The following is a 144,179-nucleotide window of genomic DNA, read 5'->3' as shown; positions in this document are numbered from 1 at the left end:
TTTAAGTGGTTAAATTGATAGACATCAAAATTTTCTGGTTCGTAGTAATTGTTGGATTTGTATGTGGACCGGGTTATTGGAGCCAAACAGTCCTCAATTATATTAAGACCAAACGAATCCTGTCCCTCTGCTGCATCTTTTGGCTATTCGAAACGTGGGCAAAATCAGAAAAGTCTATTGATTGGATAACTTATTATAATTTTTCTTTCCTTTTAAAAACTAATAGGATATTCAGTGAATGCACCGAGCAAGACGTTCACCACCTTTTGTACGTTCACCACCTGTAACTAGATCAAGACATTTAGCAAATATTACCGCCGTTGATTTTTCTTTAGAATCGTCATCCAGTCGGCCAAGTACTCCAGTTCAAATTTCCGATAATCCATTTTTTGAACCCGACCTCACAATTGAGAATCCGGAGAATATTCAGGAACGATTCGTAGATCCTGAACCATTAAATTTTCCTCCGGAACCACCAATCATTCAAACAGAGATTGTTGAGGAACGAACCATTAAATCAGAATCCTCTAGTGATTCCGATTCAACAAATTCAATTATGGAAGTAACAGAACCATTAAGTATGGAAGACCGAATGAGAGCTAAACGCACTGGCCAAGGTCACGCAATTACTCATCCAGACATTAATGCGCCAGATTATGAAATCAAAGGACAAATTCTACACATGGTGACTAATCAATGCCAATTTAGTGGTGCGCCGAAGGAAGATCCAAATGAACATCTACGTACCTTTAATAGGATCTGCACACTATTTAAAATCCGAGAAGTGGAGGATGAACAGATATATCTCATGTTATTTCCCTGGACTTTAAAGGGAGAAGCCAAAGATTGGTTGGAATCGTTACCTGAAGGGGCGATTGATACATGGGACGTTTTAGTTGAAAAATTTCTTAAACAATTCTTTCCTGCATCTAAAGCCGTAAGACTTCAAGGAGAAATTGTTACATTCACACAGAAGCCGAATGAAACTCTATATGAGGCGTGGACTAGATTTGGAAAGTTGTTAAGTGGATGTCCGCAACATGGTTTAGACACCTGTCAAATAGTACAAATATTCTACCAAGGATGCGACATCACTACAAGGAAAGACATAGATATAGCAGCTGGTGGTTCTATCATGAAGAAAACCGAAACTGATGCTTACAAAATTATTGATAACACTGCTTCCCACTCACATGAGTGGCACCAAGAAAAAGATATCGTTAGATCATCTAAAGCAGCTAGAGCCGATTCTAGCCATGACTTAGATTCCATTTCCGCAAAGATAGATGCTGTCGAGAGACGAATGGAAAAGATGACTAAAGATATTCACTCAATACGAATTAGTTGTGAGCAGTGTGGAGGACCACATTTGACAAAAGATTGTCTCAGTATTGAATTAACAATAGAACAAAGAGAGAATATTTCATACATAAACCAAAGGCCTGGAAATAATTATCAGAATAATTATCAACCGCCAAGACCGATTTACAATCAAAACCAGAATTATAACCAAAATATTCCATACAACAACTAACAAGGTCCTAGCAATCAACAAGTATCCAATAATAATTACAATCAGCAAAGACCTAATTTTCAAAACAAACCACCACAACAAACCGATGATAAAAAGCCGAATTTAGAAGATATGATGACGAAGCTAGTTGAAACTCAAACGCAGTTTTTCACATCTCAGAAACAAACTAATGAACAAAATGCTCAAGCATTTAGAAATCAACAAGCTTCTATTCAAAATCTGGAACAAGAAGTAAGTAACCCACCAAGGTTAATAGGTGAAAGAAAACCGGAAAGTCTACCTAGTGATACAAATGCTAACCCCCGGAATGAAACAGCTAAAGCCATTACCACAAGAAGTGGTACAACACTTAAACCACCTGAAATACTTGTAACTTCTAATGAAGCTATTCCTACTCCACAAGAACCACAACCTAATCAAGATAAGGAAAAAGAACCGGTAGTTGAAAAGGTTAATGAAGATAACACAGTTAAGGCTAAACCTTATGTTAAACCATACCAAACACCACTTCCTTACCCGAGTAAAATGAAGAAAGAGAAACTTGAAGCCGAGCAATCCAAATTCTTGGATATGTTTAAACAGATAAATGTAAATCTTCCTTTCATTGATGTGATTTCAGGAATGCCTAGATATGCTAAATTCTTGAAAGATCTAATCTCAAATAGAAAGAAAATGGAAGAACTCTCGGCTGTTACCATGAATGCTAATTGTTCAGCAGTGCTGTTGAATAAGATACCAGAAAAATTATCTGATCCAGGAAGTTTCACAATTCCATGTTTTCTGGGTAGTCTTAGTTCAATAGAAGCATTGGCAGACTTAGGTGCTAGTATAAATCTAATGCCGTATTCACTATGCACTAAACTAGACCTTGGAGAATTGAAACCAACTAGAATAAGCATACAACTAGCCGATAGATCAATAAAATATCCTAGAGGGATAATGGAGAACATGGTAGTTAAAGTTGGTACTTTAGTATTTCCAGTAGATTTTGTTGTTCTAGACATGGAAGATGATTCTCAAGTTCCTCTCATATTAGGAAGACCATTCTTAAACACGGCTAAAGCAATGATAGACGTGTTCGGTAAGAAATTGACCCTAAGTATAGAGGATGAGAGTGTTACCTTTTCAGTTGATAGAGCAATGCAACAACCACAATCTGCAGATGATACGTGTTATTATATTCAAACTATAGATGCACATGCAGAATTATTAGAAGAATTTCCAGAATTACAAGGAACAGGAGAATGTTCTTTAGGAGAAGGAACAGAACAAATTGATGAAGCTGAAATGTTAGCTACACTTATAGCTAATGGATATGAACCAACAACAGAAGAAATTCAAATGCTAAAAGAAGAAGACAGATATCGATATAAATCATCGATAGAAGAACCTCTGAAATTAGAGTTAAAGCCACTTCCAAACCATTTGGAATACGCTTATTTACATGGTGAATCTGAATTACCTGTAATAATATCGTCTTCTCTTACTGAAAATGAGAAATCACAACTCATTTCTGTGTTGAAAGCTCATAAACCAGCCATTGCATGGAAGATTCATGATATTAAAGGAATAAGTCCTTCGTATTGCACACATAAAATCCTTATGGAAGAAGGTCATAAAACGTATGTGCAACGCCAACGAAGACTAAATCCTAATATGCAAGATGTAGTTAAGAAAGAGATTATTAAACTGCTAGATGCAGGTTTGATATATCCAATCTCTGATAGTCCATGGGTAAGCCCAGTTCAATGCGTGCCTAAGAAGGGTGGCATGACTGTCATTACAAATGAGAAAAATGAGCTTATTCCTACTAGGACTGTAACAGGATGGCGTGTGTGTATTGATTATAGAAAATTAAATGACGCCACCAGAAAAGATCACTTTCCCTTACCTTTCATAGATCAAATGTTGGAAAGATTAGCCGGAAATAGTTACTATTGTTTTCTAGATGGATTTTCCGGATATTTTCAAATTCCAATAGCACCCGAAGATCAAGAGAAAACCACATTCACGTGCCCTTATGATACTTCTCCTTACAAACGCATGCCATTTGGACTATGCAATGCCCCTACAACCTTTCAAAGGTGCATGATGGCGATTTTTCACGACATGATAGAAGAATGCATGGAAGTTTTCATGGATGACTTTTTAGTTTTCGGTGATACTTTTGAATCATGTCTAGTTAATCTTGAACGAATGCTTATTAGATGCGAACAATCAAATCTAGTACTTAATTGGGAGAAATGCCATTTCATGGTTAGAGAAGGCATCGTTCTTGGTCATAAAATTTCAAAGGAAGGAATTGAAGTGGATAGAGCTGAAGTGGATGTAATTGCTAAACTTCCACATTCCACCAATGTTAGAGGAGTTAGGAGTTTTCTAGGGCATGCCGATTTTTACCGACGTTTCATAAAAGATTTTTCTAAAATTGCCACTCCTATGAATAAACTCCTAGAAAAGGATGCTCCATTCATCTTTTCAGATGAGTGTATCAAATCTTTTAATATTCATAAAGAGAAACTCACTAATGCGGCGATCATGATAACACCAAATTGGAATCTACCATTTGAACTAATGTGCGATGCAAGTGATTTTGCAATGGGAGCCATTTTAAGACAAAGGATTGAAAAACGATTTCAACCTATATATTATGCTAGTAAGACGTTACAAGGAGCACAAACGAACTATACAACTACTGAAAAAGAACTCTTTGCTATTGTCTTTGCTTTTGACAAATTTCGATCATATCTCGTTCTAGCAAAAACGGTGGTCTATACCGACCATTCTGCTCTTAGATACCTATTTTCAAAACAAGATGCTAAACCAAGATTAATCCGTTGGATCTTACTCTTACAAGAGTTTGATATTGAAATCCGAGATAAAAGAGGAGCAGAAAATCTCGCCGCTGATCATCTTTCTCGTCTTGAAAATCCCGAATTAGAAGTTCTAAATGAATCGGCCATACAAGACAACTTTCCTGATGAATATCTATTGAAGATAGATTATAATGAAATCCCATGGTTTGCAGACTATGCAAACTATTTAGTATGTGGATTCCTTGAAAAAGGATTATCGTACCAAAAACGAAAAAAATTCTTCAGTGATATAAAACACTATTTTTGGGAAGATCCACATCTGTTTAAAAGTTGTCCCGATGGAATAATACGCTGATGTGTATTTGGAGATAAAGCTAGTAAAATTTTAAACCATTGTCACACAGGACCAACAGGAGGGCATTATGGCCCTCAACTAACAGCAAGAAAAGTTTATGATGCTGGATTCTATTGGCCTACAATTTACAAAGACGCACACCTTCTTTGCAAATTCTGTGATGCTTGTCAAAGGGCCGGAAAAATAAGTCAACGTGATGAAATGCCATAAAATGTCATCCAAGTATGTGAAGTATTTGACATTTGGGGTATTGACTTTATGGGTCCATTTCCAAAATCTCATAATAATCTATATATACTCGTAGCCATTGATTATGTATCTAAATGGACGGAAGCACAAGCTCTCCCAACTAACGATGCACGAGTTGTAGTTAACTTTTTAAAACGTCTTTTTGCAAGGTTTGGAACACCGAAAGCTTTAATAAGTGATCGGGGTACTCATTTCTGTAATAATCAACTTGAGAAAGTTCTTAAAAGATATGGAGTAACTCATAAAATCTCCACCGCATATCATCCACAAACAAGTGGACAAGTTGAAAATACCAACCGAGCTTTAAAACGTATTCTAGAGAAAACTGTAGGATCAAATCCGAAGGAATGGTCCATTAAATTGGAGGATGCACTCTGGGCTTTTAGAACAGCCTACAAAACTCCAATTGGAACCACACCTTTTAGACTTGTTTATGGAAAAGCATGTCATCTTCTAATAGAAATTGAACACAAAGCATTTTGGGCTTTGAAAACATGTAATCTTGATTTACATGAAGCCGGACGTCTACGATTAAGTCAACTAAACGAATTAGAAGAATTAAGACATGAAGCATACGAAAATTCGTTAATCTATAAAGAAAGAACGAAGAAATGGCATGATAAAAGAATCAGAAGTTCAAAAGAATTTAAAGAAGGAGACAGAGTTCTTCTTTTCAATTCACGATTCAAGCTATTTCCTGGAAAATTGAAATCAAGATGGTCTGGACCATTCATAGTCAAAAGAGTTTTCCCATACGGAACGATAGAATTAATAAATTCAAATGGGATTGAATTTAAAGTTAATGGTCACAGAGTTAAACATTACATACATGGTCCGATGGAAGAAGACAATGAAGTTAATCACAATTTCGATACCACAGCTAACTAAGTATAGGGGGTTTATGTATTTCTGTTAGAGTTAGATTGTCTGTTTTCGTGTAGTTCTCGAAAATGGAACCCGAATGGTCTTTCCCTAGCAGACCCTAAAGAACTAGTCTTCTCCCCCCATTCTGAATTTTTATTTTTTTTTAGGAAATGAAGACTGCCTGTGAACTAAACCATGGTCTAATGCTACACGCTTTGATCACTAAACGTAATAATGACACACTTTTAAGTGAAATAGTATCAGTAATCAGAGAAAGATTGGACGGAGTTAGAAAAGAATCCAGATGCGAAGATAATAAGTTACAATTTGGTAAAGGAAAATCAAAATTCGCAGCGAAAAGAAGAGCATGACACCTAGAAAGATGTCACAAATGCGGAAAATGGTCACATGGAGGTAAATGTTCAAATAATCAAACCTATTCAAACACCGAATTTGTTACTTTATGCAGAGACGGACCGTTCATATGTTTAGAAGAAAAAACACTGAATGCTCGAGGTTACGCCTATGTAGCCATGGAAAACCAATTAAACCGACTATCTTATGAATGGGATAGATCATATAACTAAGAAATCTATTTCACAGGTATGTTTGTACAGTTTTTTTTTATTTATTTTTTTAACCTTTTGATAATAAACGCTAATTTGTTCGCTATAAAGTATTAAATTGGTATTGAATAAAATTAGGTTTGGCGACCGAAATTATTGATATCATACAAAAATTTATTACATCACTGCGAAATTTAACGTTTATTCTTAAGGTATAAATATCTTTAATCAATCAACCCAAAATATTTCAAAAATTCGTCATGAGTTAAATTAGGTCTTGGAACCGAAATTACTTTACCGAAAAGAGGGGCGCATATTTTTGATAATATTTGATTGATTAAAGTGGGATAAAAAGCCAAAAAGATTTTTAATTTTATTTTTACCATGTTTTTAAAATTAATATATAAATCTTAAATTAATATTGTAAACTTTGTAAAATCAATATATTTAAAATTGTAAATATTTGAAAAATTAATATAAGTTTGGTGTGAATTTATAATATGAATTTTTAAATTAAGTTTGGTGTGAATTTTTAATTTTTAAAATATGAATTTTTAATTTTATGCATTTCAAATTTTAAGTTTGGTGTGAATTTTTAATATTAATTTTGAATTTTATATTTAAATTGTGTGAATTTAAAAACAAAATTTTACTTTATCTCATTAAGTTAAAAATATGATTTTTAAAATTCGTCGTAAGTTGAAGACTAGGTCTTTAAACCAAAATTGCTTTACCCAAGGGAGAGACGAGAACTTTTATTATCATTATTTTTAATCTTATTGAATTAAAGTATGCCAAAACCATTAAAAAAACCCAAAAATCTTAGCTTTTAAAACAATCGCTACAAAAAGACAAATTTTAAAATTTTGTCGAAGGACGGACTAGGACATCGATCCGAAACGACCTCGTCCTAAATAACAAGGGAAACAAAATTTTAAAATTAATTACTTAATTGTTTTAATTAGTATAAGATGTTAAAAAAAAAAAAAAAAAAATACAAACTCCGCGACTCGCGGAGTTTGAAGGGTAAAAACCCCGCGACTCGCGGAGGGACCGAATTACAGAAAAAAAAATAAAAACGCAAAAACTGATCAGTTGAACATCCCCACACCACAGCCGAAAAACCCCGAAAAAACACTCCCAAATTCACAATTTTTAACCGTTAATCATCAAATCTTTTACTAAAATCATGTTGAGAAGGATGCTATCAAGGAATTACTCAAGAAAAACGGTAAATTTCTACACCTAAACACCATTTAATCTGAAAATTAGTGTTCTTGAGCAATTTTATACCCAATTTGATTTTGATGCTTTTTAGTGTAATTATGCTTAAATTGCTTATGTATTATGCTTGTATAACCTAGATTGATGCTATTTAACATGATTAGAAGCCTTAAACTTCAAATTTTGAGTAATCTAGGGTTTGTGTTCTTGAGCAATTTGGGGCTTTTTGATATAAACAGGTTATGGCCGATTTTTGTCATGAATTGTTGCTAAATTAAGTAGTGTAACATGTTTAGATAGTTAAATGATCCAAACTTTGAGCCTAAACATGATTTTGAGAATTAAAGTGGACTTTTTCAAGTCTAAAATTCATGAACTTGATTTTTGAAAGATAATGCCATTTGAAACTTGTTTAATTGCTAGTAATGATTATTTTGACATGTTATTTGAGGTAAATGCTTATGAACTTGGCGAATATTTTCGTATATGCTTATTTGAAAAAGTGTAGATTTGATAAAAATATGAAAATGAGCTTAAGTTTGATATAAATTGATCATGTCATTGTAATTATTTTGATTGATGATTTTGCTGACACTAATGCATATTTGGATGCACAAAAATTGTGTTTGATGTGTTTTGCAGACTGAAAGGGGTGAATCTTCATCCCAAGCTCGCAATGCTCCTACTGAGAATGTGGAACAACATGAGGTGGATAACTACTACAAACAAGATATACCTCATCCAGTCATGACATTTTCTGATATGCACTTGGAAGATTTGCACCCGAACCTGAGATTTGACAGACTTTGGATAGATTATCCAAAATACCAAAGGGGTTTGCATACTCTTCATTCTAAAGTTGTTGAGGTACCTAGAGTCATAGAATGGGGACCATTAGAAGCTGTAGAATTGGCCGGGCCAATTAGGGAATTACTTGCACAGAGGTATGGTAATTCTACTTTTAACGACTGGGTACGTTTATTCACCATGCGTAGACGTGTATATAAAGTATGGTGTGAAGAATTGTTGTGTAGTATAGAATTAAATGATCGGGTAGCTAGTTTAACCGATCGATCTTTTATTAGATTTTTGTTAGGAGGTTCGATGCGCCACATGTCTTTACTAGACATGGCTCAGGCTTTACGTATATATACGCATGAGGAGTTAGCATCTGCCGATTGTAGAGGGTTGATACTAAATGGTAGAAAGATAGATGAAAATTTTGATACACATGGTGTATGGAGTCAAATGACAAGCCATCAACGATTCAAAGGGGGAAATTACTCTTATTTGGATATAGATAGAGCTGAATTAAGAGTAATTCATAGGTTTTTAGCTAATTCGATTACACAAAGAGGTAAGAACAAGGAAAAGGTAAATGAACAGGATTTGTTTTACCATATGTGTATTCGAGACCCACAAAGCGCTGTAAGTATACCTTATTGTGTGGGTTATTATTTATCAGCTATGGTTAGGGGGATGAGACCGCATAGCATAATAGGAGGTGGTATATTTATTACTTTGATTGCTGAATATCTCGGTGTGGATATAAGTCAGGGGAGATTATTAGTCGAAGAACCAGAACCCCGCGATACAATAGGTTTAAATGTATACCATGGTGCGAAAGTTTTGAAGAGGCAAAATAACGCCGCAGTACAATACCATGGTAGACATCCACAGGTTGAGAGAAACCAACAGCAAGGTAATGTAGGAGGGGGAAATGAAATGCAAGAAATGCAAAGGTTTATAGCTTCACAGGAGTACGAAAATGCTAGACAAAGAGCATTTGAAGATTGGCAAGTTCATCAAAACCAAATCATAGCTTATTGCCAATATATAGGTAGAAACTATATTCCTACTCCAAAGCCCATATTCCCTCCCTGGTCTATAGAAATTCAACCACCGTATCCTACGTATAACCCAGCCGAAGCATTTTATAGCACATATGGTTATGCATGGAACCCCTATTGGTATCAGTATCATCCCTAGTCTACTTAGTTTTATTTATTTTGTAATTTGTAATGTTGATACGTTTAATACTTATGTTAATATTGTAATAGTTGTTATAATTTTCTAACTTTTATTCTTAGATTTTAATAATTTTTAAATGTGGGGTAATATACCAAACTTCAAAAATATGTATATATGTTTGCAGTTTATCTTATGTACACAACAGGGTAAAACAACGCATTTTCAAAGACTGGCATTAAGTTCAGCAAAAGCAACTAATTTTGACGACAAGATGCAAAATATATGTGAAATAACAACAAGACAGAATGAACAAATGATGTGCACCATTTATCATTCAGCAAACAAACGCCAATATATTTGGAAACTTTGGTAAAATTTAATCATTTTCATACAAATCACCCTCAATAATTTAAATTGTTACTGATTTCTTGCAAATGAGGGCATTGCAAGATCTTAAGTGTGGGAAGGGGTTAAATTCTTTCGGATTTTTAAAATTTTTTATCATAAACACTTGGTTACCATTAAAAATACTAATAAAGCAGTAGTTGTATTAGAATCTAGTGCTCTCTGATGATAAAGAACAGCCCTAGTCTTATATACTGACTACCCAATTCTAGTAAAATTTTTCAAAATTTTCAATTAAATGAACTCAAAATCATGTTTATACATATTTATGAACGATAAAACTAGGTGTTAACACCGAAATTATTGTTACCTCAGAAAGGAGATAAATTGAGAAACAAACCAAAATGTTAAAATTCATTTAAAATGGAATAGAGGACAATAAAAAGGAAAATAAAAACCAAGTGTGGAAAAAATTACCAAGTTATCTTAAACATATGTCACATATTTCTGTAACAAATAACTGAAAATACTTTTGCTTTGGACTAAACTAAACTATTTTACCTGATGAAAGAAAAGAAGAGATGGATCTACACGATGAATCAATTCCATCATTAAAAGGAAGTAAAGTCTTCCGAAAAAGAAACGTGCATCTTGATTTAGGTCATGAAGTTGTCGTCCAGACCAGCTGTAGGTTGACGAAAAATCTAGAAAAGTCATCTCTAAAATCAGCAGGAAATCCACGGACCTCATCATCAAACTGGGTCGCCAAGTGGTCAGACTTATCCTAACCATGAGAGGATCTGTCTTGTAAAATGGGGAGGGCACCGTGCAAATTAGCTGGATAAGACTAATGAATCAGATCCCTAGAAAGGATAATCTCCTTAAAGATTAAAAATCAGCTTTTAAGCCTGATATTACTCAATCCTAGAGATTGACCTTAAAGATTGAGAATTCAAACTCATGGAATTTAATGATATATAAACTCGAGCTTGAACGAGAAAATATTTTGATCAAATTATAAACCGATTTGTTTTCTGAAAACCCATTTTCAATGCGTTCATTACCATTGAACGTAAAATCCTAGGAATTCACCGGGAATTCATTAGGTCATCTGAACCAAATCGGGTATCAACCATAAGAACGGTGGTTGCATAGCATGGTCAAAGACAGGACCTTGTGCCAGACCGACAAATTATAAGGGTGAGCTTTACTATTGCTCCTACAAAGGATAGTAATTGCGTCCGACACGTTATAGACCATAATTAAAAGCATGTCAGGGGACATTGCCTTAACAGTTGCTTGTTCAACGCTTTCCTTTACAACCGGACGGTAGTTTACCGAAAGGTAATATACAGGACAAGTAAACTGGACGTGTTGCTTTCCTAATACAAGGTTAGCAAGTGGGTGACATAAAACCGCAAGTTTTGAGCTAAAATTTTCAAATCTGAAACCCACCAAGCCCACAAAAATATTTTGCAAACACCGGTGAAGGGTTATTCCGGAAAACTTATCTAGGGTAAAAACTAGATTTAATTTTCAAAAGATCAAATGTTTTCATAAAGATCCAATTTCCTTAATGGATCTAAATTTTATAGTCATGTGGGACTGTAAACCACAACGTTACTACCATTGTTTATACTGCCGTATAGAAATCACTGATGTACAAAGTGTGAAGAATAAAGAAGTGATTCTAGTATTTCAAGACGATATTGATTGAGGACAAGCAACGCTCAAGTGTGGGAATATTTGATAATGCTAAAAATGAACATATATTTCATAGCATTATTCCTCAAGAAAGACAAGCTTTTAGTTGCAATTGTTCTATTTACAAGTGATATTCGTTTAAATAATAAAAGGTGAAGACAAAAGACAGATTCGACGAATTGAAGACGCAAACGACCAAAAAGCTCAAAAGTACAAAAGACAATCAAAGAGGTTCCAATTATTGATAAGAAACGTCTCGAAATTACAAGAGTACAAAATTCAAAACGCAAAGTACAAGATATTAAATTGTACGCAAGGACGTTCAAAAATCTGGAACTGGGACCAGAGTCAACTCTCAACGCTCGACGCAACGGACTAAAAATTACAAGTCAACTATGCACATGAATATAATATAATATATAAATAATTCTTAAAAATTATATATATTATATTAATATTTAAAATCGTCGGCAAACAAAGAGCCAAGGATGAATGAGCTGTAAAAACGAACTCCGCGACTTGCGGAGTTCGAAGGCCAAATGTACCGCGAGTCGTGGAGATTACCTGGACGAAAATTCCTATAAAAGCAAACGAATTCTGATCATTTTCATAATCCATAATATATATCCATCAATCTCTCTATCTATATACGTAATATTTATATTTATAATTTAAATTTTAATTTTAATTTTAATTTTAATCCTAATAATAAGGGTATGTTAGCAAATGTTGTAAGGGTGTAAGTCGAAATTCTGTCCGTGTAACGCTACGCTATTTTTAATCATTGTAAGTTATGTTCAACCTTTTTAATTTTATGTCTCGTAGCTAAGTTATTATTATGCTTATTTAATCCGAAGTAATCATGATGTTGGGCTAATTACTAAAATTGGGTAATTGGGCTTTGTACCATAATTGGGGTTTGGACAAAAGAATGACACTTGTGGAAATTAGACTATGGGCTATTAATGGGCTTTATATTTGTTTAACTAAATGATAGTTTGTTAATGTTAATATAAAGATTTACAATTGGGCGTCCCTATAAATTACCATATACACTCGATCGGACACGATGGGCGGGGTATTTATATGTACGAATAATCGTTCATTTAACCGGACACGGGAATGGATTAATAGCCACTAGAATAATTAAAACAGGGGTGAAATTATGTACTAGGACACTTGGTATAATTGATAACAAAATATTAAAACCTTGGGTTACACTCAGTCGACATCCTGGTGTAATTATTAAACAAAGTATTAAAATCTTGTTACAGTTTATGTCCCCAATTAGTTGGGATATTTAACTTCGGGTATAAGGATAATTTGACGAGGACACTCGCACTGTATATTTATGACTGATGGACTGTTATGGACAAAAACCAGACGGACATATTAAATAATCCAGGACAAAGGACAATTAACCCATGGGCATAAAACTAAAATCAACACGTCAAACATCATGGTTACGGAAGTTTAAATAAGCATAATTCTTTTATTTCATATTTTATTTCCTTTATTTTATATTTAATTGCACTTCTAATTATCGCATTTTATTTATTGTTATTGTATTTAATTGCACTTTAATTTTCGTACTTTTTAATTATCGCAAGTTTATTTTATCGCACTTTTATTATTCGCAATTTCATTATCGTTATTTAATTTACGCTTTAAATTAAGTCTTGTATTTATTTATTATTTTACATTTGGTTTTAACTGCGACTAAAGTTTTAAAATCGACAAACCGGTCATTAAACGGTAAAAACCCCCTTTTATAATAATAATATTACTTATATATATATTTGTATTTTTATAAAAGTAAACTAATATAGCGTTAAGCGTTTTTTAAAGATTTTCCCTGTGGAACGAACCGGACTTACTAAAAACTACACTACTGTATGATTAGGTACACTGCCTATAAGTGTTGTAGGAAGGTTTAAGTATATCCATTCTCTAAATAAATAAATATCTTGTGTAAAATTGTATCGTATTTAATAGTATTTCCTTCTAAAATATAAAGCTATTTTATATACACCTCGCATAATATCAGCTAACTTAATGATTTAAAACCTGGAAACACGAAAAACACAGTAAAACCGGACGTACGCCGTCGTAGTAACACCGCGGGCTGTTTTGGGTTTGATAATTAAAAACTATGATAAACTTTGATTTAAAAGTTGTTCTTCTGGGAAAATAATTTTTCTTATGAACATGAAACTATATCCAAAAATCATGGTTAAACTCAAAGTGGAAGTATGTTTTTCAAAACGGTCATCAAGACGTCGTTCTTTCGATTGAAATGACTACCTCTTACAAAAACAACTTGTAACTTATATTTCTGACCATAAACCTATAATTTTTCTGTTTAGATTCATAAAATAGAGTTCAATATGAAACCATAGCAATTTGATTCACTCAAAACGGATTTAAAACGAAGAAGTTATGGGAAAAACAAGATTGGATATTTTTTTATTGTTGTAGCTACAGGAAATATTGTAACAATTCTATACAAATCATATCCTAGCTAACTTATATTGTATTATACATGTATTCTAATATATTATGTAATTTTGGGATACCATAGACACGTATGCAAATGTTTTGACATATCATATCAACCCATGTATATATATTATTTGGAACAACCATAGACACTCTATATGCAGTAATATTTGAGTTAGCTATACAGGGTTGAGGTTGATTCCAAAAATATATATACTTTGAGTTGTGATCTAGCCTGAGACGTATATACACTGAGTCGTGGATTGATTTAAGATAATATATATCAATTTATTTCTGTACATCTAACAATAGACAACTAGGTGTAGGTTACTAACGAGGACAACTGACTTAATAAACTTAAAACATCAAAATGTATTAAAAATGTTGTAAATATACTTTGAACATACTTTGATATATATATGTATATATTTGTTATAGATTCGTGAATCGACCAGTGGCCAAGTCTTACTCCCGACGAAGTAAAAATCTGTGACAGTGAGTTTCATTTGCCTTTTTACCCTTTATATTTTTGGGCTGAGAATACATGCAAAATTTTTATAAATGTTTTACGAAATAGACACAAGTAATTGAAACTACATTATATGGGTGAATGATCGAAGCCGAATATGCCCCTTTTGCTTGGTAACCTAAGAATTAGTAAACCGATCTGCTAATTGACGCGAATCCTAAAGATATATCTATTGGGCCTAACAAACCCCATCCAAAGTACCGGATGCTTTAGTACTTCGATGTTGTTTTTATCATGTCTGAAGGATTTCCCGGAATGATAGGGGATATTCTTATATGCATCTTGTTAATGTCGGTTACCAGGTGTTCACCATATGAATGATTTTTATCGCTATATATGGGATGTATATATTGAAATATGAAATCTTGTGGTCTATTATTATGATTTGATAATATATAGGTTAAACCTATAACTCACCAACATTTTTGTTGACGTTTTAAGCATGTTTATTCTCATGTAATTATTAAGAGATTCCGCTGTTGCATACTAAAATAAGGACAAGATTTGGAGTCCATGCTAGTATGATATTATGTAAAAACTGCATTCAAGAAACTTATTTTTGATGTAATATATTCTTATTGTAAACCATTATGTAATGGTCGTGTGTAAACGGTATATTTTAGATTATCATTATTTGATAATCTACGTAATGCTTTTTAAACCTTTATAAATAAAATAAAGGTTATGGTTGTTTTAAAAATGAATGCAGTCTTTGGAAAACGTCTCATATAGAGGTCAAAACCTCGTGACGAAATCAATTAATATGAAACGTTTATAATCAATATGAATGGGAAATTTCACCTGCTTTAGCCGACTCATAGGAGAGTCATTCGATTTGGTTTTACATAGCTACATAAGCGTAACCTCGATTCTTCAATAACTTTTCTTCTAAACATATGAACGGTCCTTCTCCGCATAGAGTAACAAATTCGGTATTTGAATATGTTTGATTGTTCGAATATTTCCCTTCGTGTGACCATTTTCTGCATTTATGACATCTTTCAAGGTGTCGTGCTCTTCTTTTTATTTTGGATTTCGATTTTTCTTTACCAAAATGTATTTTATTATGATTGTTCCTGAGTTCTTTTCTCACTTCGTCCATTTTGCCTCTTATGAATGATACCACTTCACTCGGGAGTGTATCATTATTACGTTTAGTAATCAAAGCGTATAGTAGTAGACCATGGTTCAAATCAAAGGAATTCTTCATCTCGTAAAACTAAAAAAAAAATAAAATTCAGAATGGGGGGAGAAGACTAGTTCTTTAGGGTCTGCTAGGGAAAGACCATTCGGATTCCATTTTCGAGAACTACACGAAAACAGAAAATTTAACTCTAACAGAAATATATATTATCCTTAAAAAGACTTGATTCTCCCCAAACTTAGTTAGCTGTGGTGTTGAAATTGTGATTAACTTCATTGTTATCTTCAATTGGATCATCAACAACTTGCATATCTCTGAGTTTGGCTTCAAGCCATTGATTGATTTCTTCTGTAACATTCACAAATTCAATTAACATTGCCTTTTCTTTAGGTAAAAAATTGGATACTAATCGGTTACATAACTTAAAGTTCCCCTTAATCCTAGCATCTTGAATTCGTTTATAAAGTTTCTTCGTTGAACTGTTGAAAACGGGTTCATCTAATTTCGTATCAATAACGAGATTGTTTGTTATCGGGTTATCATTAGGTGTTTCTTCATCTTCCCCACACATAGGAGTTTTTATGGGTTCAACAGTTTTGGTTGGTGGAGATCTAAACTTTCGGTTCACAAAGATAACCGATTTGTCACCATCCCTAAGTGTCATTCTACCTTCTCTTACATCAATGAATGCTTTAGTGGTTGCTAAAAATGGGCGACCTAAAATTAGAGAAATATCAAGGTCTTCCTCCATATTAATAACTATGAAGTTTGCAACAAAGGTCAAACTTCCCACTTTAACAAGTAAATTATTGGCTATTCCAACCGGGTGTTTAATGGTTTGGTCAAATAATTGAACACCTATGTTGGTTGGTCTTAATTTACCCGCACCTAATCTTTTGTATAAGGAAAGAGGCATAACATTTGCACTTGCTCCTAAATCTGCGAGTCCATTATACATAGCACCATCATTAAGCAAGCAAAAAATGATAAATTCACCTGGGTCTCCTACATTAGTAAGTAGAGTTAGTTTGTTAACCTTTTCCGGGTGATCTTTTCTTGGTTCTTTCACTTCTACTTGAACTTCTTGTTCACATTTTTCTTCGTTTCTTGGAATGGGAGGTTTGTATAGGAATTCTTCTTCATCACTCCAATTTGAAGCTTCCCCGTCTTCCAATTTTGGTTTTTCATATGTTGTTGATAACATATTTATGTTTTCATTCTGAGGGTTTTCTTGGGTGGTGAAATTATGATTGACTTCATTGTCAAACTTTCATTAGACCATGTATGTAATGTTTAACTCTGTGACCATTAACTTTAAATTCAATCCCATTTGAATTTATCAACTCTATTATTCCATATGGGAAAACTCTTTTGACTATGAATGGTCCAGACCATATTGATTTCAATTTTCCAGGAAATAGCTTGCATCGTAAGTTGAAAAGAAGAACTCTGTCTCCTTCTTTAAATTCTTTTGAACTTCTGATTCTTTTATCATGCCATTTCTTCGTTCTTTCTTTATACATTAACGAATTTTCATATGCTTCATGTCTTAATTCTTCTAATTCGTTTAGTTGAATTAACCGTAGACGTCCGGCTTCATGCAAATCAAGATTACATGTCTTCAAAACCCAAAATGCTTTGTGCTCAATTTCTACTGGAAGGTGACATGCTTTTCCGTAAACGAGTTTAAAAGGTGTGGTTCCAATCGGAGTTTTGTAAGCTGTTCTAAAAGCCCATAGTGCATCCTCCAATTTCATGGCCCATTCCTTCGGATTTGATCCTACGGTTTTTTCTAGAATACGTTTTAAAGCTCAGTTGGTATTTTCAACTTGTCCACTTGTTTGTGGATGATAAACGGTTGAGATTTTATGAGTTACTCCATATCTTTGGAGAACTTTCTCAATTTGATTATTACAAAAATGAGTACCCCGATCACTTATTAAAGCTTTCGGTGTTTCGAACCTTGCAAAAAGACATTTTAAAAAGTTGACTACAACTCGTGCATCGTTAGTTGGGAGAGCTTGTGTTTCCGCCCATTTAGATACATAATCAATGGCAACGAGAATATAGAGATTATTATGAGATTTTGGACATGGACCCATAAAGTCAATACCCCAAACGTCAAATACTTCACATACTTGAATGACATTTTGTGGCATTTCATCACGCTAACTTATTTTTCCGGCCCTTTGACAAGCATCACAGGATTTATAAAGAAGGTGTGCGTCTTTGAAAATTGTAGGCCAATAGAATCCAGCTTCGTAAACTTTCCTTGCTGTAATTTGAGGCCCATAATGCCCTCCTGTTGGTCCTGTGTGACAACGGTTTAAGATTTGACCAGCTTCATCCCCGAATACACATCGGCGTATTATTCCATCGGGACAACTTTTAAACAAATGTGGATCTTCCCAAAAATAGTGCTTTATATCACTAAAGAATTTCTTTCGTTTTTGGTACGACAACCCTTTTTCAAGGAATCCACATACTAAGTAGTTTGCATAGTCTGCAAACCATGGAATTTCACTATAATCGATTTTCAATAGATATTCATCAGGAAAGTTATCTTGTATGGCCGATTCATTTAAAACTTCTAATTCGGGAATTTGAAGACGAGAAAGATGATTAGCTGCAAGGTTTTCTACTCCCTTTTTGTCTCGGATTTCAATATCGAACTCTTGTAAGAGTAAGATCCAATGGATTAATCGTGGTTTAGCATCTTGTTTTGAAAATAAGTATCTAAGAGCAGAATGATCAGTATAGACCACCGTTTTTGCTAGAACGAGATATGAACGAAATTTATCAAAAGTAAAGACAATAGCAAGGAGTTCTTTTTCAGTAGTTGTGTAATTTGTTTGTGCTCCTTGTAACATCTTACTAGCGTAATAGATAGGTTGAAATCCTTTTTTCAATTCTTTGACCTAAAACGGCTCCCATTGCAAAATCACTTGCATCGCACATGAGTTCAAATGGTAGATTCCAATTTGGAGTTATCATGATGGGCGCATTAGTGAGTTTTTCTTTAAGAATATTAAAAGATTTGATGCATTCATCCGAAAAGATGAATGGAGCATCCTTTTCTAGGAGTTTATTCATAGGAGTGGCAATTTTAGAAAAATCTTTTATGAAACGTTGGTAAAAACCGGCATGCCCTAGAAAACTCTTAACTCCTCTAACATTGGTGGGATGTGGAAATTTAGCAATTACATCCACTTCAGCTCTATCCACTTCAATTCCTTCCTTTGAAATTTTATGACCAAGAACGATGCCTTCTCTAACCATGAAATGGCATTTCTCCCAATTAAGTACTAGATTTGATTGTTCGCATCTAATAAGCATTCGTTCAAGATTAACTAGACATGATTCAAAAGTATCACCGAAGACTGAAAAGTCATCCATGAAAACTTCCATGCATTCTTCTATCATGTCGTGAAAAATCGCCATCATGCACCTTTGAAAGGTTGTAGGGGCATTGCATAGTCCAAATGGCATGCGTTTGTAAGCAGAAGTATCATAAGGGCACGTGAATGTGGTTTTCTCTTGGTCCTCGGGTGCGATTGGAATTTGAAAGTATTCGGAGAAACCGTCAAGAAAACAATAATAACTGTTTTTGGCTAACCTTTCCAACATTTGATCAATGAAAAGTAAGGGAAAGTGATCTTTTCTGGTGGCGTCATTTAATTTTCTATAATCAATACATACACGCCATCCTGTTACAGTCCTAGTAGGAATAAGCTCATTTTTTTCATTTGTGATGACAGTCATGCCACCATTCTTAGGTACGCATTGAACTGGGCTTACCCATGGACTATCAGAGATTGGATAAATTAAACCTGCATCTAGCAGTTTAATAATTTCTTTCTTAACAACATCTTGCATATTTGGATTTAGTCTTCGTTGGCGTTGCACATAGGTTTTATGACCTTCTTCCATAAGGATTTTATGTCTGCAATACGAAGGACTTATACCTTTAATGTCATGAATCTTCTATGCAATAGCTGGTTTATGAGCTTTTAGCATAGAAATGAGTCGAGATTTTTCATTTTTCAAAAGAGAAGACTATATTATTAGATGTAATTCAGATATACCATGTAAATAAGCATTTTTCAAATGGTTTGGAAGTGGCTTTAACTCTAATATCAGTAGTTCTTCTATCCTTGATTTGTATCGATATCTGTCTTCTTATTTTAACATTTGAAGTTCTTCTGTTGTTGGTTCGTATTCATTAGCCATAAGTGTAGCTAACATTTCAGGTTCATCAATTGGTTCAGTTCCTTCTCCTAAAGAACATTCTCATGTTCCTTGTAATTCTGGAAATTCTTCTAACAATTCTGCTTGTGAATCTAAAGTTTGAATATAATAACATGTATCATCTGCAGATTATGGTTGTTGCATGGCTCTATCAACAGAAAAGGTAACACTCTCGTCCTCTATACTTAGGGTCAGTTTCTTACCAAACATGTCTATTATTGCTTTAGCCGTGTTTAAGAATGGTCTTCCTAATATAAGAGGAACTCGAGAATCTTCTTTCATGTCCAGAATAACAAAATCTACTGGAAATACTAAAGTACCAACTTTAACTAGCATGTTTTCCATTATCCCTCAAGGATATTTTACTGATCGATCGGCTAGTTGTATGCTTATTCGTGTTGGTTTCAATTCTCCGAGGTCTAGTTTAGCGTATAGTGAATACGGCACTAAATTTATACTAGCACCTAAGTCTTCCAATGCTTCTATTGAACTAAGACTACCCAGAAAATATGGAATTGTGAAATTTCCTGGATCTGATAATTTTTTTGGTAGTTTATTTAACAGCACTGCAGAGCAATTAGCATTCATAGTAATAGCCGAAAGTTCTTCCATTTTCTTTCTATTTGTGATTAGATCTTTCAAGAATTTAGCATATTTTGGCATTCCTGAAATCACATCAATGAAAGGAAGATTAACATTTATTTGTTTAAACATATCCAAGAATTTGGATTGCTCGGCTTCAAGTCTTTCTTTTCTCATTTTACTTGGGTAAGGAAGTGGTGGTTGGTATGGTTTAACATAAGGTTTAGCCTTAACTGTGTTATCTTCATTAACCTTTTCAACTACCGGTTCTGATTCCTTCTCTTGTTCAGGTTGTAGTGCCTGTGTAGTAGGAATAGAGTCATCAGAAATTACAGGCATTTCAGGTGGTTTAAGTGTAATACCACTTCTCGTGGTAATGGCTTTAGCTGTTACATTCCGGGGGTTAGCATTTTTATCGCTAGGTAAACTTCCCGATTTTCTTTCACCTATCAACCTTGCTAGGTTGCTTACTTCTTGTTCCAGATTTTGAATAGAAGCTTGTTGATTTCTAAATGCCTGAGCATTTTGTTCATTAGTTTGTTTCTGAGTTTTGAAAAACTGCATTTGAGATTCAACTAGCTTCTACATCATGTCTTCTAAATTTGTCTTTTTATCATCCGTTTGTGGTGGTTTAATTGGAAAAATAGGTCTTTGCTGATTGTAAGTATTGTTGGATACTTGTTGATTGCTAGGACCTTGTTGGTTGTTGTATGGAACATTTCGGTTATAATTCTGATTTTGATTGTAGTTTGGTCTTGGCGGTTGATAATTATTCTGATAATTATTTCCAGGCCTTTGATTTATGTATGAAACATTCTCTCTTTATTCCATTATTTGTTCAATACTGAGACAATCTTTTGTCAAATGTGGTCCTCCACACTACTCATAACTAATGCGTATTGCGTGAATATCTTTAGTCATCTTTTCCATTCGTCTTTTGAAAGCATCTAACTTTGCAGAAATGGAATCAAATCATGGCTAGAATCGGCTCTAACCGCTTTAGATGATCTAACGATGTCTTTTTCTTGATGCCACTCATGTGAGTGGGAGGCAGTGTTATCAATAATTTTGTAAGCTTCAGTTGCGATTTTCTTCATAATGGAACCACCAGCTGCTATGTCGATGTCTTTTGGTGTAGTAATGTCGCATCCTAGGTAGAATATTTGTACTATTTGATAAGTGTCTAAACCATGTTGAGGACATCCTCTCAACAACTTTCCGAATCTTGTCCACGCCTCATATAGAGTTTCATTTGGTTTTTGTGTGAACCTAACTATTTCTCCTTGAAGTTTCACAGCTTTAGATGCCAGAAAGAATTGTTTAAGAAAATTTTCAACTAAGACTTCCCATGTATCAATCGCCTCTTCAGGTAACGATTCTAACCAATCTTTGGCTTCTCTCTTTAAAGTCCAGGGAAATAACATGAGATAGAACTGTTCATCCTCAACTTCTCTGATCTTAAATAGAGTACAGATCCTATTAAAGGTACGAAGATGTTTGTTTGGATCTTCCTTCGGCGCACCACTAAATTAGCATTGATTAGTTACCATGTGTAGGATTTGTCCTTTGATTTCATAATATGGTGCATTAATGTCTGGTTGAGTAATGGCATGACCTTGGCCAGTGCGTTTAGCCCTAATTCGATCTTCCATATTTAGAGGTTCCTGATTTTCCATGATTGAAATTGTTGAATCTGAATCATTAGACGATTCTGATTTAATAGTTTCTTCCTCAACAATCTCTGGATGAGTAATTTGTGGTTCAGGAGGAATGATTAGTGGTTCAGGATCTATGAATTGTCCTTGAATATCCTCCGGGTTCTCAATTGTAAGGTCGGGTTCAAAAAATGGATTATCGGAAATTTAAATTGGAGTACTTTGTTGACTATATGACGATTCTAAAGAAAAATCAACGGCGACAATATTGGCTAGATGTCTTGATCGAGTTACAGGTGGTGAACGTATGAAAGGTGGTGAACGTTTTACTCGGTGAATTCACTGAATATCCTATTAGTTACAAAAGATAAAAATTATATAAGTTATCAAATTAATAGACTTTTCTGATTTTGTCCACGTTTTGAATAGCCAATATATGTTTATCAATTATATAATTTATCAAATTATATATGTTTATCAATTTAACCGCTTAAAATAATTTTTCGTCGAAGTTTAAAGAAAATTCTATATCCTAAAAACTAGAGCGTCGAAATGAAAAAGAAAAGCGCGTCGAAAAATAAGAGGTCGAAAAATAAGTGTCAAAAAATAAAAGTCGAAAAATAATAATAATAAAATGCAGCGTCGAAACTTAAAAGCCTAAAAACTAAGAATTAAAACTTACGTCAAAAGGTATTAAAGCTTAAAGGAATTCTATATCCAAAACGGCAATAACTTAATAGGCACTAAAATTTATTAAATATTAAAGCAATAAGCGACGTCGTAAAATTCTAAAGCGTCTAAATCTTAATCTAAAGAAAAAGCACTTAAGGGATTTTACGGCAAAGCTTAAAAATCTAGAAATATAAATTAACTACGGTAAAATACTAAGTTTAAAACTAATTACGAGCGATAAATATACAAATTACGATTAAACGAAATAAAAAGATACAAAATATAAAAATAAAACTTAAAGTTATAAAAATACAATTTTTATAAAAATATTATTTTTATTAATGTATAAAAGTATTAATTTTATAAATTTATAAAACTAATTAACACTTAAAACTAAAAATACAACTTTAATTAAACTATAACTAATTAATATTAAATATAAACCCTAATTAGGTTAATTAATAATAATAATAATTAAATTAAACCCTAAACCCGTAATTAATGTTGTACCAGGTTGCAGCTGTCAGACAGCTCCGCGAGTGCGGATTTTAGCTGCCCAAAACCTCCACGAGTGCGGAGTATGTAGGTTCAAATGAGCTGTAGGTTCAAATTCGTGCAGGTTCAACGTTTTTTTTTACCTTGATTTAATTTTCTGATTTTAAATTTTATAAAATATAACTTAAATAAAACTTATATTTTAACAATTACTTATTAGTTTTTTGTAACTAAAAATAAAAACTTTTTAATTTTAAAAACTTAAAAATATAGATATATAAATATATTTTTTTTTATATTTTGGTTTTTTTTTAAACTAATAACTTATATAAATATATTTTTACAAAAATAACTTAAAAACTAATTTTTTATAGCGTTTTGCTTCGGCGTTTGAGTGTTCCCCGGCAGCGACGCCAAAAATACTTGATGTTATGCGAGGTGTATACGAAATAGTTATATTTTTATTGCGAAATACTATTAAATACGATACAATTTTACACAAGTTATTTATTTATTTATTTATAGAGTGGATATACCTAAACCTTGCTACAACACTATAGGCAGTGTACCTAATCGTAAAGTAGTGTAGTTTTTAGTAAGTTCGGTTCGTTCTGCAGGGAGCTAGCTGAGTTTAATGCTATATATATTTTAAACTATATTTGTATCAATATATATAAGTAATATTATTATTATTATTATAAAAGGGGGTTTTTACCGTTTAGTGATCGGTTTGTCGATTTTATGTCTTAAGTCACAATTAAAACCAAATGTAAAATATTAAATATAAATACAACTTAATTTAAAGCGTAAAGTAAATGACGATAAATAAAAGTGCGATAATTAAAAGGGCGATAAATAAAATGACGATAAATAAAATTGCGATAATTAAAAGTACGATAAGATATAAAATAAAGGAATTATGCTTATTTAAACTTTCGTAATCATGATGTTGACGTGTTGATTTTAATTTATTACCATAGGTTAATTGTCCTTTGTCCTGGATTATTCGATATGTCCATCTGATTTTGTCCATAATAGTCCATCAGTCATAATTATAAAGTGCGAGAGTCTTCGTCAAATTAATCTTATTACCCGAAGTCAAATATTCCAACTAATTGGGTATTCGAACTGTAACAAGGTCTTAATACTTTGTTTAATGAATACACCAGGTTATCGACTGCGTGTAATCTAAGGTTTTAATACTTTGTTAATAATTACACCAATTACCCTTGAATGTAATCTACCCCTGTTTTAATGAGTCCAGTGATTATTAATCCATCCCCGTATCCGGTCAAATGAACAATAATTCGTATTTATAAATATCCCGCCCACCGTACCCGATTAAGCGTATATGGTTATATATAGATACGTCAAATTGTAACATTTATATTAAATTAACGAGGTATCGTTTAGTTAATATAAAGCCCATTAATAGCCCATAGTCTAATTTCCACAAGTGTCGATCTTTTGTCCAAACCCCAATTATGGTACAAAGCCCAATAACCCCGTCTTTAATATTTAGCCCAACATCGTGATTACTTCGATTTAAATAAGCATAATAATAACTTAGCTGCGAGACATTAATTTAAAAAGGTTAAACATAACTTACAATGATTATTAATAGCGTAGCGTTACACGGACAGAATTTCAACTTACAAACTTAAAACATTCGCCAACATAACCTTATTATTATTAATCTTAAATTAAAATTAAAATTAAAATTAAAATTATATATATATATATATATATATATATATATATATATATATATATATATATATATATATATATATATATATATATATATATATATATATATATATATATATATATATATATATATATATATATATATATATATCTTTTACGTAGATAGAAAGAAGGAAAAGGGATGATGAAATCGATCAGAATACGCGGCCTTTTATAGGCCTACTTTGAACTGTACAACTCCGCGAGTGCGGAGATATGGATTCCAGCTCACCATAGTGATTTAAACGTGGGCTGCTCATAAATATAATATATAATAATATATATAATTAATTATATATTATATTATATTCTTGTGCATAGTTGACTTGTAATTTTTGGTCCGTTGCGTCGCACGTTGATAGTTGGTTCATGTCTAAGTTTCGAATTTTCGAACGTCCTTGCGTACTATTTAATATCTTGTACTTTGCGTTTTACGGCTTGTACCCTTGTAATTTCTAGACGTTTCTCATCAATAATTTGAACCACTTGGATTGTACTTTGTACTTTTTAGCTTTTTGGTCGTTTGTGTCTTCAAATCGTCGAATCTGTCTTTTGTCTTCACCTTTTATTATTTAAAAGAATATCACTCGTAAATAGAACAATTGCAACTAAAAGCTTGTCTTTCTTGAAGGATAATGCTATGAAATATGTGTTTGTTTTTAGCATTATTAGGGAAGAACATACATATGAACTAATGTTTTATTTTTATGCATCCAATAACGAAGTAGAATATGAGGCATTGCTTTTCGGCCTCTGCATAGCGTCTTAGATGGGAATAAAACATCTGCGTGCATGTAACATTCTGTTACTGGGCTGATATCGGCTAAAATGTCCTATTTTTACCCCCCGATATTGAGTCCCAAAAGCATAAAGTTCAAAACTTTATCAGCAAAATAATCGCTTTTTCAGTTAAATTTGTAGATAAAGTAATAACGAAGACGATGGAAGAAGAATCGAGAGAATCAGAGCTAAAACGAAGATTGTAGGGCAAAAACGGTGAAAGACAAGAAATCAAGTTACGATCCAGGGAACCAGGCAAGCCAAACGGCCTGCCAAAAGGCCTGCCTGGCTCATAAACGGCCTGCCAAACGGCTCAGATAAACGGCCCCTGTAAACGGCCTGCTAAACGCCCTGCCAAACAGCCTGCCAGCCGTTTGTAGGAAAAATCCAAGTCTATTTAAAGGCTTTTTGTCATCTAATTTCAACACACCTCTCCTCACTCTTTCACTACAATTCACTTTCTCTCACTAGAGCTTTCAAGGCCTTCTAACCTCCGAGCGGGAAATTAAGTACCCGGAGGCGAACGCCGAAGATTGTAATAGGAGCGGTCTAGAGGATGTCAGCACTTGTAATGGTCCAGATCTCGTCTGTAAACGGTGAACGCTTTCCTTAATTTAATAAATTTATCTTGTTATCTTAAGTTGCTTTCATCTTGCATGCCTATCTATCTGTTACAAATGTTTATTATATGTCGAATACTTTATCTGAAACTTATCCTACTGTTATGATGAAACCCTGACAGTTTAGAAGTCTAATTTACGGATCACCCTTTCCGCTTATTCACGTGTCTATAACCTAGTATTAGGACCTGATCAACCCTAGGATACAAGGTAAGTAGTTATGTGTGCTTAACGTCACAATAGGGATATAGTACCTACGTACGAATAACTATTTATTCGTCAAAGAAGAGCTGCCCATTTAGGTTGTGATTAAAGCAGGCAATATAGAGTTCAGTGAACACTGTGTCATGACCCGGACTTTTCCATGATTATATATTATATGAGTTAAATATTTACATGCATAAATATTTCCAACTTGTTAATTAATCATACTTGTTAAGACTTGATTAATTGAAACAGATTTTATGTAGACGTTTGACCACCCAATTTGTTAGATGATTCACGAACGTTATAACTTGTAACTAACATGATGATATATATATGAACATATATATATTTTTGAACTGATGATTAAGTATCTCATTAAGTATATTAACAATGAACTATATACATAAAATGAGACTACTAACTTAAGGATTTTGAAATGATATATACATATAATGATTATCGATGTAATAACATCTTAATATATATATATATATATATATATATATATATATATATATATATATATATATATATATATATATATATATATATATATATATATATATATATATATATATATATATATATATATATATATCGTAGTAGGATATGTTAATACACTATGTTATCATGATAATATAACAATTTAACATCTCATTAGATATAATAACAATGGGTTAATTACATTAAACGAGATTGTTAACTTATAGGCTTCGAAACAACTCATACATGTAACGACTAACGATGAGTTAATGACTAAATAAATATGTATATATATGTAGTGTATTAAGATGTATTAATACACATTTGAAAGATTTAAAGACATATATCAAAATACTTATACTTAACAAAAATGGTTACAATTACATTCCCATTCGTTTTCATCAACAATTCTACTCGTATTCATTCAGTATTCGTACTCGTATTATACCCAGCTTCTAGATGTATATACTATTGGTATATACACTTCAATGATCAGCTCTTAACAGCCTTAATGAGTCACCTAAACATGTGGGAACCATCATTTAATATCTAGCATGAAATATCTAACAAAAATACAAACTAATGAAGCCTATATGGAGACTCATCATTCACGTTTTCCATCACTCACACCAACACTTTTGTTTTTCAACTTTCATGCATCAAATACATCTCTCTCAAGTTCTCTCTTGGTGTTATAAGTTTTCTTCATCATCTTCATCAAAATCTAGCTCAATCTAGCTCAAAAATCCAAACATAAATCAACATACATAACAATCTTTCAAGAACACTTCAAGAATCATTTCAAGTTTACAAGATTTCTTCCAAGCTTTAAAAATCATTCCAAGTAATCATATAAGATCAAGAAACCTTTGTTATTTACAGTAGGTTATCCTTCTAATTCAAGGTAATATTCATATTCAAACTTTGATTCGATTTCTATAACTATAACTATCTTAAATTCAAGTAGTAATATTACTTGAACTTGTTTTCGTGTCATTATTCTACTTCAAGAACTTTCAAGCCATCCAAGATCCTTTGAAGCTCAAGATCATTTTTTGTTATTTTCAGTAGGTTTACCTACTATATTTGAGGTAGTGATGATGTTCATAACAAAGTTAATTCTAAACTTGTTTAGTTAATTCTAAACTTGTTCGCAAACAAAGTTAATCCTTCTAACTTTACTTTTAAAAATAATTAAACACATGTTTTATATCTATATGATATGCTAACTTAATGATTTAAAACTTGAAAACACGAAGAACAACGTAAAACCGGACATACGCCGTCGTAGTGAAATCGGGGACTGTTTTGGATTGGATAATTAAAAACTATGATAATCTTTCATTTAAAAGTTGTTCTTCTGGAAAAATGATATTTCATATGAACATGAAACTATATCCAAAAATCATGGTTAAACTCAAAGTAGAAGTATATTTTTCAAAATGGTCATCAAAATGTCGTTCTTCGACAGAAATGACTACCTCTTTAAAAATAGGCATGTAACCTATAACTCCGACTATAAAGCACCACTTTGATTTATCAAGTCCGATGAGAGTCCTGGAATGACGGGGATATTCTAGATGCATTTTTGTTAATGTCGGTTACCAGGTGTTCACCATATGAATGATTTTTATACAGATTGCTATATGCCTGTATGTTATTTATGAAAAATGAAATCTTGTGGTCTATTATTACAATTTGATAAATATATAGGTTAAACCTATAACTCACCAACATTTTTGTTGACGTTTTAAGCATGTTTATTCTCATGTGATTATTAAAAGCTTCCGCTGTTGCATGCTAAAATAAGGACAAGATTTGGAGTCAGCATGTTGTATGATATTGTTTAAAAACTGCATTCGGAAACTTATATTGTTGTATAATATTATTGTAAACCATTATATAATGGTCGTGTGTAAACGTTATATTTTAAATTATCATTACTTGATAATCTACTTTATGCCTTTTAAACCTTTGTCGATAAAATAAAGGTTATGGTTTGTTTTAAAATCGAATGCAGTCTTTGAAAAACGTCTCATATAGAGGTCAAAACCTCGCAATGAAACCAATTAATATCAAATGTTTATAATCAATACGAACGGGCATTTCAAGTTGGCATCAGAGCGTTGGTCTTAGAGAACCAGAAATTTGCATTAGTGTGTCTTATCGAGCTTGTTAGGATGCATTAGTGAGTCTGGACTTCGACCGTGTTTACTTTAAAAATGATTGCTTAACACTTTTGTTGGAAACTATATATTTTTACGTGTAAATATTATGTGGTATATTACTAATGTGTTAGTTAATGTGTGATAGATGTCTACTTCCAGTACCAATCCTATCGACTCACCTAATAACAATGAAGAGTCAGATGTATTTTGGGAAGATTCACAAATTCCGGAAGAGGAACCGGAAGAAAAGGAACCGGAAGAAGAGGAACCGGAAGAAGAAGAACTAGAAGAGGAAGATCCGGAGGAGGAAATGTTAAAAATCACAGAAAAACAGTTGAATAAGAAAAAAACCTCAACCAATGGACCAAAGTTAAAAATGGTTTAGGGTGTCACTGTAGTGACCCGAACTTTTCCATGATTATATATTATATGAGATTAATATTTACATGAATAAATGTTTCCAACATGTTAAGCAATCAAACTTGTTAAGACTTGATTAACTGAAACGGATTTTGTGTTAACGTTTGACCACCCAGTTTGTTCGATGATTCACGAACGTTATAACATGTATCTGACATGATATTATAAATAGGAACATATATATGTGTTTAACGTGGTGAAATGATAATTAAGTATCTCATTATGTATATTAACAATGAACCTTATTGATGTGTGAAATCTAGTATATAAATTATCTCTGGAAATATGCCTGGTTAAAGATTACTACACACTTACGGGTAGTGTACCCGATCGTGCAATAGTATAAAAATGGTAATTCCAAGTATCGTTCCAAGGACAGTATTAACGTGAGAATTAAGTTTGTAAATAACAGTAACTAAGTTAAACTATGAAATTTGAAAGTACGAGATAGTTTGTTTTGCGGCTATTTAACGATTAGCCAAATCAAGATAGCTTTAAAAGTAAAAGACAATATTTTTGGTTTTTAAGTTTAGATAAAAGAAATGCAGACTCAACGGAAAAATAAAGATATTTGAATTCAATGGATAAAAGAATGTTCGCCTAGATATCCTATTCGCAGTGTTGGATGATTTGTTATTAAGCACTAGTTCTATTAATCAATGCACGCAATTACAGAGTCGGTTTACCCAGAGTTCTCTTTTAGCAAACACGTCAAACTAGGATTAATTGGCTTAGGGTTCCCTTTCACCAAATACCATCTTTCGTTTGTGACTTAGTAACTAGCTAATTATAAGATTAAGATGCAATTGGTTACGCATTCGCTCCACACAATTCACCCCTATTTTGTTCAATTACGTTACCCGGTTTACCCCTTTGGTCCAGTAAGCACCCAATCGGTTAAGACAAATCAATTGGGAATTAGATCACTAAATTGAAACAGGGTTCCCTTTGTTCAAACAAGATTCACTAATCAACCTAGTAACAATAATCAACACCCACAAGAATAGTTCTTAATCAAAACTCATAATTATTATGCATCAATTAATAAAACATCAAAGTAACATCCAAACAATTGCAAATATTCAATCTAGACAAACATTAAGAGTTTAGCCTACAATCATGGCTAAAACCAAAATAACAATCAAAGAAATAGAGAAATTCATTGTTGATAACAAAGAGATAAAACTAATCAAAGATTGAATCCTGAAAGATAAACGAATCGAGACTTGTTCCCGGAATGATTGGTACCTTAGAATGACCTTGAAGATCCCCAAAAATCACCTAAGTTCGTCAAAAAGTGGCTGGAATTCGTCTGGATACGATAATGATTGATTAGGGTAAAATTCGGGCCTTTTATACTTGCCAAATAAACTGAACCGACAGAGTCTCCGCGCCGCGACCCTAATTGTCGCGCCGCGACATTGCTCATAAAATAATGACCTTCTTATCTCAAGTTCTGATCTGGAAACAAGTGAATAGCCGCGCCGCGAGGCCCATTATCGCGCCGCGGAGATGTACTGGAATTGACTCCTTCGTTTATTTTTCTCTTTTTCAGCTTTAAAACTAACTTAAAACCAAACTTCCCAATAAATACTAAACGTTTTCCTCCTCGGTGCACCTTTAGAAACAAATAATTAACAAAGTGCCTCAAAAACTTCATAAATCACCACTTTCCAACAATTAGCTTTTCAAACTCGAACCTTCGCAATATTATCAATATAAACGTCAAATCGTATCCGAATGGACCAAAATGTAACCGATATCGCTAATGAAAATGTGTATAAAATACGCGATATCAAACCACCCCACACTAGAGTTTTGCTTGTCCTCAAGCAATAGAACTCGAATATAGTCTTCTAACATGAATGTAGAACCAATGAACAAGAAACCAGACAAATAACTAGCGTGGGCACGATTTGGCATAAGTAACAACTATGGTTCCCACTTGCATTCCCCCGATGTAACTTCCCAAACCGCAATCAATATGAATCAATATAGTAACCAAAAATAATCTCGATAACGTACCATAATGATGAAGTAGAGAATTTCGAATCATAACAAAAATCTTCAATGGAACCGGGAATCAAGTGGGAACCTAGCACCAAGGAATAAGCAATCGAACACATGTGCCAAGAGAACGCACGGGCTACCCCGCAATTGGTCAAGCCAAGCCTCCCACAGTACCTAACATCGCGAGATGTCGATAGAAAATAATGTGCTTAGGAGGATACACATTACGTCCGGATATCATCGATGGTTATGAGGTAACCGTCTAATCCGTTAAGTCAACCATAAAGATTGAGGTTCATCAGGCTTAAAAGCTGATATCTTACCTTTCCGGAGGTTATCCACTGGGAATCTGATCAATCACTGACATTTTGTGTATCATGGTGCACTTCCTATTTGGCTAGCAAATCTCCCTCATTGAGACAAGCTTTGACTACCAGTTTCCCTGTTTGATGTTGAGGCCTGGTAGATTTCTAGTCGATTTTAGCAATGACTTTTCAAAATTTTTCGTCACCCTACAACTGGTCTGGACTACAACTTCTGAAATGAATCAGCAAGTGTGTCGTTCGGGAGACTTGACTCCCTTAAAGATGGAATAGATACATCCTGTGTGGTCATAAAAGGTGGTCGAGCGCATACATTGTCCTTGTTAGGAGAAACAATGAAGACCGCCCTGTTGAGTTTTCAATCTAGCGTATGGCCCGGCTTCGACCACACGATCCAATCACCGTTCATACGGTTGACACCCGCCTTGGTGCAGGTGACCTAAGTATGAAATTTATGTTCATGTAGGATTTCACATTCAAAATAATGAACATGTTTTGAAAGTTCAAGACTTTCTCCTCTAACAGTACCTCATCGTGATATGATGGGTAATGAAATGGCACGCTTAAGAGGTATACATACCAAGTGGAACGGTCGGAAGACTTTACTTCCTTAGTGAGTGGATCTGAGTCACTCGGAAGTGCCAATCTGTTTCAATTGACACCGGTTTTGAAAAATCCCGAAAACCTTCGGGTTCCATAGCTTTTGGCTATGGGTTGTGTTGTCTAAGCAAACACAAGCACGTAGCTATTGCTCCTAAAAAGGACAGCACTGGTGAAGCTCAAGGCTCCTCTTCCCACAGTATCACATCATTTAGATGATGCAATAATAAAATGATATAGTTTCGGAAGTCTGCTATACCAAGTAACCAAAAGTTTTTGATCTGGCACGTGATTCGGTCACAATCACGCTATGCAATCACCGCTCTCTCACGGTTTACACCCGTTTTGGTACAGGTGACCTACTATTTAGTTCTTTGAACTAGTAGGATTTCATGTCCAATGGTAATGAACATGTGGAACAACTCTGGCTTCTTCAAATTCACAAAATAAATACCAAGCCAACTCTTAAACAAGGGTTTTGGTCGAATTTTTAACTAAATTTTATATATATATTTTTTCTTTTTTACTAACTAATTTTTCATTTTTTTTTTTTTTTTTTTAAATTTTTCAAATTTTTTTTTACGACCAAAACCCCGTGAAACGTCAAGTCTTTTAGATATCAAAACCAAAATAATGATGATTCTATTAATAACCAACCCGAGAGATTTTACATCCCCCACCCCACACTTGAGATCAAGTAATGTCCCCATTACTTGAGATCAAAAATGGATTAAAATCAAAAGGGTAAGAAAAATAAAAACTTATCGAGCATAACCACAGATCGTGGAATGACAGTGACAGATGGCGCTGAACTGACTGCCAGCATAAGAACATCGTCCATTTCCGATCCTCACACCAATATCATCACTCAAGTAGTTTTGCTGAACTTAATGCCAGACTTGAAAAACTGTTCCACCAACACACCTAAGAAAAGAAACAAGCAAACTACATAAATGGGACAAGGTGGTACCACCCGGTAACCAAAGCGCCTTGCCCCTAATAAGGTCTCAAAGTACATAATAAAATAATTCAAGTACAACCCAATTGAAATGAAAATAGTCTAAAACAAATACAACAAGATCACTGGCTCGCAGGCCCTCTTCACTGAAATCCGCCATACGGCCAGCTGCCGTATGGGTACTGCTGCTGAAAACACTGTCGCGCGTTTTCCAACCTCTCCTGCTCATCGTAAATAGGGGCCTGAACTCGTGGCCGAACATCACTGCGGTAATATACCGGTGTCTGCGCTGTGGTGCCATAGTAATTATTCGGATCATAATAATAGAGGCGATCATTATGGCGCTGCCAATCATTGCCATATGCAATCCACTGCTGATCATGGGCTATCTCATCTAACCTTTCCTCCTGCCTAGAGTTACTCGTCTCCACTCTTTGCTGGCTTGCCCACATGCGGTTATCATGTTCCCGCTGATCCCCCCGGAAATCACTGAACCCTCTTGACATACCAACCTGTAAATTACCAACTGATGAAACCAAACCATCCCAAACCTCTTGGGAAATACCCCACTGTTGTTCACCCCCTGCATGCACATTTGGAGCAACCGACTCCGGCTCATTAGCACCCTGACTAGCACCTCCAACTGCAGGTGCTTGTGGCTCAACAAATGCTACCACACCATCTCGATTAGCATTCCACATAACAAAATTCGCGTTAAAATAAAACCTTAAATTAAAAGGTTTCATAACTTGCAACTGATCGGTTAATTTGGTGCACCTGCTGAAATCAATATCGAAAAACTTGGCTATTCGCGTAACATAATGACCACCAAGAATTGGCCGTGTCGCTCTAGTTTCTCTTGAATGATTCGACAAATATGTACCAATAAGATTGCACAAATCCACATGTGCACTACGCGTATACCTATACATAATCCATAACTCGGTGGAATTTACTTTGTCGTTCCCATTCCATCTGGCACAAAAAGTACTTGACAAAAGTTTCTGAAACAACCGTAAATCCCTGCGTTGAATATCAGAGCCTTTCGATTCATTAGACACAAATGGCACCAACCCCGATATCTCTTCCCAAAAATCACGCTCAATATAACCTTCCTGGTTTCCAATAAACTCTGTTTCTTTTAAATACCGTTTCAACAAATTCTCGTTCCACCCCTCATACAAATTCAATGCTTTAGCTAAATCGAGTCGACTCATTGCCCGTCTCTCGCCTCCCAAGCGAAAAGTTAAGAACGCTTGATCATCCCCATTTCTTCTAGTACGGTAGCTAAGAGAGGAGAAAAATTCAACAATTAACTCTCTATAAAGATCCTCCCTTAAGGACATAGCACGTTCCCAGGAATCTAGATCGAACCCATGATAAGACATCGACAACAATGAAGCAACATCCTCCTTAACATCATCAGACGCTCTCTCTAGTTCATCCCAGCTAAAATACCAAGTAGCATGGATATTTCTAGCCGAAATAAATTCATAGTAATTAGAGAATTCTTCCTGCACTTGTTGTAACCAAAACTCGGGGTTCCTTCTTCTTTCTTCCTCCCTACGGGCTTGAGCCGTGGAGGTTGATGGAGCGTCAGTTCTGCTTCTCTACACAAATCAAACAAAGAACCAAACCAAACACAAAACATTGAATAGTTAGCGTTAAGCGAATCAACATGTTTCACACCCTTGCATCAACTACCATCAATACACGTTTCAACTTCATTTAATCATTTAAACAATAGCAAGTATCCAAAACATATGTTTGTGTTCCATTTAACCAATTCAAACCAACTCCAAACTCTAAAGCACAAGAGTGTCTCATTAAACAACTCACATGAAACTCAATTTAACAACTTCATCATATCAATTAACCAATTTCAACAAGATTAAACAATTCCAACATTCAAGAAAACATTGCATTAAGAACAAATCTCATCAAGCTTAACCAATTTCAAATTCATACATAAAACCCGCCCAAATTACCCCACACTATCTTAAAACATACCATCATTAACAATCAACTCCCTTACAAACAAAATCCCCAAATAGTAATCAAAAAATTCGGATATAATCATTACCCTAATCTCAAAAATCAACATTATGCATAATCAACACAATAAATCATGAAGAAAACACAATAATATCATATTCATCAAAGATTAATTCATATTAAAGCATAGAAGATTCAATTAAACATAACCCCTTAAAAATTCAAACATGAACCCTAGAATTAACAAGATGAATCAAGATACATGGAAGAAAAAGTAAGAGATTAGTTTAATTCGGACCTTAACCGGCATGTTTAAGCAAGCAATTGAAGAAATTAGGTAGTAATTTGGGTTGATTGAACTTAGGGTTTGAAAGCCTTAGGTTTGTTTGAAAGATAAGTATGAGAGTTGTGGGTGAAAAACTGAGTCAAAAACCCTAAAAAGGGTGTAATATGCGTCGGGTTATGTACAAAATCGGGTTGACCCATTCAACTTTCAACAATATCCGGTGGTTCAGGATCTGGGCGCCTAAAACGTCGCGCTGCGACGAAAAATGCCGCGCCGCGGCCATACGCTTAACCTGACTCCAACTTCTATAAAAATACGTAACACTCAAAACCAGTTATACCTCGCGCCGCGACCCCAATTGTCGCGACGCGGTAATACACGCGTGTAAAAACCATTTTAAGCCCCTTTCTGTTACCAAAACACTCGAAATCTCGCGCCGTGGACCAAGATGTCGCGCCGCGACGTTACTCTGAAACCTGACACCTCGTGTTTTCACTTATTCAGCAACCTTTATTTAACCTTAAAGCTCAAAACAACCACAAAACCAACCAGGAATCTATCAAAAACAATCAATTAGCAATTTAGACGCAGCAAACCCGTGATCACACCGAATTATACAAACTATACAACAATGTGAACCTTATTTAACGAGTCGTTCACGCGACTCGTCCCTGACTTCAAGTGGCGTTGGGATCGGGTTCAATGTGAACCTCATCATTAATCTCTAACGTACCGTCAAAATACTTTTTCACACGATGTCCGTTAACCTTAAAGGTGATACCATTAGCATTTTTTAACTCGATCGTACCGTATGGGTACACCTTAACAACATCAAATGGTCCCGTCCACCGGGACTTGAGTTTTCTCGGTAAAAGCTTTAATCTAGAGTTAAACAAAAGCACTCGATCGCCTTCGTTAAACTCTTTTGGACCCTTTAACTTCCTATCATGCCATTGCTTGGTTTTCTCTTTATAGATCAATGAATTCTCGTACGCATCTAGGCGTAATTCACCAAGCTCATTCAATTGCCCCGCCCTTAGGCGTCCGGCTTCCTTCAAATCTAAATTGCACTTTTTAAGTGCCCACATAGCCTTGTGCTCAATCTCCAACGGAAGATGGCACGCTTTCCCATAAACCAACCGATAAGGAGTGGTACCAATTGGCGTTTTGAAGGCGGTTCTAAACGCCCATAAAGCTTCATCGAGCTTAATTGCCCACTCCTTCGGATTCGAACCCACAGTTTTCTCAAGAATATTTTTAAGAGCTCGATTTGTATTCTCAACTTGTCCGCTCGTTTGGGGATGGTATGAAGTAGAAACTTTATGGAGAACTCCATATCGCTTCAATACCTTCTCCATTTGGGCGTTACAAAAATGAGTACCCCTATCACTAATTAAAGCTTTAGGAGTTCCAAATCGAGAGAATAAACGCTTAAGGAACAAAATCACAACTCGTGCATCATTTGTGGTTAAAGCTTGCACTTCGGCCCATTTAGACACGTAGTCAATGGCAACGAGTATGTAACTATAATTCTGAGATTTCGGAAATGGCCCCATAAAGTCAATTCCCCAAACGTCAAATACTTCGCAAACTTGGATGCTTTGTTGAGGCATCTCATCCCGTTTGGTGACTTTACCAGCCCTTTGGCACGAATCACATGACTTACAAACCAGGTGGGCATCTTTGAAGATTGTCGGCCAATAAAAGCCGGCATCATAGACTTTACGCCCCGTAATTTGGGGTCCAAAATGCCCACCGGTAGGCCCACTATGGCACTCGGTTAAAATACGCATACACTCATCACCGGAAACACACCGGCGGATAACCCCATCGGGATAACAACGGAAAAGATAGGGATCCTCCTAGAAATAGTACTTAAGGTCACTGAAGAATTTCTTCCTCTTTTGATGTGACCACCCTTTCTCCAAGAATCTCCCAACTAGATAATTAGCAATGTCCACATACCACGGCTCGTCAACCTTATCCACCTTCATGAGATATTCTCCGGGAAAATCATCATGAATGGTAGTCTCATCGAGAACCTCACGGGAGGGGTTCTCAAGACGTGAAAGGTGATCGGCCGCCAAGTTTTCAGCACCCTTTTTATCCCGGATCTCAACATCAAATTCTTGCAAAAGCAAGATCCATCTAAGAAGTCGGGGTTTTGCATCCGGTTTAGCAAAAAGGTACTTTAGAGCAGAATGGTCCGTAAAAACAATAGTCTTAGATAAGACTAAGTAGGACCGGAACTTATCGAACGAGAAGACCACCGCAAGGAGCTCTTTTTCAGTGGTAGTATAATTTAATTGCGCTCCTTGCAAGGTCTTGCTTGCATAGTAGATGGGTCGGAAATGCTTCTCGACCCTTTGACCCAAAACTGAGCCAACAGCGAAATCAGATGCATCGCACATAAGCTCGAACGGAAGGGACCAATTCGGAGCAATTATGATTGGCACATTGATGAGTTTCTCCTTCAAAAGCTCGAATGCCTTTTGGCACTCGTCGGAGAAGTTCCACGGGGTGTCCTTTTCAAGGAGTTTATTCATCGGGTTGGCAATCTTAGAAAAATCTTTAATGAATCGCCGGTAAAAACCGGCGTGCCCGAAAACCGGCGTACCCGGGGGTGGAAGGTTCTTAATAGCGGTAACCTTTGCGGGATCCACCTCTATACCGTTTTTAGAAATCTTGTGCCCGAGAACGATGCCCCCTTGAACCATGAAATGGCACTTCTCCCAGTTGAGCACAAGATTAGATTTTTTGCACCTGACCAACATCCGTTCTAAATTAAGAAGGCATGAATCGAAAGTGTCACCGAAGACTGAGAAGTCATCCATGAACACCTCCATGCAATCTTCTATCATGTCATGGAATATGGCCATCATGCACCTTTGAAAAGTGGCCGGAGCATTGCAAAGGCCAAAGGGCATGCGTCGATAAGAGAACGTGCCATACGGGCACGTGAAAGTAGTCTTCTCTTGGTCCTCGGGCGAGATAGGAATTTGAAAATAGCCCGAGAAACCATCGAGAAAGCAATAGAAACTGTTTCCCGCCAACCTCTCTAGCATTTGATCCATGAAAGGTAGCGGGAAGTGGTCTTTACGTGTGGCGTCGTTCAACTTACGGTAGTCGATACAAACACGCCACCCCGTGACAGTCCGGGTGGAAATTAACTCATTTTTATCATTGGTGGTAACAGTCATACCACCTTTCTTAGGTACACAGTGTACCGGGCTAATCCACGGACTATCAGAAATCGGGTAAATCAGACCTGCATCAAGGAGCTTTATGATCTCTTTCTTCACGACATCTTGCATATGCGGGTTCAACCTCCTTTGACGTTGCACCACAGGTTTGGAGTTATCCTCCATTAGGATTTTGTGGGTGCAATAGGAGGGACTAATACCCTTAATGTCGTGAATCTTCCATGCAATGGCCGGTTTATGGGCCTTTAGCATGGTTACAAGCTCAATTTTCTGACCTGCTGAAAGAGAAGAAGAAATAATTACCGGAAGCTTAGATTCCTCATGCAAGTAAGCGTATTCCAAATGATCTGGAAGTGGCTTCAATTCAAGCTCGGGAGGTTCTTCAATTGAAGACTTGCTCCGGTAATCTGAATCACGTTCGAGTTCTTTGAACTCCTCTTCAGTCGGCTCATAGCCATTTTCCATCAAGGTGGTTAAAATATCCACCTCCTCAACCTGCACATCCTCATTAATCTCAACCAATGAGCATTCTCCTGAACCCTGTAACTCTGGGAATTCCTGCAAAAACTCAGACTGGACATTCACAGTGTTAAGAAAATAACATGTATCATCAGTGTAGCCAGGGTATTTCAAAGCATGGTCGATTGAGAATGTTGCGCTCAAATCGTCTATCCTAAGGGTCAACTTTTGGCCATACACATCAATCATACACCTAGCAGTATTTAAGAATGGCCGACCCAAAATTAGTGGAATCCTTTCATCCACTTCCATATCCAAAACCACAAAATCCGCCGGAAAAACTAACGACCCGGTCTTCACTAGCATATTCTCTATGATTCCACGAGGGAATTTAATAGAGCGGTCAGCTAGCTGCACAGCCATACGCGTGGGTTTTAACTCCCCGGGGTCTAGCTTTAAGTAAATAGAATAAGGCATTAAATTAATGCTAGCCCCCAAATCCGCCAAAGCCCTCATACAGTCCAAATTACCAAGTAAACAAGGAATGGTAAAACTTCCAGGATCTTCAAGCTTCTCGGGAAGCTTGTTTGCAACAACCGCTGAGCATGCGGCATTCAACCTGACTGAAGACACGTTCTTCAGCTTCTGCCTGTTAGTCACCAAATCTTTGAGAAACCTCGCATACTTAGGCATACCTGCAATAACATCAATAAAAGGCATATTTATGCTAACTTTTTTAATCAAGTCCATGAACTTGGACTTTTCGGCCTCTAGCTTCTCCAATCGCTGTTTCCTCAGGAATGGGAGCGGTGGTTGATACTCTCGGACTACCGGTTTAGCAGCAACAGTAACCGGTTCCTTAACAACTTTTTCAGCCACCTGTTCCGGCACCTTTTCCCTTTCCGGTTCACTTTCAACAACCGGCTCACTATCATTAACTAACGGTACCCTCAAATCATACTCGTCGGGCTTCCTCGGTGGATAATATGCTAAACCACTTCGGGTGGTGATAGCATTAACATGCCCGTTTTTCGGGTTAGTATCCGTCTTGCTCGGTAACTCTCCCGGTTTCCTCTCACTACTCTTATTAGCAAGTTGACCAATCTGCTGTTCAAGATTATGAATAGCTGCTTGTTGATTTCGAAACATTTGGTCATTCTTTTCATTATTCTGAGTAACGGTAGTGACAAGTTGAGTCTGAGATATCACTAACTTCTCGATCATAGCCTCAAGGTTGGACTTTTTCTCTTCGACCTGTGGTTTTTGAAAATAACCGGGAGCTTGCTGCTGAAAACCTCCACTAGAACCCGGTTGGAACCTCGAACCCTGATTACCTTGCGGATTATAAGGATTATTGAAATTCCTATTAAACTGAGCACGTCCCTGAAACTGATTGTTATTCTGCTGACTAATATAGTTGATCTCTTCTTTCTGATTCATAGTCAAACCCGCATCACAATCTTTGCCCAGATGCAAACCTCCACAGTATTCACAACCAACCTTCATACCATGAATATCCTTGTTCATCTTCTCCAAATTCCTACCAAACGAATCCAACTTAGCACTGAAAGACCCAAAATCATCATAAGCACCTGTACCTGTAGTCTCTGTTCTCTTAACTGAAGCTGAAGGTTAAGATTCATGATCCTGATGCCACTCATGAGAATAAGCAGCTTGCTTTTCAATGATCGCTAACGCCTCTTCTTCAGTCTTATCCATTAACGTACCACCTGCAGCTTGATCAATACTCTGACGCGTAGGAATATCACAACCTTTGTAGAAAATCTGAACCTTCTGTAAATCATTCAACCCGTGTTGCGAACAAGAGCGTAACAAAGTAGCAAAACGGTCCCAAGCATCAAACAATGTCTCACTCCTCTTTTGTCTAAAGTGAGAAATATCTGCTTGAAGTCGAGCAGCTCGAGATGCAGGGAAAAACTTTGACAAAAACTTATCTTCCAAAGTCTCCCAAGATGTAATAGTACCCTCTGGTTGCTTATCTAACCATCTCTTAGCTTCTCCCTTAAGAGTCCAAGGGAAAAGTCTTGTCTTAATTGAAGTGTCGGCAACCTCTTGTAGCTTAAACAAGTTACAAACATCATTAAAATTACGAAGATGCTCGTTAGCATCCTCGGTATCTTTGCCATAGAATCGGCAATCAGAAGAAATCAAATTCAGGATCGGCCCTGTAATTTGAAAAGGCTGAGTAATATTCGGCTGAGTAATCGAATTGCCTTGGCCTCCTCGGGTGGCCTTCAACTTTTCTGCCATAGTCTGAGGACGAGGTGGTTCTTCGGCCATTTCTTCAGTATCTGAAGTGTCAGACGAAACGTAAGAATCTTCTTCTGAGTTAACTTCTGGTGGTGTCTCGGGCACCACAATATCGTTGTTACTGAACAAATTGACTACAACTTCACTCGAAGACGGTGAAGAATCCACTTTAGACTTTTGCTCTTGACTTAAGTCTTTGAACAACTCTCTTTCAGGCTCGTCAAATGGTGTTAAAATCGGAGAACTTGAAGAACGCGTGTGTGGCATGCACTACCTGTAACTGCAAGAACACAGCTAACAAATCGATTAAACGCACCGACTCAATTAGAATTAAAATAAAATAAACAGTTAAAATTAACTAAAAACAAACTTAATTTTCAAACTTAATTTTCAACACAACTGTCCCCGGCAGCGGCGCCAAAAACTTGATGTGTGAAATCTAGTATATAAATTATCTCTGGAAATATGCCTGGTTAAAGATTACTACGCACTTACGGGCAGTGTACCCGATCGTGCAATAGTATAAAAATGGTAATTCCAAGTATCGTTCCAAGGACAGTATTAACGTGAGAATTAAGTTTGTAAATAACAGTAACTAAGTTAAACTATGAAATTTGAAAGTACGAGATAGTTTGTTTTGCGGCTATTTAACGATTAGCCAAATCAAGATAGCTTTAAAAGTAAAAGACAATATTTTTGGTTTTTAAGTTTAGATAAAAGAAATGCAGACTCAACGGAAAAATAAAGATATTTGAATTCAATGGATAAAAGAATGTTCGCCTAGATATCCTATTCGCAGTGTTGGATGATTTGTTATTAAGCACTAGTTCTATTAATCAATGCACGCAATTACAGAGTCGGTTTACCCAGAGTTCTCTTTTAGCAAACACGTCAAACTAGGATTAATTGGCTTAGGGTTCCCTTTCACCAAATACCATCTTTCGTTTGTGACTTAGTAACTAGCTAATTATAAGATTAAGATGCAATTGGTTACGCGTTCGCTCCACACAATTCACCCCTATTTTGTTCAATTACGTTACCCGGTTTACCCCCTTGGTCCAGTAAGCACCCAATCGGTTAAGACAAATCAATTGGGAATTAGATCACTAAATTGAAACAGGGTTCCCTTTGTTCAAACAAGATTCACTAATCAACCTAGTAACAATAATCAACACCCACAAGAATGGTTCTTAATCAAAACTCATAATTATTATGCATCAATTAATAAAACATCAAAGTAACATCCAAACACTTGCAAATATTCAATCTAGACAAACATTAAGAGTTTAGCCTACAATCATGGCTAAAACCAAAATAACAATCAAAGAAATAGAGAAATTCATTGTTGATAACAAAGAGATAAAACTAATCAAAGATTGAATCCTGAAAGATAAACGAATCGAGACTTGTTCCCGGAATGATTGGTACCTTAGAATGACCTTGAAGATCCCCAAAAATCACCTAAGTTCGTCAAAAAGTGGCTGGAATTCGTCTGGATACGATAATGATTGGTTAGGGTAAAATTCGGGCCTTTTATACTTGCCAAATAAACTGAACCGACAGATTCTCCGCGCCGCGACCCTAATTGTCGCGCCGCGACATTGCTCATAAAATAATGACCTTCTTATCTCAAGTTCTGATCTGGAAACAAGTGAATAGCCGCGCCGCGAGGCCCATTATCGCGCCGTGGAGATGTACTGGAATTGACTCCTTCGTTTATTTTTCTCTTTTTTAGCTTTAAAACTAACTTAAAACCAAACTTCCTAATAAATACTAAACGTTTTCCTCCTCGGTGCACCTTTAGAAACAAATAATTAACAAAGTGCCTCAAAAACTTCATAAATCACCACTTTCCAACAATTAGCTTTTCAAACTCGAACCTTCGCAATATTATCAATATAAACGTCAAATCGTATCCGAATGGACCAAAATGTAACCGATATCGCTAATGAAAATGTGTATAAAATACGCGATATCACTTATACATAAAACAAGACTACTAACTTAAGAAATTCAAAACGATATCTATACGTAACGATTATCTTCGTAATAACGTCTTAATATTTATATATCATATTAAGATACATTAGTGCATCATGTTATCATGATAATGTAACAATTTAACATCTCATTATATTTAATAACAATGGGATTAATTACATTTAACGAAATCGTTAACTTAAAGGTTCCGAAACAACATGTACATGTAACGACTAACGATGACTTAACGACTCAGTTAAAATGCATATACATATAGTGTATTAAGATGTATTAGTACACTTTTGAAAGACTTCATGACACGTATCAAAGTACTTATACTTAACAAAAATGCTTACAATTACATTCTCATTCATTTTCATCAACAATTCTACTCGTATACGTGCAGTAGATGTACTCGTATTGTACGCAGCTTTTAGCTGTATTTACTATTGATATATACCAATAAAAATCTGCTCTTAGAAGCCCTCATTTAGACAACAAACATGTGGAACCATCATTTGGTAACTAGCATGAATTATTACACTAATAATTAAATTACAACTTGCATATATGGACATGCTAATTCACGAATTTGAGCACACACACATACACTTTCATTTTTCAATTTTCTTTCATCCATTTGATCTCTCTCTTGTTCCATGATGATGTTCTAAGTGTTCTTCATCATATTCATCAAAATCTACATCAATCTAGCTCATAAATCCAACCTTTGATCAACCTACACAACAACTACTCAAAAACACTTCAATAACACTTTCACGTTTACTAGTTTACTTCCAAGCTTTCTAATCCATTCCAATCAATCATCTAAGATCAAGAACTCTCAAGCCATCCAAGACCCTTTGAAGCTCTAGATCATTTCTTGTCATTTTTAGTAGGTTTACCTACTAAATTTGAGGTAGTAATGATGGTCATAACGTCATTCAATTCATATATATATAACTATCTTATTCAAAGATTTAAACTTGTAATCACTATAACATAGTTTAGTTAATTCTAAACTTGTTCGCAAACAAAGTTAATCCTTCTAAATTAACTTTTAAAATCAACTAAACACATATTCTGTATCTATATGATATGCTAACTTAATGATTTAAAACTTGGAAACACGAAGAACACCGTAAAACCGGACATACGCCGCCGTAGTTAAACCGGGGGCTGTTTTGGGTTGAATAATTAAAAACTATGATAACCTTTGAATTAAAAGTCGTTCTTCTGGGAAAATTATATTTCTTATTAACATGAAACTATATCCAAAAATCATGGTTAAACTCAAGTGGAAGTATGTTTTTCAAAATGGTCATCAAGATGTCGTTCTTTCGACGGAAATGACTACCTCTTTCAAAAATGACTTGTAATCTATATTTCTGACTATAAACTTATACTTTTTCTGTTTATTTTTATAAATTTTAGTTCATTATGAAACCATAGCAACTTGATTCACTCAAAACGGATTTAAAACGAAGAAGTTATAGGTAAAACAAAATTGGATATTTTTTGCTTGTTTTAGCTACGTGAAAATTTGTAACAAATCTATACTAACCATAACTTAACTAACTTATATTTTATTATACATATATTCTAACATATATTATGTAATCTTGATAGACCATATACACGTATACAATGTTTTGACATATAATATCGACGTCATCTATATATATTATTTGGAACAACCATAGACACTCTATATGCGGTAATGCTCGAGTTAGTTATACAGGGTTGAGGTTGATTCCAGAATAATATGTATACTTTGAGTTGTGATCGAGTATGAGACTTGTATACACTGGGTCGTGGATTGATTCGAGATAATATATCGATTTATTTCTGTACTACTAACTGTGGACAACTAATTGTGGACTACTAACGTTGGACTGTTAACTTAACAAACTTAAATCGTTAAAACGTAATAAAAAATATTGTGAATATATTTCGATCACACTTTGATATATATGTATATATTTGTTATAGGTTCTTGAATCGACCCGTGGCCAAGTCTAATTCTCGACGAATTATAAATCTGTGAACGTGAGTTATAGTCCCACTTTTATTATCTAATATCTTTTTGGGATGAGAATACATGCAGTTTTATAAATATTTTACAAAATAGGCACAAGTAATTGAAACTACATTCTATGTTGAATTGCTATACCGGATATTGCCCTTGTTGAACTTGGTAGGCCATGAATTAGTGTTTATTATAATTACCACTAATTGACGCGAATCCTAAAGGTAGATCTACGGGCTTTAACACGCCCCAGTCAGAGAATTTGAACTGCTTTAGTACTTCAATTTTTCTCTACAGACGAGTGGTTCTGTTTTGGGGATATTCTAGATGCATTTTGTTAATGTCGGTTAACAGGTATTCAAACATATGAATGATTTTTATACAGTTGGCTATTTGTGAGAAAAGAAATCTTGTGGCCTATTATTACGATTTGAAAAATATATAGGTTAAACCTATAACTCACCATTATTTTTGTTGACATTTAAAGCATGTTTATTCTCAGGTGATTATTAAGAGCTTCCGCTGTTGCATGCTAATTTAAGGACAAGAATTCGAGTCAAAATGCTTGTAATATATTGTTTAAAAACTGCATTCGGAGATTTAAATCGATGTGTAATATTATTGTAAATCATTATGTAATGATCGTTTGTAAAAAGTTATCTTTTAGATTATCATTACTTGATAATCTACGTTATGGTTTTAAACCTTTATCGATAAAATAAAGGTTATGGTTTGTTTTAAAAACGAATGCAGTCTTTGTTAAATGTCTCATATAGAGGTCAAAACCTCACAACGAAATCAATTAATATGAAACGTTTATAATTGTTATGAACAGGACATTTCAGTCTCCGCTGAGGAAGAAAAATATTGGGAAAATTACAATTTTCTGATGAATCGGATCTCGATGAGAATTCCGATGATGTGATAGAAATTATGTGACGACCCAGAAATTTTCGACCAAATTTAAACTTAATCTTATATTGATTTCGACACGATAAGCAAAGTCTGTAATGTTGAGTCTCAAAACTTTGAACTGTGTTCATGTATTCATTTAACCTTTGACTACTTCCGATGATTCACGAACCATTAATTGTAAATAGAAATGTATATATAAATAATTATATATGTAAATAATTATATATTATAAATTAAACTATTATGTGATTTAGTTATAATGAAAGATAACTTAAATTAATTTAAAATCTATTATTTAAAAACTGATTAGTTAATTATAGAGAGTATATTGAATGTAAATAAATGTGGACATAAATTATCAACATTAGCAAAGTATTAAATGTATACTTTGAGTTTATTCGTTTTAATATATATAAGTAATATACTTATTTATGTAATAAAATTTGATAAATAAAACATAATTTTAGATATTGTAATTTGAAAATAAATGTATATAAATTCTATACATAAATATTATTATATGTATATTGTAATATATATATATATATATATATATATATATATATATATATATATATATAAAAGGTATAAATCTTAAATATTCAAATGAGTGATATTATACAAAATATTATATAAATATTGTGTGTGATTACAAGTTAAAAATATAGTTATATACTAATATTATTATTACTTCATTGTTATTAAAATCAATATTAATGTTAATATTAATATTAATATATGTATTATTAATATTCCTATATAAAATATTTAGATATAAAATTTGATATGATTAATGTGTTATAATTACTAAAATTACGATTATCATTATTAAAATCATTATTATTATAAGTAGCAGAAAAATTATAATTATTATTATAATTATTATTATTGCCAAAAATTATTATCTTATTTAAAATTTATCATTTTGACTTTCATCATTAGTCTTATTATCTTTAATAAATATTATTGTTATTATTTGTATTTTTTTTTAATAATAATAATAATATAAATGTTATTATTATTAATATAATTAGTAATTATTAATGTTAAAAACAATATATATAGGAACAGATATTTACGCGTATCAAAATCACGGCTATATATATATTTTTTTTGTCTGCTTTCTTCTTCCTCTCTTTTTGTTTCTCTAACCCGTGATCATGTCCTCAATCAACAACCCTGCAGACAATTTGAGCAATGATTATTTCAACATAAATCATTCGTTTACCATATTTATTTGATGTCTTTACTTACTGTAAATGGGGAATTAAAACAGAAAGAGGAAGAACATACCTCTGTTCTTCAACTTTATAGCCAAATTTCGAATTTGAATCCTATTTCAAAAACTAAAAATGCAGTCACGTTAGGAATTTGTCAAACAAACTTTTTGCAAAATCCCATGTTCCAATTCTTTAAAACGAGTTCGAATTATCGAGTCAAAGTTTATTTTCAAAAAGTCAAAATTTATGTTCATCGTGAAATTCGTAATCGTTTCGAGGTTTTCAAACAAATTGACTATTCCAATAGATTATAGGAGTAATTTGAAACTAAATTCGTGTTATAAACTTTGTTCAAAACTTGGTAAATCTCAACTTTAATTTTTTTTAAAGGTATAGCAGCGACGGGCAGCTGCAGTATAAAATTTTTTTTTATTTTTTTTTCAAACCAATTAATAACAATTAAATTGTTTTTGTGTTGGATTTTATATTCTGAAATTAATCTAGTAACTAGTATCAAGATTGAAAGATTTATTGGTTATTTTTTTTACGACAGCAGCCTGCTGTTCTTTATTTTTTTTTATTTTTTTTATTTTGCTGCTATAATATCGATCCTTGGATGGACTGCTTGATGTTTGAAGAAAAAACAGATAGACAAATATAAGATATAGGGTTAGCTGGGCGTATTAAAACAGATGTAAGAAGGCATAGTATTGGTTAAGAGGGGGTGTCGGGTTATCGAGAGGTCTTGGGTTCGAGTCTCCTCCTGGACAATTCTTTTTAGAAAAGATTCTAAATAGGTATACACTTTTAATTTAATTTCTATTATCATTAATTATTATTATTATTAATATGTTAACACAAGTACTATGATTAATATTATTAACATTTTTGTTATTAAGAAATATCATTAATTATTATTATTATTGTTATTATTAGTATTAATATTGATTGATATAAGTATGATTATGAGTAGGATTATTATTACTATTATTATTATTATTGTTAGTATGAAAATAATATAAACTATTATCATTAATAATAGTACTAGTATCATTTTTGAATTATTATTATTATTAATAACAAGAGTATTATTATTAAGATTACCATTAGTAATAAGATTGACATAATTATTATTGATTTTATTGTTAAGTTAAGTATTACTAAAAACATAATTTTTACCATTTTAGGATTATTTTCAAAATTATGATTATGATTATTATCATTATAAAAATAATATAAATTATTATTATTTTCGTAAATATTAGTATTAGTATCTTTTTATAAATAATAGAATTGTTAATATTAACATAAGTATTATTATTTATATTATCGCGAGTATTATTATTATGTAATTACTAAAATCAGTATCATAACTATCATTAACAGAAAAATTAATATTTTTACAATTATAATTATTAATATCATTATTATTATCATTAATAGAATTATTAACATTATTATCTTATTAGTAATATTAAGTATTATAATTATTATTATTTTTACCACTACTAATATTATTTTGACTACTATTATTATTAATATATAAATGATATATATATATATACATTAAAAATTTATTCAATACATATAACATAACAAGATTAATATTTTTATATAAAAAAATGAATATAAGAAACATATATATATTATTAATATAAAAAAGAATATAACTAATAAAGTTATATATATATTTGTTCAATTACAACTATATTAATATATTAATAAATATACAAATGATATAGGTTCGTGAATCGGAGGCCTACCCTGCATTGTTCAATGTCGTTGTAGAAACCCGTCCTAATCCATCCGGACGAAGTCCAAATCGATTATAAACGATTCATAATAGTTGATTACATCGCGAGGTACTTGACCTCTATATGATACATTTTACAAACATTACATTCGTTTTTAAAAGACAAACTTGCTTTACATCGAAAGTTGACGGCATGCATATCATTTCATAATATATCCAACTATAATTGACTTAATAATAATCTTGATGAACTCAATGACTCGAATGCAACGTTTTTTTAAATATGTCATGAATGACTCCATATAATATCTCTAATACGAGCAAATGCACAGCGGAAGATTTCTTTCATACTTGAGAATAAACATGCTTTAAAGTGTCAACTAAAAGGTTGGTGAGTTCATTAGTTTAACATAAATAATCATTTCCATCAATTTAATAGACCACAATATTTTCATTTCTCATAAATATACGTCCCATGCATAGAGACAAAAATCATTCATATGGATTGAACACTTGGTAACCGATGTTAACTTAAATGCATAGAATATCCCCAAAACAAAACCTCTCGTCTGTATAATAATCTTGAAGTACTAAAGCATTCGTACCCCGAATAGGACTTGTCAAGGTCCATAGATCTATCTTTAGGATTCGCGTCAATCAGGGGCCATTTCCCTAAATTCTTAGGTTACCAGACTTGAAGGGCGATATTCTGTTTAATAATCCAACCATAGAATGTAATTTTAAGTACTTGTGTCTATTTCGTAAAACATTTATAAAAGCAGTGCATGTATTCTCAGTCCTAAAAATATATATAAAAAGAGAGCAAATGAAACTCACCTAATGTATCTTGTAGTAAAAATACATATGACGACATTAAACAAGTGCAAGGTTGGCCTCGGACACGAACCTATATCGGTATTACATATCAGATAATATCATAAATGTATAATGGTAATAAATCAAATATTAATTATATAATATTTATAAAAGTTTTATGTTAAATTCCAATATATACTTTATTTATCTATTACATCCTTAATTTATATGGTATCTATATTTATTTTATATACTATGATATTAAGTTATCATAATATTCAACTATTAATACTATAGATAGTAATTCTTTATTAAAATATTTTGATAATTTATTTATAACTTATTATAATATATTTATGTTTATATTATTAATACTGTATTATATTTTAATGTTTATATATGTTATATAATGTTTTAATCTATGTCTAAATATATGTATATATAAAATTTTATAATAAAGTCTAATTAATATTATATCAGTATTCTATAATATATATATTACAATTTATTTTTACTGAATATATTTAGTTAATATATAATAACTATGTACATGTCATTAATAATTTTATATGCAAATTTAAATATAATTAACGTATTAAATCTAATAATTTGTAATGTATTTTGAAATCTTTATATGAAAATCTTAATAATATTAGTAATAATAACTATCATCATAATACAAATTTTAATGATAATTCTATTAGTAATCTTTATTAATAATAATAATAATAATAGTGATAATAATAATAAAATAATATAATATTAATACCTAATAAAAACCTTTACACGTTTTATATGCCTGCTTCAAATCAGATGAAAAAAAAATTATAAGAAAGGCAGAGAAAGCGTTTCACGATTTTTAGGGTTTTTCGATTCTTCAACAGATCAATCAACCAAAGATTATAAATGTTTAATAGGGCATCAATTCATTATCATCATCGTTCAGTTGTCATCATCAACCCTAATCATCTTCGTCATCGAATAACAATCAAGGGAATTGAAGCGGTAGTTGGTGTTCGATTGGTGTCCGTTCTGATTAAGAAGAAGGATTAATTACCGCATTGTGTAGTAACAAAGATTGCATCAAATCATCATCCATCGATCATGAAATCGGTCTAGTAATCGATTAGGTAATCGGTGTTCTTTTAATTATTTATTTATATAATTATAAATTTTTATCATTTATCATCGTTTATTATAAATTGTTAACTAAATCAATTAGATTTATTGTGAGGTAAATTATATGTTTGATTCGATTGTTTATATCCAAAATATAGCATAGAACAACGGGGAGCAGTAGAAGTTCCTAGGTAGATTTGTAACAGAATTAGAGGTGCTCTAGATCGAAATCATATTTATGATGTGTGTTTTAGTTCTTGCTTACTCCTCAAAATAGTATTAACAAATGTTTGATGTTTTGTTTTAAGCAGGAACAGAAAGCATTACATTAGTAGCAGTAGCAGTCGTTCATCATATTGTTAGTTTAAAGAAAATAGAAAGTACCAGGCAGCAGGTAATAATGGAGTAGCAGCGAATCACAATGGTTATTGTTTGATGTTTGTTTTCATTTGTTGGAAGCCAAACACAGAACAGTAGCATGCTGTAAGTAGTTGGAATAGCTGCATATAAGTAGCATCAAAATGGATAGCTGCTGTAGGTCGTGTACTAGGCAGTGACGACAGCAAGGTTGAAGATGGTATGGTGATGATAGAATGAAGCAGGGACAACAATGGATGCAGTAGCAAGTAAAAGTTTCCATCTCTGATTTAGTTGCTCATTGACATTGTAACAAAATAATAAACGACTTTGGTTTGGTCTAGTATTTTGTGTTTTTAATAAATCTTAGATCTCTATAACCAATTTCCCTAAATTGTGTGTAGGCAGAAATATTAAAAGGTTGATGAGAAAAATTGTGTGTTATTGCAGGTTGCTTGAAAGAATAAAAGTTGAGGTCTTGTTTGAAACAGAAATCAAGTGTACTTCGATGGGTATTTGGGTGATGTTAATTGTGAATAGAAACAGTTAATATCAATGGCTTACTTGAGTGTGCGTTCTTGGTGGTGATGACATTCGAAAAGAACAAGAAAGCAGAAGCTACAGCAATGATGATTGGTTTGGATGATGATCGTGGTTAAACATAATCAGAAACATAATTACGCGTATAATAATTGTGATTGTGGGTTGTACATGGTGGTGGTTGTAGATTTTGATAGAGATTGTAAAGGAGGAATCACCAACTAGCTTTTAATGGTTGAGTCAACATATTGTAGTGCGTCAGAGAGTTGTGTGATTAAGTGTATGCATATGATATATCTCATATGTCTCTTGTATATAATTGAGTTTGATGATAAAGGTGCAAACACAGTAATATAGGATTCTTTCTACTCAATAATACCAGTTAATATCACAAGTTAAAATATCGTGAATGTTCTTTTTTTTATTTGGTGACTCAAAAGTCAAGAACATATAATATGGGTTAGTTTCGTTGATCGCAACAAACAAAGTAAGTGGGTTCTTGTGATAGATAAGGATAGATAGACAACTAATAGAAAGGCTTAATCATCAATCAAACACAGTACATCCCATTTATTTTAATTGTGGATACAATTCATGGGTAATACATAAATAAACAGATTGATAGGAAAAAGATTTCCTTAACTAATTATTATTATAATTTATGTTTAATATCTATTATTATTAACAATACTTTTATCATTAATAATAATAATTATCATAATTATAATAATAATAATATTAATGTTAATAATATTTATAAATGATAAAAATTATTAGATATAGTGTTAATAATAATACTAATAATAATAACATCATTAATATAACAAATTTATATTAATACATAATTGTAAAAATAAAGTATTACAACTCTTTCATATGATATATCTATATTATTACATACACATTTATATATATATACATATCTATACATAATTAATTGTTCGTGAATCGTCGAGAATAGTCACAGTGTAAATGAATATATTAAAATAGTTCAAAATTTTTGAGACTCAATATTACAGACTTTGCTTATCGTGTCAAAATTAAATAAGAATTAAGTTTAAATCTGATCAGAAATCTCCGGGTCGTCACAGTACCTACCCGTTAAAGAAATTATTCTCGAAATTTGAATGTGGTTGTCATGGTTAACAATAGAAATGTTTTCATGACGAATATGAGCTGATAAATAGAGTTTTATTACTGTTGAGTAATATGGATAAGATAATTTGATTACTTGAAGAGTACAAGTGGAGCTATCACAAAAGAATGAAATCAGAAAGACAAGTTCCATCATAACTTTTGACTAGTCATGGTTGAATTTAGAAAATAAGATGCGTCTTATCTTTTGATGTAGTCAGGGTTGAATTCCGGAATTCAAGGGATTAAAGAAGATCTTCACCCTTGGGGTTATAATGTTTTTAATTCTCCCGAGTCTCTATATTTGTAACAGCCCGAGTTTTTCCGTTAAAACTTCCGTTAAATACTTGATGATCGTTAGTTAAATCATACAATTTTCATACGCCAATTTTTTTTCCAGAATAGTTAACAGCGGCTACGTGAAACTTTTTCATATTTAAAGTAATTAAATGCATACTTGATCCTTAGTGGATTAATTGAATTAATATGTTATATTAATTAGTGAACTTAATTCGGTTGACGAATTAAACTAGAAACGATACGATTAAAGTTAATCGCCTAGAAAACTTTTCAGTTAACGGAACTCAGAAAAACGATAGAATAATTATTCTTAATAATTATTGAACTTATGAAAGAAATTTAATTTATTATTTACTTAATGAATTAAACACGGTGATTTTGTTTCAACGACTAGTTAACGTTCCGGAGATTCGGTACGGTTAATGGCACTCGAAACGAACCACGCGCGAACGAGCTTTTACACAAAACGAGCTCGAGACCTGAGCCCGAGGTCACATGGCCATGACCTCATACCTCATCATCCTTGGTCCCATGAGTAGCCAATGCATGTTGACTATTAGTTTAGGCCCATGTTTGTTGACTTTTGGTTGTTTAGGACACTAACTATATTCTCTTAATTTCTAAGTAACAAGAGAACGTATCCCATTTTTTTTTCTATCATTCTTGCTCCATGATTGCAGCCCCATACACACCAAATAATCCCATACCTTCATCCCTACAATTCTTCATCAAGTTTTGATCTCTTGTTTTTGCTTCTTTGATCAATATTGTTGCTTGCATCGTTCTCTACGCGTTTGTATAAACGATTTTGTGATCAAAGGTATAAACACATAAACTCTAATCTCTAAAATTAGATTGTTATTAAGGTTTCATGGATTAGGTTGTCTATTGCTCAAGTCTTGATGTTTGATGAATACTAGATGCGATAAATTGCTCGTCTTGATTGTTTTATGCGAAAACCGAATTTATATTTGATGTGTACAGTAATTTTAATTTTTCAATTGTATGATATTATATTATAATTAGATTCCTTGCGAAAAACTATTGATTTTAGGCTTTGGATTCGCTTGATTTCATTTCCGGATGATCAAGTTATGGCCAATTGAAATTAACGTTGTGTTTTTGTGATTGATCAGAAATCTGGGTTTGATAGATCACGAATTGGATTGTAAATTTATACCATTGGATAGGTAATTTAAAAACACTCACTTTACACTAGGATATCATGTCGTTTTCTTATGTAAAACCCAAGATATTTTTGAATTAGTGTAAAAGTAGTTTTATACAGCACTTGTATGAAAACGACCTTGTATGATAAAATGTGTTAGCTTCTGTGATTAAAGATTTGCATATTTGAAATCTACAAAAAAATTACTTCATATTTCATGTAGATATCATAGGCTAATTGTATCTAGATCTTCGGCTAATCGCGTGCGAATGTGACTAGCGAAACTAGAATCGAATCTGTAAATTGCTCTCTGTTTTATACTCTGTGGATTGTGTTTATTGAATGAGCATGTAAGCTTTGGGAATATGAATTTTAACATGATATGTGACTTATTTTTAGCTTATGTCAATCTCTGAAACCTTATGCATTGGGCACAATAAGGCCATACTTTATGTAAATTCTGATTTGAGCTGAAAAACTGAATGTTCAATTTGCATGAATAAACTGTACAAATTGGCTAAACCAAAATTGCTCAACTTTTGATATGTGTTAGTTTAACTTGTTTTTGAACTATGGCCACTGGTCTTGTATCGATTGCATGTTCCTAACTGCGGTTATAGCTAAAACCAAATCAGTGCGCGGTCAGAAACTGACTTGGTGAACCCCAAATGTACCCCTTCTGATTCCTGACTTTTAATTATCATATCAGACCCTGGCTGGACTTTTTGGAATCAATTTTGAGTATACTTATGATCTAGAGTTTGCCATGTTTACTTGAATTTTGTACTATGTGATAATATGCAAAGTTTGCTACATGTACAGGAACTTTGTGCACAACGATAAACTGAAATTGTGAAATTGACCAATTATGATCTAAAACGTGTTGTTTGACTTAGGTTTGATATGTTGACCAACATTTGACATGAACCTACTGATGTCGACTTTAGTTGACTACTTTGACCAAGTTTGACTTCGGTTGACTTTGTTTGACTTGCATGAATTAGTTGACTGTATGTTGACTTCTACTTTGAAACGCGTCGATTCGAGCAATAAGAAAACTTATACTATGAAACCACACTTGTTTAAGACTTATTTATTGACCAACCTAAATGCATATACTTAGGTTGCATTACTCGGCTATAAATCGTACAAGTAAATTGTCCACTTTTCAATCCGAGCTTTATTCAAAGGTGAGTCTACAGTCCCTTTTTTTTTACATGTTTTCAGGGATGAGAATACACGATGTTGTTACTTACATTTTTACAAATGCTTTTTGTATTGACACGAGTACTATATCTGCATATTGAGTTTGTACACAAAGCCTCTAGCTTGAATACTTTAAATACCATCGGTGTAGGCACAATTTAGATGGACGGATCCGTTAGGTTGACAACCTCACCCGCTATAAAAACTGTGGTGCATTTACTTTGAACATAATACATTCGTACAAGTGTATAACATTTTTATGAGGTAAAGGTGGGTATAGTGGATTCTATACTCGGGTCATTGCTAGTATTCAGGTGCTCATAGATTATGCAAACGTTTCGCAACTTGGAGTTGTACTTGTAAAATCTCGTGGTCAAGGAAACTAAACTATATTTCTGATAACTGTTTTTTAGATACTATACAACGTTATTTAAAACTGTGGTTTACGAACAAATGAGATAAAACTTGACATGGTATTATCTACGAATATTTGAAACTTGACATGGTATTGTCTACAAATGATTGAAACTTGACATGGTAGTGTCAACAAACTTTTGAAATGAAACACGGAGTTGTCTAACTTTTTGGTTCAAACCTTGGTGGTCTTCCACTAATAACCGTTTTCAAAATGTATTTCTTAAACATACTGTATTGTTTACCTAAAACCTGTAGATTCACTCAACATTGTTGTTGATCCGTTTTGCGTGTTTTATTCTCAGGTATTAATTGCTTCCGCTGTAGAATATTGCTGTTACGTAGAAGTCAAGCCAAGCACTGGGACCAGAGTTAACATTCCGTTAAAGGGATTTTTGACGGGGTGTTAAAGATGGTATCAGATCTTTGGCTATAGGGAACTAGGATACATTAGTGTGTCTAACCGTAGGGCGCATTAGTGAAGTCTAGTCTATAGCCGTGTGTCTTGGATGACTTTTATACACCATACATGCACTATTTGCTTCACAATACGACATGTAGGGCTACACATTACATCACGTACATATACACCATACACCCATATGATATGGACTTGAACTAAACGTTATACTACGAATCACATACATACACGCGACGCGAGATTTAACTAAATTAAGTTTATTATGCCATCTTGAACTTATGGAGTTATGTCGAATGGAAATGTGAGATAGCGTAATGTAATGACCGGGATTACATTACGGTAACTCATATAGAAGTTCCGACATCACAAAATAAGGAATTGGGAGCGAGTCAAGTAGGTTACTTGGATAAATACCGTTTAGAACATAAACCGTTTAATTTCAAATATGAGTAGAAATTTACACCATACAATTTAATTGTTATTATAACCTATAAGGAGCGTGTAATCACGTCACAATTCGTCACTACCCGACACTGTTCGTCACCCCTGATTTCTACTTGGCACTACGAAGACACTGCCTGGACATACTCATCATCTTATACCACTACTCCTTGCTAGTTATCGGTGGTTACTACTACTCAACGCCGCCTCTCACCACTAGTCGCGACCGATCACTACTTCTCACTGCTTATCATTTTTGATCCACCGACATCTTACTGCAATTATTGTACCAATTACATATAGGCTAATCCTGTCGCTATCATACTTATTATATTAGATTTTGTCTGATATATTTCCTAAATTTCCTCCGTAAATTACGGAAATCTTTTTGCTATATACACGTATTCAAGGAGACAAACATAGCATCCAACACTCAATTCATATCAAACCCTATTCCAAACACATAATATGAATTTCTCACCTGATTCCTCGAGCTCCATGGACAGCGTAACTGGAACGAACGAACCTATTAGCCATCATATTTTCTGGATGAATTGGGGGTGGGTTCGTAGTCGACTTAATCAATGGAGGCGAGAAGAAGGCGATCCCTTCCACCAACCGAATTCACCTCTTGGTGAAGAACCTGAAGCACTTACCGGCGAACCAATCCGGAACACCATTTTCACTCTCATTTCCAGGATATCCCACCATGAATATCTAATATCCAGAATTCTAGATCTTATTCATCCACTTGTCCGAACCGCCAATCATCCTAGAATAGTAGAAGAAGTCAACGAGCTTCGCGCTCGAGTAGTGGCTCCGGAGAATATGGTGTAAAATCTAAGAGCATCAGCAGCATAGCCAGCACCACCAGTACCATCAACATCACCACCAACAGCATCAGCTTCACCAACAACAACATCCGCATCCCATACCTCAACATCACACTCGATACTTCGGATATCAACATCATACACCCCATAGATACCAAGGAATATTAGTAATTGTGAGTTAAGATGTATTGACTCATTCTTCCTGGAAAAAAAATTATATATGTATACTTTATATATATATGGTTTGGAACAATAATAAATCTTTTCGTACTAAACTATTACGTGTGAATCTTAACTAGTATGTACTACTTGGTTAAATCATATCACTAATATGCTATGATGTACATCCTTCGTTAATGACTTAACAATCATTAATCACTGCTTTAGCACAATAAACTCCATTTCATAATAAACTAAGTGTATTATTCAAATACATGTTTGATTTTTCACTTCTATTTTCGATGTACTCGAAACTTTCTAGAAAACATTATTTGTGCCTTGTAAATTTCACAAGAACTTCACGAGCATCAATATCATATACCGAGGTATATCAATAAACAATGAACGATGAAGTATTGATTCATAACTTCATTAGCGAAATATTTCGCGACAATTATGAAATCTCTAAGGTTTTGGAGATTATCTTCAACCGTAAATCAAATGAGTTTAATATTATATTAACTCATTAAATCCATGATTACATCTGAAGAATATATACGAATATATATCTTCATAAAGATTGTAATTAAAAACTCTTCTGTACAAACTGTAAATTGTAAAAATATTTAACGGGTAGGTAAAACCCGATAAATATTTATATCTCACATTAATATGTTACATTATACATTCTTCAAATTCTGATTCAATAATCAGTAACTATACTAATTACACTCACAAGATATGTGTATCCGCTCACTAAAGAACAACTACTACATATGCTGATTTTGACGTATCGGAATCTAAGTAAAGCTTTAGCAAGTGTTATCTTCCTAAAGATCACTACATTCATGAATTATATTCATTTGTATTCTATGATGAATTATCACATCAAACCATCAAAATTATCATTCATTACTTTTGAAATCAACAACGCCTATTCGTCAACCATTAGATCCGTAAACGATTACAATCAGCGTTTAATCATCAAAAAATAAAATCTCTTGAAACCATCTCGGATTGATAACCAACGATTTAGATTCGTTAACCTTGAGAATGCTGACGAAGCAGCAAAAGCTATAGATGGTCTTAATGGCCAAAAGTTTGATGATAAAGAATAACGTATTGAAAAAGGCTCAGATTTGGAACTGAAAAACGGATTGAGCTAACCATGAAGGAGACCAAGGACAAATACAAGGACCAAACCCTATATTCAAAGAATCCAGGTAATTCTTGATCCGATGACATCTTTAGAGAATATCTTGCTCCGAAGTCATGCTGAATTTCTAATGGAAGATGATGATTCATAGACCTTACAATCATCATGAACCATGTTACATAACTCTTTCATTCTATTTAACTTGTAAACATATCAAGGAAATATATTTCTTGATGATTCGGTCTTTTTCGGATATTCTGTTAATTTGACTAATCAAATTGTGCTATTACCTTTCCTTTCTACTTTGTATATTATGATCATTCGAAACTCCATACCTACGAATTCTGGACCATTACTTGCTTGATTTAAAGTCGAGAAGAGAAAACAAGGTGAAAACAGATACTATGACGATGAACAGCGAATGTTTCTGCATTATCACCAGCCATTGATCTGTATTATTTGACCATGTATAAAAGAACAAGTCGAAGATCTTCTTGGATAAAAAGCATGAGTCTTCAAAAAATAGGTCAGAATATAAAAGACAACAAACATGGAAGATCATAAACCATTTATATCAATAAGTATTGAAAAACAGAGGAGTGGTAGAATTAAAAATACTGTCACCCCTAGAGCATTATAGAAGAACAGAGATTCTTCTGGTGGTAGACTAAAAAGAAGAATGACTGTATACACAGTCAAAATAGTAACAAAAATCAAGAGCGGATGAAGCATCTTCACAAAATTTTCGAAAATAGAATTTTGAAAGTAAGAAGATTGAGGTTGAGAAAATAAGGACGCAGAGATAATTAATTTATATCAAAACTTTTTACCATAGCAACGCGTCAGCCAATTAAGATAATCGTATTAAATCAAAAAGAAAAGGATTCTAATTTCCTTAATTACCGGATCCAAATCTCACATATTTTAAACGATTATATTCAAATCCCTTAAATTTAGGAGATTCAATAGTGATTAAATCGAAAAGTCAAGGCGGACAACTATTACTTCAATACATCCGTTAGTGACATATTCATTCGTATTTTTACACGTAACCGAATCATTTCATTCATATTCTTGATGATAAGAAATTCCATACACTTAACTCGTATTCATTACGAAACCGAACGGACCTTAGAAGTCCATCCGTATAGAGATCTCGAAAGATTAATTAATCTTATCATATTATTTGACGAAACACTCGTATATGAACAAATTATTTTATTAAAAGAATGTATGAAGGCTTACGTCTGGAAAGAAAAACTATTCAAGCCAAGTATAAACTTTATTTGTAAACTTAGTTATAGAATTCAAGCTCACGTTGAAACGTGGATTTCTAATGATACGAAAATATTTTATTTTCATCAATAACTGCCATCATCCAAATTTCGGGATGAAATTTTCAATAACAGGTGGGTAATGTAACAACCCGAGTTTTTCCGTTAAAACTTCCGTTAAATACTTGATGATCATTAGTTAAATCATACAATTTTCATACGCCAATTTTTTTTCCAGAATAGTTAACAGTGGCTACGTGAAACTTTTTCGTATTTAAAGTAATTAAATGCATACTTGATCCTTAGTGGATTACTTGAATTAATATGTTATATTAATTAGTGAACTTAATTCGGTTGACGAATTAAACTAGAAACGATACGATTAAAGTTAATCGCCTAGAAAACTTTTCAGTTAACGGAACTCAGAAAAACGATAGAATAATTATTCTTAATAATTATTGAACTTATGAAAGAAATTTAATTTATTATTTACTTAATGAATTAAACACGGTGATTTTGTTTCAACGACTAGTTAACGTTCCGGAGATTCGGTACGGTTAATGGCACTCGAAACGAACCACGCGCGAACGAGCTTTTACACAAAACGAGCCTGAGACCCGAGCACGAGGCCACATGGCCATGACCTCATACCTCATCATCCTTGGTCCCATGAGTAGCCAATGCATGTTGACTATTAGTTTAGGCCCATGTTTGTTGACTTTTGGTTGTTTAGGACACTAACTATATTCTCTTAATTTCTAAGTAACAAGAGAACATATCCCATTCTTTTTCCTATCATTCTTGATCCATGATTGCAGCCCCATACACACCAAATAATCCCATACCTTCATCCCTACAATTCTTCAACAAGTTTTGATCTCTTGTTTTTGCTTCTTTGATCAATATTGTTGCTTGCATCGTTCTCTACGCGTTTGTATAAACGATTTTGTGATCAAAGGTATAAACACATAAAATCTAATCTTTAAAATCAGATTGTTATTAAGGTTTCATGGATTAGGTTGTCTATTGCTCAAGTCTTGATGTTTGATGAATACTAGATGCGATAAATTGCTCGTCTTGATTGTTTTATGCGAAAACCGAATTTGTATTTGATGTGTACAGTAATTTTAATTTTTTAATTGTATGATATTATATTATAATTAGATTCCTTGTGAAAAACTATTGATTTTAGGCTTTGGATTCGCTTGATTTCATTTCCGGATGATCAAGTTATGGCCAATTGAAATTAACGTTGTGTTTTTGTGATTGATCAGAAATCTGGGTTTGATAGACCACGAATTGGATTGTGAAATTTATACCATTGGATAGGTAATTTAAAAACACTCAGTTTACACTAGGATATCATGTCGTTTGCTTATGTAAAACCCGAGATATGCTTGAATTAGTGTAAAAGTAGTTATATACAGCACTTGCATGAAAACGACCTTGAATGATAAAATGTGTTAGCTTCTGTGATTAAAGCTTTACATATTTGAAATTTAAACAAAAATTACTTCATCTTTCATGTAGATATCATAGGCTAATTGTATCTAGATCTTCGGCTAATCGCGTGCGAATGTGACTAGCGAAACTAGAATCGAATCTGTAAATTGCTCTCTGTTTTATACTCTTTGGATTGTGTTTATTGAATGAGCATGTAAGCTTTGGGAATATGAATTTTAACATGATATGTGATTTATTGTTAGCTTATGTCAATCTCTGAAACCTTATGCATTCGGCACAATAGGGCCATACTTTATGTAAATTCTGATTTGAGCTGAAAAACTAAATGTTCAATTTGCATGAATAAACTGTACAAATTGGCTAACCCAAAATTGCTCAATTTTTATATGTGTTAGTTTAACTTGTTTTTGAACTATGGCCACTAGTCTTGTATCTATTGCATGTTCCTAACTCCGGTTATAGCTAAAACCAAATCAGTGCGCGGTCAGAAACTGACTTGGTGAACCCCAAATGTACCCCTTCTGATTCCTGACTTTTAATTATCATATGAGACCCTGGCCGGACTTTTTGGAATCGATTTTGAGTATACTTATGATCTGGAGTTTTCCATGTTTACTTGAATTTTGTACTATGAGATAATATGCTAAGTTTGCTACATGTACATGAACTTTGTGCACAACGATAAACTGAAATGGTGAAATTGACCAATTATGATCTAAAACGTGTTGTTTGACTTAGGTTTGATATGTTGACCAACATTTGACATGAACCTACTGATGTTGACTTTAGTTGACTACTTTGACCAAGTATGACTTTCGGTTTGACTTCGGTTGACTTTGTTTGACTTGCATGAATTAGTTGACTGTATGTTGACTTCTACTTTGAAACGCGTCGATTCGAGAAATAAGACAACTTATACTATGAAACCACACTTGTTTAAGACATATTTATTGACCAAACTAAATACATATACTTAGGTTGCATTACTCGGCTATAAACCGTACAAGTAAATTGTCCACTTTTCAATCCGAGCTTTATTCAAAGGTGAGTCTACAGTCCCGTTTTTTATATGTTTTCAGGGATGAGAATACACGCTGTTGTTACTTACATTTTTACAAATGCTTTTTGTATTGACACGAGTACTATATCTGCATATTGAGTTTGTACACAAAGCCTCTAGCTTGAATACTTTAAATACCATCGGTGTAGGCACAATTTAGATGGACGGATCCGTTAGGTTGACAACCTCACCCGCTATAAAAACTGTGGTGCATTTACTTTGAACATAATACATTCATACAAGTGTATAACATTTTTATGAGGTAAAGGCGGGTATAGTGGATTCTATACTCGGGTCATTGCTAGTATTCAGGTGCTCATAGATTATGCAAACGTTTCGTAACTTGGAGTTGTACTTGTAAAATCTCGTGGTCAAGGAAACTAAACTATATTTCTGATAACTGTTTTTCAGATACTATACAACGTTATTTAAAACTATGGTTTACGAACAAATGAGATAAAACTTAACATGGTATTGTCTACGAATATTTGAAACTTGACATGGTATTGTCTACAAATGATTGAAACTCGACATGGTAGTGTCAACAAACTTTTGAAATGGGACATGGAGTTGTCTAACTTTTTGGTTCAAACCTTGGTGGTCTTCCACTAATAAATGTTTTCGAAATGTATTTCTTAAACATACTGTATTGTTTACCTAAAACCTGTAGATTCACTCAACATTGTTGTTGATCCGTTTTGTGTGTTTTATTCTCAGATATTAATTGCTTCCGCTGTAGAATATTGTTGTTACGTAGAAGTCAAGCCAAGCACTGGAACCAGAGTTAACATTCCGTTAAAGGGATTTTTGACGGGGTGTTAAAATATTGCTATTCGTATTAATATTAACAGTTTGTGACCTTCATGTTGTTATTGGGCTTTATATTTTCTCTTATATTTTGGAGCTCTTTGCATTTTTATTCTCCTCTCGAACTCTGGTAAAGCGAGTAATGGTCCAGAATTCGTAAGTATGAAGTTTCGAATGAACTTAATGTTCTAAATAAGAAAGAACGTAATAGCACGATTTAATTTGTCAAATTACCAGAATCACTGAGGATGGAACTATCAAGAATATATTTTCTTGATATGTTCGGAGGTGAAGTAGAATGAATGAGTCGTGTAGCATGGCACATGATGACGTTATGATCTGTGAATCATCACGTTCCATTAGAAATTCAGCATGACTTACTGTAATATAATCACGTTGATCAAGTGTCATTATATTATACTAACTCATGTATCAATTCCCAACACTACTTCAAAAACATTCATAATTTAAACTCAAATTTTAAAGAATTTTAGAAACTAAAGTAGTTTCCTTTATAATGTAATATAGATAGCACGAAGAGATAAATAATTTTGGACGAGAATATTCATGAAAATATCTTCAGAAATATTGAAGATATTTATGATGATATTTTGGAATTTCTAAGTTCGATGGTTGATGAGGAATATTTTCCGCAAGATTTCAACATGAGTACGGAGCAAGATATTCGTTGAAGGTTTCATCGGATCCAGAATTACCTGGATTCTTTGAATATATGGTATGGTCCTTGTATTTATCCTTGGTCTTCTTCGTGGTTAGCTCAATCCATTTTCCAGTTTCAACTTTTTTGAGCTTTTCCAACATACTATTCTTTATCATCAAACTTTCGATGATTAAGGTCGTTTACGGTTGTCTAAGGTTTCTGCTGCTTCATTCAGCTTTTTCAACATTCAGGGTATTGATTTGTAGACTGAGTGCTTTTCAGAATTTCAGAATGAAAGATCATAATTCTAAGAGATAAATGTTATACATATAACTGTTGATGTAGATATGCTGTGAGTTTTCAAAGTACTGATTGCTGATTCCCGGTAATTGGTATGGTGGTTGTCGTTACGAGATGTGGATAAGTATATGATAGGGTTTCAATGAATAAATATAATGATTTATCAGAGAAATTTAAGCCAAGAAGCAACGAGGTTGCTGGTACGTCTGCTGGTAATATGGTGGAATATAAAAGGTTCTCTGGTAACAATGACGAAAAGGCAAACTTATATATCAAGAGTATAATAAGGCTATTTCGAATGAAAGTTGAAGTTGATTTGCTGGAGTTGTGACAAAATTTGCTACTTTGAAAAATGAATAGCAAAGTTATTTTCAGTAATAACAACGCCAAAGGAGCTAGCACAGATACGTGTTAAACGTTTACTCCGGTTCCGAAGGTTTTCAGATGCATAACTATATGCATAAGTTCTTCCTTTCATAGATAAAGTGCGGCTGGTTCATCCTCTCGATTGAGGTGTTTTCAAGAATTATGTAAGGTTTGAACGCAGATCGTAATCGTCAAGATTTAAATGAAGTTTAGGATGAAATCGAGTGGCAAACTTGAAGAATTGTTTAGTTTCATATATTATAATCAATATTTTAATTCATTTTAATTGTCCAATGTTATTAGTCCACAGTCGATAGTCCACAGTTGACAGTCCAATAATTCATATATAGTTTAATATATAATATTCGAATTAATTAATACGTATCGTGACCCATTGTAACGACCCGGATTTCTAGATCGTTTTATACTTATGAGATTAATATTTACATAAAATAAACCTTACCAACATGATAAGCAATCCAAACTGTTGAGACTTATGTTTTTGAAAAGAGTTTCACACAATGTTTGACCGTCCAATTTGACCGATGATATCACGAACTATATAACACACGATAATTATACGATTATGTATATGTACATATCTATACATATTTAACATGATTTAAGGATGGTTTAACATTTTATTGTGAACTAACAACAATGAGTTATAAGTATACTTTGAGACCACAAACTTAAGTTATCAAAACGATAACTATATGTAACGTTCTTTGACATATATACTTACAATCTATAATATGTTGGTGATCTATGTCACCAATATGATTTAAGTGTAATGGGATTAATTTGTAACCAAAATAATCTTGATAAATATCGAACAAGTTTGGGGAAGTGTGGAGTGCACACTTGTTTGAACTTATCTTGATTATGACGGGGGTTCGGGGGCAGCGCCCCCGATAAGCGGGGTCCAAGGGGTGGCAACAATAAACTTCAATGTTACATGTGGGAACCAGCCATTTAACCTCATGTGTGACTTTTGTGCAAGAAAACAAACTAAATCTCCTATATATCCATCCCATAATCATGCTATTTTGCACACACACACATACAATTTCATTTCCAATTTTCTTTCAAGTTAATTCACTCCCTAATCTCTCTTCATTTACCTACTCAAGAACGTATCAATAAAGTAATCCGATTTCAAGGAGATTACTTCAAATCTTTCAATCCCACTCCACCACTCTTTTGATTCCAAGATTTTCCTTACCTTTTCCAGTAGATTTGTCCAAGTAACTTGAGGTAGTAACCTTATTCATAACCTTATTTGATTCATATTTATATAGCTATCTTATTTTGTGTTGTAAAATTTTAACAACAAGAACATAGTTTGAGTGATTTCAAACTTGTTCGTAAACTAAATAGATCCTTCTAATTTGATTTTTAAAAACACTTCAAGACCTGTAATATATCATATTATGACAAAATCGGATTAATCATATCTTGGCTAATTAACATAATATTTAATATATATTTACTTATGATTTGATTTTATATATTTCAGGACCACCCGTAAACAACACGAGAAGATTAATCATAAGACCTCATGATTGTATGCAACACGTCATTTGACAACACGATACTTTATGTACGCAACACGTCACTTGACAACATGGTACCATGGGTCGAGATTAATTCTGATCAATACGAATACGATGGGGGTCTTTATTTATTTTATTTAAGCAATTAATTGTGGACCACTAACATCGAACTGCTAACTACGGACTAAGAAAATATTAAAAGTATTAAAAGTATATATATATATATATATATATATGTAACGATTACTTGAAAAGAAAATATGTTGATATATTATATATATGGTTAGGTTTGTGATATCAATCGGAGACCAAGTCGTGTTTATTACCTTCAAGGCAAAAGTGAGTATATAGTCCCACTTTTAAACTCTAAATATTTTGGGATGAGAATACATGCATTTTATGATTTACGTTGACACAAGTGATTAAAAATATATATTCTACATTGAGTTGTACCACTGGCATACTTCCCTGTAGCTTGGTAACTATTATTTACATGAGGTATTGTAAACGCGAATCCTGTTGATAGATCTATCGGGCCTGACAACCCCAACCGGACTGGACGACCAGTATTCAACGGTTGCACAGTACTTCGTTTCGGTGACTACACTTGGTACGGTGTAGTAAGATTTCATAATAAAGGGAATATGCGACGTTTATTAAAACGTTTATATATGAAATCTTGTGATCTATATTTATAACGCTGCCGGCATTAAACCTATATCTCACCAACTTTATGTTGACGCTTTAAGCATGTTTATTCTCAGGTGATAACTAAAAGCTTCCGCTGCAACATGTTGAATTTAAGTAAGATCTTGAGTATGCATATTTGTGTCAAAAATAAAACTGCATATCGGAGGATTTGTAATGTAAAATATGTTGGAGGTCGTATTGTTATTATCACATGTAAAGTTTGTAAGTCTAAGATTATCGCTAAACGATAATCATTATTAAGTTGTTTAAACCTTGTATTTGTAATAAAAGCTATGGTTTGTATTGTAAAAACGAATGCAGTTTTTGAAGAATGTCGCATATAGAGGTCAATACCTCGCGATGAAATAATATGTTATTGTATTCGTCCTTATGGTTAAGGTCGGGTTATGACATGTGGTATCAGAGCGTTGGTCTTAGAGAACCAGAAAATTTGCATTAGTGTGTCTTATCGAGTTTGTTAGGATGCATTAGTGAGTCTGGACTTTGACCGTGTTTGATTTCGAAAACTATTGCTTATCCTTCTTGGTTAAAAATTAATATGTAAATATTATATGGTATTAACGTGCTAGTTGTTATGTGATAGATGTCTGGCTTAGAACTTATTATCACATTCAGTGACTCCGAACTAGAATCTTCAGATGGTGTTCCAGTCATTAACCTATCCGATGTTGAAAACGATACCTTTGGGGAAGACTCACAAGTTCCGGATGAATCAATTGAAGAGGAACCAGAAAGTGATCCTGAGGAGGAAGAAATACAGGAAATTACGAAAGACAAGTTCGAACGAGGAAAGAAACGAAAGGCTACTGAAATGGAAAATCCAAATCCCGAGTCTAGAGAGAATGTTGTCGAACCAACTCCACTAGATACTTCCACACCTATTCCCGCTATTCCTATTAATTCTATCCTGACATCTAGTTCTTCGGTTCCTCAGCCAAAACGCAGGGAGACAACCAGGATAACCTTTAAGCAATTTCTTTAAACACAAACGCTTTGGGTTAAATGATGCGCTGTTGTTTTAAACCATGGGATCATATAATGTTTTGTATAATATTACTAGTGTGGTTTGCTTAATGTTTGATGTAATATAAGCATATGTAAAATAGTGAAGTGTGAAATGTAATAATTTTCCATGGTTAAGTATTATTTGGGTGGTAGTAATTGATTTTCGTACTAAGCTATTAAGTATGAACTTTAACGGGTAGGTACTACCCTAGATATAATTATAAAACGCTAATAAGAAGAAAAGGCTTTTATAATAATAACTGGTTCATATTATTAATAAGCTACGATGTACTGTAAATACATACTACATCTATAATATTCCATGTGAATAATTTTTTTTTTTTTCATTCTTGTTGAAGATTATGGCGCGATTGAACCGAATGACGGAACAAGAAATCCAGGAACTCATCAATCAGCGAGTGAATGACAGAATGTTATGGGTCGAGGCTGCAAGAGGTGCTGCAGTTAACCCAAATCCTCGTGTGGGGTGCACTTACAAAACTTTTCAAGGTTGCAAGCCCTCATCATTCAGTGGAACAGAAGGACCGGTTGGTTTAACCCGGTAGATCGAAAAGATTGAGTCTGTGTTTAAAATCAGTGGTTGTATTGAGAAGGACATGACCAAGTATGCATCGTGCACCCTACAAAATAGTGCACTCACGTGGTGGAAAAACTATGTGAAGGCCGTAGGAGGAGATGTAGCTTATGATACTCCTTGGGAAGAATTCAAAACAATGCTAATCAACGAATATTGTCCAAGGAACGAGGTTAGGAAGTTGGAAGCTGAATTATGAAGCTTGAAAGTTGTTGGTACTGAACTCACCAACTACAATCAGTGATTCATGGAATTAGCTTTGCTATGTCCCGAATTGGTACCAACCGAAGAACGGAAGATTGAACTGTACAAAGACGGTTTGCCTAAAAAGGTCAAGGCAAATGTTACAGCATCCAAACCCAAGACTATTCATGAAGCTATCACCATGGCGAATGAGTTGATGGACCAGATTATTCTGGATAAGAACACCGATGTCAAGACATCGGGAATTAAAAGAAAGTGGGAAGGTAATCATCAACAATCCAACAAGAAACAAGAAACCACGCAAGGTGCGGGTAGCGGTTCAAACTCAGGTTACAAAGGACGAAATCCTTTATGTAACAGATGCCACAAATATCACTCTGGTTATTGTAATGTGGTGTGCAACAATTGTAATCGAAAAGGTCATCTTGTTGAAGATTGTAGGGTTCCCGCTACAAATACTAACGGTACCAAGAATCCTGCCACCAATGCAAATAGAACTGCCTTGGCCACTGTTACTTGTTATGGGTGTGGGAAACAGGGTCATTATAAGAGTCAGTGCCCGAATCCAGAGAAGAATAACGGATCTGCACGTGGAAGAGCATTTGTTATTAATGCTAGAGAGGCGTATGAAGACCCGAAGCTTGTTACGGGTACGTTTATCATTAATAACTTATCCGCATCTATTATATTTGATACTGGTGCCGATAGAAGTTACGTGTGTAGAGACTTTCACGCTAAATTGAATTGTTCATCATTACCTCTAGATGCTAAGTACATGATTGAGTTAGCTAATGGTAAACTAATTAAAGCCAATAAAATTTGCCGTGATTGTAAAATAAATTTAGCCGGAGAAACATTTAAGATTGATTTGATACCCGTAGAATTAGGAAGTTTTGATGTAATAGTCGGCATGGACTGGATGTCCAAAATAGGAGCTGAAGTTGTGTGCACTAAGAAGGGAATTCGCATTCCTCGTAAGGATAGAACGCCATTAATGATTTATGGAGAGAAGGGTAACTCAAAGCTAAAACTCATTAGTTGTTTGAAAGCTCAAAAGTGCTTGAAGAAAGGGTGCTATGCTATCCTAGCACATGTTAATAAAGTTGAAACGAAGGAAAAAGTGAAGAGCATCAACGACGTGTCTGTGGCAAGAGATTTTCCTGAAGTATTTCCGGAAGAGTTGCCGGGATTACCTCCATTTAGATCTGTAGAATTTCAAATAGATCTAGTACCAGGAGCTGCACCAGTGGCTCGTGCTCCATATAGACTTGCACCATCTGAGATGAAAGAGTTACAAAGCCATTTACAAGAATTACTGAACCGTGGTTTCATTCGACCGAGCACTTCATCGTGGGGAGCTCCGATTTTATTCGTCAAGAAGAAAGATGGATCTTTCCGAATGTGTATTGATTATCGTGAATTAAATAAGTTAACTATCAAGATTCGGTATCCACTACCGAGAATTGATGACTTATTTGATCAATTGCAAGGATCATGTGTTTACACGAAAATCGACCTAAGGTCGGGCTATCATCAACTACGCGTCAAAGAAGAAGATATTCCGAAAACTGCTTTTCGGACACGCTACGATCATTATGAATTTTTGGTCATGCCGTTTGGGTTGACTAATGCGCCAGCTGTATTCATGGACCTTATGAATCGAGTTTGTAGTCCGTATTTAGATAAGTTTGTTATCGTTTTCATTGACGATATTCTTATCTATTACAAGAGTGAGCAAGAGCATGAGCAGCATTTAAGGTTGGTATTAGAATTGTTAAGAAAAGAACAGTTATACGCCAAATTTTCTAAGTGTGCATTTTGGTTGAAAGAAGTGCAATTTCTTGGCCACGTTGTTAGTAGCAAAGGAATTCAGGTTGATCCAGCTAAAATTGAGGCCATTGAAAAATGGGAGATTCCTAAGACACCAACGCAGATACGCCAATTTTTGGGTTTAGCTGGTTATTATAGAAGGTTTATTCAAGATTTTTCCCGAATAGCTAAACCATTAATAACGTTAACGCAAAAAGGGAAGAAGTACGAATGGACTTCTGAGCAAGAGAGTGCATTTCAATTACTGAAGAAGAAGTTGACTACAGCACCTATTTTATCGTTACCTGAAGGGAACGATGATTTTGAGATATATTGTGACGCTTCGCGACAAGGTTTTGGTTGCGTCCTTATGCAACGGAAGAAATTTATAGCATACGCATCCCGACAATTGAAGATTCACGAGCGGAATTATACGACGCATGATTTAGAATTGGGAGCAGTAGTGTTTGCATTGAAGATATGGAGACACTATTTATATGGGGTTAAATGCACTGTGTTTACTGATCATAAAAGCCTTCAACATATTTTTGATCAGAAATAGCTGAACATGAGGCAACGTAGGTGGGTCGAGCTAATAAACGACTATGATTGTGAGATTCGCTATCATCCCAGGAAAGCGAATGTAGTGGCCGACGCTCTAAGCAGAAAGGAACGGGAACCAATTCGAGTACGAGCAATGAACATAAAAATTCGCATGAATCTCAACTCACAAATCAAAGAGGCTCAACGAGAAGCTCTTACTAAAGAAAACATAGGAAATGAAATAATGAAGAAGTATGAGAAGCAACTCGTTATACGGGAAGACGGAATTCGATATTTCGCAAACCGTATTTGGGTACCGAAGTTGGGTGGACTAAGGAAGTTGATATTGAACGAGGCACATAAGACAAGATACTCGATACATCCTGGAGTTGGAAAGATGTATCAAGATCTTAAGACGCATTATTGGTGGCCTAATTTAAAGACAGATGTTGCAACATATGTTGGGGAATGTTTAACTTGTTCCAAAGTCAAAGCAGAACACCAGAAGCCGTCAGGGTTACTTCAACAACCAGAAATCCCAGAATGGAAATGGGATGGTATTAGCATGGATTTCATCACAAAGTTACCTAAGACTGCCTGGGGTTATGACACCATTTGGGTAATAGTTGATCGTCTCACCAAATCTGCACATTTCTTGCCTATAAAGGAAACGGATAGAATGGAGAAACTATTACGATTATACATAAAGGAAATTGTTTCAATGCATGGAATACCTATTTCCATTATATCCAATCGTGATAGTAGATTTACATCAAAGTTTTGGCAATCACTACAGGAGGCCCTGGGAACCCGTTTGGATATGAGCACCGCATATCATCCGCAAACTGACGGGCAGAGTGAAAGAACAATTCAGACTCTTGAAGACATGCTCAGGGCATGTGTGATCGATTTTGGAAACGGATGGGATAAATATCTACCATTAGCAGAATTCTCGTATAATAATAGTTATCATGCGAGCATTAAAGCTGCACCATTCGAAGCACTGTATGGAAGGAAGTGTAGATCCCCTATCTGTTGGAATGAAGTAGGAGATCGACAATTAACTGGTCCTGAGATCATCCATGAAACTACTGAGAAGATAGTGCAAATCAAGGAGAGATTGAAAACAGCCCGTAGTCGCCAAAAGAGCTACGCCGATGTCCGAAGGAAACCATTAGAGTTTCAGATCGGTGACATGGTTATGCTAAAGGTGTCACCTTGGAAAGGTGTAATACATTTTGGAAAAAGGGGTAAACTGAACCCAAGGTATGTAGGCCCGTTCAAGATCATCGAACGCATCGAACCGGTAGCTTATCGACTCGAGTTACCACAACAACCTGTGGGGGTACATAATTCATTTCATGTCTCAAACCTCAAGAAATGTCTTGCAAAGGAAGATCTCACCATTCCTCTTAAAGAAATCCAAGTTGACGAGAAACTACAATTCATAGAAGAACCAGTCGAAATCATGGACCGTGAAGTTAAACAACTCAAGCAGAGCAACATACCAACCGTCAAGGTTTGTTGGAATGCTCGAAGGGGTCCCGAGTTTACTTGGGAACGAGAGGATCAGATGAAACAAAAGTATCCACATTTGTTTCCCGACAACGCAAAATAGGTACAACTTTAAAATTTCGGGACGAAATTTATTTAAAGGGTAGGTACTGTAACGACCCGGATTTTTCGATCATTTTATACTTATGAGATTAATATTTACATAAAATAAACCTTACCAACATGATAAGTAATCTAAACTGTTGAGACTTATGTTTTTGAAAAGAGTTTCACACAACGTTTGACCGTCCAATTTGACCGATGATATCACGAACTATATAACACACGATAATTATACGATTATGCATATGTACATATCTATACATATTTAACATGATTTAAGGATGGTTTAACATTTCATTGTGAACTAACAACAATGAGTTATAAGTATACTTTAAGACCACAAACTTAAGTTTTCAAAACGATACCTATATGTAACGTTCTTTGACATATATACTTACAATCTATAATGTGTTGGTGATCTATGTCACCAATATGATTTAAGTGTAATGGGATTAATTTGTAACCAAAATAATCTTGATAAATATCGAACAAGTTTGGGGAAGTGTGGAGTGCACACTTGTTTGAACTTATCTTGATTATGACGGGGGTTCGGGGGCAGCGCCCCCGATAAGCGGGGTCCAAGGGGTGGCAACCCCTGGCGGGGTCCAAGGCGCAGAGCCCCTGGCTGGCCCAAAAATAAAAGTCCAGTTTTTGAGCCTCTTTTACAGTTATAAACCCGTCCATATTTGAATTCTTGTTCCGATTCCTCAAAATTTCTACAAGTATATCTAGGGTATATGTAACCGTATCATACCCAGCTTCTATACGTATTTACTATTGGTATATACCAACAATAAACTTCAATGATCAGCCACTAGACATGATGTTACATGTGGGAACCAGCCATTTAACGTCATGTGTGACTTTTGTGCAAGAAAACAAACTAAATATCCTATATATCCATCCCATAATCATGCTATTTTGCACACACACACACATACAATTTCATTTCCAATTTTCTTTCAAGTTAATTTACTCCCTAATCTCTCTTCATTTACCTACTCAAGAACGTATCAATATAGTCATCCGATTTCAAGGAGATTACTTCCAATCTTTCAATCCCACTCCACCACTCTTTTGATTCCAAGATTTTTCTTACCTTTTCCAGTAGCTTTGTCCAAGTAACTTGAGGTAGTAACCTTATTCATAACCTTATTCGATTCATATTTATATAGCTATCTTATTTTGTGTTGTAAAATTTTAACAACAAGAACATAGTTTGAGTGATTTCAAACTTGTTCGTAAACTAAATAGATCCTTCTAATTTGATTTTTAAAAACACTTCAAGACCTGTAATATATCATATTATGACAAAATCGGATTAATCATATCTTGGCTAATTAACATAATATTTAATATATATTTACTTATGATTTGATTTTATATATTTCAGGACCACCCGTAAACAACACGAGAAGATTAATCATAAGACCTCATGATTGTACGCAACACGTCATTTGACAACACGGTACTTTATGTACGCAACACGTCACTTGACAACATGGTACCATGGGTCGAGATTAATTCTGATCAATACGAATACGATGGGGTCTTTATTTATTTTATTTAAGCAACTAATTGTGGACCACTAACATCGGACTGCTAACTACGGACTAAGAAAATATTACAAGTATTAAAAGTATATATATATATATATATATATATATATATATATATATATATATATATATATATATATATATATATATATATATATAACGATTACTTGAAAAGAAAATATGTTGATATATTATATATATGGTTAGGTTTGTAATATCAATCGGAGACCAAGTCGTGTTTATTACCTTCAAGGCAAAAGTGAGTATATAGTCCCACTTTTAAACTCTAAATATTTCGGGATGAGAATACATGCATTTTATGATTTACATTATGGACACAAGTGATTAAAAATATGTATTCTACGTTGAGTTGTACCACTGGCATACTTCCCTGTAGCTTGGTAACTATTATTTACATGAGGTATTGTAAACGCGAATCCTGTTGATAGATCTATCGGGCCTGACAACCCCAACCGGACTGGACGACCAGTATTCAACGGTTGCACAGTACTTCGTTTCGGTAACTACACTTGGTACGGTGTAGTAAGATTTCATAATAAAGGGAATATGCGACGTTGATTAAATGTTAAGTATGGTTATCAAGTGCTCAACAACTTAGAATATTTTTATTAAAACGTTTATATATGAAATCTTGTGGTCTATATTTATAACGCTGCCGGCATTAAACCTATATCTCACCAACTTTATGTTGACGTTTTAAGCATGTTTATTCTCAGGTGATAACTAAAAGCTTCCGCTGCAACATGTTGAATTTAAGCAAGATCTTGAGTATGCATATTTGTGTCAAAAATAAAACTGCATATCGTAGGATTTGTAATATAAAATATGTTGGAGGTCGTATTGTTATTATCACATGTAAAGTTTGTAAGTCTAAGATTATCGCTAAACGATAATCATTATTAAGTTGTTTAAACCTTGTATTTGTAATAAAAGCTATGGTTTGTATAGTAAAAACGAATGCAGTTTTTGAAGAATGTCGCATATAGAGGTCAATACCTCGCGATGAAATCATATGTTATTGTATTCGTCCTTATGGTTAAGGTCGGGTTATGACACCCGTGTACATGTCTCAGACTCGATCACAACTCAAAGTATATATATTATTATAGAATCAACCTCAACCTTGTATAGAGAACTCGATCATTACTGCATATAGAGTGTCTATGGTTATTCCAAATAATATATACATATGCGTCGATATGATATGTCAAAACCTTGTATACGTGTCCCGATATTTAAAGTGCGTAAAATAAATATAGAAATTAAATGATGATAAATAAAGTGCGTAAAGTAAATAACAGAAATTAAATGACGATAAATAAAATTGCGAGAATGTAAATTGCGATAATTAAATTGCGATAAATAAAATGTAATCAGTTATCTAGGAACAATTAGCTAGGAACAGTTAGCGTGGATTCTTAACAAAATTTCTCATAGTTAATTTGTTTGTTTCTAATAAATTTTATTTTGTCAAATGTTTTCTTCATTATGCCACTTATTGGATTCTGATAAATAAAAATCCAAATATGAAATTGGATGAAAATGGTTATTCTGTGGTGAACGGATTCGTATATCGGTGGATGTAAGTAGGATAGTAAATGACTGTTGAATCAGCTTCAAAGAATATACAGTGTAACATATTAATGTGAAATCTAAATATTCCTCGGGTATTACCTACCCGTTAAAATATTTTCACCATTAACAGTTTGTACAAAAGAATTTTTAATTACAATCTTTATGAAAACATATATACATATATATTTTCTTCAGATGTAATCATGGATTTAATGAGTTAATATGATATTAATCTCATTTGTCTTTCGGTTTGAGCTAGAATAAATAATCTCTAAAACTTTAGAGATTACATAATCGACATGAAGAAAGAAGATAATTGATGTAGAACGATACGTAGAACGAAGATCATACTCGAAGTACAGATGATGATATTGAGGCATGGATTGTTGATGGTACTGATGCTGTTATTGATGGTACTATTGGTGCCGATAATGTTGCTGAAGCTGATAGATTTTGCACCATTTTATCCAAAATGATTACTCGAGCGCGAAGTTCGTTGACTTCTACTATTATTCCAAAATGATTGTCGATCGGAACGAGCGGATGAATAAAGTTTAGAATTGTGGATAGAATATAATCGTGTTGAGCTATCAAGCTACTCTGGAGATGAGAGTGAAAATGGTGTTTCGGGCTGATTCACCGGTAAGTGTTTCAGGTTCATCGCCAAGAGGTGAATTCGGTTGACGGAAAAGATCACCTTCTTCTTGTCTCCAATGATTAAGTAAACTACGAACCCATCAAATGAATTGGTTGATTCATTCTGGTGACTATGCTTTCGGAGCTTAGTTGAAATTCCATATCGGAATAGTTGTCGGGATCCAAGGAATTCGAATTGGTTGAGGGATTCGTCTCGTACGATCAGATGAAGGATTTTCGATAAGAAATAGATTATAGGATGTAGATTAGTACCCTGCAATACATAATTTACATATGCATATATAATACTAAAATTCCATAAGTTACGGAGGAATCTACGGAATCTGTCAGGCAAAGGGAACGATAACAGATATGCTAAGATATGAATTAGTAGATACGCTAAGATATGAATTTTTGTCTATACACTATTCATACAATCAATGCAATAAGATGTGTCTAGACTAAGAATGATAAGCAGGTAATTTTCTAAGGATGATAAGCAGGTAATTTTTGACACAAAATGATAAACAAAACTTTTGACATGCAGACACGGTCGAAGTCCAGACTCACTAATGCATCTTAACGACTATCAGCTAGACACACTAATGCAAGACCTGGTTCGCTAAGACCACAGCTCTGATACCAACTGTAGAGACCCGTCCTAATCCATCCGGACGAAGTTCAATTCGATTATAAATGATTCATAATAGTTGATTACATTGCGAGGTACTTGACCTCTATATGATACATTTTAAAAACATTGCATTCGTTTTTAAAAGACAAACTTGCTTTACATCGAAAGTTGACGGCATGCATATCATTTCATAATATATCCAACTATAATTGACTTAATAATAATCTTGATGAACTCAACAACTCGAATGCAACGTCTTTTGAAATATGTCATGAATCACTCTAAGTAATATCTCTAATACGAGCAAATGCACAGCGAAAGATTTCTTTCATACCTGAGAATAAACATGCTTTAAAGTGTCAACCAAAAGGTTGGTGAGTTCATTAGTTTAACATAAATAATCATTTCCATCAATTTAATAGACCACAAGATTTTCATTTCTCATAAATATACGTCCCATGCATAGAGACAAAAATCATTCATATGGATTGAATACCTGGTAACCAACGTTAACTTAAATGCATAGAATATCCCCAAAACAGAACCTCTCATCTGTCTAATAATCTCTAAGTACTAAAGCATTCGTACCCCGAATGGGACTTGTCAAGGTCCATAGATCTATCTTTAGGATTCGCGTCAATCAGGGGCCATTTCCCTAAATTCTTAGGTTACCAGACTTGAAGGGCGATATTCGGTTTAATAATCCAACCATAGAATGTAATTTTAAGTACTTGTGTCTATTTCGTAAAACATTTATAAAAGCAGCGCATGTATTCTCAGTCCCAAAAATATATATAAAAAGGGAGCAAATGAAACTTACCTAATGTATCTTGTAGTAAAAAATACATATGACGACATTAAACAAGTACAAGGTTGGCCTCGGATTCACGAACCTATATCGGTATTACATATCAGATAATATCATAAACGTATAATGGTAATAAATCAAATATTAATTATATAATATTTATAAAAGTTTTATGTTAAATTCCAATATATACTTTATTTATCTATTACATCCTTAATTTATATGGTATAAATATTTATTTTATATACTATGATATTAAGTTATCATAATATTCAATTATTAATACTATAGATAGTAATTCTTTATTAAAATATTTTGATAATTTATTTATAACTTATTATAATATATTTATATTATTAATACTGTATTATATTTTAATGTTTATATATGTTATATAATGTTTTAATCTATGTCTAAATATATGTATATATAAAATTTTATAATAAAGTCTAATTAATATTATATCAACGTTCTATAATATATATATTACAATGTATTTTTAATGAATATATTTAGTTAATATATAATAACTATATACATGTCATTAATAATATTATATGCAAATTTAAATAATATTAACTTATTAAATCTAATAATTTGTAATGTATTTTGAAATCTTTATATGAAAATCTTAATAATATTAATAATAATAACTATCATCATAATACAAATTTTAATGATAATTCTTTTAGTAATCTTTATAATAATAATAATAATAATAATAATAATAATAATAATGATAATAGTAATAAAATAATATAATATTAATACCTAATAAAAACCTTTACGCGTTTTATATGCCTGCTTCAAATTAGATCAAAAAAAAAATTATAAGAAAGGCAGAGAAAGCGTTTCACGATTTTTAGGGTTTTTTGATTCTTCAACAGATCAATTAACCAAAGATTATAAATGTTTAATAGGGCATCAATTCATTATCATCATCGTTCAGTTGTCATTATCAACCCTAATCATCTTCGTCATCGAATAACAATCAAGGGAATTGAAGCGGTAGTTGGTGTTCGATTGGTGTCCGTTCTGATTAAGAAGAAGGATTAATTACCGCATCGTGTAGTAACAAAGATTGCATCAAATCATCATCCATCGATCATGAAATCGGTCTAGTAATCGATTAGGTAATCGGTGTTCTTTTAATTATTTATTTATATAATTATAAATTTTTATCATCTATCATCGTTTATTATAAATTGTTAACCAAATCAATTAGATTTATTGTGAGGTAAATTATATGTTTGATTCTATTGTTTATATCCAAAATATAGTATAGAACAATGGGGAGCAGTAGAAGTTCCTAGGTAGATTTGTAACAGAATTAGAGGTGCTCTAGATCGAAATCATATTTATGATTTGTGTTTTAGTTCTTGCTTACTCCTCAAAATAGTATTAACAAATGTTTGATGTTTTATTTTAAGCAGGAACAGAAAGCATTACATTAGTAGCAGTAGCAGTCGTTCATCATATTGTTAGTTTAAAAAAAATAGAAAGTACCAGGCAGCAGGTAACAATGGGTTAGCAGCGAATCACAATGGTTGTTGTTTGATGTTTGTTTTGATTTGTTGGAAGCCAAACACAGAACAGTAGCATGCTATAAGTAGTTGGAATAGCTGCATATAAGTAGCATCAAAATGGATAGCTGCTGTAGGTCGTGTACTAGGCAGTGACGACAGCAAGGGTGAAGATGGTATGGTGATGATAGAATGAAGCAGGGATAACAATGGATGCAGTAGCAGGTAAAAGTTTCCATCTCTGATTTAGTTGCTCATTGACATTGTACCAAAATAATAAACGACTTTGGTTTGGTCTAGTATTTTGTGTTTTTAATAAATCTTAGATCTCTATAACCAATTTCCCTAAATTGTGTGTAGGCAGAAATATTAAAAGGTTGATGAGAAAAATTGTGTGTTATTGCAGGTTGCTTGAAAGAATAAAAGTTGAGGTCTTGTTTGAAACAGAAATCAAGTGTACTACGATGGGTATTTGGGTGATGTTAATTGCGAATAGAAACAGTTAATATCAATGGCTTACTTGTGTGTGTGTTCTTGGTGGTGATGACATTCGAAAAGAACCAGAAAGCAGAAGCTGCAGCAATGATGATTGGTTTGGATGATGATCGTGGTTAAACATAATCAGAAACATAATTACGCGTATAATAATTGTGATTGTAGGTTGTACATGGTGGTGGTTGTAGATTTTGATAGAGATTGTAAAGGATGAATCACCAACTAGCTTTCAATGGTTGAGTCAACATATTGTAGTGCGTCAGAGAGTTGTGTGATTAAGTGTATGCATATGATATATCTCATATGTCTCTTGTATATAATTGAGTTTGATGATAAAGGTGCAAACACAGTAATATAGGATTCTTTCTACTCAATAATACCAGTTAATATCACAAGTTAAAATATCGTGAATGTTCTTTGTTTTATTTGGTGACTCAAAAGTCAAGAACATATAATATGGGTTAGTTTTGTTGATCGCAACAAACAAAGTAAGTGGGTTCTTGTGATAGATAAGGATAGATAGACAACTAATAGAAAGGTTTAATCATCAATCAAACACAGTACATCCCATTTACTTTAAGTGTGAATACAATTCATGGGTAATACATAAACAAACAGATTGATAGGAAAAAGATTTCCTTAACTAATTATTATTATAATTTATGTTTAATATCTATTATTATTAACAATACTTTTATCATTAATAATAATAATTATCATAATCATAATATTAATAATAATAATAATGTTAATAATATTTATAAATGATAAAAATTATTAGATATAGTGTTAATAATAATACTAATAATAATAACATCATTACTATAACAAATTTATATTAATACATAATTGTAAAAATAAAGTATTACAACTCTTTCATATGATATTATGATATATATATTATTACATACACATTTATATATATACATATCTATACACAATTAATTGTTCGTGAATCGTCGAGAATAGTCACAGTGTAAATGAATATATTAAAATAGTTCAAAATTTTTGAGACTCAACATTACAGATTTTGCTTATCGTGTCAAAATTAAATAAGAATTAAGTTTAAATCTGATTGAAAATCTCCGGGTCATCACAGTCGTCATATGTATTTTTACTACAAAATACATTAAGTGAGTTTCATTTGCTCCCTTTTTAAATGCTTTTGCAATATATATTTTTGGGACTGAAAATACATGCGCTGCTTTTATAAATGTTTTACAAAATAGACACAAGTAATCGAAACTACATTCTATGGTTGGATTATCGAATCAAATATGCCCCTTTTTAGCTTGGTAGCCTAAGAATTAGGGAAATGACCCCTAATTGACGCGAATCCTAAAGATAGATCTTTGGACCTTGACACGTCCCATTCGGGTTACGAATGCTGTTGTACTTCAATTATCATGTCCGATAAGAGTCCCGGAATGATGGAGATATTCTATATGCATCATGTTAGTTCGGTTATCAAGCGTTCACTATATGAATGATTTTTATCTCTATGCAGTTTGCAAAATGCCTGATATGAGATGTATATTTATGGAAAAAATGAAATCTTGTGGTCTATTAAAATAATGGAAATGAATGTTTATGATAAACTAATGAACTCACCAACCTTTTGGTTGACACTTGAAAGCATGTTTATTCTCAGGTATTAAAGAAATCTTCCGTTGTGCATTTGCTCATTTTAGGGATGTTACTTGGAGTCATTCATGGCATATTTCAAAAGACGTTGCATTCGAGTCATTGAGTTCATCAAGATTATTAATAAGTCAATTATAGTTGGTTATATTATGAAATGGTATGCATACCGTCAACTTTCAATGAAATGAAAGTTTGTCTTTTAAAAACGAATGTAATGTTTGTAAAATGTATCATATAGAGGTCAAGTACCTCGCGATGTTACCAAATGTAATGTATTTGTCCAGATGGTTTAAGACGGGTCGTCTCAAATTACCCCGGTCCAATTTAATAATGAAAAAGAAAACAATAAGGGAAAATCTATCAAAATAGAGAAACCCGATCCCAAACCCGATGAACCCTATGTTATGATGAAATACCCTGATGGAATACGAAGATTTTCTCTAAATCCCTAAATTTTCCTTATTCGCCGAAGAATCAAATCTTTTAGATTACGAAGATTTTCTCTAAATCCCTGAAGTTTCGGAAATCAACCATGACTACGTCACCGGTTAAGATGAACCTTTAATTATTCATTCCACTCTTTTGTGATAGCTTCACTTATACTCTTTGCGTAATCGAATTGTTTTATACATATTACTCAATGATGATAAAACCCTAATTTCTAGCTTGTATGCGTCAAGAAAACATACTTATTGTGAGCTATGATCATCCCAATCAAATTTCGAGACGAATGCAAAGTCTGTGACGACCCGAAAATTTCTGACCAAATTTAAACCTAATCTTATATTGATTTCGACACGATAAGCAAAGTCTGTAATGTTGAGTCTCAAAACTTTGAACTGTGTTCATGTATTCATTTAACCTTTGACTACTTTCGATGATTCACAAACCATTAATTGTAAATAGAAATGTATATATAAATAATTATATATGTAAATAATTATATATTCTAAATTAAACTATTATGTAATTTAGTTATAATGAAAGATAACTTAAGTTAATTTAAAATCTATTATTTAAAAACTGATTAGTTAATTATAGAGAGTATATTGAATGTAAATAAATTTGGACATAAATTATCAACATTAGCAAAGTATTAAATGTATACTTTGAGTTTATTCGTTTTAATATATATAAGTAATATACTTATTTATGTAATAAAATTTTATAAATAAAACATAATTTTAGATATTGTAATTTGAAAATAAATGTATATAAATTCTATACTTAAATATTATTATATGTATATTGTAATATATATAAAAGGTATAAATCTTAAATATTCAAATGAGTGATATTATACAAAATATTATATAAATATTGTGTGTGATTACAAGTTAAAAATATAGTTATATACTAATATTATTATTACTTCATTGTTATTAAAATCAATATTAATGTTAATATTAATATTAATATATGTATTATTAATATTCCTATATAAAATATTTAGATATAAAATTTGATACGATTAATGTGTTATAATTACTAAAATTACGATTATCATTATTAAAATCATTATTATTATAAGTAGAAGAAAAATTATAATTATTATTATAATTATTATTATTACCAAAAATTATTATCTTATTTAAAATTTATCATTTTCACTTTCATCATTAGTCTTATTATTATTGAATTTAATAAATATTGTTGTTAATATTTGTATTTTTTTAATAATAATAATAATATAAATGTTACTATTATTAATATAATTAGTAATTATTAATGTTAAAAACAATATATATAGGAACAGATATTTACGCGTATCCAAATCACATCTATATTTTTTTTGTCTGCTTTCTTCTTCCTCTCTTTTTGTTTCTCTAACCCGTGATCATGTCCTCAATCAACAACCCTGCAGACAATTTGAGAAATGATTATTTCAACATAAATCATTCATTTACCATATTTATTTGATGTCTTTACTTACTGTAAATGGGGAATTAAAATAGAAAGAGGAAGAACATACCTCTGTTCTTCAACTTTATAGCCAAATTTCGAATTCGTTTCGAGGTTTTCAAACAAATTGATGATTCCAATAGATTATAGGAATAATTTGAAACTAAATTCTTGTTATAAACTTTGTCCAAAACTTGGTAAATCTCAACTTTAATTTTTTTTAAAGGTATAGCAGCGACGGGCAGCTGCAGTATAAATTTTTTTTTATTTTTTTTCCAAACCAATTAATCACAATTAAATAAACAAACTTTCTGCAAAATCCCATGTTCCAATTCTTTAAAACGAGTTCGAATTATCGAGTCAAGTTTATTTTCAAAAAGTCAAAATTTATGTTCATCGTAAAATTCGTAATCGTTTCGAGGTTTTCAAACAAATTGATGATTCCAATAGATTATAGGAATAATTTGAAACTAAATTCTTGTTATAAACTTTGTCCAAAACTTGGTAAATCTCAACTTTAATTTTTTTTAAAGGTATAGCAGCGACGGGCAGCTGCAGTATAAATTTTTTTTTTATTTTTTTTCCAAACCAATTAATCACAATTAAATTATTTTTGTGTTGGATTTTATATTCTGAAATCAATTTAGTAACTAGTATCAAGATTGAAAGATTTATTGGTTATTTTTTTACGACAGCAGCCTGCTGTTCTTTATTTTATTTTTTTATTTTTTTATTTTGCTACTATAATATCGATCCTTGAATGGACTGCTTGATGTTTGAAGAAGAAACAGATAGACATATATAAGATATAGGTTTAGCTGGGCGTATTAAAACATATGTGAGAAGGCAGAGTATTGGCTAAGAGGAGGTGTCGGGTTATCGAGAGGTCTTGGGTTCGAGTCTCCTACGGGACAATTCTTTTTAGAAAAGATTCTAAATAGGTATACACTTTTAGTTTAATTTCTATTATCATTATTATCATTAATTATTGTTATTATTAATATGTTAACACAAGTACTATGATTAATATTATTAACATTTTTGTTATTAAGAAATATAATTAATTATTATTATTAGTGTTATTATTAGTATTAATATTGATTGATATAAGTATGATTATGAGTAGGATTATTATTATTATTATTATTATTATTATTGTTAGTATGAAAATAATACAAACTATTATCATTAATAATAGTATTAGTATCATTTTTGAATTATTATTATTATTAATAACAAGAGTATTATTATTAAGATTACCATTAGTAATAAGATTGACATAATTATTATTGATTTTATTGTTAAGTTAAGTATTACTAAAAACATAATTTTTACCATTTTAGGATTATTATCAAAATTATGATTATGATTATTATCATTATGAAAATAATACAAATTATTATTATTTTCATAAATATTAGTATTAGTATCTTTTTATAAATAATAGAATTGTTAATATTAACATAAATATTATTATTTGTATTATCACGATTATTATTATTATGTAATTACTAAAATCAGTATCATAACTATCATTAATAGAAAAATTAATATTTTTACAATTATAATTGTTAATATCATTATTATTATCATTAATAGAATTATTATCTTATTAGTAATATTAAGTATTATAATTATTATTTTTTTTACCACTACTAATATTATTTTGACTACTATTATTATTAATATATAAATGATATATTTATATACATTAAAAATTTATTCAATACATATAACATAACAAGATTAATATTTTTATATAACAAAATGAATATAAGAAACATATATATATTATTAATATAAAAAAGAATATAACTAAAAAAGTTATATATATATATTTATATATATATATATATATATATATATATATATATATATATATATATATATATATATATATATATATTTGTTCAATTACAACTATATTAATATATTAATAAATATACAAATGATATAGGTTCGTGAATCCGAGGCCAACCCTGCATTGTTCAATGTCGTCATATGTATTTTTACTACAAAATACATTAAGTGAGTTTCATTTGCTCCCTTTTTAAATGCTTTTGCAATATATATTTTTGGGACTGAGAATACATGCACTGCTTTTATAAATATTTTACGAAATAGACACAAGTAATTGAAACTACATTCTATGGTTGGATTATCGAATCGAATATGCCCCTTTTTAGCTTGTTAGCCTAAGAATTAGGGAAATGACCCCTAATTGACGCGAATCCTAAAGATAGATCTATGGACCTTGACAAGTCCCATTCGGGTTACGAATGCTTTAGTACTTCGATTATCATGTCTAATGAGAGTCCCGGAATGATGGGGATATTCTATATGCATCTGTTAGTTCGGTTATCAAGCGTTCACCATATGAATGATTTTTATCTCTATGCAGTTTGCGAAATGCCTGATATGAGATGTATATTTATTGAAAAACTGAAATCTTCTGGTCTATTAAAATGATGGAAATGAATGTTTATGATAAACTAATGAACTCACCAACCTTTTGGTTGACACTTGAAAGCATGTTTATTCTCAGGTATTAAAGAAATCTTCCGCTGTTCATTTGCTCTTTTAGAGATATTACTTGGAGTCATTCATGGCATATTTCAAAAGACGTTGCATTTGAGTCGTTGAGTTCATCAAGATTATTAATAAGTCAATTATAGTTGGTTATATTATGAAATGGTATGCATACCGTAAACTTTCGATGAAATGAAAGTTTGTCTTTTAAAAACGAATGTAATGTTTGTAAAATGTATCATATAGAGGTCAAGTACCTCGCGATGTTACCAAATGTAATGTATTCGTCCAGATGGTTTAGGACGGGTCGTCTCAAATTACCCCGGTCCAATTTAATAATGAAAAAGAAAACAATAAGGGAAAATCTATCAAAATAGAGAAACCCGATCCCAAACCCGATGAACCCTATGTTATGATGAAATACCCTGATGGAATATTCCGTAAACACCCGTATTTCTTAAACTTTAACTGTAGCCCGAGAACATCTAAGGGGCCTGATTTTTCTAGACCATTTGTGAAAAGGACTGCTCGTATTAGTACGGGTCCATTTATCCCTAGGAAATTAGTAAAACGAACTGAGTCCGAGGAAGAAGAAGCAAACAAGTCTGAATAAAGAGTTGTAGTCATTTACTTTTACTAAGCCGTGTAATATATGTATTGTAGCGTGCTTGTACTTTTATGCTATATGTACAAATTGCTTGTGATGTTTTGTTATTCTATCATCTTTTATAAATCTAATTACCATCTCTTTTACAGTATAAAAATACAAAATGGATGTTAGGGATAGACAACTGAACATTTTAGAAGATCTGCCACGGGAAATGCTTGATGAAATCTTGTCTAAAGTTGGTCAGGATTCATCGGCTCAATTTTTTATGGTGAAATTAGTTTGTAAGACATTTGAAAGATGTTCCAAGCATGCCTTGGTTTATAGAAGGCTTTCCTTCGATAGGTGGTGTATCTCACATTGAGGACACCCTAAGTTGGCTCGTGTTTTCTTTAAGGCTATGTGTGCGGGAAACCCTAATGCAATTTTCAGCTACGGGTTGAGGGCCTATTTTGACTCCGTATATCCCAATATAGGACTTCGTGAAGGTATTTCGTCTACTCGAACGACATATTAAATTAATGTGGCTAGTATGTTATGATCCAAGTCGGGTCATACCCAATAACAAACTTACCGACACCTTAAAACGTATTTAGTCTTGACGATTGGGTCGTTAAATAAATACGCGACACTTGGACTTTAGAAAATCGGTTTTCTAAAATATGATCACTTGAGATAAATTATTTGGATAATTTATATATAATTGTTTATAGGTTTAAATGATTATGTTGTGTTATATTTTATAAAAATGTTTATAAAATATGAAAGTAACAAAATAAATACATGTTTATATATATATATATATATATATATATATATCAAGTTTATGTATATATATATAACATTATTATTTAATATAAAGGAGAGTGCAGAATTTTGGTCTTCAAGACAAGCACCCATGCTCCTTTGCTTGTTACTTTTGATACAACACAATTCCAAGGCACATGCTTGACTCCATGACCAAGATATTCACACATGTGTTCAAGGGAATAATACACAACGCACAAGTTAAAAATGAGCTGAAAAATTCTGCTCAAAAAAGGGGGCTGCTGGCCGTTTTTTTTGAGGAGAAAAAGAGGTGGTTCTAGCTTGGTTTTAAAGTGATTCAAGTGTCTAATTAAATCCTAACTATAGTATTAGGTGTTGGGTAAAAGTTTCGGGTATTATCTCTTGAGGTTTCATAGTTTTGAGACTCCATTCACCATCATCTTTTGACAAGCTGCTGTCCAGAATTTTGGGTTCAAAGGAAGTGAGTTTCTAGCTTGGTTTTAAGGTGATTAAGAGTCTAAAACATAATCAAGTTCAAGGGTGGTGTTGGTGCATCAAAAGCTTGAGGTTTTAACACACTTGTTCATCATCTTCTTGTATCAAACAACCCTCAACTAGCTTGAGGAGGTAAATATATCTTCTCTACCTTTTATATTTGTAAGCATTTATCCAAGACTTGATATCTACTTGGAATTCAAATAAATGGTTAAATACATACACGTGTTATCTTAATAAATCATGCTTCCGCTTACTATAAATTTTACTAAATTGGTTTAGTAATTTTGTTAACTTTAAGGACACGTTGTTATATTGAATTCCAACAATGGTATCTAGAGCCGAGGTCTTTGGAATATGCTTCTTATATGGTTAATAAACCCATGAATTTTGTAATCTATAAACATGCATGAAAGTAGATTACAAAAACTTTTCGGGTTTGGAGGGTTGCTTGGTTTGGCCGAATTCTTGGACACCCAAAATGGGTTTTGGGTTGTTCCATTTTGGTCATATTTGTTGTTCACAATCATAGCCAAGACCTTGTGTTTGAATGGATGTTTGTTTGGTTGATTTATTCATTCATTTGGTTTATAATAATTTATTCAATTTGGTTTGTAATAATTATTCATTTAGTTATGTAATTTATTTTATATTTGGTATGTAAAATAGATTAGGTTGTATTTTCATTTTAGAAAAATGTATTAGGATATATTTTGTAAAATGATGAAGATAATGAAGACTTGAAGAACACAAGAAGAAGCATTTGGATGCAAGATTAAGTGGGAGATTTAAAATCTCCTACTTTATGTTATAACCCTTACCGGTGGCATTTGTTTTTGGCTAAACAAATGTCTACCTAATTGGCTTGATTGTGAACATATTTGTTTTGCATGCATGGTTGTTTTGTATGATTGTGGATTGTATGTTTGTATGCTACAAGTTAATCACACAAGTTAATAACAAGAAAAATGACAATTTAATTGGTTAAATTAAACATTATTAATGACATGCAAAACGTCTATTTAAATGGTTAAATTAAAAACGGCTAAAAGGACATTAATAAACGGTTATTAACAACATGATAAGGATCATATATATAAAATGATTTATATCAAGTAATTGGCTAAAATTACTAGACTTGAAAATGGATTTCAAATGAACCATACACTAAATGCATGTTGGTGTATGACATAAAAGTTTTCTTAAACTAGAATTATTGGAAACTTAAAATCCCTTCTATTAACAAGGTAAACAAGTTAAACGCCATCCTTTTGTGCAACACTTAAAAATATTAGGGAACTCATAATGGGATAAAGGTCACCTAACCGTTATGAGCAAACTAATATGATTAAGGTGAATTTCGCACACTTGTGGGATAAAGGTCACCTAACCACTTGTATGTTAAATTTACACGTTTACACAAGTAGGACGACTTGATTTGGGAATCATGAACTTAGGGTCACAAAAGCATGAGAAACAAATAGGCGTTGATGGGATAAATATGCCATGCAAAAGGATTGCATGATCCCATAACTTAGAAGTTGCAAAAGGATTGCAATTGTCATGCAATGACTACCTAGCTAAATCAAATGACGGGATAAAGGTCACCTAACCGAAATTTGGTTTACCGTTGGATTCTAAAATTTAATAAATATCAATTGGATTTAAAGGGTATTGATTGTTAAATTAAAATTAATACTTAAACAACTTTGTTAAATTTTGTAGATGGCCGCCAATAACAACAACAACAACATTCCAAACGCACCTATCAACTTTAACAACCTATCGTTGAGATCAATCCTCGAAAAGGAAAAACTCAACCATACGAACTTCATGGATTGGTTCCGCAATCTAAGAATTGTCCTCAAACTTGAGGATAGGGCGTATGTGTTGGAAGACCCCATTCCCGATCAACCGGACGAGGATGATACGGAAGGCATGGCTTATTGGGAGAAATATTGCACCGATTCGGTGCAAGTTTCTTGCCTCATGCTTGGGACTATGATACCTGAACTCCAAAAGGATTTCGAGCATCATAGTGCATATGACATGATCACACAGTTGAAGGAGATGTTCCTTCAACAAGCTCGTGTCGAGCGCTTTGAAACGGTCCGAGAGCTTCATGCATGTTGGATGGACGACTCCCAATCCGTTTCATATTATGTCCTTAAGATGAAAAGCCTAATTGATCGAGCGAACCGTCTAAACTGCAACGTGTCTAATGAATTAGCCACGGACCTTATCCTTAATTCCTTGTCAAAGAGGTTTGACACATTTGTAATGAATTACAACATGAATGGATGGGATAAAAGCATTGGCGAATTACATGCCATGCTTAAGACGGCAGAGGCAAGCATGGGTAAAAGGGCTTCACCCGTGTTTACGATCAATGAAGGCGGGTCCAAAAACAATAACACTTCTAAGCCGAAGGCGGCTAAGAGGAAAGGACCCGCCTACCTAGGCAAGGGTAAGGGAAAGGGGAAGGTGGTTACCCCAACCAACAACAAAAAGAAGCAAAAGGTTGCCGGAAAGGCTAACCCCAAGGAAGATCCGTGCTTCGGTTGCGGTGAAATGGGTCACTGGAAACGCAACTGCCCGGTCTACCTCAAGGAATTGAAGGAAACGAGGGATGCAGGGCAAACCTTAGGTAATGTATATATGGTATACATTGAGCTTAATATTACTTCTTCTAATACATGGGTATTAGACACATGATGTGGAACTCATATTTGCAATTCTTTGCAGGGGTTCAAAAGAAGTGATCAAGATGCGGGAACAACAAGTCTCTTCATGGGAAATGGAGCAAGGGTGTAAGTGAAAGCTCAAGGAGACTTTGTTTTGAAGCTACCAAGTGGTTTGGAGCTTGTTTTGAAAAATGTTTCGTATGCACCCGATTTATCACGAAACATTATTTCTGTGTCCCGTTTGAAACAATATGGTTTTAATCTTAATTTCATTAATGATAATATCTATGTTTCTTTAGATAATGTGTTCTATTTTAAGGCTTCGCCTTCGAATGGTATTTATGAGTTGGTTCATGATGACACATCATACAATAGCCCAATGTTCCATGCAAACACCAAGAGACTCAAAAGGGATTTGAGTGATTCCTACTTATGGCATTGTCGCCTTGGTCACATAAACAAGAATCGAATGCATACACTTCAAAAGAATGGCCTTTTGAAATCAAATGAACTAGACTCGTTTGATGTATGTGAATCTTGTTTACAAGGCAAAATGACTAAAGCACCTTTCAAAGGGACCTATGAAAGGGCTAAGGACTTATTGGGATTAATACATTCGGATGTATGTGGACCCTTTAAGCCCATAGCTAGGAATGGTGAAAGATACTGAGTTACTTTCATTGATGACTTCAGTCGTTTTGGATATGTCTACTTGTTAAGACATAAGGACGAAACTTTTGAAGCATTCAAAGAATATCAAAACGAAGTACAAAATCAACTAAATAAGACAATCAAGGTACTTCGTACAGATAGAGGAGGTGAATACCTAAGCGATGCTTTCCAAGATCATCTTAGAAGTTGTGGGATTATCTCGCAACTTACTCCACCAGGGACACCACAACTTAATGGAGTTTCCGAAAGGAGGAATCGAACCCTAATGGATATGGTTCGATCTATGATGGCTAGAAGCTCGTTACCTCTATCATTTTGGGGTTATTGTCTATGCTCCGCGGCTCATATTTTAAATATGGCCCCAACCAAGAAAGTGGAACGAACACCTCATGAGATGTGGTTTAGAAAACCTCCATCTCTATCATACTTAAAGGTATGGGGATGTGAAGCTTATCCTAAGCGTTACGTCCCTAATAAGTTGAATGCTCGATCCACGAAGTGTATCTTCATAGGATATCCCAAGGATGATATGGGATACTATTTCTATGATCCAACCGAGCAAAATGTATTTGTTGCTCGAAAGGCTGAATTCCTTGAAACTAAGTTCCTAATGGAAGGAAATAGTGAAAGAAAGATAGATCTTGAAGAGGTTCAAGATCAAGCAGATGATACAAAATTGGCTGACACTAGCACTCAACATGAAAATGTTGAGAGTGATCAAATGGATAATCAAAATACACAAGACGTTCGCAGATCTAGTAGGATTAGTAATCCTCCTGAGAGATATGGGTTTCTCATGGATGGTTGCTATATGGTTGATTTGGATGAACCAACAAACTACCAAGATGCTTTATCAAGGATTGATAAGGATAAATGGCAGGAAGCCATGAACGCTGAGATGCAATCCATGTATGACAACCAAGTTTGGGAACTTGTTGTACAACCCACTGGCTCCAGGCTAGTTGATTGTAAATGGCTTTTCAAGGTGAAAACCGACATACATGGAAACTTGGATACATATAAAGCTAGACTTGTAGCAAAAGGTTTCACTCAAACTCAAGGGGTTGACTATGATGAAACTTTTTCGCCTGTGGCAATGCTAAAGTCTATTAGGATATCACTTGTAATTGCTGCTCATTATGATTATGAAATATGGGAAATGGATGTCAAGACCGCTTTCCTAAATGGACATCTTGAGGAAGATCTCTATATGGTTCAGCCTGAAGGTTTTGTTAATCCGAAGTATCCTAAAAAGGTATGCAAGTTAAAGAAGTCAATCTACGGATTGAAACAAGCATCTAGAATGTGGAATCATCGTTTTAATGAGGAGGCCAAGAAATTTGGCTTCATTAAAAATGGTGATGAAGCATGTGTATACAAGAAAGCTAGTGGGAGCACAATCATGTTCCTTGTACTATATATGGATGATATATTGTTATTTGGAAATGATATTCCGGAAATGCAAGGTGTTAAAACTTGGCTAAGTAAATGCTTCTCCATTAAGGATCTTGGAGAAGCACAATACGTTTTAGGGATTGGGATCTACAGGGATAGATCCAAGAAACTGATAGGTTTGAATCAAAGTGCATACATTGAAAAGATCTTGAAAAGGTTCAAGATGGACAACTCTAAGAAAGGTTTGGTACCTATTCAAAAGGGAACGCTTCTCAGTTCATCTCAGTGTCCTACCACGAAAGATGAACAAGAGAGAATGAAGAAAGTCCCATACGCATCTGCTATTGGGTCAATCATGTATGCAATGATATGCACTAGACCGGATGTGTCATGCGCTCTTAGCTTAACAAGTAGATACCAGAATAACCCAGGAAACAGTCATTGGATTGCTGTCAAAAGTATATTGAAATACCTTAGGAGGACTAAGGATATGTTTCTAATATATGGGTCTGGTGAGGAGGAACTCGCTGTAAAAGGTTACGTGGACGCGAGTTTCCAGAATGATCGAGATGATTCTCGATCACAATCCGGTTATGTCTTCACGTTAAATGGAGGTGCGGTCTCTTGAAAGAGTTCAAAACAGGATGTTGTTGCATTATCCACTACAGAGTCAAAGTACATTGCTGCCTCATTGGAAGCTCAGGAAGCTGCATGGATGAAGAAATTCATCGATGACTTAGGAGTAGTCCCTTCCATTCAGGACCCTCTTGAGATCTTTTGTGACAACGAGGGAGCGATTGCTCAAATCAAAGAACCTCGTGCTCACCAAAAGACCTGACACATTGAGCAGAGATTCAACTACATAAGGGATGAAGTTGAAAAGGGAAAGATATGTATTTGAAAAGTTCACACAGATCTTAACATGGCGGATCCACTCACGAAGCTCTTACATGGATCAAAACATGCAGGACATGTTTGTGCTTTAGGGCTTCGATATTCTAGTGATTGGTCATGATCTGTTTTAAGTATTGTAACGGAACGAAATTGTTCAAACTCATTAATATAATTATGGTATTAATTTATTTTGAGTTATGTTCCTATTTTGCATATTTTATCCATGAATAAGCAATTATTCTAAATTCCATAGTCGATCACATTTGTGGGAACAAGTGTGAGGTTTAGACTATTATGAACTCGGATTGGTATACATTCACGGGATGAATGTGGTGTAAGGTCACAACCAAGGTTCATAGATATTTGTGGGATACAAATATTGGAAGACCCACCCTCAAGACTTACTAAATGGAGCCTTTGTGGTTGATCACATGTAATATTGAGTAAAGGCGAATATCATTGTATCCTCTAACCTGAGATACATATTGGGTTCGGATATTTACCAAGTATTGTACCTTGATTCTTTCCTTCGCTATTCTGAAATATGGTAGTTCATAAGGAAGAGCTCAGGTATAATACAAAGTACATATTTAGGACGTATGTAGTCAAGATGGAATTTGTCCCTCTTATTCGTTGAGAGTCAGATGTCTAAGGCCTGATAAAGTTAAATCTATAAGAGAGTGATCACTCTGTATCTCTTGGATTTAACATGACATCTAGGATGAAAGGATTAATGAAAGATTCACTTATTCATATTCGAGATGGGAACTTGAAAGAGATGATGTTATTGAATGGCAAAAGTCACAATATATTGGGGGTGATGGACGGTCATTAGGTGGTATCCATCACTTGCATTAATTTCTTATGTTTCTCGTGCAAGTGGGAGATTGAAGGTATTTCGTCTACCCGAGCGACATATTAAATTAATGTGGCTAGTATGTTATGATCCAAGTCGGGTCATACCCAATGACAAACTTACCGACACCTTAAAACGTATTTAGTCTTGACGATTGGGTCGTTAAATAAATACGCGACACTTGGACTTTAGAAAATCGGTTTTCTAAAATATGATCACTTGAGATAAATTATTTGGATAATTTATATATAATTGTTTATAGGTTTAAATGATTATGTTGTGTTATATTTTATAAAAATGTTTATAAAATGTGAAAGTAACAAAATAAATACATGTTTATATATATATATATATATATATATATATATATATATATATATATATATATATATATATATATATATATATATATATATATATATATATATCAAGTTTATGTATATATATATATAACATTATTATTTAATATAAAGGAGAGTGCAGAATTTTGGTCTTCAAGACAAGCACCCATGCTCCTTTGCTTGTTGATAAGGCTAAAAAGGAACATATATTTAATAGCAAAATCCCCCAAGAAAGACAAGATTTTAGTTGCAATTGTTCCATTTTCAAGTAATATTCGTTTATTTTAAATAAGTGCGAAGACAAAAGGCGAAAACGACGAATTGAAGACACAAAGGTCCAAAAAGCTCAAAAGTACAAGATACAATCAAAAAGGTTCAAATTATTGATGAGGAACTTCTAAAAATGACAAGAGTACAAGTTACAAAACACAAAGTACAAAATATAAAATTGTACGCAAGGACGTTCGAAAATCCGGAACCGGGACCAGAGTCAACTCTCAACGCTCGACGCAACGGTGTAAAAATTACGAGTCAACTATGCACAAGAATAAAATATAATATTTAAATAATTCATAATAAGAATAATATTAAATAATAAAAAGTTGTTAATTGAGCATAGTTCAGGGGTCATAAGTGAAAATTTAATTTCTAAATTCGCCTATAAAAGGCTTTGTAATCGTAATGTAAAAACACACCTTTTTCTATCTTTTTCTTATTTATCAATATCAATTATCAATATCTATATTCTATATCTCTATCATAATGTTAACTTAATAAGATATAACAATAATCTTAATTTTAATTTTAAATTATGATAATAATAAGATTTATGATAGAGATCGTTTGAGTGTGTAAGTCGAAATTCTGTCCGTGTAACGCTACGCTATTTTTAATCATTGTAAGTTATGTTCAACCTTTTTACATTAATGTATCGTAACTAAGTTATTATTATGCTTATTTGAGCCGAAGTAATCGTGATGTTGGGCTAAAATATTAAGAAGGGGTTATTGAACTTTGGACCATAATTAAGGTTTGGGCAAAAGACCGACACTTGTGGAAATTGAACTATTGACTATTAATAGATGGGGGGTATTGTCTAATTGAGTGACAACTCATTGGAGTCTGTCGAACCTATCTTCAAATTAATTAACCTAATAATTAATAATGATTATGGTTGTCCTATTTAGTGATGTTCATATGGAATCTGTTATAATCATTTAATTAATCAATTGGGTTGGGTAATTGATTATTCATTCTGATCAAGTGGATGAATTAATATTCATAAACTAATTAAAACAGGGGTGGATTACATACAGTGATAACTGGTGTAATTGTTGACAGAAGTGATAACTGCGTCACAGTTTAAATCCTTAATCAGTTGGAATATTTGACTTCGGGTATAAGGGTAATTTGACGAGGATACTCGCACTTTATTTTTATGACCGATGGACTATTATGGACAAAAACCAGATAGACGTATCAAATAAACCAGGACAAAGGACAATTAACCCATGGTAATAAATTAAAATCAACACGTCAAACATCATGATTACGGAAGTTTAAATAAGCATAATTCTTTTATTATATTTCTCATCGTATCTTTATTTACTGTCATTTTATTACTCGCAATTTTATTTACTGTCATTTTATTTATTGTCATTATTTTACGCACTTTAATTATCGTCATTTATCTTTACGCTTAAAATATAGAATCGACAAACCGGTCATTAAACGGTAAAACCCCCCTTTTATAATAATATTACTACTTATATAATTATATATATTTTGTATAAATATAGTTAAAAATATAGTAAGTATCACCAGCTCCCTGTGGAACGAACCGTACTTACTAAAAACTACACTACTCTACGATTAGGTACACTGCCTATAGTGTTGTAGCAAGGTTTAGGTATATCCCATCCGTAAATTAATAAAACTTGTGTCATATTTTGTAGTATTTTGTATTAAAAATAATACTATTTCGTACCCTCACGCTACATCATCACTTGTTACTTTTGATACAACACAATTCCAAGGCACATGCTTGACTCCATGACCAAGATATTCACACATGTGTTCAAGGGAATAATACACAACACACAAGTTAAAAATGAGCTAAAAAATTCTACTCAAAAAAAGGGGGCTGCTGGCCATTTTTTTTTAGGAGAAAAAGAGGTGGTTCTAGCTTGGTTTTAAAGTGATTCAAGTGTCTAATTAAATCCTAACTATAGTATTAGGTGTTGGGTAAAACTTTGGGGTATTATCTCTTGAGGTTTCATAGTTTTGAGACTCCATTCACCATCATCTTTTGACAAGCTGCTGTCCAGAATTTTGGGTTCAAAGGAAGTGAGTTTCTAGCTTGGTTTTAAGGTGATTAAGAGGCTAAAACATAATCAAGTTCAAGGTTGGTGTTGGTGCATCAAAAGCTTGGGGTTTTAACACACTTATTCATCATCTTCTTGTATCAAACAACCCTCAACTAGCTTGAGGAGGTAAATATATCTTCTCTACCTTTTATATTTGTAAGCATTTATCCAAGACTTGATATCTACTTGGAATTCAAATAAATGGTTAAATACATACACGTGCTACCTTAATAAATCATGCTTCCGCTTACTATAAATTTTACTAAATTGGTTTAGTAATTTTGTTAACTTTAAGGACATGTTGTTATATTGAATTCCAACACTTCGTTCATTAGAAATGGCTCCAAACATGCAACTTAAAGAGAACATGTTACGTTTACGGGTTAGTGATGTTCGCCTCTCATCAAACTGAGAAAAAGAACATCGGGTTGCAACTTCTTAATAAAACATTCCCACGGGTGACGAATTCAGCAGTTGGGGTGAGCGATAAGGTTTTTAACTTGTTACAGCGCTGTTGGATATTACGTAACCCCCGTCCTTTTGACGACGTTACAACGTGATGCCTTACCAACGGCCACAACGGACATGATCAAGGATGGGAAATAGTATTGGTGAAACCCGAATGCATGACTTGTTTCTGGTCCTATGAATTACGTATCTTTATTGCCTTTACTGAACAATTTGCGTTTAACTAGAATTGTCTTAACAGCTGCCTTGTATCAAAGTTATTGTGTGCTATATTTTGTGCTGTATGTAAAATAGCGGTATTGTACGTTTGTAAAATATTGTATTAATGTTTGAACGTGAAATATTATTGTAATCAGTTTTTCATGATAGAATTGTAGTAGTTGAATTGTATATTAGCTACTAAGTATGAACTTTAACGGATAGGTATTACTCGAATTAAAATTATAAAACGCTAATATGAAGAATAAGCTTTTATAAATAAGTTCATATTATGCTACGAAATCCTATTGACTACTCCTAATATTCTATATGATTAACTGAACTCTTTTGGCTATTTTTGAAGGAAATGGCATCGACTCGAAACAACCCAACCCGTATTCCATACGATAATTTTTTTTTTAAAATAATACACATTTACGCGCCAATTAAATATGTAAACCATTCCACACGTTTCGTTAAAACATACAACAAGTTTAGTGTTTACAAAAAGGCACGAAGGCCATTAACGAATGTGATACAAGTTTAACCAACTACAAATGATAGTTTATAATCCAAACGACCCCTTGAGCATGGTTTGGGACTAAACTACCCAAAACGTAGGTCAACTTCCAAAAGCTTCATCGTAACATCAACAAGGATGCCTAGTACCCAATAACCCCGTTGCCCTTGTCCACACCTGCATCTAAAAGATAAACAACGAGAGGGGTAAGCTAATGCTTAGTGAGTGCAACAATTATACGTTTACATATACAACCTACTTACTGGCAATCACTTACACATTTACCGCATACATGCTAGCAATATGAATAATCATACTATCCCAAGTATATTACCAAACCTTCCACCAAACGAGCTAGCATAATAATAGCATATAGTTTAAACAATATAATATGCTACAATCAACACACAACCATGGTTAACCAATCGAACGAGGGAACAGTTTTTAAAGACCGTCGGAGTTCATAACAACCATTAGTGCACTTAACACCTCGTACACTAACCCTATGGGTGGCATCTTAACAACTCGATACTTCACCCCGGGTGGTGCCTTAACACTTCGACACTTCACCCCGAGTGGTGTCTTAACACATCGACACTTCACTCGTTACATCTTTCGAAGTGGCATCTTAACACATCGATGCTTCACTCCCGAGTGGTGTCTTAACACTTCGACACTTTACTCGCCACGTGAGAAGTGGTGTCTTAACACATCGACACTTCACAACTCAACTACACAAATAAATACATCATATATGCACGCATATAATTATTCCACTCACCTTAGCACTTCGGTGATGATTATACACTTCCGAGCTTCAAAGCAAAGTACCTAATACATAAGTACACATTCAATTACACAACTAGTGGAATTAACCACATTACACCTACTTGAGCATTTAATGACCCAACTCGCATTAAATGACTCAAACACACCACAACCGCCCCTTTAGTGGCCAAGACTCGACTTTAATCACTAAAGCTAGTGAATTAAAGTCTAGTAACTTCAACTAGCACCATCTTTGGGTAATTCATACCCAATTCACCCAAACTAGGTCAACATTACTCTTTTTGACCCATTTTAACTCTTACACTACCAAACTTGTCAAACATGACCTATTTACCATTTCAACAACATTTTACAAGTGTTCAATGCTTGACAACACCATTAACACTTATAAATCCTATTTTCATTAGACCAAAACCTAGCTTGTGGCTATTAGGGTTTCATTACAACAACATAATCCAAATTCACCCATTTTACCCTCAAATGGGTCAAACAAGTCTCTAGTAACCAAAACCCTAGCCATTAACCAATTAAAACTCAAAACTTAGAGTTAGAACTTACCGAGACTATCAACGCGTAGCTAGAGATACAAGGAACAACTTTAATTCTTGCTCCAAAGATCAACTCTCAATCCTTCACTCTCAAATCTCACTTTTAAATCTAAATGGGTGTTGAGTTTTTGGGAGAGAAAATGAAAGAAATTGAAAAAGGAAATGAATTAAATGAACTAGTGGATGAGATTTAATGCTCCCATCAGACTTACACGTCAAATTACCAATTTGCCCCTTAAAGTCCTTTAATTTGAGCTAAAATCGGATTCTGTCCAGCAGGACTGCCGCGGCGCTGCCCATTTGTCGCGGCGCGACATTCAACATGAAAATTGACCCTTCTTAACTCAACTTCTGTTCCTGGTTTGCTTGCTTTGCCGCGGCGCGGACCAGATTGTCGCGGCGCGGCCTAAGGCTGGAACTGGACTCTTCGACCAACTTAACCAAATTTCTACTTTATTCAAACTTGTACATTTCAAACCCGCATCCTATATTCACCTAGCCTTCCACAACAGTCTAACAAGACTAAACGCTATCAAACCCCACATATAGACTTACATATGCACACATTATCAAGTATACATATATATCTATCTACTCTTATATTCATACATTTACGCATAAGCTAACGAATTATAAATGTACAAATGATTAAGTATGTACCTTTCAATGCGTACAGGAAAAACGGGATGTTACAACTCTCCCCCACTTGAATCGGAGCGCGTCCTCGCGATCCAAGCCGCATGACAAGCCGAAAGATAGACTAAGACAAACTCTTCGTATTCCCATGTAAACTCGGAACCCTTTCGATGTCGCCAATGCACCTTGAAAATTCTAATTTCCTTGTTTCGCAACATCTTAACTTTCTCATCAAGGATTGCATCCGGTTCTTCCGCATACTCTAGCTTGTTATTCAACGTAATCTCATCTAAAGGCACCCAAGTCGAGTCATTCGCAAGACACTTACGAAGATGGGAAACATGAAACGTGTTATGAATTCCCGCAAGTTCTTCGGGTAACTCTAGTCGATAAGCAACCTCACCAACACGTGCCAAAACCTTGAAAGGACCAATAAATCGAGGAGCTAACTTTCCTCATTTTCGAAACCGAATAACACCCTTCCATGGAGAAACCTTAAGCATCACCATGTCACCTTCTTGAAACTCAATCGTTCTCCTACCTTTATCAGCATAAGACTTTTGTCTATCTTGCGCCGCTTTAAGTCGAGCCCGAATCATCTCAATTTTACTATTTGACTCTAAAACCAAATCGGAACTTCTGATTTCTCGTTGACCGACTTCTCCCCAACAAATGGGAGTTCGACACCTACGCCCATAGAGCATCTCATAAGGTGGCATCCCAATACTTGTGTGGTAACTATTGTTGTATGAGAATTCCACCAAGGGTAAGTGCTCATCCCAACTTCCACCAAAATCAATAATACACGCCCTTAACATATCCTCTAACGTTTGGTTCGTACGCTCGGTTTGACCGTCTGTTTGAGGATGATACGTCGTGCTCATTTTCAATTGAGTACCCATATCTTCATGAAACTTTTTCCAAAATCGGGACGTAAAACGAGTATCTCGATCCGAAACAATAGATATAGGAACCCCATGTCTTGATATCACCTCCTTGATAAACAACTTGGATAAAGTCTCCGATGATGTCGTTTCCCGAATGGGAAGAAACAAAGCACTTTTCGTCAATCGATCAACTATCACCCAAATCGTATCATATTGGGTTCTCGTCGTTTTCGGTAACTTAGTAATGAAGTCCATGGTAATGTGCTCCCATTTCCATTTCGGGACTTCCAAGGGTTGTAACTTACCGTACGGCTTTTGGTGTTCGGCTTTAACTTGCAAACACGTGACGCATTGTTCAACATACTTAACCACATCACGTTTCATACCGGGCCACAAATAATCTTTCTTCATGTCACAGTACATCTTTGTTGCACCCGGATGAATGGAATACCTTGACTTATGTGCTTCATCTAGTAGCACTTGTCGGTTACCACCCATCTTAGGTACCCACACTCTTCCTTGAAATGATAACAAACCACGCGAGCTCATAGTAATGAACTCTGTTTGCCCCACAATCCGCTCTTCATGCTTGTTGTGAACATACGCTTCTATTTGAATCTCACCAAGCTTTACAAGGAAATAGTTAGTAATAATCATGCGTAACGATCCTACTCGTATCGCCGGATGTTGACTCTTTCGACTCAACGCATTTGCGACCACGTTGGCCTTTCCCGGATGGTAAAGTATCTCACAATCATAATCTTTTACCACATCCATCCACCTACGTTGACGATAATTCAAATCTCGTTGAGTAAAGAGATGTTTCAAACTCTTATGGTCCGAATAAATCGTACACTTGACACCATACAAGTAGTGGCGCCAAATTTTCAACGCATGAACCACCGCCGCCAATTCAAGATCGTGAGTCGGGTATCTCTTTTCGTGTTCCTTTAATTGTCGAGAGGCGTAAGTGATGACTTTACCTCTTTGCATCAAAACACCCATTTAAAGAAGCATCACAATAAACGTCATGTCTTCTACTAAAAGGACCCGTCCTAATCCACCTGGACGAAGTCATCAACATTTGGTCCCATTGCGATGATCGGCTCCAAGTAATGTCCTTATATTGAGCAAATGCACAGCGGAAGACTTAAATCGTACCTGAGAATAAACATGCTTTAAAGTGTCAACCAAAAGGTTGGTGAGTTCATAGGTTTATCATAACAATCATTTCAATATGTTAATAGACCACAAGATTTCATAATCATAAACATATTACACTCGCAAGTGTATGTAAAGCATTCTAAGTGGTTGAGCACTTGGTAACCATACTTAACATTTAATCAACGTCGCATATTCCCTTTATTATGAAATCTCACTACACCGTACCAAGTGTAGTCACCAAAACGAAGTACTGTGCAACCGTTGAATACTGGTCGTCCAGTCCGGTTGGGGTTGTCAGGCCCGATAGATCTATCAACAGGATTCGCGTTTACAATACCCATGTAAATAGTAGTTACCAAGCTACAGAGAAATATGTCAGTGGTACAACTCAACGTAGAATATATTTTTAAGTACTTGTGTCTATTTTGTAAACATTTATAAAAGCAGCGCATGTATTCTCAGCCCAAAAATATATATTGCAAAAGCAATTAAAAAGGGAGCAAATGAAACTCATTTTTGCCTTGAAGGTATTTAATTCAACTTGGTCTCCGATAGATAACACGAACCTAACCATATATATAATATATCAACATATTTTCTTTTTAAGTAATCGTTACATATATATATATATATATATATATATATATATATATATATATATATATATATATATACTTTTAATACTTTTAATATTTTTCTTAGTCCGTAGTTAGCAGTCCGATGTTAGTGGTCCACAATTAGGTGCTTAAATAAAATAAATAAAGACCCCATCGTATTCGTATTGATCAGAATTAATCTCGACCCATGGTACCATGTTGTCAAATGACGTGTTGCGTACATAAAGTACCGTGTTGTCAAATGATGTGTTGCGTACAATCATGAGGTCTTATGATTAATCTTCTCGTGTTGTTTACGGGTGGTCCTGAAATATATAAAATCAAATCATAAGTCATTATATATAAAATATCATATTAATTAGAAAATATATGATTAATTTACTTTTTCTCTAAATATTTTCGTAGCTAAACTAGCTTCGGATACCCAATCTTGTTTTAGTCGTAGTTTCTTCATTACAACTTTGTTTTTCTTGGTTCAACTTGCCACTTCCTTGGATCGAGTCAAATTTTAAGAATATGAACTGAAAATACCTTAGTTTATATTCAAAATCATAGGTTATAGGTCAAACTTTGGTGAAACTTATGAAAGTGATCATTTTCCATCATAAAAATAACATTTAATGATCATTTTTCTAAAAATACTTACACTTTGAGTTAAACCATGAAATTTTTATGTGTTAACATATTCATAAGAAATATCATTTTTCCAGAACATGAACTTCCAATTCAAAGTTCAAGATGGTTTTTAATTATCCAACCCAAAACAGCCCCCGGTTGCACTCCGACGACGTAGATTCAGTTTTTAAGATGTTCTTTGTAAAACCAAGTTATATCTTGTTAGGTTAGCATATCATTATGATATATTACAGGTCTTGAAGTGTTTTAAAAGTCAAGTTAGAAGGATCTATTTAGTTTGCGAACAAGTTTGAAATCATTCAAACTATGCTCTTGTTGTTAAAATTTTATACCACAAAATAAGATAGCTATATGAATATGAATTGAATAAGATTATGAACAAGGTTACTACCTAAAGTTACTTGGACAAAGTTACTGCAAAAGATAAGAAATAATCTTGGAATCAAAGAGTGGTGGAGTTAGATCAAAAGGTTGGAAGTAAACTTCTTCAAATGGGTGGTTATTTTGATATGTTCTTGAAAGAGTTTTCTTATGGTGTTTAAGGCTTGTAATTGAAGCTAAATGATGGGGAAAATGCTTGGAGATGATCAAGTATGAAGTTAGGAGTATTTTGAAAGAGAAATGAGAGTGTAGGTATGAGAAAATGGAGTGAAGAAATGGTGTTCATTTATAAAAACGTTTTTAGTTTATAAAGAAAGAAAAGGATTCCTAATTTTGTTTTCTTACTAATAATTCATACTACTTGACAAATTCTAGTTACCTTATATCTAGGGCAGTAATAATGTTGATTAGGATGTTGATTTGATGTGTATATACCAATAGTAAATACGTATAGAAGCTGGGTATGATACGGGTACATATACCCTAGATATACGTATAGAAACCTTGAGGAAACGAAACGAGAATTCAAATATAGCTATATTTTGTGAATATACTTATATTGTTTTATGTATTTAATTCCTTAAAAAGTGATTAAATACATTATATATACGATACATGTATAAGCATTATAGATTATAAGTATATATATCAAAGAATGTTACGTATAGTTATCGTTTTGAAAACTTAAGTTAGTAGTTTCAAAATATACTTATAACTCATTGTCATTAGTATACAATGAGATGTTAAACCATCCTTAGATCATGTTAAATATATATAAATACATATATATACACAAACATATAATTATCATATGTTATATATTTCGTGATATCATCGGTCATATTGGACGGTCAAACGTTGTGTAAAACTCTTTTCAAAAACACAAGTCTCAACAATTTGGATTGCTTATCATGTTGGTATGGTTTAATTTATGTAAATATTAATCTCATAAGTATAATTTGGTCAGAAAATTCCGGATCATTACAGTACCTACCCGTTAAAGAAATTTCGTCCCCGAAATTTGATAGAGGTTGTTGTGGATAACAATAAAAAGGTTTTCATGACAAATATAAGGTGATAATGGAGTTTTATCATCATTGAGTATTGTAGATAAAACGATTCGATTATGCGAAGAATATAAATGAGACTATCGTAAAAGAGTGAGATGAGTAAAATATATTCGTCTTAACCGATGACGTAGTTATGATTGATTTCCAGGATTTAAGGGATTTAAAGAGAATCTTACGTAATAAGATTTGGTTCTTTGGTGATTAAGGAAATCAGGATCTTCTTTGATTATATGCAATAATCTGTTTCGATTGCTCTGTCGGAAATATCACTATAAATTCACCCCTTCGTTTCGATATTTTCCACGACTCACACCTTCTATTCTTTCTCCCTTGATTCTTACTTTAAAGCATTCATCAATATGCTCCATCCAGTCCTGATTCTTGATATACTCCTAACTTTTATATCTGTCATTCTTCTTTTTCATCTACCACCAGAAGAATCTATTTACTTCTACTATACTCTTGTGTTTATAGTGTTTCTAATTCTCACGTGTCTCTATATTGCTATCTGCATCGATATACACGGTTTGTAATTTCGGGGTTATTATCGAAGTTTATATTCTTCATTATTTTTCGGAGCTTCATGCTTTCATTTTCTCTTCCCAACTTCGAGTCAAGCGAGTAATGGTCCGGAATTCGTAGATATGAAATTCAGAATGAACATAGCTAATGCTCTAAGAAGAAAATGGTAATAGAACGATTTTGATTTGTTAAATTACCAGAATACCCTGGAGAAGACCGAGTCATCCAGAAAAATATTCTCTTGATATGTTTAGAGATTAGATAGAATGTAAGAGTCATGTAAATGGCACATGATGACGGTACTGTGAATCATCATGCTTCATTAGGAACTCAGCATGACTTACTGTAATATAATGACGTTGATCAAGTGTCATTATATTATACTAATCCATGCTTCAGTTCCCAACACTACTTCAAAACATTCATATTTTAAACTCGAAGGTTTCAGAATTTAGAAACTAACACAGTTTCTTTAATGTTGCAGATATTACGGAGAGATAAATGATCTCAGATAAGAATAGTTGTGAAAATATCGCCAGAAATATGGAGGATATTTATAATAGAACATACGAGAATATCTTAGAATTTCTAATATTAATGGATGATGAAGAAGATTTGTCTGTGAAAGTTTAGAATGAGAAATAAGATGTTTGCTAACGATTTCAACAGACACAGAATCATTTGGATTCTTTGAAGGCAAACTTATTCTTTGTGATTTGTCCACGGCTTTCTTCATAGTTTCACATAATCTGCTTTTCGGTACTAAATTTTCTATGGAGCGTTCCTAACACTCCTTTCTTTATCATCAAACTTTTGGCCATTAACATCATCTACAACATGCTGCTTCGTCAGCATTTTCAAAGTTAACTGATCTGGGTCATCGGTTATCAAACTGAGGTAGTTTTATGAGAAATGTGTTTTTAGAATGATTAATCGCTGATGGTAATATTGTGGAATATAAAAGGTTCCCAGTAACAATAAAGAGTACGCATATATATCGCGGTTATAATAAAGTTGTTTCGGATGAAAAGTCGAAGTTGACTTGCTGGAGCTGTGACAAAATTAGCTACATTGGAAAGGGATTGCAAAACGATCTTCGGTAATAACAATGTCAAAGGAACTAGAACAGATACGTATCAAACGTTTACTCAGTTTCCAAGGGTTTTTCAGGTGCATAACAATATGCATCAATCTTTTCTTCCATAGATGAAGTGCGGTTGGTTTATCCTCTCGATTGAGGTGTTTTTAAGATTCATGATAGATTTGAACACTGATTGTAATCGTCGAGATACAATGAGGTTTAAGAAGAAATCAAGTGGCAATCTTGAAGAAATGTTTAGTTTCATATGTTATAATCAATATTTTAATTCATTTTAATTGTCCAATGTCATTAGTCCACAGTCGATAGTCCACAGTAACAGTCCAATAATTCATATATAGTTTAATATATAATATACGAATTAATTAATACGTGTCGTGACCCGTATACCTCTCAGACTCGATCACAACTTAAACTATATATATTATTGTAGAATCAACCTCAACCCTGTATAGAGAACTCGATCATTACTGCATATAGGGTGTCTATGGTGATTCCAAATAATATATATAGATGCGTCGATATGATATGTCAAAACATTGTATACGTGTCCCGATATTTAAAGTGCGTAAAATAATTACAGAAATTAAATGACGATAAATAAAAGTGCGATAATTAAATTGTGATAAATAAACTGCGATAAATAAAATGTAATCAGTTAGCTAGGAACAGTTAGCTGGAACAGTTAGCGTGGATTCTTAACAAAAATTTTCATAGTTAATTTGTTTGTTTCTAATAGATTTTATTTTGTCATATGTTTTCTTCATATGCCACTTGTTGGATTCTGGGAAGTCAAAATCCAAATATGAAATTGAATGAAAATGGTTATTCTGCGGTGAACGGATACGTATATCGGTGGTTATAAGTAGGATAGTAAATGACTGTTGAATCAGCTTCGACGAATGTACAATGTAACTTATTAAGATGAAATCTAATTATTCCTCGGGTATTACCTACCCGTTAAAAAAAAATTCACCATTAATATTTTGTACAAAAGAACTTTTAATTACAATCTTTATGAAAACATATATACATATATATTTTCTTCAGATGAAATCATGAATTTAATGAGTTAATATGATATTAATCTCATTTGCTTTTCGGTTTGAGCTAGAATAAGAAATCTCTAAAACTTTTTGAAACCACATATTCTTCGCAGAATATCAATGAAGTTATGGATCAATACTTCATCGTTCATTATTGTTGGTACTCCTTGGCATCTATGGTGTGTATGATGTTGATGTTTGTGGGACAGATTATGATGTCGAGACGTGTGATGCGGATGTTGTTTGTTAGTGGTGATGATGGTATTGTTGATGTTATTGATGGTGGTGCTGATTATGCTGCTGGTGCTGCTGCTGGTGTTTGCAACCTTCGCACCATGTTCTCCAAAGCCATCACACGAGCGCGAAGTTCGTTAACTTCTGCTAGTACACCGGGATGATTGGCGGTTGGAGCGAGCGAATGAACAAGATTTGTAATATGGGATAGTATATAATCGTGACGAGATACTCTAGAAATGAGAGAGAAAATGGTGTTTCGAATAGGTTCGCCGGTAAGTGCTTCAGGTTCATCGCCAAGAGGGCAATTTGGTGGATGGAATGGATCACCTTCTTCTTGTATCCAGTGATTTAGTATATTATGAACCCATCCCCAATTCATCCAGAATAAATGATGGGAAATTGGTTGATCCATTCCGGTGACGCTGCTTTCGGAGCCCGAATGGAAATCCATATCGGCATAACTGCCGGAATCTGAAGAATTCGAACTAGATGCGGAATCCATCTTGTATAATGGGGAAAATGAATTTTTGGTATGGAATAGATTATAGGAGTTAGATTTGGTACGCTTCAATACATAATTTACATATGTATATATAATACCAAAATCCCGTAAATTACGGAGAATCTTTGAAAAGATATCAGTCAAAGTTCGCAATAACAGATATGCTAAGATAAGAATTCGTCTATACACTATCAATGCAGCAAATGCAGTAAAACGTGTCTAGACTTATGAATGATAAGTAGCTAATTTCCTAAGGATGATAAGCAGATGATTTCCGACTAGAAATGATAAGCAAAACTTTTGACATGTAGACACGGTGGAAGTCCAGACTCATTAATGCATCCTAATAACTACTAGTTAGATACACTAATGCAAGACCTGGTTCGCTACGACCACCACTCTGATACCAACTGAAAGGACCCGTCCTAATCCACCTGGACGAAGTCATCAACATTTGGTCCCATTGCGATGATCGGCTCCAAGTAATGTCCTTATATTGAGCAAATGAACAGCGGAAGACTTAATTCGTACCTGAGAATAAACATGCTTTAAAGTGTCAACCAAAAGGTTGGTGAGTTCATAGGTTTATCATAACAATCATTTCAATATGTTAATAGACCACAAGATTTCATAATCATAAACATAATGCACTCGCAAGTGTATGTAAAGCATTCTAAGTGGTTGAGCACTTGGTAACCATACTTAACATTTAATCAACGTCGCATATTCCCTTTATTATGAAATCTCACTACACCGTACCAAGTGTAGTCACCAAAACGAAGTACTGTGCAACCGTTGAATACTGGTCGTCCAGTCCGGTTGGGGGTTGTCAGGCACGATAAATTTATCAACAGGATTCGCGTTTACAATACCCATGTAAATAGTAGTTACCAAGCTACAGGGAAATATGTCAGTGGTACAACTCAACGTAGAATATATTTTTAAGTACTTGTATCTATTTTGTAAACATTTATAAAAGCAGCGCATGTATTCTCAGCCCAAAAATGTATATTGCAAAAGCAATTAAAAAGGGAGCAAATGAAACTCACTTTTGCCTTGAAGGTATTTAATTCGACTTGGTCTCTGATAGATATCACGAACCTAACCATATATATAATATATCAACATATTTTCTTTTTAAGTAATCGTTACATATATATATATATATATATATATATATATATATATATATATATATATATATATATATATATATATATATATATATATATATATATATATATATATATATATATATATATATACTTTTAATACTTTTAATATTTTTCTTAGTCCGCAGTTAGCAGTCCGATGTTAGTGGTCTACAATTAGTTGCTTAAATAAAATAAATAAAGACCCCATCGTATTCGTATTGATCAGAATTAATCTCGACCCATGGTACCATGTTGTCAAATGACGTGTTGCGTACATAAAGTACCGTGTTGTCAAATGCCGTGTTGCGTACAATCATGAGGTCTTATGATTAATCTTCTCGTGTTGTTTACGGGTGGTCCTGAAATATATAAAATTAAATCATAAGTAATTATATATAAAATATCATTTTAATTAGAAAAGATATGATTAATTTACTTTTTCTCCAAATATTTTCGTAGCTAAACTAGCTTCGGATACCCAATCTTATTTTAGTCGTAGTTTCTTCATTACAACTCTGTTTTTGTTGGTTCAACTTGCCACTTCCTTGGATCGAGTCAAATTTTAAGAATATGAACTGAAAATGCCTTAGTTTATATTCGAAATCATAGTTTATAGGTCAAACTTTGGTGAAACTTATGAAAGTGATCATTTTCCATCATAAAAACAACATTTAATGATCATTTTTCTAAAAATACTTACACTTTGAGTTAAACCATGAAATTTTTATGTGTTAACATATTCATAAGAAATATCATTTTTCCAGAACATGAACTTCCAATTCAAAGTTCAAGATGATTTTTAATTATCCAACCCAAAACAGCCCCCGGTTGCACTCCGACGACGTAGATTCAGTTTTTAAGATGTTCTTTGTAAAACCAAGTTATATCTTGTTAGGTTAGCATATCATTATGATATATTATAGGTCTTGAAGTGTTTTAAAATTCAAGTTAGAAGGATCTATTTAGTTTGTGAACAAGTTTGAAATCATTCAAACTATGCTCTTGTTGTTAAAATTTTATACAACAAAATAAGATAGCTATATGAATATGAATTGAATAAGATTATGAACAAGGTTACTACCTCAAGTTACTTGGACAAAGTTACTGCAAAAGATAAGAAATAATCTTGGAATCAAAGAGTGGTGGAGTTAGATCAAAAGGTTAGAAGTAAACTTCTTCAAATGGGTGGTTATTTTGATATGTTCTTGAAAGAGTTTTCTTATGGTGTTTAAGGCTTGTAATTGAAGCTAAATGATGGGGAAAATGCTTGGAGATGATCAAGTATGAAGTTAGGAGTATTTTTAAAGAGAAATGAGGGTGTAGGTATGAGAAAATGGAGTGAAGAAATGGTGTTCATTTATAAAAACGTTTTTAGTTTATAAAGAAAGAAAATGATTCCTAATTTTGTTTTCTTACTAATAATTCATACTACTTGACAAATTCTAGTTACCTTATATCTAGGGCAGTAATAATGTTGATTAGGATGTTGATTTGATGTGTATATACCAATAGTAAATACGTATAGAAGCTGGGTATGATACGAGTACATATACCCTAGATATACGTATAGAAATCTTGAGGAAACGGAACGAGAATTCAAATATAGCTATCTTTTGTGAATATACTTATATTGTTTTATGTATTTAAGTCCTAAAAAAGTGATTAAATACATTATATATACGATATATGTATAAGCATTATAGATTATAAGTATATATATCAAAGAATGTTACGTATAGTTATCGTTTTGAAAACTTAAGTTAGTAGTTTCAAAATATACTTATAACTCATTGTCATTAGTACACAATGAGATGTTAAACCATCCTTAGATCATGTTAAATATATATAAATACATATATATACACGAACATATAATTATCGTATGTTATATAGTTCGTGATATCATCGGTCATATTGGACGGTCAAACGTTGTGTAAAACTTTTTTCAAAAACACAAGTCTCAACAATTTGGATTGCTTATCATGTTGGTATGGTTTAATTTATGTAAATATTAATCTCATAAGTATATTTTGGTCAGAAAATTCCGGGTCATTACATCTACCCCTTCCGGCAACACTAACACCGGAGCTTGACACAATTTCTCTTTTAACAATTGAAAAGCGATTTCTTGCTCATTCTTCCAATTGAACCTTAAGTTCTTCCTCGTCAATTTAGTCAAAGGAGAAGTAATCTTAGAAAAGTCTTGGATGAACCGATGATAATAACCGGCCAATTCGAGAAAGCTTCGGATTTCCGTAGGCGTAGTCGGTTGTCCCCAACTCTTCACCGTTTCTATCTTCCCCGGGTCCACTTGAATTCCTTCTCGATTTACAATATGGCCAAGGAATTGAACTTCCCTCAGCCAACATTCACATTTGGAGAATTTTGCATACAACTTCTCCTTCCGCAATGTCTTCAACACTTCACGCAAATGGTGCTCATGTTCCTTCATACTCTTAGAATAAACAAGTATGTTGTCGATGAACACAATTACTGACTTGTCCAACATAGGTTGGCACACTCGGTTCATTAGATCCATGAATGCCGCCGGTGCATTCGTAAGACCAAAAGGCATAACTACAAACTCAAAATGCCCATAACGCGTTCGAAAAGCCGTTTTCTCTATGTCTTCCTCACGGACCCGCACTTGATGATAGCCGGACCGTAATACAATCTAAGAAAAATACGTTGCACCTTGGAGTTGGTCAAACAAATCGTCAATCCTAGGTAATGGATAGCGATTCTTGATCGTCACTTTGTTCAACTCCCGATAATCGATTCACATCCGCATACTTCTATCTTTCTTTTTCGCAAACAAGACCGGAGCACCCCATGGCGAGGAGCTCGGTCGAATGAAACCCTTTTCATGCAACTCTTGGGTTTGATTTAACAATTCTTGCATTTCCGTCGGCACTAAATGATAAGGAGTTTTAGCAATGGGAGTAGCTCTCGGAACCAACTCAATGAGAAATTCTACTTGTCTTTCCGCCGGAACACCCGGTAACTCATCCGAAAAAACGTCTTCAAACTCATTAACCACCGGAATTTTACGAATGGGTGGTGGCTCATCACGACTATCAACTACATGAGCAAGATAACATACACCACCACTCTTGAGAAAACGTTGTGCCCGTGCATAAGTGCATAATGGTACGAGTCTTCTTCGTTTATCACCATAAATAATCAACTCTCCCCCACTAGGGGTTCTCACACGAATGAACTTATCATGGCATGCAATATCAGCTCTATAACGATCGAGCCAGTCCATGCCAACAACAATATCAAACTCACCCAAAATCATCGGAATGAGATCGATTTTAAACGTTTCGGTACCAAACACAACATTAAAATCTTTACACACATCAACCCCTAGCACCGTCTTACCATCCGCTATTTCAACTTCTACCGGATAACTTAACTTAGCTAGCGGTTTGTTAAGCTTAGACACAAATTGAGGTGATACAAAAGAAAAATTAGCACCGCTATCAAATAATAACTTTGCCGGATTAGAATTAACCATGAAAGTACCTGAGACAACTTCATTGGAATGCCTGGCCTCATCATTGGTCATCAAATAATTCCGCCCCTTAGCCGTGCCCGCCGCCTTCTCTAACCTCCTAACATGATCACCCCGCAAGTCGGGACACTCCGGCTTCTTATGCCCTTCTTTACCGCAATTAAAACAAGTGAGCTTGGTTGTGGATGATTGTTTTGGGCACTCACGAGCCATGTGCCCCCTTTGCCCACAATTGTAGCAAGCATAAGTAAAATCACCGGAAGCACCCTTCTTAACACTACCAACACTCTCAGAGCCCTTCTTGTGCTTCTTGTTAGAAAAGTTCGAATGACTAATAGCTTCAAACTTCTTTTTGCCGAAGGTAAAGCCACTCTTTCTCAAGATGAGCGACTCAAACCCTTTGGCCATATCAAACAACTCATCAAAACTCTTCACCATGTTCACACTAATCTTTTCTTGATAATTGTCATTCAAGATTCGGTAAAAGTCTTCCTTCAACATCTTATCATTCCCTACATACTCCGGGCAAAATTGAGTTTTTGACAAGTAAACAGATTTAAGAGTATTCAAATCCATCGACCCTTGCCTCAAGGAACGCAACTCATCCTTAAGTCTAGTAATATCGACCGAAGTTCGGTACTCTTGGAAGAACTCCATTTTGAACTCATCCTAAGTAAAATCCATGCATTGTTCCTCGCCATAAACTTGGATTTTGGCATCCCACCATAGCTTTGCATCACCTCTTAGCATGCTACAACCATACCTTGTCTTTTTATCAATCGGGCATTCACAAGTTCAAAAGGCCCCCTCCATATCGGAGATCCACCGGGCACTCTTCAACGGGTCTCTTTCGCCCTCAAAAATAGGTGGTTGAGTATCATTGAAATTCTTAAAGAAAAAGTCGCGTCTTCCCATATTATCATCATGAAGAACGGCCTTGACTTGCTCTTTGACTACATTGACTAACTGCTCGTCAATCGAGTCTAGAAACATCTTCTTAATCTCCTCAAGATATTCCGCCTTCTTACATTTAAAGATTGCCTCAACCTTGGCCTTGAATTCGGGGTCCTCACTAGTGCCCCCATTTTCGGTGTCGTGTCTGTTTCTCATCTTCATTCTATAAAATGGAAAAGATTAAACAACGAACAAAACAAAGGACATAACACGTATGCATATACGTATACCCCACACTACTCCATCTTACTCAACAATCGTCGTACATACTTGTTTGACACGATTTGCACTCGTAACAATGGTAGCTAATCACTGTTACGCGAGCACGTCGCATTAACTTGCTAGTACAACGTCCATCTCGCTTGATGATTGCTAAACACAAAATAAATCAATTAGCACGAGGTTAGTTCACATAACCAAAGCACTAACAAATTTCGATTAGACCCAAAGTCCTACAAGTCCCGCATAAAAGCGCATGCACAATAAAGTCTAAGTCTAGGCACCTATCTCAAGTCGCCTAAATCCCTTAGACCATGCTCTGATACCACTTGAAACAACCCAACCCGTATTCCATACGATAATTTTTTTTTTTAAAATAATACACATTTACGCGCCAATTAAATATGTAAACCATTCCACATGTTTCGTTAAAACATACAACAAGTTTAGTGTTTACAAAAAGGCACGAAGGCCATTAACGAATGTGATACAAGTTTGACCAACTACAAATGATAGTTTATAATCCAAACGACCCCTTGAGCATGGTTTGGGACTAAACTACCCAAAACGTAGGTCAACTTCCAAAAGCTTCATCGTAACATCAACAAAGACGCCTAGTGCCCAATAACCCCCTTGCCCTTGTCCACACCTGCATCTAAAAGATAAACAACGAGAGGGGTAAACTAATGCTTAGTGAGTACAACAATTATACGTTTACATATACAATTACTTACTTGCAATCACTTACACTTTTACCGCATACATGCTAGCAATATGAATAATCATACTATCCCAAGTATATTACCAAACCTTCCACCAAACGAGCTAGCATAACAATAGCATATAGTTTAAACAATATAATATGCTACAATCCACACACAACCATGGTTAACCAATTGAACGAGGGAACGGTGTTTAAAGACCGTCGAAGTTCATAACAACCATTAGTGCACTTAACACCTCGTACACTAACCCCACGGGTGGCATCTTAACACCTCGATACTTCACCCCGAGTGGTGCCTTAACACTTCGACACTTCACCCCGAGTGGTGTCTTAGCACATCGACACTTCACTCGTTACATCTTTCGAAGTGGCATTTTAACACATCGATGCTTCACTCCCGAGTGGTGTCTTAACACTTCGACACTTCACTCGCCACGTGAGAAGTGGTGTCTTAACACATCGACACTTCACAACTCAACTACACAAATAAATACATCATATATGCACGCATATAATTATTCCACTCACCTTAGCACTTCGGTGATGATTATACACTTCCGTGCTTCAAAGCAAAGTACCTAATACATAAGTACACATTCAATTACACAACTAGTGGAATTAACCACATTACACCTACTTGAGCATTTAATGACCCAACTCGCATTAAATGACTCAAACACACCACAACCGCCCCTTTAGTGGCCAAGACTCGACTTTAATCACTAAAGCTAGTGAATTAAAGTCTAGTAACTTCAACTAGCACCATCTTTGGGTAATTCATACCCAATTCACCCAAACTAGGTCAACATTACTATTTTTTGACCCATTTTAACTCTTACACTACCAAACTTGTCAAACATGACCTATTTACCATTTCAACAACATTTTACAAGTGTTCAATGCTTGACAACACCATTAACACTTACAAATCCAATTTTCATTAGGACAAAACCTAGCTTGTGGCTATTAGGGTTTCATTACAACAACATAATCCAAATTCCCCCATTTTACCCTCAAATGGGTCAAACAAATCTCTAGTAACCAAAACCCTAGCCATTAACCAATTAAAAATGAAAACTTAGAGTTAGAACTTACTGAGACTATCAACGCGTAGCTAGAGATACAAGGAACAACTTTAATTCTTGCTCCAAAGATCAACTCTCAATCCTTCACTCTCAAATCTCACTTTTAAATCTAAATGGGTGTTGAGGTTTTGGGAGAGAAAATGAAAGAAATTGAAAAAGGAAATGAATTAAATGAACTAGTGGATGAGATTTAATGCTCCCATCAGACTTACATGTCAAATTACCAATTTGCCCCTTAAAGTCATTTAATTTGAGCTAAAACCGGATTCTGTCCAGCAGGACTGCCGCGGCGCGGCCCATTTGTCGCGGCGCGACATTCAACATGAAAATTGACCCTTCTTAACTCAACTTTTGTTCCAGGTTTGCTTGCTTTGCCGCGGCGCGGACCAGATTGTCGCGGCGCGGCCTAAGGCTGGAACTGGACTCTTCGACCAACTTAACCAAATTTCTACTTTATTCAACTTGTACATTTCAGACCCGCATCCTATATTCACCTAGCCTTCCACAACAGTCTAACAAGACTAAATGCTATCAAAGCCCACATATAGACTTGCATATGCACACATTATCAAGTATACATATATATCTATCTACTCTTATATTCATACATTTACGCATAGGCTAACGAATTATAAACGTACAAATGATTAAGTATGTACCTTTCAATACGTATGGGAAAAACGGGATGTTACACGACTACTCGACACAACATGAACATGAGCGAGGAAGATTTCTGTGTTTTCCTTGCTGCGAACATAGCCGCAGTACAGGCTGCAATGCAAAACAACAACAATAATTCTGGATCTAGCAGTGGAACTAACTCCAGAAGAAATCATGTAAGATGCTCCTACAAGGAATTCACTGCCTGTAAACACCTTGAGTTCGATGGAACCAAAGGACCAGTCAGACTAAAACGGTGGACTGATAAGGTCGAATCGGTATTTGCTATAAGCAAATGTGCTGAAGAAGATAAGGTGAAATACACCACGCATACTTTCACAGGTACTGCGTTAACCTGGTGGAACACCTATCTGGAGCAAGTGGGACAAAATACTGCTTACGCGCTACCGTGGTCCGCATTCAAACACATGTTGAATGAGCAGTACCGTCCCAGAAATGAAGTCAATAAGCTCAAGGCGGAGCTTAGAGAATTAAAAACTCAGGGGTATGATATCACCTCATATGAGCAACGATTAACAGAACTGTCTCTAATGTGTCCTGGTATGTTTGAGGACTAGGAAGAACAAATCGACGCGTTCGTGAAAGGGCTGCCGGTTAGAATTCAGGAAAATGTAAGTGCATCCTCGCCTACCTCAATGCAGAAAGCAAGTTGAATGGCTCACAAACTTATAGGCCAGATTGAGAGAAGAAATAAAGAGTTGGCAGCCGGGGAGGCCAAAACGAAGGAAGGTAAGAGGAAGTTGGAAGATACTGTCGACAAAAGTCACCAGTATAACAACAATAATAATCAAAACTACAATCGCACCATTTTTCGCAACAACAAACGCAACAACAACCGTCCCAACAATAACAACAACAACAACAACAACAACAACTTCAACAACCGTCCCAACAACAATAACAACCACAACAACAACAATCCCAACAACAATCTCAATAACAACAATGGCAACAACAATAAGAAAATTCCATGCAATAGGTGTGAAGGATACCATCCGGATAAATTCTTTGGGGTAGTATGTACCAAGTGTTATCGAAAGGGGCATGGTGCGACGAAGTGTGAAGTTTACGGACCAGTGGTTAAAGGAACAAATAATGCCAACATTACTTGTTTCGGATGCAGAAACAAGGGCCACTACAAAAGTATGTGCCCAAACCAGGGAAATAATAATTGGCAAAGCCGTGAAAGAGTCTTCAACATTAATGTGGAAGAAGCAAAGGAAGAGCCGGAGCTTGTTACGGCTCCGTTTCTTATTGACGATAAACCTGCTTATGTTTTATTTGATTCGGGTGCAGATAGAAGCTATATGAGTAGAGATTTTTGTGCTAATTTAAGTTGTCCATTAACATCTTTGGATAATAAGATTTTACTCGAATTAGCAAATGGTAACTTAATTAAAGCCGATAAAATATGCCGGAACCGAAAAATTAAACTGGTTGGCGAAACATTTAAGATTAATTTGATACCAGTAGAGTTAGGGATTTTTGATGTGATAAGTGGCATGGACTGGTTGAAAAAGGAGAGAGGGGAGGTTGTTTGTTACAAAAATGCAATTCGCATTATGCGCTAAAAAGGAAAACCCTTAATGGTGTACGGAGAAAAGAGCAACGCAAAGCTAAATCTTATTAGTAGCTTGAAGGCACATAAGCTAATAAGAAAAGGTTGCTATGCTGTTCTAGAACACGTCGAGAAAGTACAAACCAAAGAAAAGAACATCAATGATGTTCCCGTCGTAAAAGAATTTCCCGATGTATTTCCGAAAGAATTACCGGGACTACCTCCACACCGATCCGTCGAATTTCAAATAGACCTTATACCATGAGCTGCACCAATAGCTCGCGCTCCTTACAGACTTGCACCCAGCGAAATGAAGGAATTACAAAGCCAATTAAAAGAAATTTTGGAGCGTGGTTTCATTCGACCAAGCACATCAGTGCGGGGAGCTCCTGTTTTATTTGTCAAAAAAAAGGATGGTACAGGTAAAGACCCGTCCTAATCCATAAGAATGAATACAATAACATCTGATTACATCGCGAGGTATTTGACCTCTATATGATACATTTTACAAGCATTGCATTCATTTTAAAAGACAAACTTTCATTACATCGAAAGTTATACTATTTTATAACATCTATCTATAAATGATCTAATCTGTCATTTATTTAATCATAATCTTTACTGAACTCAACGACTTGAATGCAACGTCTTTTGAAATATGCCATGAATGATTCCAAGTAATATCTTTAAAATGAGCTAATGCACAGCGGAAGATTTCTTTGATACCTGAGAATAAACATGCTTTAAAGTGTCAAGTAAAAGGTTGGTGAGTTCATTAGTTTATCATAATCATTCATTTTCATCATTTTAATAGACCACGAGAATTTCATTTCCAGTTCTCATAAATATACGTCCCATGCATAGAGACAAAAAAATCATTCATATGGTGAACACCTGGTAACTAACATTAACAAGATGCAATTAAGAATATCCCCTATCATTCCGGGAAATCCTTCGGACATGATAAAACAACATCGAAGTACTAAAGCATCCGGTACTTTGGATAGGGTTCTTTAGGCCCAATAGATCTATCTTTAGGATTCGCGTTAATTAGTAGATCGGTTTACTAATTCTTAGGTAACCAAGCAAAAGGGGCATATTCGGCTTCGATCATTCACCCATATAATGTAGTTTCAATTACTTGTGTCTCTTTCGTAAAACATTTATAAAAATTGCGCATGTATTCTCAACCCAAAAATATAAAGGATAAAAAGGCAAATGAAACTAACCTATTATATTTCGTAGTAAAAATACATATAACGTCATTGAACAAGTGCAAGGTTGGCCTCGGATTCACGAACCTAAATTAATTATATATATATATATATATATATATATATATATATATATATATATATATATATATATATATATATATATATATATATATATATATATATATATATATATATATATATATATATATATGTGTGTGTGTGTGTGTGTGTGTTGGTCAATATTTGTCTAACAAATTAGGTCAAGTCATAGTGTACCACAATCCTAATGCTCGAGACTAAAATGCAAAAGTCAACAAAAGTCAATTTGACTTAGAATGATTTCCAAAATTTATACATGATTATTATATAGTTTAACTATCGTCATTTTATATTTTTAAATATTTTTAAAAGATTTATTAGAGTAAATAATATAATTCATTTATTAATAAATAAAACTTTATATAAAAAATAGACTTTTATATATCTTAAGTAATAAAATTTATAAAGTTCATAAAAATATTATGATAAATCTTATTAAGGTAATTATATTATTTGTATTACATATTTATTTGATAAAATAATATCTATAATAATAGTAAGTAAAAGTTGTATTATTTTGTAATAATAATTATTATCATAAAATATATCAATATTTATAATTACTAAGATGACATTATGGTAAAACGATAATTTTAATTATGATAACTTTAATATTTACGATATTTTTAATATTAACTTTAAAATAATAATTCTATTTAAAATGATAATAATAGTGATATTTTATAATAACAATGACATTTCTATTTAAAATGATAATTTTTGTTAAAATGATAGTTTTAATACTAACGATACTTTTAATAATAATAGTAATGATAAAAATAATAAGAACGATAATTTTATCTAAATCAATATCTTATAATATTTTAATTTCATCAAGATACTCTTACTCATTATTTCTTAATCATTTCGTTTAATAGCTTTTAATCGTCTTTTATATCGTGTTCATAATAATGATAATAATAGTAATCAAAATAATTAGGTGTTACTAATATTAGTTTTAATTACAATAATACTAATAATGATAATTACTATGACATTATTAACGATAATACTAATAATTATTTTACTGATAATATAATAATAATAATAACAATAACAATAACCATTTTTAAATAATAATATATATATTAATAATGATAATAATAATAATGATAATAATAATAATGATAATAATAATAATAATAATAATAATAATAATAATAATAATAATAATAATATAAAAGTTATAACGACAATAGTAACGACGATAATAATAATCATTTTTAATAATAATACAAAGATTCAATTCACTATAACTTCTAATCCGTTCATCGAAACTATTCGATATCTAAATGAAAAGTTCTTAATTTTTTGCTAGCTTTCCAACGACATGCATATCTTATACCTTATCTCAACCGCATATGTAACTAATTCAGGATTCAACATAATCTTTCTAATGACAATATCACAAGTACAAGCATGCATAATCCTATATACTCGAGCACTAGTCAGGGATACACTATTAATAAATAAAAGTTAAGTTATGAGTGCTCACGTATCAATATTGAGATTCAATATTGCAGGAAAGGTACGTAGACGCAACGGAGACGATAAACACTAAATTGACCTCACGAGCATACCCATGAACCATACCCATAACCTCCATAGCTATAACCCATAATTTACTTAGCCCTATCCCGCTCCCAAAACGTGTTTTGAAATAGCTCGCGCGTACCCCTTGTCGTAGTATTTTATGTACAATACTAGTAATAACGCTCCTAATAATACTAGTACTAATAATAATAAGATTAATATTAATAATATTAATATTAATAATATTAATAATAATAATAATAATATAATTATAATGCAGAGTATATAAAGAAGAAAGATCGAATGTGTGAGAAAAATGAACCAATTCTCGAGCGTTTTAAAGGATATCTCCCACCTAACCAACTCATTTACATTATTGCATAACAACAAAAAAAATTGATACTTATGTTTTATATTTATATATATATATATATATATATATATATATATATATATATATATATATATATATATATATATATATATATATATATATATATATTAAATCTTTAGAATTAATTAAATATTATACTATATTCTCGTGCATAGTTAAAATGTAATTTTTGTTCAAATGAGTCGTACGTTGTCACTCGACTCATGTACCACTTTCGGTTTTTCGAGCGCACTTTCGTACGTTTAGAAAACTAGCCTTTTACGTTACGCGACGTGTACCTTTAATAATAATTTGACTTATTTATCAAAAATTTACTTTATGAAAATGTATCTTATAAAATTTGAGCGTCGTGGTCATTTGCTTCTATAAATCAGTGACTCGTTGTTTATCAAAATATATTATTTTAAATCAGGACGTTTTATGACTAAGTTATATATATATATTTATTTTCATTTCGGAATATAAATTTGAACTATTTACTTAATATAGTTTTGCAAAACTAATGTCATTCAAAACTTATATATTTAGAAATCTTTTAAATGTTAAGAATTACTATTTCGTAACATTTGGATTTTTAAAGTTTAAAATTGATATAGTTCATTTATATATAATCGTTCATAAAACATTTTAATAACCAAATTATTTTATATTCAAAAATCATTTTATTACAAAAGTTATAATAGTAGAAGTTGTTATGTCATAAGACGTTTTTAATAATAAAAGTCTATTATATCGAAAAGACGTTTTCGTTTAAGAAAGTAAAATCATATATGAATCATATCAGGGTTCAAGGTTTTAATTTCCATTTTAATCATGACTCGTAGGATTAAGTCTAAAGGAAAAATCAAACGTAAGGAATTATCTTAATGTAAAATGTCGATCTATTTAACTTGTCAATATCCATCTTCTAAGTTATCTATATTCTACAATTTTACTTCCATGTTAATTAATATATAAGTTTAATAGTTTAACTTATCAAAAGTCACGAGACAATTATTGTACAGCATAAATTGAAAATCAAACGGAAATCTCCACTAACCCTTGTCTAGTTCCCGTCAATTGACACTTTTGTTCTTTCTAAAAAATCACTTTACCAATTATTCCGAATACCGTTAAAAGAAATGTTTTCCAAATCAAAGTGGACCTCCTTATAGAGACTCGTAATCGTAATTCAATGTATCTAATAATTCAATCATTTGATATCATCTTTTAATTTCATTGATGACTATTAGAATATATTTTGAAACAAATACGTTTATATAAAGTATTATACGTCTAATACTTTGTTAATGTTTTCAAGTTATAATATATACACATATACTTATATAATCATGTTCGTTCATATAATGGTTCGTGAATCATTGGAATTTGGTGGAGGTTAAATGAGTGTATGAACACAGTTTAAAATTCCGGAGATTCAACTTATAAACTTTGCTTATCGTGTCGGGAATATATAAAGATTAAAGTTTAAATTTGGTTGGAAATTTTCGGGTTGTCATAGTACATTCAGATTGTGTATCGACTACCGAGAGTTGAACAAGCTTACCATCAAGAACCATTATCCATTACCGAGAATCGATGACTTATTTGATCAACTACAAGGCTCGTCGATTTATTCGAAGATTGATTTACGTTCCGGGTATCATCAAATGCGGGTGAAGAAGGATGATATTCCAAAGACTGCTTTTAGAACGCGTTACGATCATTATGAGTTTATGGTTATGCCGTTTGGATTGACTAACACACCAGCTATGTTCTTAGACCTCATGAACCGAGTGTGTGGACCATATCTTGACAAGTTTGTCATTGTTTTCATCGATGACATACTTATTTACTCAAAGAATGATCAAGAACACGGAGAACATTTGAGAAAAGTGCTAGAATTGTTGAGGAAGGAAAAACTGTACGCTAAGTTTTCAAAGTGTGCATTTTGGTTGAAAGAAGTCCAATTCTTCAGTCATGTAGTGAACAAAGAAGGTATTCAGGTTGATCCGGTAAAGATTGAAACCGTTGAAAAGTGGGAAACCCCGAAAACTCCAACGCATATTCGTCAAATTTTAGGATTGGTTGGTTACTACAGAAGATTCATCCAAGATTTTTCCAAAGTAGCAAAACCCATGACTGCATTAACGCATAAAGGGAAGAAATTTGAATGGAAGGATGAGCAAGAGAAAGCGTTTCAATTGTTGAAGAAAAAGCTAACTACAACACCTATATTGTCATTGCCTGAAGGGAATGATGATTTTGTGATTTATTGTTACGCTTCAAAGCAAGGTCTCGGTTGTGTATTAATGCACCGTATGAATGTAATTGATTATGCGTCTAGACAATGGAAGATTCACGAGCGAAATTATACGACTCACGATTTGGAATTGGGCGCTGTTGTTTTTGCATTGAAGATGTGGAGGCATTATTTATACGGGGTCAAAAGTATCATATATACCGACAACAAAAGTCTCCGACATATATTTGATCAGAAATAACTGAACATGAGGCAGCGTAGGTGGATTGAGCTGTTAAATGATTACGACTTTGAGATTCGTTACCACCCAGGGAAGGCAAATGTAATAGCTGACGCTTTGAGTATAAAGGACAGAGAACCTATGCGGATAAAATCTATGAATATAATTATTCATACTAACCTTACTACTTGAATAAAAGAGGCGTAACAGGGGATTTTGAAAGAAGGTAGTTTTGAAAAGTAAATACCCAAAGGATTGGATAAACAGCTTACTATTTGAGAAGACGGAACCCGGTATTTGGCTGAAAGAAGTTTGGGGATACGAGAGAAATGGTACTTTGAGAAGCACATAAAACCAGGTATCCAATACATCTCGGAGCGGGGAAAATGTACCAAGATCTCAAGAAACACTTTTGGTGGCCGGGTATGAAAGCCGATATTGCTACATATGTAGGAGAATGTTTGACTTGTTCTAAAGTCAAAGCTGAACATCAGAAACCATCAGGTCTACTTCAACAACCTGAAATCCCGGAATGAAAATGGGAAAACATTACCATGGATTTCATTACTAAATTGCCAAGAACTGCAAGTGGTTATGATACAATTTGGGTAATAGTCGATCGTCTTACCAAGTCAGCACACTTTTTACCAATGAGAGAATATGATAAAATGGAGAAGTTGGCATGACTATACTTAGAGGAAGTCATCTCCAAACATGGAATACCAATCTCTATTATCTCTGATATGGATGGCAGATTTGTTTCAAGGTTTTGGCCGTTACAGCAAGCATTGGGGACTCGTCTAGACATGAGTACCGCCTATCATCCACAAACTGATGGGGCAGAGTGAAAGGATGATACAGACACTTGAAGACATGCTATGAGCATGTGTTATTGATTTTGGAAACGGTTGGGATCGACATCTATGTAGTGACCCGAACTTTTCCATGTTTATATATATATATATATATATATATATATATATATATATATATATATATATATATATATATATATATATATATTAAATGAAATTGATATTTATATGATTAAGTGTTTCCAACATGTTAAGCAATCAAACTTGTTAAGACTTGATTAATTAAAATAGGTTTCATATAGACAATTGACCACCCAAGTTGACCGGCGATTCACTAACGTTAAAACTTGTAAAAACTATATGATGACATATATATGGTTATATATATAGTTAACATGATATTATGATAAGTAAACATATCATTAAGTAGATTAATAATGAACTACATATGTAAAAATAAGACTACTAACTTAATGATTTTGAATCGAGACATATATGTAACGATTATCGTTGTAACGACATTTAATGTATATAGATCATATTAAGAGATATTTGTACATCATAATATCATGATAATATAATAATTTAAAAATATCATTTGATATTATAAACATTGGGTTAACAACATTTAACAAGATCGTTAACCTAAAGGTTTCAAAACAACATTTACATGTAACGACTAACGATGACTTAACGACTCAGTTAAAATGTATATACATGCAGTGTTTTAATATGTATTCATACACTTTTGAAAGACTTCAAGACACTTATCAAAATACTTCTACTTAACAAAAATGTTTACAATTACATCCTCGTTCAGTTTCATCAACAAATCTACTCGTATGCACCCGTATTCGTACTCGTACAATACACAGCTTTTAGATGTATATACTATTAGTATATATACTCCAATGATCAGCTCTTAGCAGCCCATGTGAGTCACCTAACACATGTGGAAACCATCATTTGGCAACTAGCATGAAATATCTCATAAAATTACAAAAATATGAGTAATCATTCATGACATATTTACATGAAAACAAAATTACATATCCTTTATATCTAATCCATACACCAACGACCAAAATCACCTATAAACACTTTCATTCTTAAATTTTCTTCATCTAATTGATCTCTCTCAAGTTCTATCTTCAAGTTCTAAGTGTTCTTCATAAATTCCAAAAGTTCTAGTTTCATAAAATCAAGAATACTTACAAGATTGCAAGTTTACTTCCAAGTTTTCTAAATCCATTCCAAGTAATCATACAAGATCAAGAAACCTTTGTTAATTACAGTAGGTTATCTTTCTAATTCAAGGTAATAATCATATTTAAACTTTAATTCAATTTCTATAACTATAACAATCTTATTTCGAGTGGAAATCTTACTTGAAATTGTTTTCGTGTCATGATTCTGCTTCAAGAACTTTCAAGCCATCCAAGGATCCTTTGAAGCTAGATCCATTTTTCTAATTTCCAGTAGGTTTATCCAAGGAACTTGAGGTAGTAATGATGTTGATAAAATCATTCGATTCATACATAAAAAGCTGTCTTATTCAACGTTATAAACTTGTAATCACTAGAACATAGTTTAGTTAATTCTAAACTTATTCGCAAATAAAATTAATCCTTCTAACTATACTTTTAAAATCAACTAAACACATGTTCTATATCTATATGATATGCTAACTTAATGATTTAAAACCCGGAAACACGATAAACACCATAAAACTGGATATACACCGTCGTAGTAAAACCGGGGGCTGTTTTGGTTGGGATAATTAAAAGCTAAGAAGAACTTTGATTTAAAAGCTATACTTCTGGAAAAATTATTTTTCTTATGAACATGAAACTATATCCAAAAATCATGGTTAAACTCAAAGTGAAAGTATGTTTTTTAAAATGGTCATCAAGATGTCGTTCTTTCGACGGAAATGACTACCTCTTTCAAAAACAACTTGTAACTTGTATTTCTGACTATAAACTTATACTTTTTCTATTTAGATTCATAAATTTAAGTTCAATACGAAACCGTGGCCACTAGAATCACTCAAAACGGATTAGAAATAAAGAAATGGCGAGTAAAACAAGATTGATAAAAACTACTCATTTTACCTACGTGAAAGTTAGTAATAAATCTATTTCAACCATAATCTAATCAACTTATATTGTATATTATGTAATCTTGAGATACCATAGACACGTATACAATGTTTCGACCAATCATGTCGACCCATCTATATATATATATATATATTGCGGAACAACTATAGACACTCTATATGTGAATGTTGGAGTTAGCTATACAGGATTGAGGTTGATTCCAAAATATATATATAGTTTGAGTTGTGATCAATACTGAGATACGTATACACTGGGTTGTGGATTGATTCAAGATAATATTTATCGATTTATTTCTGTACATCTAACTGTGGACAACTAGTTGTAGGTTACTAACGAGGACAGCTGACTTAATAAACTTAAAACATCAAAATGTATTAAAAGTATTGTAAATATATTTTGAACATACTTTGATATATATGTATATATTGTTATAGGTTCGTGAATCAACCAGTGGCCAAGTCTTACTTCCCGACGAAGTAAAAATCTGTGAAAGTGAGTTATAGTCCCACTTTTAAAATCTAATATTTTTGGGATGAGAATACATGCAGGTTTTATAAATAATTTACAAAATAGACACAAGTACGTAAAACTACATTCTATGGTTGAATTATCGAAATCGAATATACCCCTTTTTATTAAGTCTGGTAATCTAAGAATTAGGGAACAGACACCCTAATTGACGCGAATCCTAAAGATAGATCTATTGGGCCTATCAAACCCCATCCAAAGTACCGGATGCTTTAGTACTTCGAAATTTATATCATATCCGAAGGGTGTCCCGGAATGATGGGGATATTCTTATATATGCATCTTGTTAATGTCAGTTACCAGGTGTTCACCATATGAATGATTTTTATCTCTATGTATGGGATGTGTATTGAAATATGAAATCTTGTGGTCTATTGTTACGATTTGATATATATAGGTTAAACCTATAACTCACCAACATTTTTGTTGACGTTTAAAGCATGTTTATTCTCAGGTGAATACTAAGAGCTTCCGCTGTTGCATACTAAAATAAGGAAAAGACTTGGAGTCCATGTTGTATGATATTGTGTAAAAACTGCATTCAAGAAACTGATTTCGATGTAACATATTTGTATTGTAAACCATTATGTAATGGTCGTGTGTAAACAGGATATTTTAGATTATCATTATTTGATAATCTACGTAAAGCTTTTTAAACCTTTGTTTATGAAATAAAGGTTATGGTTTGTTTTAAAAATGAATGCAGTCTTTGAAAAAACGTCTCATATAGAGGTCAAAACCTCGCAACGAAATCAATTAATATGTAACATTTTTAATCAATAAGAATGGGACATTTCAATCTACCATTAGCAGAATTTGCTTACAACAACAGTTACCATTCGAGTATTAATGCGGCACCATTCGAAGCACTTTATGGTAGGAAGTGCAGGTCTCTGATTTGTTGGAGAGAGGTGGGGGATAAACAAATTACGGGTCCGGAAATTATCCACGAAACTACCGAGAAAATCATTCAAATTCAACAACGGTTAAAAACCGCCCAAAGTCGACAAAAGAGCTACGCGGACATTAGAAGAAAAGATATAGAATTTGAAATTGGAGACATGGTCATGCTTAAGGTATCACCTTGGAAAGGAGTTGTTCGTTTTGGAAAACGGGGGAAACTAAATCCGAGATACATTGGGCCATTCAAGATTACTAAGATTACTGATCGTGTTGGACCAGTAGCTTATTGACTTGAATTACCTCAACAACTCGCTAGCGTAGATAATACTTTCCACGTCTCGAATTTGAAGAAATTCTTAGCTAAAGAAGGTCTCACCATTCCGTTAGATGAGATTAAAATTAACGAAAAACTACAATTCGTTGAAGAACCCGTCGAAATAATGGATCGTGAGGTTAAAGTACTCAAGCAAAGCAAGATACCGATAGTTAAAGTTCGATGGAATGCTTGTAGAGGACCCGAGTTCACCTGGGAACGTGTAGATCAGATGAAGAAGAAATACCCGCACTTATTTCCAGATGATGCGTCAACACCTCCAACTGCTTAAAATTTCGGGACGGAATTTATTTAGCGGGTAGATACTGTCATGACCCGGACTTTTGCATCATATATCATATAAAACAAGGACATTGCCACGTGTCCTTCTGCTAATCACTCCCTAATCCCTTAATCCACATGTTAACCTCTGATTAGTGGAATTAATTAGGCTTAATACTCTGACATCACGACACCTGTCCATTTTTTATTAGTCTAACCCCATAAAATGGGTGAATCAGTTTTTAAATCTCATGACCTTTCAAACAGCTCCCATTCTCTCTCTCTCTCTCTCTCTCTCTCTCTCTCTCTTCAGATTCCTAACACCCACAACATGTGTATCGGTGATTATGGCCTCCGGCCACCGTATTATATATTTTCGCTACTACTAATTTAATCGCTATAATTTTACGAATCTGATGGTGTAAATTTTGTATACATTTTCAAAATCAGAGATCAACAAATTCTTCTGATATGGAATCTGGGTTTTTATTTAACCCTAATCGTTCGGATTTTTCAGTTAGGGTTTTCCGTTGTGAATTTTGCGGGTAATGTTTTCTGGACGTTTTGCAGCAGATATGATAAGAGGTATCTGGTTAATGTTTTTGGATTCATCATCATCTTCATCATATAAAACACAACTGCCCTTCATCTTCATCTACGATTTTACAGTTCATTAGGGTTCCTCAACTTGGCTAAAATCATCTATCTAAATCTATTGATCTAAGCCATCGCCGCTTGCAGTATCGCCGCTTGCACTATCGATCTAAATCCATTAGGGTTCTACTACTGCCGCTAAATGATCGGCGCTTGCAGTTAATCGACCAAGAATTTTCGAGATTATACATTTTCTGGTTCACGATGATGGTTATGCGAAGCGGTTCTTAGAAATTCCGAAGCATTTAGAGAAGAAGTGATGTGGTTGAAATTCAGTCACGATGATTGTTGATGAAAATAAGTATAAAAGCCCACATTTAACAGGTAATATGATTAACTTAATTGTAAAGCTAACATTGTGACTGTCTATGCAGGTGTTTTTCAATGAAATTAATTAGGATGTGATGGAAATCCAGAGTCACGATGATGTTTTGACATGTTTTCTGAAGCTAAGGTTATTAACATTATCAAAGCTTTCTGCTCCAGTCAGCACATACAAATGCAGAAAAATTTGAATACAGGTAAATATCTATAAATCATAATTTACAAGCAGTTGTTTTAAGCACTTTAAGTCGGATGGTGTTCATTCTATGGTGATTTTCAGTCTCACAATTGCTAAGTGAGGTTTCAAAACAAGTTCTTTTTGCTTCTCTTTTACAAAATTACATTGTTTGAATTTATATAAGGATGGGTATATTGGGCGGGTCATCTGAACATGTCATAATCATTGAGGTTAAAGTGGGCTTTTTATAACCGGTGCACCTATTAATTTTTTTTTGCTCCATTGTTATCTAGGCCTTTAAGGTCCATTAGATAAACTGTTCTTAGGTCTAATAGATGTTTCAATATGTAGATAGTAGGATATAACAATTTAAGTGTATCTGTATGTAGTGTAGTCTTAATTTCTATACTTGATTTGGAAGTCTGATAACCTCTTCATTGGCCTGCTGGCTCACACTTTGTAGAACTTTGATAAGTTAATTTTCATGATTAGATACAATCTATACTTTTAATTAAGATTGATTTTATTCATTTGAATATCAAGATTGATAATTTTTGTCAGGTATTTAAAATTTCTTCGTTGGATCATATTGTAAAGTGCTTCGATTTAATGCGGTTTTTTATGTACTTCTACTATGCAATATGTTTGATGATGAGTTTGAGCTCGTGACATGGGGATGTTGCATGTGAAGATGATCATCACATGTTCTATCACTTGGTACATATCTGCTGAATCGACATGAGGGTATAAATCACCTCTTCAGGTATATATTCGACTATTAATTATTATAGCTTTGTAGTTCTACTGATGCCGATGAATATGATGATGATTGTTATTTTGGTAAAAAAAAATAACATGATATTTTTTGGTTGATCGTGATTTATTACACAAAATTTGCAATCAACCTGCAATCAATTGGTCATTAAGTCCAAAAGATAAATGTTTATGATAGTTTCTACCCTTTTTTTTATAATTGAGCTGATATGGTTTATGGTCTATGCCAATAAAATTGAACAGTGATTATATTGTAGTCATTATTAATGCTTTGGATATGTTTATATATATTAATTATTAAAATGGACCAAACTTGTGATGATGATTAGGTCGAAGATAGGCATTTTCAATCTTTAGTGCATAATGCACATTCTGATTCTAATCCAAGCGATCTGACCCACCCATATTGACACTTATGTCGATTTTACAAACAACACTGATTACTCCACCGAAAAAGGTGAATAAGCAAGAACCAAAACACGGTCAACTCTTAGTGAAATCGTCGACTAGCAAAGCCAAGAAGTCTATCCTTGTAGATGATTATACAGACTTTCATATCACTGGAGCAATTATGGTGCATGATCACATTTTTAAGCTGGTGTAGAAGAACAATGTTTGGGATATGTAGTTTGTAGAAAGTGAGTTTTTTGGTGTTATTTATAGTTAATTGTATTTTGTTATGTGTGTTTCACTATTCAAGGGATTTATTTGTGTTTTGTGATGTTTATGTTTGTGTATATACATAGTGGTGTTTCTTCTGTTGATTCTTTGCGTGCTCATGCCAATACCAGTACTGCAGAAAAGCGTGTTTGGGCGACATCATCTATCGCTACATAACTGCAGAAAAGTTTTCACCCGATTGTCTTCTTGATTGTATGGACTTATCATCCGAGCACCACACTTTAGAAGTAGCAAATCGGGTCGAGGGAGCAATTTATTCATGGAAATTAAAAGATCGTAAAAAAAATTACAAGTAATCCAAAGTCCAAACATTCATCATGGAGTGAAAAAGTTAAGGGACTGGTTGTAGATGGTGACCGGAACACTTTATCAGCAGAAAGAGCAGAAACATTGTTACACAGTTTGAGACTTCGATTCCCTGGTCTTCCTCAAACTTCGTTAGACATGAGCAAAATTCAATATAACAAGGTGTGTATATTAATCTCTATTTATATAAATTTTATAGTAAGTGTAAAGGGGCCAAATGTTGGTGGGTCGGGTTGCAAGTTTAAGTGGGACTTTTTGTTAAGGATCAATGTAAGTTGAGTTTGGCTGACCTGTTGTTTGACCCATTTAAGCCATTTAACTACTATGTAATCTGGTTCTTATTATACTTTTTTAACTTATGATAAAATAGTGATATACTCTTTCTTTATAGCTTTTTTTTTTTATCATTTTGTTGTTAGTGTTGACATATATGTTTTTTTTTTAAATATGTTTTTTTATGTTTTTTTTTCTAATTGTAGGATGTTGGGCAGTCGATTTTGGAAAGCTACACAAGGGTAATGGAGAGCTTGGCATTTAACACTATTCAAGGGATTTATTTATGTTTTGTGATGTTTATGTTTGTGTATATACATGGTGGTGTTTCTTCTATTGATTCTTTGCGGGCTCATGAAAATACCAGTACTGCACAATCTCATTGCTCTTCCGCACATCAATATTCGATACCGCCTATGATTGAATGTATTTTCTACATTGACATGTAAGTTTGTTGTTTATAACAGGGATTTGAGCACTTGAAATTACTAATCATCAATTTAGTGCTTACTTATTTTTTGTTTATGTATACATTGAGCGGACATTTATTAGCTTTGTTAAAGAAGATCATATTCATGTTTATATATTCAATGTTTATCATAAGAATTGGTTCATCAAGATTTGAATGAAGTTTGGGATTGTAATATTAATTTCACTTTGAGTTGATACTAATTCATAATTAAAGTTGGCATATTTGGTGGAAAAACAGGTACTTGGTGTCCAAACGAGAACTGTTGTGCTCACTAACGCAAAACCTACTATTGTTGCGTGTTATTAATATGCTCTTAATACTATTTTGTAATATGGGTTATTTCTTTTTGTATGCAAAACAACAAATTGATTTAGTTTATTTTCACATACATTTCGTTTTCAGTTTGTTGGATTAATACTCACCGTGCAACGCACGGGCTCTTAAAGGCTAGTGATTATATATTATATGAGTTGAATATTTACATGCATAAATGTTTCCAACATGTTAAACAATCAAACTTGTTAAGACTTGATTAATTGAAACATATTTTATGTAGACGTCTGACCACCCAATTTGTCCGATGATTCACGAACGTTATAACTTGTAAATGACATGGTGATATATATATGAACATATATATATATATATATATATATATATATATATATATATATATATATATATATTTAACATGGTGAAATGATGATTAAGTATCGCATTAAGTATATTAACAATGAACTATATACATAAAATGAGACTACTAACTTAAGGATTTCAAAACGATATATACATGTAACGATTATCGATGTAATAATGTCTTAATATATATATATATATATATATATATATATATATATATATATATATATATATATATATATATATATATATATATATATATATATATATCGTATTAGGATATATTAATACACTATGTTATCATGATAATATAAAAATTTAACATCTCATTAGATATAATAACAATGAGTTAACTACATTAAACGAGATTGTTAACTTATAGGCTTCGAAACAACTCATACATGTAGCGACTAACTGTAGGGACCCATCCTAATCCATCTGGATGAAGTCCATACCGATTATAAATGATTCACAATAGTTGATTACATCGCGAGGTATTTGACCTCTATATGATACATTTTACAAACATTGCATTCGTTTTTAAAAGACAAACTTTCTTTACATTGAAAGTTGACAGACATGCATGCTATCTCATAATATATCCAAACTATAAACGACTTAATAATATTCTTGATGAACTCAACGACTCGAATGCAACTCCTTTTGAAATATGCCTTGAATGACTTCAAGTAATATCTTTAAAATGATCAAATGCACAGCGGAGGATTTCTTTCATACCTGAGAATAAACATGCTTTAAAGTGTCAACCAAAAGGTTGGTGAGTTCATTAGTTTATCATAATCATTCATTTTCATCATTTTAATAGACCACAAGAATTTCATTTCCAGTTCTCATAAATATACGTCCCATGCATAGAGACAAAAATATCATTCATATGGTGAACTCCTGGTAAACGACATTAACAAGATGCATATAAAAATATCCCCTATCATTCCAGGAAATCCTTCGGACATGATAAAAACAACATCGAAGTACTAAAGCATTCGGTACTATGGATGGGGTTCGTTAGGCCCAATAGATCTATCTTTAGGATTCGCGTCAATTAGTATATCGGTTTACTAATTCTTAGGTTACAAAGCAAAAGAGGCATATTCGGCTTCGATCATTCACCCATATAATGTAGTTTCAAATACTTGTGTCTATTTCGTAAAACATTTATAAAAATTGCGCATGTATTCTCAGCCCAAAAATATAAAGGATAAAAAGGCAAATGAAACTCACCTATTGTATTTTGTAGTAAACATACATATGACGACATTGAACAATGCAGGGTTTGGCCTTTGATTCACGAACCTATATCATTTGTATATTTATTAATATACATAGTTGTAATTGAACAAATATATATATATAATTTATTAGTTATATCCTTTTTATATTAATCATATATATATATATATATATATATATATATATATATATATATATATATATATATATATATATATATATATATATATGTTTCATATATTCATTTTGTATATAAATATATTAATTGTTGTTATGTCATATATATTAAACATATCATTTGTATATCAATAATAGTAGTTATATTAATACCAAAATAATCTTAATAGTGGTAAAATGATAATAATTATAATACTTAGTATTATTAATAAGATAATAATGTTAATAATTCAATTAATGCTAATATGTGTAAAAAATATTAATTTTTATTGTAAATGACAGTTTTAAAAATAATGATTTGCTAATAATAATAATAATTCTAATCATAATCATAACATTTATATTACTACTAAAATGGTAAGTTTAATAATATTAGTAGTACTTATAATAGTACTAATAATAATATTAATAATAATATTACTTAATAATAATACTAGTAATGATAATGATGTTAGTAATAACGATAATAATATTATTAGTCATAGTTGTAATTTTTAATTGTGTTAGTAACAAATGATAACTTTTATTAGTAATAATGATAATAGTAATAATAACAATCTTATTACTAATAAAAATGTTAATAATAATATTACTTAGTGATATTAGTAGTAAGGGTAATAATATTGGTTATACAATAATAATAATAATAATAATAATAATAATAATAATCCTAATCGTAATTATAATACATATACTAATATTGACGATATTGATAATACTTTTAAGGTGATCAATGGTAATGATACTTTTAATATATTAAGGATAATAACAATTATCATAATAATAATAACAATAACTAATAATAATCCTAATCATATAATACTTATATCAATACCATCAATGACATTAACAATACTTACTAATGTTACTTAATTAAAAAAAAGGGATAATAATATTAACCAGAGAATTTATGTTACCATAATAATAATAACAATAATAATAATAATAATAATAATAATAATAATAATAATAATAATAATAATAATAATAATAATAATAATAATAAATATGATTTTTGGAAATTAATTACTACCTCAAAACGCTTTTAAAAAAATAGATGCCGCAAGTCGGGCTCGAACCCGAGACCTCTAGCCAACCCGACACTCCTCTTAACCAATCGTCTGCTGATATCATATTCGTTTAAAAGAAGAACCCATTTATAATTAACCTGTTTTTCTTTTCTGTTACTATTCCCTCTTCTCATTCAATTTATAAGTGACCAGGAACAACTTCATCATCAAACAAATGATTTAATGTTTTAATTAAGATTGAAATTGAATTGTAAATAACCTGAGCAAGTTACTTTCGTTAAATTAAGTAAAAAAAATAAAAAATAGTGTAAACACACAGCTTCGCTGCTGCCGCTGTTTCCTTTTAAAAAACAAATTAAGATTTCAATTTTAAGGAAGTTTTAGTTCATGAGTTCAATATGAAATAAGTTCTAAATCAATCCTATAAACTATCTGTAAACTCAATTGGATCCAAAACACTGAATTGAGTTCAAATTTTATGATGAACATACCTGTTGACTTTTTGAAAAATAAACTTTGACCTCAAAATTTGTAATCGATAAAATGAATTGGAAGTTCGAATTTTGCAGAAAGATTTAATGATACATTCCTAACAAAACCTCAGTTACACATTTTAAAATGGTTTACTAAATCGAGTTTTGACTGAAAAGATGAAGAATAGAAAAAGAACGACTGGTTCCAGTTTCCTTTTTGATTTTTAATTCGATAAATTGAATTTAATTGTAATAGATAATTAATAATGATAGCCAAAATAATCAGATGACTTATGAAGAGTCGATTGTTATATAATAATGGTGTATATGTGTCGACTTTCACCTCTGAGTCAAGAACAGGAACAAAAGAAAATAAAAAAAATAAACACTCTACGATGGCTAACGATTTTTAACTTCATCTGATTGGATTTAGTTGGTACGTACATGATTGGATTGGGACTGGTAGTAATCTTGGAGACAAAACAAAAAAAAAATCAAATAAAGTTTGATATGGATTTAAACAGATTCGTACTATATCATAATGATAGGTCAGATCATGTTGAGATTGAGAGAAAAGATAAGATAGAGTGAGATTCGGTATATAGGAAGAAGACTAGGTATGAGAGAGAATCGGTAAAATTACATTCCACAGCTTCTAGAACTCGGTTACAATGCAATGGCTATCTAATTAGGACTACATAGGTTCCTTATATAGCCCTCTTCTACGGAACCTTCATTTAAGCTTAATTCACATTAACACTATACAACTTCGGGGTCCTAAAAATCTCCCCCTTAGTGTTAAATGTGAACTTTACAATATAATCCTATTGTGAAATCTAAAGGAACTTTGTTCCTCTGAAGTGAAGTTTAGATTTGAATCCCTTGAGATTCTCATATCTTCGTATATTCACTCTTGTTTTGAGATGACTTTTCAATCTTGTGAGAATGTATTTGACAATCTCATTATCTTCAGTTGAATAGCAGTTATTGATCAGTCTCCATCTCATGTATTTGAAAGCATACATCAACGTTCCGTCTGAGTATCTTCTGAAATCTGAGACTCTGATAAAGATCTTTGTATAGTGAGAATTGACAAATACAAACCTATATGGACAGTCGCTCACTTCAAGTAAGGACGTGTATCTTAGCTCTTCAATCACTTGATTTGGCGGTTTGATTTCGAGCTTTTTGTGTCCAGATTCCAAACCCATTTGAAAATCATGAACAGACATCCATCTCATCGAATCAAGAATAAACCTGTAGACTGCCTTCATTGCAGTAGCATGATAAGTTGTTGCAAATTCATTCAAGTTAAACAAATAATTGTAAATGAAAATAATGTCGTCCATCTTCAGTTTATCAAAATCCGCTTCTGAAAACTGATAATCCTCATCATCCATTCTTGTAACTTGAAACAATGGCATCTTCACTTCATCCTTATTAATCATTAAAATCTTATTTATGCTTTTGATCTCTGAATTCCGCTGAATTTGAAGTTTCTCTTCATTCTTCAATTTGAATTTATTGCGAACACTCAGATAAGCTTTGAGATATTCTGGCTTCTTATGATATTTCCATGCACCCAGAACACTCATTGATGCAGAAAGGACAAGATCAAAATCACCATAGATTCTATACGCTTGTTGTTCAATGAATGGTGAACGAAGAATCGTTTTCTCTTCATCCTCACTAAGTTGGTAATCAGCATCATGCTCAAGAACAATCTCTGCAGTTTGAAATGGAACATTCAAATCAGGAGGAGTCGTAGTATCTTCTTTGCCATTAGAGAAAATCTCCTTTTCGAAGTGTATTCCAAATTCATCAGTTGGAGATGTCAAGTTAACAAATTGATGGTCATTGAATTCATTGGTGATACTCGATGACCCCTTCAAAATATCTTCAATGTTGTCAAAGTTTTGATTGTTCTCTTGAGATGACTTATTCTCTGATTGATCAGCTGTATCCATAATCATTAACATCCCTGAGTCACCCTCTCTCTGGCTTTCTGATTCATCTAGAAAACTTTCACACTGCTGAATTTCCTCAATTTCATCACTACCGGAATCAGCTATATCAACAACATCTTTATCCTTCTGTTGACTAGATGTACCAGCTTCATAACCACTGGACCGATGACCACTTTGTCTATTCTCCCCCTGATAAAGATTGTCAGGATCGAAATCATCATGATCAGGCATGTGAATTGGCCCATGTGACTTGCATGGAGAGAAAGGATACACTATCCTTGCTTGCTCAAGATAAATCATCGTAGTCTCGTGAACTTCATCAAGATCAGTCCGTTTAGCAAACTCAGCAAGATAGAGCTCCTCCACCTCATTGTCAAAGAGATAATGTAATCCATATCTATTTGAAATCCGAGAAGGTGACCCAGTTGGTGAAACAATGGTGTAACCATAAACAAAAGCATCATCAACAGCATCTGTTGAAGGCGATGTCGATGGAAGTGTTTGAGTTGCCGTGAGGGCAGGTAAGGATGATTGTGCGGTATTATTCTTATATGTAGGGCTGTACATACTACTAGTCAGATTCGTAATATCCCCTTCTGATGGAGGTTGGGTAACAACCGGAGTTGTCACCGGCGAAGTTTCTTTCGAAGCATCCGCCTCCATGACTTTAGTCTCATGGGACTCTGACAGAGTAGCAGAACTACCCGTCGGTTTAGCTCTCTCAGAGATATTGCTATCTCCGACTCCTGAAATCATTGATATACCATGAGGTGGCACATCCCTTTCAGTTAAAGACTCTTCCTCCAGACCCTGAGATTCAGAATCTGGAAGAGAAGTGGTTTGATCCAATGGATCACTTTCATGAACCAAGGGATCAGTCTGCTGGAAGTCTGATAAATATTCTGAAGGATTGTCAGGTTGACTCGTTTCCACGGGACGCGGCAGATCTCCCTCATCAAGATAAGCCGGACCTCGAGACCCTGTTGTACGTTGAGGCATAGGAGGATTTCCAGCCGATACGCAGGGTGCCTTTTTAAGACTTTTCGGCTCCCCTTCGGCTGTTCTAGACTTTAATGATTGAGTTTCCTCAATCGATTGAGTCAACGCAGACTTTACTGCAGAGGAAGACTTTACTTCCTTAGATACCGAAGCACCGTGCTTTGTAGGATTTATTATTAAGTCCTGTTTAGATTGGATAGGCTTAGTGGTCTTTGTACCATCCGTGCGTTTAAATCTCTTGCCTACCGAAACTTGCGCTTCATTTAGCGTAGGGCTTACTGTTATTATTGGATGTGATACGGAGATGGGTGAGGGTGATCTAATTGGTTCTAGGTCATGGTCCGTATCACCAACGGTTGTAGTAACTGTTTGGCGGACGATAGGTGTCGAAGTCCTAGATCTAGTTACTCGTTAGGTTGGCGGAGTCGAATCATCTCATCAGGTATATATCGAGTTCTCTTAAGAGAATGTTCGGGAGACGATTCAGATGCTGTTGCTCAAGTGTCGGTGTCACTGCTCACTTCGGGTGTTGTGGAAAGGGTTGGTTCAATCCTAGTTAGACTAGGTTCCCTGATCCTCACGGGTTGAGCTTGGTGTGCTGCCCTAGATCGTTTAAGGTTCACCCTAAGTGGAGGATTAGCTGGCCCGGGTGGTTGAACTACAGGTTCCTCTACAACCTCTGGGGCTGGAACCGCGGCGGGTTCAACTTGTTCTTGTTGTACCGGGTTCGTAAGAGGTATTCCTAGAGCCTCAAAATAAGAACGCATACGAGCGTCTTGGGGTTTAGCTAGCCTCACTAGCCAATTTGGAATCGGTGCAGTGAATTGATTATCAGATACCATCGGGGTATTCATCTTCAGCTCCCCAAATCGTTTCATCTGTAATCCATGTGTACCTGGTATAAATATATTTGCATTTCTGCAAGCATTTATAGCATCATGGATAAAGATACAGAAAAACTTTTCACAAAGGATGTATGAACCCCTTGGTTTATCAACTTGAGCTTGAACCAAGTTCCATATTAGTTTTGCATAGTCAGGAGTTTCTACTCTTATGAAAGAGTAGAATAACTTCAGCATAGGCACAGTCAGACTGTTGGATCCACTTCTTGTCATCAGCAAGCATCGGTTGATGATTGAGAAGATCACGTACCACCTTGAATGCAGATATTTCTTCTGAAACTTAGCCGGAGGAACATTGCGGGCTCCAACATAACCAAGATCGAAGACATATGACATCATCTGTTGAGTAGTAGGAAAAGCAAGATCATTCTGCACAACAGGAAGTCTGAATATCCTCCTGAAATCAGCCTTAGTGATACTCCTCCTCCCTTGAACTCCTCTCAGTTGAAATTCAAAACGAGCTTGTGTTCCCTCTGAATTTTCAGCAGTAGGTTGTGAAGCTTCCACAAACCTAATTGTTCTGTTAAGTGGCTCCAGATCTGTTACAGGTACACTGACTATAGAGTTTAGAGCAGGCCACAGAGTGTGCCTCTCTAGAATTGCAGTCCAGTAGTTGCAGGGAATGTTGGTTTCAGAGTTGATGAAGTGATTGTTCGTCATTTAGCTGTATAAATAAGAAATAGAAGACCACAAGATATTTAACATTAATCATATATCTCTATTCTTATTTGCCTTTGAAATCCTTTGTATATGTTTTAACTTTTATATTTTATGATTTTTATGGTTTTTCTAAGATATAAAAATCCTTTATTCTCAAATATGAACAAGTAATTGACAATCCTGACATTCATATGATATTCATCACAATACAAATTCATCATGCAAAATCAATTATATAACACAAAGAATCAGAACAACACTTAGTAAATTTTTTAAACACAATTCAAGCAGATTCGGTAGTCATGAAAACTTGAGATTCTGTAACCAAATAAGCTTGAGTTTTCAGATCAGAAAGATATAGAATAAACATGTTAAGTGTTTGAAGATAAAAATCAAAAAGTTTCAAGGTACCAAAAGTCAGATTTAGTATCAAGAGAAGAACAGATTCGGTATCTCCAAAATTAGCATAAAGTCACTCAAACATGCATATTCTATCATGTAAAATCACAACCATAATCAATTAACCACTCAATTAGAAGCAGATCAACATGTTAATCGTATGAACAGACTCGGCACAGTAGATAGAATATATTCGGTAGATACAGAATCCATCAAACAATCAATTAAACATGTAATCAAACTCGGTCAAATGATAGATCAATTAATATAACTCATAGTAGACAAGAATTCATGTTAATTAACCAAATCAATTGAGTTTAATCAAAGATTAAAATAATACGACTCAGACTCAGTATAAACAACAGAATTTCAAAAATTGAGAGTCACAATCTAGTTATTTTGATCTTTCCTGGTTGAAAAACATTTAATTTTCTCAGATCTACACCTATGTATCTAAAGCAATGATTAAAATGAAATTATACCAAAGATTTGAAGAAACAGAAGAACGGATTCGGTAGATTAGGCAGATTCGGTATGTTCAATTAGACTCGGTAGGTAATTAAGCACCAGAAGAGAGATAGTTTGACTTTGACCCTCCTTTTATAGATATCGAAGATAAAATACCGAATGGGCTTTACCGAATGGGCCTATTTTACCGAATACAGTCCACTTTTCAAAACTTTATCAATTTAACTTCAAAATCTTGACAAATTGACTTTTCCTCTTAAAATTCATTTCAATCTTTTCATGAAAAACAATTCTGAGACAATTTTTGAAAAACTTTGAACTTACCGAATCTGTACTATTGGATGTTAGATTCGGTATAATGCTAAAAATAGCATTTATTCAGTAAAAATCAAATATTTTTGGATTTTATCTTTTCCAATTTTTATAAATTTTTTAAAATAAGATTTGCACTTAAAAAGAACTTTGAATTTGTGAACAAAGTACAAATCTTCAGTGATACTAATTGTTAAAACGGGTTGCATACTGAGATGTATACAAGCGTTAGTGAATTATTTCAGATATAAAACAAAGAATTTATGAATTCACTTTTGAAAAACAATATTTTTGAGTAATTTTCTCATTTTCTCCCCCTCAAAATGTGATATACAAGAATGTAAATCAGTATTTTGATAAAATTCCCAAGAAAATGAATTAACTCCCCCTTGAAATATGATATCAATGAGTTACCTCCCCCTTACGTAACCATTGAACAATTATATCTAGGAAGTTAACATAAATCTAAAGGCTCCCCCTTAAAAGATGATATCCAAAGCATATGAAAGTAGTTGCTCCCCCTAGAAAGTATCTACTTCCCCTAAACACAAGATCCCAAGAATAAGTCCCAACAGATCTAAGGAATATCAAGCACTATACTCCACCATGCCAATCTCTTTGATCAAGAACTTTAGCCTAAGTTCATCTAAAGGCTTAGTGAACATGTCAGCTAATTGCACTTTGGTAGGCACAAAGTATAACTCTACATCCCCTTTCTCTACATGGTCCTTAATGAAATGATAGCGAATATCTATATGTTTAGTCTTAGAATGCTGGACCGGATTGCTTGTAATTGCAATAGCACTTTGTGAATCACAGTAAATCGGGGTCTTAGAAAACTTAAAGCCATAATCTGAAAGTTGAATTTGCATCCACAAAACTTGTGAACAACAATGAGCAGCAGCAATGTACTCAGACTCAACTGTTGATAAAGACACACAGTTCTGCTTTTTGGATGACCAACCAACTAGCCTATTCCCCAACATCTGAATTGATCCAGATGTGCTTTTTCGATCAACATGGCAACCGCCATGATC

At 33.4% G+C, this 144,179-nt stretch overlaps 1 non-coding gene across 1 annotated transcript; it reads left to right on the top strand.

Moving 5' to 3' along the window:
• Nucleotides 1-21,815: 21,815 nt before the first annotated feature.
• LOC139879095 (small nucleolar RNA R71) lies at nucleotides 21,816-21,922 on the top strand. Its single transcript, XR_011769946.1, has one exon. It is a non-coding gene; the product is annotated as a small nucleolar RNA R71 (small nucleolar RNA).
• Nucleotides 21,923-144,179: the final 122,257 nt, after the last annotated feature.

Source organism: Rutidosis leptorrhynchoides, chromosome 11 (assembly GCF_046630445.1).
Source record: "Rutidosis leptorrhynchoides isolate AG116_Rl617_1_P2 chromosome 11, CSIRO_AGI_Rlap_v1, whole genome shotgun sequence".
Classification (NCBI taxonomy): domain Eukaryota; kingdom Viridiplantae; phylum Streptophyta; class Magnoliopsida; order Asterales; family Asteraceae; genus Rutidosis; species Rutidosis leptorrhynchoides.
The sequence above is the reverse complement of the archived record's forward strand: the minus strand, read 5'-3'. Positions and strand labels throughout refer to the sequence as shown.